Below are 144,179 nucleotides of genomic sequence, written 5' to 3' on the forward strand. Positions count from 1 at the left end.
TTGTACCAATTGGCCTCCTTATCCAAAACACGTACTTGACTGTCTTCAAAGGTGTGACCTGTTTCTTTTAGATGTAAGTACACGGCTGAATCTTGACCAGAGGTTTTGGCTCTTCTATGCTGAGCCATACGCTGATGGAGTTGTTGTTTTGTTTTGCCGATATACAGTTCTGAGCATTCCTCATTGCACTGGACTGCGTACACAATGTTGTCCATCTTGTGTTTAGGCGTTGGGTCTTTTGGGTGAACCAGTTGTTGCCTCAGTGTGTTACTGGGTTTAAAGCAGACAGGGATACGTTTTCAAGAAATAGCAGATACGTTTTCAAGAAATCTACAGTAAGTCCAGTTGCCTTGATTTATTCTTTACAGATATACTATGACCTGGATAAATGAGGCATATTGCATTTTTGATGTCACCCCACAAGTTTTCTATTGGATTAGGATTCTGGGATTGGGCTGACCGCTCCATAACGTCAATCTTGTTGGTCTGGAACCAAGATGTTGCACGTTTACTGGTGTGTTTGGGGTTGCTGTCTTGTTGGAACACCCATTTCAAGGGCATTTCCTCTTCAGCATAAGGCAGCATGAACTCTTCAAGTATTCTGATCTATTCAAACTGATCCATGATCCCTGGTCTGCGATAAATAGGCCCAACACCGTAGTATGAGAGACATCCCCATATCATGATGCTTGTCCACCATGCTTCTCTGTCTTCACAGTGTACTGTGGATGGAATTCAGTGTTTGGGGGTCGTCTGACAAACTGTCTCCGGCCACTAGACCCAAAAAGATCTTACTTTCATCAGTCCACAGAATGTCTCTTTAGGCCGTCAATGTGCTCAGTGGCAACTTGTAACCTCTTCAGCACATGTCTTTTTTTCAACAGTGGGACTTTTCGGGGGCTTCTTGCAGATCGCTCGGCTTCACATAGGCGTCTTCCAATTGTAACAGGACTCACAGGGAACTTCAGACCTTCTTTCATCTTCCTGGAGCTGATTGTTGGCTAAGTCCTCGCCATTTTAGCTATTCTTCTATCCATTCGAATGGTAGTTTTTCACTTTCTTCTACGTCTTTCAGGTTTTGGTTGCCATTTTAAAGCATTTGCGATCTATTGTAGCTGAGCAGCCTATCATTTTCTGCACTTCTTTATATGTTTTCCCCTCTCCAATAAACTTTTTATTCAAGGTACGCTGTTCTTCTGAACAATGTCTGGAACGACCCATTTTCCTCAGAGAGAAATGAACTGTAACCAGCATGTACAACATTTGCTGCCTTCCTTCCTTAAATAAGGGCAATAATTGCCACCTGTTTTTCAAAGAATGAATGACCTTGAACTCCACACTGCTGTTATTTTGAACATGCTCCTTTCAATAAGTGATTGAATTACAGAGAATCAGCAGCATGCATGTCATGACTGTTGGGTCTGTCGGGTTTCAATTACTCTACTACACCTGCTGGTAAATTATTTGCCATGAAGAAATATCATTTCTATTAAAAACAGTGATTGATCGGGTTAGTGATGTCTGACTGCTATTATTTTGAACACAACTGTATATGTAGTTGAAAGTATTTTAAACTGAATTCACTGGGCAATGGGGAGACAGTGAAGGGATTGGCAGAGGGGGAGGCAGAGGAGTAACGAGGGGAGAGGTGGATTAACCGGGCAGCAGAGTTGAGAATAGACTGAAGGGAAGCGAGAGCGCTAGATGGGGGGCCAACAGGAGGATGTTGCAGTAGTCTAGGCGGGAGATGAAAAGGGCATGCAGTAGCATTTTAGTTGACTCAGGGTTGAGGAAAAAGCAAATACGAGAGATGTTGTGGAGTTAAAAGTGGAAGGTAGAGGTGAGGGTTTGGATGTGTGGCTTAAAGGAACGGGCAGAATCAAATGTTATCCCCAGGCAGCAGACCTGTGCCATGGTGCCAATAACTGTAATGGACAGGTCAGGTAGGGGGGCTGACTGACATGGGGGAAAGACAATGAATTATGTTTTCTCCATGTTGAGTTTTAGGAAGCGGTAGGAGAAGAATGAAGATATAGCCAACAGACACAATGGGATTCTGGATAGCAGGGAAGTGACATTTAGGCCAGAGAGGAAGATTTGAGTGTCGTCAGCATAGAGGGGGTATTGGAAGCCATGGGACTCTATGAGTTGTCCCAGGTCGAATGTATAAATGGAGAAAAGTAGGGGACCCAGGACAGAGCCTTGAGGGACACCAACAGAGAGGGGACGTGATGAGGAGGTGATGTATGAATGAGAAGCACTGAAACTTCTGTTTGTGAAGCACCACTAGAGGGAGCTAACTGTATATGGATATACACCGAACAGCCATAATATTGTGTGGATCGCCCTCATGCCACCTAAACAGCTGTGAGACATTGAGACATGGACACCACAAGACCTCCCAAGGAGTTCTGTGATATCAGACACTAAGGTGTCAGCAGCACATCCTTTAATTGATATAAAATGTTCAGTGGGGCCTCCGTGGATCAGACTTTGTTTTCCAGCACATCCCACAGATGACGATCGAACTGAGAACTATGAATTTGGAGACAAGTCACTAGCTTGATCTCTTTGTCATGTTCTTCATTCCTTTGCAGTGTGGCTGGAGCACTATCCTGCTGAAAGAGGTCACAACCACTAGAGGGCGCCTCTGTCATTATGGGGGGTACTTGTCTGTATAATGTTTAGCTTGGCGGTATGTGTCATATCTAGGTTTCCTAGCAGAACATTGGTCAGAGCCTCACACTGCCTCCACCGGCTTGTCTTCTTCCCATCCTGATGCCATCTTACAGATGATGTAGTCATGATTACACGCCTTCTTCTATGCTCCATGGTCCATTTCTGACGCTCTGTGCCCATTGTAAAGGTTTTCGGCTGTGTCAGGGCATCAATATGTCTTGGGAGGCCAAGGCCCTATCACCGGTTGTTCTGCCTTGGACCATCCCACAAGATCTGCAATTTTGGAGATGCTCTGACCCAGTGGTCTAATCATCACAATCTGGCCCTTGTCAAAGTCTCTCAGCTCCTTACGCATGTTCACTGACTGGACAAGACAAGCCTCAAGTAAGGTTCAGCTCCTCCATCGTTTCCAGTCTATCTGGGTGTAATGTAAAACAAATCTCTGTACAGAATGTTCTTGAATGATCAATGCATGCAGTTCACTGTATGACCACTAGAGTGCAGCAAAGGACTGCAGTGCGATTATATTTCTTCACTGACACCATAGAGTATTACTTTTCAGATTAACCCTATCATGACCTGGCGATTTTACTTTTTTCTTTTTTCGTTTTCGTTTTTTACTACCAAAGCCGTATGTATATTTTTTATTGTGTTTTTATACAGAAAAAAAATAAAGAATAAAAATAAAATAAAAATTTAAAATTTCTTTCAGTCTCCATATTCTGACCCCAATAACTTTTTTGTATTTATGTGTGCGGAGCTGAGTGTAGACTCATTTTTTGTGGGGCTATCTGTCCTTTTCAGTGACACCAGGTTGGGGTGTGTACGACTTATCGATCACTTTTTATTTAATTTTTTGTGGGAGAAGAAGCGACTGAAAAGCGACGAATCGACCATTTTGACTTTTTTTCCTGTTTTCCGTATGGGATGAATTTTTTTAGATTTTAATAGTACGGGCATTTTTGCACGCTGGGATACCTATGATGTGTATTTTTTATTTATTTTTTCATTTTGGGGAATTGGTGATTTTAATTTTTATATTTTTTATTCTTTATTTTATTTACAAAAACATTTCTTTTAACACTTTTTTTTATAGTTCCCATAGAGAACTGCATTAGCATCGGAGTCTATGAGGAGTTTTTGTGTTTCTGTGGAGCCCTACCACAGGCAGGAGCTCCATAGAATTTACTATGCAGCAGCCTCTTAGGCTAGATCGACACGACGACATTTTTTGCGCGACATTTTGTTCTACCAATGTCGCGCAAATGGATTTTTTGCAGCATGTCGCATGTTGCAGTGCGACACCATAGACTACCATTATAAAAAGTGTCGCGCGATATTGGTGCGACAAAATGTCGTCATGTAGACCTAGCCTTATCCCCTGGGGGGACCTGGAGCACACCCGGAAGTTACCGCCGATCGTGGACATTAGCCACAGATGCCTGCTGTATGAAACATCTTTAACATCCCGACCACCGACGTAAATAGCCACATGGTGGTCGGGGAGGGCTAATGTTGTTTATACAGCTTTTATATATATATATATATACCGTATTTGTGTATGTATATATATATATATATATATATATATATATGTACATATCTTTACTATGACAGTTTAGTGCTTTAAATGCCATTCTACACATAATTGATATAAACATTCACAGTGCGGCCATCATCCACATATTAACTGCCCCCTATGTACAAGAATTTGTAAAGGCCCCCCTTTAAACTAAATAGAAGTCCTGGAGTTGTTCTCATTGCCTATTTTAAAAATGATGCCCTCTTCACGGAGCTCCAGGGCGTGACCCCCTCTGCGACCATGTCACATGGCCATTGCGGTGTCACCTTTTCTATGTAACATACAGGTGCTGAGGTCAAGTGGTCGCCGACAGAAGGCTGACAGGAGGATCGACCCTATTAAACCAGGCATACTGTCTGGTAGGGCTGATCCTGCTGATTAAAATAATACCTGTCTGGTGGAAATCGGTTGTGGCGTTCCTGAGAAAACAAAGACTTTTAGCCTTCATGCAAATGAGGTCTTTAGTGCAGCGGGAAGGCCCCACCCCTCGATGAGTTAAAGCCTTCATTTTGATAAAGAACAGAAGTCTTTTTTCCTCCGGAACTCTGCAACTGATTTTCACAAGACAGGTATCAATTTAATCAGCAGGATCAACCCTACCAGGCAATATGCTTAGCTCGATAGGGGGGGATCCTGCTGAAAAGTACAGTGAAAAGGAGTTTACAATGGTGGTCTGTCCTTACAACAGGTCAACAATTTGTGACTGGTGGAGGTCCCACTCCAGACACATGTGCAGGCATGGAGCTATGTCTTTTTACCGGCACACTTTAGACTCACTTTTAGTAGCAAGCCTATTTTGGGCCTTTAAGGGTTGTACCACCATTAAATGTTATTCAGCATTAAAAAGCTACTTGCTTTTGAAATTTACTTTCTGTTGCAAATATGCTCCAGTTGTAAGGTCTTCTCTTTATATTGGCGCCCCCTGGTGTTTAATCTGTATAGTAATGTGCAAATCTACCTACTGAGGTGGTCGCAAAGCCTCAGTTCCATCCTTAAGCTGCCACTAGGCATACCTACCAAAACTGTGACAGTTACAGGGAGAGATCTGCAGCGTAAGGGACACGTCCCCTGAGAAAGGACCCCCCTCCCCCAAACTGTGATAGGGAGAGTTCTGCAGCAGAAAATAAATCATCCACTAAGAAAGGACATGTCCCCTGAGCTGTGATAGGGAGAAAGCTATAGCAGAAAGGACATGCCCCTGAGCTGCCAGTCATTTATGTCAGTCCAGGAGTCATAACTTTTGTCATAGTTTTGCCATCGACATAGCTGTATGAGGCTTGTTTTTTGCAGGACAAGTCACAATTTTTATTGTCATTGTTTTTAGGTATACACTACTCACAAAAAGTTAGGGATAATTTGGCTTGTGGGTGAAATTTTATGATGAACCTAAAATGCAGTTCAACCTTTACAGGTGAACTTAATGTGACCTTCTCTAAACTTTTGAATGCCTATGTCCAACTGTTCAATGTTTGAGTACTTTTTGCACAACTTGCTGTTCTCTAACAAGAAGCTTAACGGCAAAATTCACTACAGGTGTTTGATCCCTGAATCGCCCAATAAATGTCCTGGTTCAATTAGAATTGGTATTTAAACAGTCCTCCTCATCATGCTGTTCACATTTTGACATCATGAGGCCAAGACGACACCTAACAATTGATCACCAGTACCTCGTGATTGCGAGGCTTCAAGCAGAATGTTCTCAGACGGAAGTGGCCACTGAGCTTAGAGTGTCACAAAGTGTCATCAGCAGGTTGTATCAGAGATACAGGGAGACTGGAAGAGTCACAGAAAGGTATAGAGGTGGACCTCCTTTGGTCACATCCCACACTGATGACCGCTTCATTGTGAACAATGCCCTGCGGAACCGGATGATGAATGCCACACAACTCCAGGCACATTTAAGGGAGGTGAGAGGCACCTAAGTGTGACAGACCATTCAAAACTGTTTATATCAACGTGTTCTGTGTGCTAGATGACCTGCAAGGGTACCTGACCACACCACCAGGCACAGGAGTCATCGTCTTCCATGGGCCAGGGAGCATCTACGATGGACGAGGGACCAGTGGGCCTCAGTGATGTTCACTGATGAAAGTCGATTCACACTGAGCCGAAATGATGGCCGCTAACGATGTTGGAGACGTCAAGGAGAACGCTATGCATCAGCCACTGATGTCATCAGACGAGCGTTTGGTGGTGGTGGTGGTATTGGGCAGGTTTGTCTAGTCAATACAGAACTGCCCTAAACTTTGTGAATGATGCAGTGACAAGCCTATACAACCTGAATAATATCATTAATCCAGTTATTGTGCCTCTGCATGAACAACACAGGCCTAATTTTATCTTCATGGAGAACAATGCGCCGGGTCATCAACAGGGGAGGGCTGGCAGCCTTAGTCCTGGGGGGCAAATCCAGTCAAGTGGCCCATTTTTAGCCCCGCCCATTATTAAAAGCCCCTCCTACATTTAATAGGCCACTCCCAACACACACTGTACAGCTGACATTCTATAGTTGCGGCCTGTCTCTACACATCATACGGAGAGGGGAGGTCTGTCCTGGCTGCACTGCCTGCTTATATAACAAGCTACAGCCAGGAAGCTCCTCCGCTCTCCTCCCTCCCCAGATCCTGCTCAAGGCTTGTGGTTCCCCCCCAACATCTGTCACCCCGCCCGTGGCCTGCTGCCCCCTTTGCCATCCTCACCCAGCTCTGAATCCTCCTTCTGCAAATGGCAGGGGGAGGAGCCGGAGCATCTCCTCTCCTACATAGCGCCCCCTACCTCTTACATCCAGTGATGTCAGCTTTGTTGTAGACGTTCTCTTTCCTCATCTTCTCCATTCTGACCGCCATGATGATTTTTCAGCCATCTCCCGTCTCTGCAGAGATTGAGAAACATTAGTTTCCTGCCACCCCCAATACTATACTGCAGAAACAGTACCCCTGGGAATACTACTACCACACAGATAGTGCCCCCAATACTGTGCCCGCTATGCCCCCAATACTATACTGCAGAAACAGTACCCCTGGGAATACTACTACCACACAGATAGTGCCCCCAATACTGTGCCCGCTATGCCCCCTATACTATACTGCAGAAACAGTACCCCTGGGAATACTACTACCACACAGATAGTGCCCCTTAAACAATTATTGGCACACAGTGCTCTAAAAAATAACTGCGCCCAGACACTAATAGTATAAAGATAATGTCCCCCAAAAATAATAGTGCTAAGCTGATACTGTGCTAGGGTGCCCCCAAAGTAACAGTGCCCCCCAAAATCCCACCAATAGAAATAATTCTCTGCCAGAGCTCATTTAGTAGTAATAATGCCCCTATAGTGCCCTAGTAATCATGTTCCTCATAGCCCCCCAGTAGTAGTAAAGCTCCCCATAATACCCCCTAGTAGTACTAATTTCCCTATAATATGACAGTACATGAAATACCCCCGCTTAGTGCCCGCAGTTGAGCTAATGTCCCCATAATGTATGCCAGTATAAAATACCCCTATATAGTGCCCCAGTAAATGCACTCATACTGCTCCTCTCCCCCTTCCCCATAGTGTCCCCCATAATATGCCAGTAAAAAAATGCCCCTTAGTACCCCCAGCAGATGCCCCTATAGTGCTCCTCTCCCCCACAATGTGCCAGTAAAAAAATTCCCCTTCTTAGTGCCACCATATGCCCCAATAGTGCTCCACTCCCTCATAGTGCCCCCAAATAATGCCCCATAGTGCCGCTCTCCCCTATAGTGCCTGCCATAATGTGCCAGTAAAAAATGCCCCCTTAGTGCTACCTAATGCCATAGTGCCCCCCATAATGTTCCAATACAAAAGGCCCCTTTAGAGCCCCCACTTCCCCATAGTGCCCCCAAATAATGCCCCTATAGTAACCCCAGATGCCCCATAGTGCTGCTCTCCCCTATAGTGCCCCCCAGAATGTGCCAATAATTAAAAAAAAAAAGCCCCTTTAGAGCCCCCAGATACCCCCATAGTGCTCCTCTCCCTCATGGTGCCCCCCCATAATGTGCCAGCAAGAAATGCCCCCATAGTGCCAGCTCCCCCCCCATAGTACAAGCCCCCCATAGTGCCAGGCCCCCCATAGTGGCAGCCCCCCCATAGTGCCAGCTCCCCCCCCATAGTACAAGCCCCCCATAGTGCCAGGCCCCCCATAGTGGCAGCCCCCCCATAGTGCCACTTCACCCATAGTGCCAGCTCCCCCATAGTGCCAGCCCTCCCATAGTCCCAGCTCCCCCTATAGTGCAAGCCCCCCCATAGTGCCAGCTCCTACCCCATAGTGCCAGCCCCCCCATAGTGCCAGCCCCCCCCATAGTGTCAGCCCCCCCCCATAGTGTCAGCCCCCCCATAGTGCCAGCCCCCCCCATAGTGCCAGCTCCCCCATAGTTCCAGCCCCCTCTATACTAGTGCCAGCTCCCCCTATAGTGCCCCCCACATAGTGCTAGCTCCCCCAAAGTGCCAGATTCCCCCCCATAGTGCCAAATCCCCCTATAGTGCCAGATCCCCCCCCCATAGTGCCAGCCCCCCTATAGTGCCAGCCCCCCCCATAGTGCCAGCCCCCTTATAGTGCCGCCCCCCATAGTGCCAGCTCCCCCTATAGTGCCAGCCCCCCCCCCATAGTGCCAGCCCCCCCATAGTGCCAGCTCCCCCATAGTGCCAGCCCCCCCATAGTGCCCCCCCATAGTGCTAGCTCCCCCAAAGTGCCAGATCCCCCCCCCCCCATAGTGCCCCCCATAGTGCTAGCTCCCCCAAAGTGCCAGATCCCCCCCCCATAGTGCCAGCCCCCCTTATAGTGCCAGATCCCCCCCCCCAATAGTGCCAGCCCCCCGCAAAGAAGAAAAAAAAAAACAACACTAATGCTTACCTCCATCAGCAGCGATGCGAGCCTCTTCCAGCCTGTGTCCCTGCTGTGTGCTGCCGGGCTCAGGCGTCGCGATGATAATGACGTCATCGCACTGCCTGAGCCGGCCTCTGATAGGCTGCAGGCATTAGTGCCTGCGGCCTATCAGAAGAACAGGGGAGGGACACGCCTCTCCCTCCCCTGCCCCACAGCACACAGCACGGCCGCAATGACATCCAGGGCCGCGCCGCCTGTGGTGATGATCGGCGGTGCGGCCCTGAAGAATAAAAAAATAAAAAAATAAATTTTTTAAGACGCGCGGCCCAGTGGCCGTTTATTTCGGGCGGCCTGGGGGGCAATTGCCTCCCTGCCCCCCGGCCCAGCCCGCCCCTGGTCATCAAGGTCACATCATTAGGGAACGGCTACTGGAAACTGGGGGACCTCAAATGGAGTGGCCTCCCCTTTCTCCATACCTGAATCCCATTGACAACCTATGGGATCAGCTGAGTCGCCGTGTAGAGGCTCGCAACTCTGTACCCCAGAACCTCAATGACCTGAGGGCCGCCCTTCAAGAAGAGTGGGATGCCATGCCTCAGCAGACAATAAGTCAACTTGTGAACAGCAGGAGACGTCGTTGTCAAGCTGCAATCGATGCTCAAGGCTACACTGACATTTTGTGGGGGTATACCCAGCACTGGTGTGGGCTTTTGTTTCAATAAATTGTTTGAGATGAGGAAATCATCATTGCTGCTTCTACTTAAATGCCCGACTTTCATGATAAAATATCACTGGAGCCGGAACTTTTTACGTTTTTCCATAAATTTCACTCGAAAGCCAAATATCCCTAACTTTTTGTGAGTAGTGTATATATAACATATAACTTCATTTTTTTATTTTATTTTATTTTTGTATTTAAAAAAAAAACAACAGCGATTCCACCATTGTCTTTTTGATTCTGTTTCACAGCTTTCACCATGCGGTATTCTCTGGATTAGAATACACGACGGTCATTTTATATATTTTTTTTATTTACTACTTTTGCACAGTATAAACCCAAAATCATTTGTTTTTCTGCTAACGCATTCCAAGGCCTATGACATTTAAATTTTTCTGTCGTTGGAGCTGTGTGAGGGCTTGTTTCTTGCAGGAAAGTTAACTTTTTTGCAACCATTCTCACATCCATACAACTTTTTGATCACTTTTTATTCCATTTCTTTGGTAAACTGGATGAGCAAAAAGCACCAATTCTGGCGTCATCTTTTAGATTCTTATTTATGCTCACCATGTGGGATACGTAACATGATAAGGTTATGATTTTTGTTGTTACAGAGGCAGCCATACTAGTTATGTGAAGTTTTTTATTATATTTTTTTATAGTGCATTTTTTTGTATAAAGGTTTTGCATCTTTTTGACCTATTGTTTATACTATGCAATATTTCTGCATTCCAGTATATTGTGCCTGAGTGTGATACATTGGCTGACCACCTTAGGCCCTGCCGCAAGCTCACATGCATGGCAGATCTGGGAGTCCTTGTTAGGTCTCCAACCATCATGGCAACCCATCGGCACCTCTTGATTGTGTCATGGGGGAGCCAATGTGCTTACAGAAAGAGCCTTCTTGGGCCACTAACCAGCCACTTTTTTCCCCACCTGAACCCTTGTAGACAGAGCACACGACCAAAATCTGAGTAGCTCAATGGTCAATTTCCCTTGTAGACAACACATTAATGAATGTTCATCACCTTCTTAGTAGACTTTCTGTCTATGCCAGTAATTTGTCAGATGGTTGTGTGCTCGATTAAGATGGCGATGACAAGTTAGGATTAAGAAAAGATCATTATAAAAGTCTTTAGGGAATTAAGAATTTATGGAGGCAAATGCCAAAAGACTCCACCCTCATAAACCCCTTGTAGATCCTATAATCTCTTGTAGTTTGGATGACCTCACCATTGTTATGAAGAAGGAGGAGGAGAACACACCCTGGGAAGTTTTAGAACAACAGACATTAACTGCTTAGATGAATGGACCTGAAATTTTGAGTAAAACTTAATAGGAACCATCTAAAGAATTGAGTCACCTTGTTTTCGAGGTTTACTATCTTCCAGTCACCAACCTAATCACTCAATTTTTCTTGGTGGCGATAGGTAGAGATGAGCGAATTTCAGGTTATGAAATTTGTTCACGCTTCGTTTGGTGGTAAAAGCAAAACTGAGTTATGAATTCCATTACCAAGGACCATAATGAGTTATGAATTCTATTACCACGGACCATAACGCATTTCTATGATGGAATGCATAACGGAATGCCTTTAGAGGCACTCCGTTATTCATTGCGTCATAAGTGGAGTCTATAGCCTCATCTCTAGTGAAAGGCATCATGAAACCGCCACTGTTCCTCTAATGTATTAAGACAAATTATCATTAGACAGGTCTACAAAGTCCAATATCACCTTTTATTTATGGTCCACAATGCTAAAATCTTGCTCCTTGCAGACACCTATTGTTGAAGGTTTGTCTGGGGTACTCATGTAGAGTTGGCAACCATCACAGAGAAGGGTAATCAAATGGCTTTCAAATCCACCCACGGTTGTTACCTTATTCACAAAATATAGTCTACCACCATTTTTAGTGGTTTTAGTTTTACTACTTGTAACTGGAGTTGTCTGAGCAGTGGAAGAGCAACTGCATAAGGCCTCTTGCACACGACCGCATGTATTTTGCGGTCCGCAAAAAACACGGATGACATCTGTGTGCATTCCGTATTTTGCGGAACAGAACAGCTGGCCCTTCATAGAACAGTACTATCCTTGTCCATAATGCGGACAATAATAGGACATGTTCTATTTTTAACCGGAACAGAAATACAGAGATACGGAAACAGAATGGACACGGAGTAACTCCGTTTTTTTTTTGCGGACCCATTAAAGTGAATGGTTCTGCATACTGTCCGCCAAATAAAAAAAAGGAACAGACACTGAAAGAAAATACTTTCGTGTGCAAGAGGCCTAATACTGAAATCCAAGTAATACTAAAAACAAACTCATCATGGTAGATGGGATAGAAAGTAGCCATGACCTTGAACTTCATAAAGAGGAGTCCACTTGGGACCTCCTCTATTAGCAAAATAAACCAAGTTATTTTTGTCAGTTCTCCTTCCAAAGGGAAAAAATAAAAAAAAACAGGACTCAAGAGAAAATTGCCCCGATTAGCAGAGAGGCCTTTGTCAGGGTCTTGGGGGTGCTCTTTCTCATAATGGTGACCACCTAGTATGCATGAGGAGTGTTGTAGCCCAGCCAATGCTGCTCTAAATATATGGAAATTAATATCTTACTGCTGCTGGTAACAGAGAGGCTTAGTGTTCTTTTCTTTTTTGGAAGGAAAGCCAATTTGAATATCTTAACCAGAAACCCAAAGGTACGCAAATTAGCTTTCCTAAGAGAGTAACATACCAACTTTCAGACAATTCGAGCATATTTGATGGATTTTTTTTTTATTATTATTAAGCGAATAGGACACGAAACGTATTTCAAAAATTCAATCACCTGTACTACATACTGTGTGTCTTAAGAAATCCATGTACTCCTGGTTACAGTCAGAAGTCTCCACATCCCTTTTGGCAAGAAGGGTCCTGCTCTGCCCAATCCCCTCTGTAAGGCCTCTGACACTCATCCGTGAATCACGGACATGTGCTGTCTCAGGTCCTCCACTGACCGCACACATGTCCTATGATTTCAACGTGTTTATTTACACCTCATGGAGATAGGCATTACTTTGGTCTGTGATGAGAACTAAACAGGCCATCGAAGTCTGCCACATCGTGGATGGCATCCGTGTTGTGTCATGGATCCTTCATGGACAAACCATCGACTATCTTGTCACGGATGTGTGGAAGAGACTTCCAGCAGAGAAGGTCTAGGTTTGCTTCAGTTTGTGTGTGTATATGCGTGTGCATGTGTCTATACAGTACGTGTAGTCGTCCGTTTATGCCTGCATTCGCTATGCAAATATGGAGGTGCACAGCCCCCAGCTGCCTTTATAGCTTACACAGGTGCTGCCCTCCATACGAGTGGCTGTGCATGGTACTGCAGCTTGCCCATTCACAGGTTATGAGCTGCAATACCAGACATGTCACTGTGTTATGGTTCTTGCACATGAACGTATTTGCTTTCCGTGTCCATTCAATTTTTTTTGCGGACCATTTGAAGGGGTTGTCCGGGTTCAGAGCTGAACCCGGACATGCCTCCATTTTCACCCTGGCAGCCCCACTGACTTGAGCATCGGAGCAGTTCATGCTCCGATGCGCTCCTTTGCCCTGCGCTAGATCGCGCAGAGCAAGGGCTCTTTTGTTTACAATCGCACACTGCCGGGCGGAAGCTTCCGCCCCGGCAGTGTGTTCGGTGACGTCACCGGCTGTGATGGGCGTGCTTTAGCGCTGCCCTAGCCGTTTTACTGGCTAAGGCAGCGCTAAAGCCCGCCCTTCCTGGCAGCCCCATGGAGAGCCCGGTTCGTCACCGAATCTCCAAAAAATGCCTTTGCCCTGAGCAATTTAGCGCAGGGCAAAGGAGAGCATCGGAGCATGAACTGCTCCGATGCTCAAGTCAGGGGGGGTCTGCCGGGGTGAAAATGCAGGCATGTCCGGGTTCAGCTCTGAACGCGGACAACCCCTTTGATAGGTCTGCAAAAAAATAAAAATACGGAAGTTACTCCGTGTGAATTCCGTTTCTGTATGTCCGTTCCACAAATAAATAGAACATGTCCTATTATTGTCCGCATTATGGACAAGGATAAGACTGTTCTATTAGGGGACAGCTGCTGCGTTCTTACTGCTCTGTTTTTACGGTTGTGTGCATGAACCCTTTTGGGAAGTGTTGAGGGAAGTGACATATTCAGATATGCATGTGTATGTGTGCCCTGACATGTGTGCATATGTATGTGTATGTGTGTATGTATGTATGTATGTATATATATAGGTATATGTATGTGTATATATATATATATGTGTATATGTGTGTGTATGTGTATGTATATATGTATATATAGGCCCTTCTTCTGGGCCCGTCCAGTTGTGATGTGTTGCACACATAGAGATGTATGTGTGCCCCCTGGGCAGCATGCATCTCTATGTGTGTAAGCCATATGGGTACATATATATCTATGGATGTGGCCCAGACATCTATGGATGTATATGGGCCCCTATAATATAGGAGGGCTTATTCCTGCCCCTATGTTAATATAATGTCCGTTCATATATGCGTATAGATGTGCCCCAAGCATCTATACGCATATATGCCGGAATCCCGCCGAAGTGCGCCTGCCAGGTGGGTGGAGGAGACCGACAGTTGGACAATTATGTCCAGCGTCGGCCTCTACAAAGGACAGAGGATCAATAAGATCCTCTGCCCTTTGTCACCATCTCCGGCCGCGCCGGAGATGGTGCGCCTAACAGAGACATGGGAACAAAGAGTTCCCATGCCCCTGTGAGTGGCTGACCTCCGGCGCTGTAATTACAGCGCCGGAGGTAAGCGTCCGCTTCACAGGCGGGAGGATCAAAGGATCCCCCCCCCTGGAAGCGCGCTCCAAGATCCTCGGGCCGGCGCGGTGACGTCACATCACCACGCCGGCCCACGGGTTGAGGCCGGCGGTGCGCATGCGCACGGCGCCAAGAGGAGGACTGCGAGCGGGCGCCGCGAAGTTTAAATAGACCGGCGGCGCTCCGCTCTGCAGTCAGGTAAGTCCACCAGCAAGCGAGGCATCCCCTGGACAACGAGCCCCCCTGGACAACGAGCATATTACCGCTAAGTATATCCCCCTCCCTATACCACCAACGATATATATATATATATATATATATATATTATCCCCTGCCATATCCTGAGTAACCCCTTATACCACCAACGATCCCCTGTCCCTGATTAACCCCTCATATTCCCTTGCATTCCCTGTAGTCCCCTGATTAACCCCTTATAGCCCCTAACCCTCAACCCACCAACTTCTGTGTTCCCCTATAGCCCCTGGTTTCCCCATAACCCCTGGTACCTTCCCCTGCCCTGAGCCTAATCCCACTGTGTTCCCCCAGGATCCTACCCCTGACACCCCTTCCCGGCTGCCCTGCTTATCCCAGACGCAGCAGTGTCTGGATTTACCCCTTGTTATTCCCGTAGGGAGAGTATATTGATAGGATTGGGTGGGCTTCTGGTAAATGTATGCATCTGTATTATAGTTAGATACTGGGGAGGAATTGGGATTGTGTTAGCGTAGACAGAACCGTATTAGTGTGTGTACTTACATTGCTGTGGGTTGCCATAAACTATATATACCTATTCCCTTTGATATAGATATATATAGTTGGAAACATAAATCCGTCATAGTAGTAAGGCGCGACAGTAATAGTTGTAGTGTATTGTTGGTACTGTATTATTAGTGTATTATGTATGTTATGTTCAGTAAGGATTAATAAATACTGTCATATTTATACCTATTGTGTAATGTGTGGTTACTAGCGGTAGTTAGTAAGGCGCATGCAGCTAGTTTAGTGGTTAGTGTAAGGCAATCAGTAGCGATTTGTTGTTAAGTAAGGCATAAATAGGCGGAGTTATCATAAGACGACCCACCCCTATTTATGAATACTAATTATTGAGATTTGCATAAATACCAATAATTAATATCCCCTTTAACAGGAAGTAATTAATATTAAGTGGGGTCAGACACCAATACACTATTCTAACAATATTTCCATCATTGCTGAGAAAGAAGTTTTAGTATATGCAAATGAGCCTCTAGGAGCAACGGGGGCGTGGACGTTACACCTAGAGGCTCCACTATCTGCAACTGCTGCGCCCTCTTCACTTTGATTGACCCAGGTGTGAGCACGTTTACAATGCCTTACCCGGTCAAAGTGGAGAGGGTGCGGTATTTGCAAAGAGAGCAGAGCCTCTAGGTGTAATGGCAACGCCCCCGTTGCTCCTAGAGGCTCATTTGCATATAATAAAACCTCTTTTCTCAGCAATGCGGGCACATATAAACAGGGGGCCAACACAGATGTCTTCAGCTGCCAAGCACCCATGTAACAGGTCAGCCGGTGTCATAGGTACAGATCTGCTGACAGATGCCCTTTAAGTCCATATTTTGGAATGCAATCTCAATACCGGCCAACAACCAATTCATTTGTCTTCTCACATTAAACAGATAATTGACCGACTCCCGACCGTATTCACACACAAAAGCCGTTTTCCGAATTTCTTCTTTATTTACAGTTCAAGTCAAATCACATGCAAAACAGTTTTCTTCTTTCATATGAATACCGTAGTTAGCAAAAAAAAACACAGTATTTAATAGAAATTAAATATACAAAAATATAGCTTACAAAAAAAGTGAGTTTTTTTATTTACGTTTTAAAAAATATTCTGCTGCAGAATTTTCTCTTTAGTGTACAAACACGTCTATGAAACCGAGAACCTGAGGTCTCACAAACAAAAAAACAAAAAAAGCACTGACTGAACAATAGAACATTGGACTGAAGGACAAGTAAACGCCGCAAAATAAAGGGGGGGGGGGGGGAACATTTCTTCAGTATAAAACACTATATTAGGAGTTTCCTGTAGGCCTCATGCACATGACCGTATGTATTAGTCTGCAAATGGCAGATCCACAAAATGCGGTCCGTGTTGCATTCGCCTTATTTGCGGACCCATTGACTTCATGGGTCTGCATTATGCGGACACGTGTAGGCCATGTTCCATCTCTTTCGGGAATGGACATCCATATGTCCGTTCTGCAAAAATATAGAACATGTTGTTTGCAAAATGTGGGCTAAGGGCTCATTGAAGAAGTCAGTGGGTTCAGAAGAAAAAAGGTCGGACAGCACATAGACCGCATCTATATTTTTGCAGACCCGCGATTTGCGGCCTGCAAAAAACAGATACAGGCATGTGCATGAGGCCTAATCTCGCGACACCGAGACTTACTGAACACGTGACGGTATATAAAAAGGTTATTTCGAAACACAAAAATACAGAGATTTATTTTTTTATTTAATTTAAATAATAATAAATAAAAAGGGCCGCGACACACGTCATTGCCCCGTCATATTCTTCTAGAGGGTACAAACTAGGAATGATGGATAGATTAAGTCATTGGCACCACCGTTCATTTTAAAAATTCTAGATACCACTCCCACCAGGCATAATAATGGAGCACAGATTCATACTCCGTTCGATAGCGGAGTTTTTTTATGCTCATTGTTGACTCTGCTGAGTGACATTAGCACATAAAATGGCTGTCACTCAGTCTTAAACAAAAAAAATAAAATCTGAATATTTTCACTAGATCAACTTTGAATGCGTTAATACTGCCCCCTATGGGCGCTAGCATAGATACAAAGGTCTAGGAAAGGAAACTCTCTCTCCCTCTGTCTGGAATTGCCCTTTAAAGTGTTAATTGGTGCACTATTCACGTGGCCAGGGACTGGACCTATCATCACTATTGATAGGAGACTAAGTGACATTTATTGGACAGGTCATGTGACCTTAAAGGCTTTATAAAAAATACAGGGGAGGAGGGACAAATCTATTGTCTGTACATCACAGTGGCAACACTTTTGTTTCGATTACCTGTACACAACCATGAAGGCCAGTCATGAACCCGCAAAAGCACTGTAACCCATTACAAAAGGAAACCGACACCCCCTTACTTTCTGACAGATTGGTTCGGCCTACAAAATGGCTGCCTCCATTTGTGTGGCAAAGATACAATCAACCAAACCATTTCCGCATAATACTAGTTAGGCAGCTTTCCCAGTGAAGTTATCCGACTAGTGTCCAGTTAATATTCTGCTAGTTAAAGATTTTTTATTTTTATTTTTTTTACACCACAAGATGGCTGCCACCATGGTCCATTTAAAGGGACAAAAATTGTCAACCGATTTGACCAAATGACGACGACTTTTTTTTTATTTTTCATGATGAGACACCGCAAAGAAAATAAAAATACTAATATAATTGGCTAAAGTCACCAGAGGGCTGATAATTCCAAAGAGATCCAACAAGTACCAATACCAAAAATACCCTAAAACCCATTATATACTCTACAGACATCTTCCTATAGGCAAGTATGAACACTCGACTATTTAAATCACTCCGGCACGACTAGAAATTTACCAGTACACTATACTTAACCAATCACCATGGGCGATTCATATGGAATCAAAAAGCTAAAAAACACTTGAATTTTTTTTTCTCTTTTTTATTTTAAATTAAGGATGGCTCATCCACTGGAGTAGCATATTATGGATTGAAAGAACAGTACCAAAGCTGTAGATACTGTACATCATGGATCAAACAATCCAAAAAGTTTGGTCAATATTTTATTTAATTTTTTTGAATTATTTTTTTTTAAATGGTCAGTGCTTAGAAGTGCTCACAGATTAATTAGGCTATTACTTATTCTGAAATACCTAAAAAAGGGTGGATGCGTTTGAGGGTGGGACTCCATAAACTGAGGGCCCCAGGGAGTACAACAGGCAGGGACTGTACAGCTCAGCAACCCCAATGGCACTTGCTGGGAGATTTGTGTAACTGAAATCTACAGAATGAAAATGGAGTTCAATGAATGAACGGGAATGGACGCGTAATACCGCGACGCGGAAATCCACAGCACTGTCAAAGTACTAACAAAATTGGTTAATATTGGCAATAGAAATCTATATAACGTACATCTAGACCAAATCTGCATAAAAAGCTGAGTCATTTGCATTAGTTATCCTGTACTGATCACGACTGATCAATTATATAAACCTGCAGAGCTGCACTCACAATTCTGCTGGCTGATACTACATGTGAAGTGGCACAGCTGAGCTCCTTTAATGCTGGGGAAAAAGTCACATTTTCCTGTGTTAGTTTACCGTATAGTGTCTGGTGTAAAGACAACGCCTCCCAAGCAACACATTACCAAAGCAAGCTCTAGGCAGACACTGAAAAAGAGGGATTATTGTGAGATATAAAAAAAATGCCTGCAGAATTGTGAGTGCAGCTCTGCAGTATAACACAGGATAAGTAATGTATGTACACCGTGACCCCACCAGCAGAATAGTGAGTGCAGCTCTGGAGTATAATGCAGGATGTAACTCAGGATCAGTAATGTAATGTATGTACACAGTGACTCCACCAGCAGAATAGTGAGTGCAGCTCTGGAGTATAATACAGGATGTAACTCAGGATCAGTACAGGATAAGTAATGTAATGTAATGTATGTTCACAGTGACTGCACCAGCAGAATAGTGAGTGCAGCTCTGGGGTATAATACAGGATGTAACTCAGGATCAGTACAGGATAAGTAATGTAATGTATGTATACAGTGACTGCAACAGCAGAATAGTGAGTGCAGCTCTGGAGTATAATACAGGATGTAACTCAGGATCAGTACAGGATAAGTAATGTATTTACACTGTAACTCAACTTTTTATGTAGATAAATGGCATATGTAAACTTTTGTTTTTGCATCCATCACATTTCACACCAATAAGCTTTTTACAGCTAAAAAAAAAGTGCCAAATAAAGTGAGGCCTTTGAGACAAAATACTGGAAAGAACACAATGGGACAGACTAGATAATAGACTTTATCCAGGCTGAAAGATTTCTGAAGAAACCATTATGAAAATCGATGTAGAACAGGGCATGTGCAGGACCTTATGTGCGAGGTCATACGATTAGGCAGAGCCAGAAGCAATTTCTGCAGCTAAAGGAATAGAGAAAAAAAACAAACAGCTACCCAATTTCAAGAATAGCGCCACCATTATCACCTGGCAGCACGCGGTATTACCGCTTAGTCTCATTAATCTCATTGTAGTTGAGCTGCAATACCACACGGAACCTGTGGACAGGCGTGGCGCTGTTTATGGAGGAAAACCGGTTTGGTTTTTAATTCCAGACAAGCCCTTTTAAGCAGCCGAGAACCGTTTTTACCATTTGTAAGAGTCCCACTCCTCCTCCTCCCAAAATTATAATACATTCTCATGAAATTGTAATTTAAGGCGAATCAAAAGTCAGGAACCAAAACATTTTGGAATCTTCGAGGTGAATGCAATATGGGGCAGGTCTAAGGGCTCTTTCACACCTGCGTTGTTGTCTTCCGGCATAGAGTTCCGTCGTCGGGGCTCTATGCCGGAAGAATCCTGATCAGGATTATCCTAATGCATTCTGAATGGAGAGAAATCCGTTCAGGATGCATCAGGATGTCTTCAGTTCCGGAACAGAACGTTTTTTGGCCGGGAGAAAATACCGCAGCATGCTGCGCTTTTTGCTCCGGCCAAAAATCCGGAACACTTGCCGCAAGGCCGGATCCGGAATTAATGCCCATTGAAAGGCATTGATCCGGATCCGGCCTTAAGCTAAACGTCGTTTCGGCGCATTGCCGGAGCCGACATTTAGCTTTTTCAGAGTGGTTACCATGGCTGCCGGGACGCTAAAGTCCTGACAGCCATGGTAAAGTGTAGTGGGGAGCGGGGAGCAGTGTACTTACCGTCCGTGCGGCTCCCCGGGCGCTCCAGAGTGACGTCAGGGCGCCCCAAGCGCATGGATCATGTGATCACATGGATCACGTCATCCATGCGCATGGGGCGCTCTGACGTCATTCTGGAGCGCCCGGGGGAGCCGCACGGACTGTAAGTATACCGCTCCCCCGCTCCCCACTACTACTATGGCAACCAGGACTTTAATAGCGTTCCTGGGTGCCATAGTAACACTGAACGCATTTGGAAGACGGTTCCGTCTTCAAATGCTTTCAGTACACTTGCGTTTTTCCGGATCCGGAGTGTAATTCCGGCAAGTGGAGTACACGCCGGATCCGGACAACGCAAGTGTGAAAGAGGCCTAAGGCTGCAGGCATCACAGAAAGTGAGGACTTCCATATCCTTCAAATGGTTCACCTCCACAGGTGACTACTCTGCTGCTCCGTGCTCTTGAGATCAGGGTGGTCACCTTCTATTCTCGGCCTCCAACCCCCACCATTTTCCTCCGAAATTGAGATGATGTTTGACTGGTTCCTGACAAAACCCCTTGGGTAATATTATGAGACTCCTCTGTGCCAAGAAGGATCACGGGTCACCCTTCTTATACATCTTAAGTGCTCTAGTTTGTATACAGTGAAGGCAGACGACATGACGGACCCGATAGCAATATATAAAAGGGCCAGTAAATATTAATCTAAGAACCTGAAAAAAAAAATTTTTCTCTCTATTGACAGTTTTTGAAAAATATAAATTATACCGTCTGTTATCATATTAACCGTTTGAGGGGCCTGGCATTGACACTCTTGCCAACAGAGCCTGGTATGAATGATTAGGGGTTATAAAAAGGATTACATTTCCTAAGTGCCACTATCTTTAATGCACTTCACAAATTTTGCAGGTACCGGGTGAGTTTAAGAACTTCCTGTACAAGTCCCCTTTAAAATGTGAAATTTGCCTTTCAATAGCTTATTCCTGTATAGAATTGTCGCTACTCTCCCGGCAGGGGACAGTGGGCCTCGACGGTAACCACCTCTTTATTCTCTCGGCTGTGGTAAATACATGAATGCTGGATGAGCGAAGGAACCTCGGGGGAGTGTCCTTTAAAACTGGAAAACTGATTTGTAGCCCCTATCAACCAATAAGATTGATGTTTTCCTTTTCCAAAGGGCTCTGAAAAATGAAAGGTGGGATCCGATTGGTTGCCATGGTTTCGCATTGAGACCCAGTTTTGACAAATCTCCTCCAGGTGTCAGAGCACAGTGACGGGAAGTGTTGTCAGAGGGACACAAAATGAATTACAATAACTCGTATGAGAATAAGATATTAAAAAAGCGTTTTCACATATTTAAACTATGACGGGGGTGGGAAGGGGTAATCGATTTTGGAGCTCCCTTTAAATCTGACGTGTATAGCCTTAATTCATAGCCAATGAAACACAGGAATTTTTTGGGGGTCCTTCCAACGTTCAGGATGAATCCAGTAGTGGCAACTGACCACATACAGCCAAAATTCACCTAAAACACTGGGTGTTGAATCACTGGCGATTGATTTCAGTACCGAGGCGACTCGTGACTCATACCTCGATGCCGTAACTAGATCTACCAAATGGAATATTGGTCAAACTGACAAAATGACTGCATGCCAGCGACGGGCACACTAAGAAAACCACATCAGTTCATACTGCCGAGGGTTTACAGATAAGACGCGCGGTTTTACGGTAAGCAGTTTGCATAGCGCGCCATTACTCCATCTTCCAGGGTCTCCTGGGTTCATTACCATCCCTTCCCTTTGCAAATGGACAGTTGTGCCATCTCCGGCCCTGGCACAGTGAAAACTTCTAGTAAAGATTTCTATATAAAAATGTTAAAATGGGTGGGGGGGGGGGGGGAAGAGTCTCAGCGAAATCTTGTAAAGTGCTTGTCCAAGGCCAAAATACTGCTGCCAAGTTCCCTCTCGTCTCAACGCACAGAGGCAGGCGATGAAAGTGCTTTGGTTGCTACAGAGTCCACATATCCATGTCGGAGAATGTCGCAGGAATCCATCAGCTGCCGACCAATATTCTGGGATCTGCCCCATGGAAGCGGGGTAAGGACATGTGATGTGTGGCTCCTCGTAGGGGCGACCCACGATGACACGTTAGCTGTAAGCTATACAATGTTCTCCGCTCCGGGCAGCGGCACCTGCGGAGGTCCGTGCTCCTGCTTGCTGTGTAGTTGCGCCAATTGCAGGACGGGCATGTTACACAAGGGGCAAACTTTCCGCACTTCCAGCCATTTAATGAGGCACCTGGAAAGAGACACCAGAAATGATTATGGAACTTCAGTAGATGTAACTCAGAATCAGTACAGGGTAAGTAATGTATGTACACAGTGACTGCACCAGCAGAATAGTGAGTGCAGCTCTGGAGTATAATACAGGATGTAACTCAGGATCAGTACAGGATAAGTAATGTATGTACACAGTGACTCCACCAGCAGAATAGTGAGTGCAGCTCTGGAGTATAATACAGGATGTAACTCAGGATCAGTACAGGATAAGTAATGTATGTACACAGTGACTCCACCAGCAGAATAGTGAGTGCAGCTCTGGAGTATAATACAGGATGTAACTCAGGATCAGTACAGGATAAGAATGTAATGTATGTACACAGTGACTCTACCAGCAGAATAGTGAGTGCAGCTCTGGAGTATAATACAGGATGTAACTCAGGATCAGTACAGGATAAGTAATGTAATGTATGTACAGAGTGACTGCACCAGCAGAATAGTGAGTGCAGCTCTGGAGTATAATACAGGGTGTAACTCAGGATAAGTACAGGATAAGTAATGTAATGTATGTACACAGTGACTCCACCAGCAGAATAGTGAGTGCAGCTCTGGAGTATAATACAGGATGTAACTCAGGATCAGTACAGGATAAGTAATGTAATGTAATGTATGTACACAGTGACTGCACCAGCAGAATAGTGAGTGCAGCTCTGGAGTATAATACAGGATGTAACTCAGGATCAGTACAGGATAAGTAATGTATGTACACAGTGACTGCACCAGCAGAATAGTGAGTGCAGCTCTGGAGTATAATAGAGGATGCAACGTAATGTATGTACACAGTGACTCCACCAGCAGAATAGTAAATGCAGCTCTGGAGTATAATACAGGGTGTAACTCAGGATCAGTACAGGATAAGCAATGTAATGTATGTACACAGTGACTCCACCAGCAGAACAGTGAGTGCAGCTCTGGGGTATAATACAGGATGTAACTCAGGATCAGTACAGGATAAGTAATGTAATGTATGTACACAGTGACTCCACCAGCAGAATAGTGAGTGCAGCTCTGGAGTATAATACAGGATGTAACTCAGGATCAGTACAGGATAAGTAATGTAATGTATGTACACAGTGACTCCACCAGCAGAATAGTGAGTGCAGCTCTAGAGTATAATACAGGATGTAACTCAGGATCACTACAGGATAAGTAATGTAATGTATGTACACAGTGACTGCACCAGCAGAATAGTGAGTGCAGCTCTGGAGTATAATACAGGATGTAACTCAGGATCAGTACAGGATAAGTAATGTATGTACACAGTGACTCCACCAGCAGAATAGTGAGTGCAGCTCTGGAGTATAATAGAGGATGTAACTAAGGATCAGTACAGGGTAAGTAATGTAATGTATGTACACAGTGACTCTACCAGCAGAATAGTGAGTGCAGCTCTGGAGTATAATACAGGGTGTAACTCAGGATCAGTACAGGATCAGTAATGTAATGTATGTACACAGTGACTGCACCAGCAGAATAGTGAGTGCAGCTCTGGAGTATAATACAGGATGCAACGTAATGTATGTACACAGTGACTCCACCAGCAGAATAGTGAGTGCAGCTCTGGAGCATAATACAGGATGTAACTCAGGATCAGTACAGGATAAGTAATGTATGTACACAGTGACTGCACCAGCAGAATAGTGAGTGCAGCTCTGGAGTACAATACAGGATAAGTAATGTATGTACACAGTGACTGCACCAGCAGAATAGTGAGTACAGCTCTGGAGTATAATACAGGATGTAACTCAGAATCATTACAGGATAAGTAATATAATGGTGATGTTCGGGTGCCGATTTGCAATCCCAAATACAACAAAGGCTAATTACTTACTTTCTGTGAAAGGCATGCTTGCACGGACATATACCCAGCTCATCCTTAGGCTTGAACTCTTCTAGGCAAACAGCACAAACCTACAAGGAGATGAAAGGAAAATTACTTTTTAAGGTAAACTCGTAAAATCCATGAAGAATGTTATAGGGGGTTTTCTTCTCCATTCAGGTGTTAATCCAGATTCGGAATTCTGCTGCTTTCTGGTTACTAGGGAGCAATGCATTGTGGGAACCCCTGTTCCATAGCTAGAGCTGAGCCGTTAGGTCACAGGTCTGACAGCACAGTTGGCTCCGTCTGTATCCAAAGGAAACCAGCAGAAATGTAAAAATGGCAAAAAGATTTTAGAAGATCAAAGATAAAGATGCAGAGAGAAAGACAGCTAGGCTCGCAGAGGGGTGGGCCATTCAGGACAATATTGCTGCGACATTGTCACCAAAACATCGTCAATATATCCCTATCCTTAAAGGGGATGGCCCATCTCATACTACTAGGCTATGCCATCAATGTCAGATGGGAGTGGGAACATGGCCTCCGTAGTGAAGGAGAGTAAACCAAGTATTCACGGCCTGCTCGCCATTCATCGCTATGGGAGTTCCAAAAAGAGCTCGGTTGTTTTTGGATCTACCATTCACTTGGGGGAAATATATTGAATATTTTATATGAATTTATAACGTAACCTAATGCATACTAGTATTTGCCATACAAACAATACCAACCTCATAGAGATTCAGCTCTTTTACTTTTTCTTTTAAAATGACCTGAAAAATAAAAAAAATACTTGATCATGCAGTATATATACACATCAAGAATAAAATACAATGTTGTATGTAGGAAGAAAAAAAAAAAAAAATTTATAGGAAAAAAAAATAAATAAAAAGTCAGCGCCCCTTCCCAATTAATTATCAGGAGAGAAGAAAGCTATTTTCTGCCACCATGTGATTCCTCTCCACCAATCAGATGAAAGGGAGGCGAGGATTAGCTTATATTCCAGGAGGCCGTTTGATGGGTGCGATAGCACCCCCTAGCTTTCTCTTATCAGAACACCCGTACCCAACTTGTAGCTCTCAAGCTGCTGCAAAACTGCAACCCCCAGCACCAGAGAAGTCTTGGTTATGCAATAGTTGTAGAGCCACAGGTTGAGTTTGGCGTATTGCTAAAAATTAGAGTTCTTTTATTGATCTATGACCAGATTGCTCGTCTTTAAAGTTTTTTTTTTTTTTTTTTGTGAATTCAGTATAGGTCATCAATATGTGATCGGTGGAGGTCCAACTCCCAGCAACCAGCTGTTTGAAGAGGCCGCAGTGGTCCAGCGAGTGCAGTGACCCCTCACTAGGGCATGTGCCTGGGCTGCAATACCAAGCACAGCCACTATACAATGGACAGCGCTGTGCTTGGCGAGCTATGAGGAGGCCGCAGCGCTCACAAATGGCTGAATGGTCGGGGTGCTGTGTGTCAGACCCCCACTGATCAGACACTGATGAGCTATACTGAGGACAGGCTATCAATATTGAGCCCACGGGAAAAACCCCTTTAAGAAAGGGCCACAAAATGCAAAAACTGGGGTCCAACCTTACCTGTTTATATGCATACAGCTCCTTACGCGTCTGATGTCGCAACCTGTAGGGGGGGGATAAGAAGAACAAGCAGATAAGGAACCCTTGCATCAATGATGGGAGTCACATTCATCCGTACATGTACACCGTGCAGATCACCAAGAGATTAAAGGTTTTTGATAATTTTCCATTGGTCGCTGATCTTCGTGGACCCTGGCCTCGAAGGGATGACAATCGCGCTTCTCGTGGGAGGCAGTGACCTGTCCACTTGTGCGATTGCGATAATTGTGGGAGGTTGTAAAACCGACAGCATCAAATCTAGTAGTCCCTCCAGAAGCACAGAGTATCTCAGCTCAGGGGGACAAGAGTTAGGATTCGAAAGCATTGGAGGAAAACGTATTAGACAGACTGATGGCTGTAAGTGGGATCTTACAGCAGCACAGATTAATTTAAGGAGAAAAAACGTAATTAGAACTTACCAGTAAATTTTGTTTCTTGAATACCACCATGACGGCTACCATGGAGAGATGACCCTTGACCTCTATAGGGGCAGGAACACAGAGTTTAAAAGGCCACCACCCACTCTCACCCTCAGTGTTTACAGATTACCAATTGGGTGCATCCTAATGAATATTATAAAGTTTACATAGGGAGGGAATATCCGAGCCGTCATGGTGGATTCAAGGAAACAAAATTACCGGCAAGTCCAATTACGGTATTCCTTATCATCCACCATGACGGCTACCATGGAGAACTACCAGATTACAAGGTAGAGGGGGGGGGGGGGGGGAAGCTGCCTGAGAATCCTGCCGACACCGCCGTCAGGTGTGCACTGGCTGAAACATCAGACCGATAGTGTTTTATGAAGGTATTTATATTTGACCAAGTGGCGCTTTGCATATGGTGTCCAGTGAACACCGGCCTTCTCTGCCCAGGAAGATGCCATAGCCCTAGTGGAATGGGCTCTAATGATTCTTCAGCTGAAGGACATCCACGGGAAAGGATGGTAAACTAATTTCTTGATCCTGTGGAAATTTGATACGACCTTGGGGAGAAAATTTTAGAACTATCCCCATCTGGAAAAACAGAGAGGTAAGGTTCTTTACATGAGAGGGCCTGGATCTCCCCTAGCCCTGGCTGATGTTATTGGCGATCAGAAAAGCCGTTTTGTATGAAAGATGTTTTAATGAGATGTCTGACAAAGGATGTGAACGGGGGTTTTTGTTAGTCCTTTTAATACAAGATTTAAGTCCCATTGTGGTACTTTATTAGTAAGGGATGGTCTTATTCTGGAAGCCGCTCATGAATCGTTTAATCCACCTGTGGTTTGATCGGTCAGAATCATAGAATGCGGATTTGGGCCGATATTTGCCCTTTAAAGTGTTATGTTTAAGCCCCATGTCTGCCCTTTTGGAGAAAATCTAGAATTTTCTGGATGCAGGGTGGTGATCTGTTAGGGCAGTTATCCCTAGCCAGGAACAGTACCTCTTCCATATTTTCATATAAATGGCCGTGGTTACTTTTTTACGGCTCAATTTTAGGGCATTGATGACTTTCCCTGAGAGACCCTTACTTTTCAGCATCTCGCCCTCAGGATCCAAGCTGACAGACGGAACAGGCTGGGGTTTCTGATGATCGATTGGGCACCCTGTGACAGCAGGTCCGGATGGTATGGGATTTCCCAAGGTTCTTCTAGTCTAGGTCTTTCAGGATGGAGAACCAGCTTCCTTTTTGGCCAGAAAGGGACCACCAGTATTACTGTTGTTGGATCCCTTTCGATTTTTTTAAGTACCCTGGGGATTATGGATCAGCGAGGAAACGCGTATGCCAGGTTCCATGTCCACCTGGTTGAGAACGCATCGATTGCCCACGGTCGGTCTCTGGGATTCGGGAGCAGAAGCGTTTGACTTTTGCATTTTCTTTTGACGCGAACAAATCTATCTGAGGAGTTCCAAAATTTTTAGGAAAGCATCCTGGCACAGGGACCACTCTCCCTGATCTATAGATTTTCTGCTCAGGTAGTCTGCTTCTAGGTTTTCTGAGCCCTTTAAGTGGACCGCCGTTATTGATAGGACATGTTCTTTCTGCCCACTGGAAAATTAGGTCCGGCCAGTCGGATTAAACCTGGGATTTTGTGCCGCCCTGATGTTTTTAAGTAGGCCACTGTTGTCGTGTTGTCCGAAAATACTTTTAGGTGTTTCTTTAGAAGTTGGCTTTGGGCTACTTTTAAGGTTTCCCAGACGGCACGCAGTTCTCTGCAATTTGAAGATTTCATACTTACTGCGTCTGACCATTTGCCTTGCCAATTTGAGGAGTCTACTTTGGCACCCCATCCCTGACTGCTTGCATCTGTTATGATTTGGACCTCTGGGGTTGTTTCCCAGGCTACGTGAGTTAACAGGTTTTTCCTTACATTCCACCAGTTTAGATCTAAATTTTACGTGGTGTGGAATTAATATTTTCCTGTCCAGTGAGGGACTGTTTTCCGTCCCCAATTTCTTAAGATCCAGGCCTGCATTGTTCTGGAGTGGGCTTGGGCCCAAGCCACCGTAGTGATACAGGATGTCATGGATCCCAGGATGCTCATGGCTTCTCTTATCAAGCACTTTTTCTGAGCCTGGAATTTTTGTACTCTCTCCCTAAAAACCACCAGCTTTTCTATGGGGAGGGATGATGACTGGGTTACAGAGTCCAGAAGTACTCCCAGAAATTTTATTTGGAGTTAAACATGATTTTTTAATGTTTATTATCCAGCCCAGTTTTGACATTTCTTTTAAGACGTAGTCGGTTATATTGTGTGTCTCTGTTGAGGAGTCTCCTACGATCAGAAAGTCGTCTAGGTAGGGAAAATTTTTTACTTTCTTTAGTCTGAGAAAGGCGGTCATTTCTACCACAATTTTCGTAAATACCCTGGGGGCGGAGGAGATGCCGAAGGGCAAAGCTGTAAACTGAAAGTGATTTATTACACCTTTTTCGTCTTGCAGGGCGAATCTTAAGAAGGCCCGAGACTGTTGATGTATGGGGACGTGATAATACGAGTCTTTTAGGTCTATGGACGTCATGTATGAACCTTTTTTGATTAGTGGAATGATGGAGGAAATGGACTCCATTTTGAATTTCCGGTATAATGTGTTGATTTAATCCTTTTAGATTTATTATAGTACGGGAGGATCAGTCTTGTTTTTGGACCAGGAATAAACTTGAGTAAAAACCCCTTCCTCTTTCGGGGTTGGGGACCTCCGTTATTACGCCTGCTGATTTCAAGTCTAGGACTCCCTGCCAGATTTTTTGCAATGTTTTGGGGTTGTGTGAGGTTAGTTGAAACCTTCTTGGGGGGATTGAAACCTTCTTGGGGGTAACAGAAAATTCCTCAATCTGCCCCCTACTCTGGCGTCATTGTTTTTCAGTTTGTTTATTCTGTGGATTGAGGAGGAACCCTCTGCCCCTGCCCCCCTTGGGCAGAAAGGTTTTTTCTTTTTCTCTTCAGGAAAACCCTTTTTTGTGTCTGCTGCCTTTTCCAGTATTGTGTCTAACACAGGACCAAACACATACTCGCCGGAGAAGGCAATAGAGCAAAGTTTTGCTTTAGATGTTCTGTCTCCTCCCCAGGATTTAACCCATAAGGCGCGACGTGCGGCGTTAGATAGAGCTGCATCCTTGGCAGCAAAACGTATGGATTCTGCGGAAGCGTCCGCTAAAAAGGCAGTGGCAGACCTCAGTAAGGGAATTGAACCTAAGATTTCCTCCCTAGGGGTTTTCTTTTAACGTGGTTTTCGAGCTCATTTAGCCAGATATACATGGTTTCTGGCGACAGATGTGGCGGCACTGTTGGTCTTGATACCATACATAGAAGCCTCCCAACATTTGCGTAGCAGGGCATTGGCTTTCCTTTCCATAGGATCGGACAATTGAGAAGAGTCCTCGAATGGCAAGGAAGTCTTTTTTACCACCTTAGCGACTTGTACGTCGATCTTAGGCGTGTCATTAAATATTTTTGTTTCTGTTGGGTCAAACAATAATCTTTGTTTAAATTCCCTGGAGACCCCTAATCTCTTCTCAGGATCACTCCATTCGTCTAAGATCATGTCTCTAATGTTCTCATTCACAGGGAAAATTTTTGATCTTTTTGTTCTGAGCCCACCGAACATTTCATCCTGAACAGATTTAGGTTTCTGGACGTCCTCTATGCCCATAGTAGACCACACAGCTGTCAATAGGTCTTCAATTTCCGCGGATGAGAAGAAATATTTTCTATCATCCTCAATAATTTCCCCTTCTGACAGACTTTCATCACCCTCAATTGGTCTAGGTTCGGAAGGGCCCAAATCCATGTCCTCTGGATCAGAGGAGGATGGAATTGAAATTTTTGGCTTTTTTGGCGGAGGTGCAGAAACAGGTTTAAGAGAGGCTAGCGAGGATTTGATTTAACCTCCGTTAGGATGGACGGCTGTTCCTCGTTCATTAGGGCATAAATACATGGCTGGCAGAGTTTTTTTAGCATAACCTTCTTGCAGCCTTTTAGCACAAGTGGCGCATCTTGTGTTTCTGGCTTTAATCTTTGCTTTTGCTCCCTATAAAAGAGGAGCAGCTATACATTAGCCCACATACGTAGGAAGGATGCATTTGTTTCATGACCCCCACAGAGTAACTCGTGGTTGGAGTGGCCGAGGGGGGTTCCACCTGATCCATGGTGCTTGCTGGGGTGTCCGGAGTAGACATGTTTGTCCAAGCAGGGAGAGGACTCACAGTGGAGGCTGTGTGATTGAAAGTGCCGCTCTTTAAGCCGAGCGGCGTCTGACGTCATCACAGCGCGCCCGGCGTCATGCGTTCCACTGCGTCTAACTGCGCCCCCACCCAGAAGTATCCGAGCGCGTGGCAAGCAACAATGATAAGGCCGGAGTGCAGCGCTGGATCTATGGTCAGCTTCCTCGTCTGGAAGGGAAGGAAGACCCCGGGTTTTTGTGGAGGGAAAGCAGGCCCCCCTAGCTGAGGACGAGTTCCCTCCCGTTGCTCCACCTCTGCCCAGCATTGGAATACACCGCAGGAGGGCAGAGGGAGTTCAGGATAAAGTCTTCATCCAGGTACTAACGATACCTCCTTCCAGAGGTGCTCTGTGTAGGTGCCTCCACAGGGGCAGGAAAACACTGAGGGTGAGAGTGGGTGGTGGCCTTTTAAACGCTCTGTGTTCCTGCCCCTATAGAGGTCAAGGGTCATCTCTCCATGGTAGCCGTCATGGTGGATGATAAGGAAACTATGCTGATATTGCAGGAAGTCAGTGACCGCTCCACTCATGGGACTTTGTTAGCAGGAGATCACCCCCAATTTTGAGTCTGTGCACTCCCCATTAATATAATGAGTGGGCAGGTCACTGTCTGCCACAAGATCAGCACATTCCTCTCCTGAAATACTCTGTACTGCTGGAGACCCTGCTCCTGTCACACTGTTCTCACCATTAGAGTGCGCAAATCAAAGCTCAGCATACTTCTCATCTGATAACGGAAGAAGCAAAGCTTGCAGCAGCACCACAGAGTATTTGAGAAGATCTATTTGATGACCCTGTGGAGGGTGAACTCTTCACTCATTTGCGGATGTTTGTGTGAGACTACTAATGTGATGGAGCCATCAGGGAGATCACAGACTGAGGGTTTGAAAAATTTGTAGAACCTCCCAGCAGCACAGAATATTTCAGGAGAACCATGTGTGGATATTAACACTGTATATCACTCAAGTGGAAGTGATCAAACACAAGCTGACACTAACCCACGTCAACCATGTCCTAAAACAAATCACCAATCAAGCAATAAAAGCAGATATCCGATAGGCTGTGATGGGTCGTTTTGCATTTTGACATATGACAGCAACTATCCCCTACTGCGCATGAAAAAAAAAAATGCTGCATTTCATTTTAATAGCATTTCCACGGCAACCAGTCATTATAAGGAAAAATATTGTTGAATTTAACTCCATTACAAGAACCTTTAATGTCTCGGGAGTTCAAAACACAGAAATCTGTAAAACAGGCAGCACAGTCTAAAAGGAAAAAGCCCTTTGTAAAATGCATGACTAATAGCAATGCATCATTTGTCAAAAGAAAAAGAAAAAAAAAAAAAAAAGTCACGATAAATCAATGCAATAAATGTATGGCTTTAGGGAAATTGTTAAGGTGTATTTAAATGTAATAAAAAGAACTATAAAATTAGAAAGACAAATATACAATGACATGTAATATGAGACAGACATTACTTCTAATTCTAGCCCCAGGGTAGGAACCGTAATGGGCTCCTCATCCACCCCACATCTTTAGTCTTCAGTTGCAGGTCAATCCCTGATCAGAAAAAAAAAAAAAAAACAGCAACAACAACGTGACCCTTTAGGGCAAGAGTTGGCAACCTGCGGCACTCCCGCTGTTTTGAAACTACAACTCCCAGCATACATACTTGCTCTGCTCAGAAATAAATGGAGCATGCTGTGAAGTATAGTTTCACAACTGCTGGAGTGCCGTAGGTTGCCCACCCCTGCTATAGGGCAATTCAGATATCTATAAGCTTTAGGCCTAGTTCACACGAACGTGTGTGATCCACGGCCATATTGCAGCCCGCAAATTGCGGGCCGCAATACACAGCCACAGTTCCGTGTGCATTCCGCATCACGGATGCGGACTCATTCACTTCAATGGGTCCGCAAATCCGGAATTGCGGAACGGCCGCACGGAACGGGACCCCTCGGAAGCACTACTTCCATTCCGCAAAAAGATAGAACATGTCCTATCTTTTTGCGGAACGGGCGGATCGCGGACCCATTAAAGTGAATGGGTCCGCGATCCGATGCGACTGACCTACGGCGTTCGTGTGAACTCGGCCTTATTCTATTATTTCCTTAACTAGGGAGATGAAATCTAACCGATCTTCCCACTAATAAAACTTACGTTTTATTAATGGGGCGATAACTAGGGAGATTAAATCCAATTTAAGGTAATAATTGTATACTGATTAGAAGATGGAATATCCACAGCACGCCCAATTCTTCTGTGTATTAGGGTGCATTCACACGTCAGTATTTTTACCTTTCCAGATAAACGTTCCTGTTTTTTGCGGATCCGAAAATCTGGATGACATGAGGATGCTTTTAGCATGTCATCCGCATTTTTGACGGATCCATTGACTAGAATGGGATGACGGAACGCAAAATCGGACAAATAGTAGGACAGGGTATATTTTTTTTTCCAGGATCCGAATAACGGAACCCACGGAACTAAACAGAATCGGAGAGCACCATGAGTGCTGTCCGATTATTTGCGGATTCCATTGAAAATTAATGGATCCGCATAACGTTCCGTTTTTAATCGGAACGGATGCGGAACACCAAAACGGACGTGTGAATGGACCCTTAATCTGAGCTGGGACTGTAAATTTCAACACGTTTTGCATGGAAGTGGCAGATAATAACAGACATTTTTGTCCATGTGGATCTTCCTCTGTGGTACCAGGTGAAGAGGACTTGTTTAAGTGCCTGGAATGTTGCAGATACTTCTCCTGATATGGTACAATACCGCTGGAGAAGATCCACAGAGATTGAATCCTCCATGATCATCTTGACAACCATACTAACCATATAGTTCTGAACACTAACCTAAGCCTGGATTGTAAGTAAAACATATGTTTTGCAAAAAAGAATCGGGTGTGTCGTGGTAATTTCTGTTGGTGACTGGAATACATCCTCAGCAAGTATTATTCACTTAGTCCAGGATACAACATTAAAAAACATTCAAGTTTCTGATCAGAAGCTGGTATACAAACACATTACTTGTATATAATCTTAGTCATTGAGTAGGAACAGTAATGGGTTCCTCACCCACCCCACATCTTTAGTGTACAGTACTAGGCTGGTCTCTGTTCAAAGGCTTGTCATTCTTGTGTCTCATGTACAGTAGATTCCTCCATGGTCACCATCCTAGGTGCATGAAACCTTCTAGATAACCACTACTGAATGACCTCATGACAAGGAGAACCAGGCCACTTTCCTGACAATTCAGGATAAGGAGAGGAATCTACAGGGCGCCCTATCTCATGGGCAAAAATCCACTCCAAACTGTTGTCTAAGTCCTCTTGCACACAAACTTTGCACATCAGTTACATGCATTGGGGACTGCAATTTGCGGTCCCCAATGCACGGGCAGCGTCCATGCAGCAGCCGGGACGGATTATATTTTTTTGCGGTGCGGAGGCACGGACAGGAACACCACAGAAGCACTCCGTAGTGCTTCCGTGGGGTTGGGGGTTCTAATCCGTGCTTCCGTTTCGCATCTCCGTGATTGCGGAACCATTCAACATGAATGGGTCCACATCCGTGATGTGGAGTGCATTGCCGCAATACGGCCACACAACGTTCATGTGCAAGAGGCCTTAGGCTCTGGGCATGCAAAGGCCTAGTTATACTGGGAGAACATATTGAGAATTTTATGAAGCTTCTGTCTTGTTTCCATCTTAGCAGAAGCCATCATGTACAGGCCAGTTTGATCATGAAACTATCAACACTGTACCATAGACAGCAATGTTTGGCTTCCCATCCAGTGCAGAAGACCAGAATCTCTTTGAGGGAGTTTATGGTTGTTATTTTGGCCAGAGGAACTGGGCTTGCTTGGGCCCATATAAAGATGGTCCTCCTTAGGCTTTTTATCCATCACAGTCTTGGATCATCTAATAGAGAGAGAGGTCATGTATAGCATTATTGCCATTAGCTAACTCATTAGGAGATGTATTTTGAAAGATTCCTCAGTAGGTTTCATTAAAGGGAGAACATACAGACCTCATTCACACAACTCATGAATACATTGGACAATGCGCTTTAAGAGGTTGTCCAGGATTAGAAAAAAAAAAAAACATGGCTGCTTTATTCCAGAAACAGCACCACACTGGCCCACAGGTTGTGTCTGGTATTGCAACTCGGCCTTATTCTCTTCAGTGGAGCTGCAATACCAGACATAACCTATGGACAGCCGTGGCTATGTTTCTGGAAGAAAGTGGCCATGTTTTCCTAAACCTGGACAACCCCTTTAAAAGGATATGCCCTGTTAAATCATTGTGTTATGAGCTAGAAGAAATACCAAATTGCGTACACCTTATTCCTCCCATGAGAGGTTATAGTCAAAATGTCTAAGCTGAACTCCGTCAGAGGAAGCGGAAAAAGATTGAGAGCAGCCACTCCGCCATTAGCCTTCGAGTCGGCAGTATTAATCAGATTTTTTTGAAATTTCATTTTAATGCAGAAACATTGTTAATTAGTTTTGAAGTAATATTGGGTACACGCGATCTCAATGTTCCTTTTCGTGGAACTGTCCTGCAAGCAAACCTCCAAAAGGGGGCGGGGCCTATAGACAGTTGCATAGCCATCTTCCATAGCGCCACCTTGTTGTTTTAGCAGTCCTTGCATTCTATTCCTAAACCCAAAAAGCTTAGGATGAATCGTGCTACTGGTTACAAGATAGAACCAGCTCGTGATGGTGAATAGGACTGAGCTGCAATATCAGACACAGCCCGAGGACAAGGAGGGCGCCGTTTCTAGAAGATTGATCTATTATTTTTTTTCTGATCTTATGCAACTTCTATATTAAAACCATTCGTATTGTACAGCTGAGACTGAACGCACAGGGGGTAGGATGAAGGTAAACAGGGAATATTTGACTATGACACACGAGCCCTGCCCTCCCGCCGCGCTCTTTTGTGCGATGTTTATTTTCCTACGGACAAAGTACGCAACGGCTTGAAAGAAAGAGAAACCGATACAAAGTCGCCCCCTGCTATGACTCAGCAGCCACAAAATGGAAGAATGTTACCAAAGTAAACACAGGCGGGGAACTGCGGGGGTTAAAAACCTCTGTGTCCTTAACACGTGTTTTCCAGCCATTCCCCACAAAATCTTCTTCTGGGAAAGCTGGGTGACAAATAATGACCATTTACTAGATATACAGTTCTCTGTAGGAGCATGAAAAAGTAAGGCGCCAACCCCCGGGAGAAGTGCAACAATGGCCGCAGTGTGCGCAGGGTCAGCTTTATAGAAAATAGGACCCAGGGCAGCAAGAAAACCAGTTCCTCAACCACTTGTCTAATTGTCCACATAATACTGCCATATAATCACCCAAATAATTTGCAGAATCCCCATAATATTGCCATATAATATGCAGTATCTATATAATACTGCCTTAAAGTGCACAAATAGTACAGTATTCACAATACTGCCATAGTTTCCATATAGAACCATCAACCTATTACTGCCATATAGTTCCCCTGTAATACCACCATATACTGCCCAAATAATATGCAGTATCCACATAATACCGCCATACAGTGCCCAATAAGCAGTATTTATATAATTATGCCAAAATAATAATATGCAGCGTCCACATAATACCGCCACATAGTGCCCAAATATTTTACAGTATCCACATAATAGTGCGATACAGGTGCCAATATCACCATATAGTGTCCAGATAATATGCAGTACCTATATAATACTGCCACATAGTTCTTTTATTATGATGCGATTCAGTACCCAAATAATATCACCATTCAACATCGTACAGCTCCGTCTCGACAGAAGAGAACTCGGAATTATATTCACTGCTGAATTTAGGGGTAGGTGCGAAACGCAGAGCTGAGTATGTCATGGACGTGAACCACCGTTGTGACGCTCCAGTTGACAAAACTAGAATCAAAAATGACTTAAAAGTTGTTGTCAGCAGTTTGATCACCTGTCTATGCGCGTCAGGATAGTGTGCTCCTCTTCAGGATTCATCACTCTGGTTACACAAAGATCAAAACTGAGTTACAAGTGGGGGCGCTCTTGCATTGAAGTCTAGGGGAAATGGTTCCCTTAGGCCGTGGTGAAAAGTGGTATTGCAGCTGATAAATATGCTCTATTCACATCCAGAGAGGAATTTGAATGGACTGCATAGTATCCAGAGTTCCCAGTCAGACATGGAACGGTCATCTCAGCCTTCTGGTGAGAACGTAGAAGAACTAAGATTTCAACTACAGATGTGAAGAGAGAAAACATCATATATTTGAAAATCTGTGCAAAATAAGTTTGATGATAGAGGTGCAGTGAAAAAAAATCAGAATTATTCAACCACCACCTGGTATGCTGGACATATGACCCATACACCGGCTATACACGAGATGCATGCTCTGCAGAGCCCACCATGTGTACTATACACTGTATACACGAGATGCATGCTCTGAAGAGCCCACCATGTGTACTATACACTGTATACACGAGATGCATGCTCTGCAGAGACCACCATGTGTACTATACACGAGATGCATGCTCTGCAGAGACCACCATGTGTACTATACACTAGATGCATGCTCTGCAGAGACCACCATGTCTACTATACACTGTATACATGAGATATATGCTCTGCAGAGACCACCATGTGTATTATACACTGTATACATGAGATATATGCTCTGCAGAGACCACCATGTGTATTATACACTGTATACATGAGATATATGCTCTGCAAAGGGCGATATATATATATATATATATATATATATATATATATATATATATATATATTATATACACGGAATACACAAAAGCTATATATCACACACACTCTGGAGACGGTCATATATAATATTCATAGTAGACATAAGCTATATCCTCTGCAGAACATCACTACATACCGTACATGCATTCACAAGCGATACACTCTGCAGGACATCTACAAGATATGCTCAGGCTACATGATGGGCAAACAGTATATAGCCATCCGGTGACCAAGTATGGCAATTTGCTCTCCCCCAGAAGGAAGAAAACCAGTAGGTGGCCCTAGAGTACAGCTTTCTTCCTTCCATTGGAGAGCTCATTTGCATACTTTTCCCAGAGAGCATTGCCTGCAAGATTCCCTGCACCGGCTGGATCTCCGCAAGGAAAACCAGTATCTTCCAAGACAGGTGACTAAGGCAACCTGAGATTCAGGTACTAATACATTATATAGTGTGAAAATACTTTTGAAAGGTGCAGCTCTCCTTTATGTTTTTCAGGTTCAGAGTGTATTAGAGGTTTTGCCATTTTCTCACCCATTGTGGACGACTCTTCCTGCTGGATAAGACGCCTCAAGCAAGTCACTCTGCCCACCATAATAACCAGTACTTAGCTTGGCGTTAACAAGCTGCAGCGCAGTCCAGTACGTATCACACCATGTATGGTGCACATGGTAGTCATGGCTGGAACCGTTTAAGAATCTGAAAGGCAACCAATCAGAATAAGCAGAGCTTACCGTATCAGGTAGCAGCAGAAGAGGAGGCTCAGGATGAAGACGAATATAGCAGTGCCGAACACTACGATGTAGATGTTGAGGGGGAGGTTCTGGAATCCAATATTAGGCATCCTGAAGCTATAGTGCTGGAAATCCGGGCTCATTGATGGGCTGCGAGATGGAAAGAATGGGATCATTAGTAATCATTTTGGTTAAGAATGAGTACACAACAGTATGGGGGCAGGGCCTGCACAAAGGTGAATCAAACTGGGACCGCTTAGTTGTTGGTAGTTCATGTCACATCTCACCAATGAGTGGCACCGCAATGGGGTCTACATTCAGTCCTGCTTCCCAAGTGTTCACCTCTGCTGGTAGGAGGTATAGCGTTTATTCCCAAAGTTTACGGTGTAAATTAGCAATGTTGTCCTCGTTTTGGGGACAAGCAGCAATCACATGGCCCTTACCCCCAAATGAAATGAATGAGGCAGCAGGTACAGCATGCACTACGCCTCTCCGTTCATTCTCTCAATAGTGTCCAAAAAGTATGCAGTATCCACATAATACCGCTATATCGTTCACATATATAATTGAGAGTCAAGTACAGTTCTCAACTATTTCTGGCAGTCCAATAGAGGTAAATGGAGTGGCAGCAAGCATCAGTCTGCCGCTCCATTCATTTTGGTGGTCCCACAGGTACAGGACCCTCATTCTTGTCATCAGTGGGGCTCCCAGCAGTCAGACTTCCACCGATCTAATATTTAACTTCCATCCTCTGGATATGGGATAACCAGATATAACTGGCATACCTCTTTAAAAGGAGTTTTCTAGTAATAATTTATTAAATGCCCACAGCATACCCCTTGAAACAGAAGATTCATACTTACCTGCTCCAGTCCTCTGCGTTGCCTCCATCTTCCGATCCCTACGCCGATCATGGTTGCCTGCAGTGCTCCAGTGGCGATATGGCCACAAGCAGCATGTCACCACTGAAGCCAGTCATTGGCTGGAGCAATGCATGTGACCATGCCCAGTTGGATGTCAACAGCACTGGGACCGGAAGATTGAGATTGAGACAGCAAGGACGACCAAAAGCGGTATAAATCTTCTGTTTCAGGGGAAATGCCGTGTGATTATTATTATTATTATTATTATTATTAATAATTTTATTATTTTTAATATTTTTATTATTTTACCGGAAGACACCTTTAAGTATACATTAAATAGTTCATCTCATCACTAATGTACTGATAGCCAGCAATAGCAACCTCCCGCTACACTGGTGGCTGAGAGTAGCATTTTCCTATACCACCCTGCCTGTAAAGGAAGAGATTTGGAAAATGCAATTCCCTATATATGCTTTGCTCTGCAGATCCCTCAGAGTCTGGACCCCGCTTGAGGAGCAGCCTTCCCCTTCACTACATTCCTCCAGTTTTACAATTCCACATTTGCTCTCGTTACACCCTACTGACTGGAAAATTCCACTGGAGACAAAGACGGCAATGACATGACCACAGCCTTGTGTGCGCTCACTCAGGCTTTGTTTCCAGGATCCAATTATTCCAGATTCAGTGGAAACTTAAGGAGGGGGGTTATAATTTACCCTGTAAGAAGACAAGAAAGCCCAGGGGTGGGCGTAGACCCCATTACGGTCCTGTTTAGAGCAGCAACATTTGGTTTAGATTTAAAAATTTAATGACGGTCTCTCAATGTGTGCGCCTGGAAACAGATACATTTAAAGTATAGATGCAGATACCACCATGCTAGGACATGTCTTGGAGGGGCACTGGTGGTATAAAATAATCACAAAAGCTGAAGGGGGGGGGGGGGGGCTATAGGAAAGAGATTCAGTTTGCAGCCCCAGCCTTGCATCAGATACCCTGGCCAAAGCAGAATGGTTTGTTGGTGCCCTCCGTGTATCAACCCATCAGTAGCCCAACATCAGACCACCCCAGGCTGCCTTTTCTCACCACGGAAGGATTCTTTTCACTAAAAGTACAATAAATAGGTATATATACAGCAGTATTGCCCCATCCATACGTTGCAGGGTAAACTATTATAATTCTATTTTCACTTTCCATAGTGCGTCATTAGGTCCTGTTCTCAGAAACAGCAGCACTTAGAGATAAGGGGGGAGGGTGGGGGGGGGACACTTACAGTATCTGTAAGGTTAGTTCGTAATCACAATTCGTTTCCTGCATCATAAAAGTCATATAAACTCCAGATAAGAGGCTGTATGAGACATATTAAGACTGATATGTAACACTAGTCAATATAATAAGAACTGCGCAGGAACAGACATTATAAGGGAGGGGTATGGTTTCCAGTAACTACAGCTTAGTCCTGGCAGGATGACGACTTCTGCAAATTCTTTCATACTTTTCGTTTCACTTTCTAACCGCTGACCATCTGCTTGCTGTCTATCCTGAGCTGGGGCACCCTGTGCTTAGGACCCAAAAATCAACCAACATCTACTACACAACCAGTTTTCATAGTACATACAGTGATTAAAATGACGAAGAGAAATAAATAAATATAATAGTCTATAAAAACAATAACAAACCTACATAAAAAAACTATAAGTAAATAAATGATAAAAACTACATATAATAAAAATGAAATAAAGCAACATAACTACATATAAATAAAAAATAGAATTCATATATAATACATAAAAAAAATGAAATAAACAATATATAATAAAATAAAAACATTTCAGACTTGCATAACGCCAACCGTGGAAATTCTCTTCAGAAAAATCCTTGAAGATGCAAATGTTCCAATTATCCATTAGGGCATAAAAAAAAAGAAATGACCTTATTACCCATGTCGGCTGGTGTTATACCTCTGCAGCTTGACATGAACGAGGGGAAAGAACTGCATCCTGGACACAAGCTCCAGTGAATGGAGATCTGTTTACAAGTGCCCTGGGCCCGCAGCCAGCCATATGTGAGTCACAGCCCAAACCAGGGAGGGGAATGTGACAAGGGATGATGCTGCCGGGCTCTGCTACATCACAGGCCCATCATATAAATGCCTGGTAATTGTATCACCCCACAATAATGACTGGAGGATTAATAGGAGGCAGGTGACTACTTGACCCATGGCTTCTAATGAGATGATGGGTGTCACAGCTCTGCATGATGTGGGCTCTCCTGCTTTTGTGAAACTGCAACTCCCAGATGCTGAGAGTTGTAGTTATATATTCCTAGGAAAGCTGGGTAGCAAGCAATATGGCTGCCATTGCTATACGGAAAAGTGCAAAATGTGCCCCCATGTGTCATTTATAATGCTGGGGCCCTTCTCTGACAGGCCCCAGGGCCCGGGTGTGACTGCTACCTCTGCACCCCCTATAGCTATGCACAGAGAAGACTGTCAGTGTGGCCATCAAGCCTCTGTAGATACAATGCAGTGAAGCCACGTTGGCCACTAGGTGGTGCTGCAGAGCACACAAAAGCCCACTGCAAGTAGCCAATCAGATTCCACTTCACTGGGGCCCCAATTAAAGAAAGCAGGGGCCCAACTCTGGTTTACCTCACCCAATAGTGTCAAACTTGGCCCTTATCTCCTATGGGGGGGGGGGACACCTCCAGCAGCTGTAAAACTACAACTCCCAGCAGGCTCACTTGACAGTTCTTGTAACTCTATAGAAGTAAAAATGAGGATTCTGGGAGTTGTAGTTTCTATATTACCACCGCCATATAAGTACTCTGCTACATGTGCAGGCGGCACTGCCAGTATACATCAGCTGATCGGAGCCAGGGTACAAGCCGAGCAAAACCCATACATCATATCTAGAGATATGAGGCTTAGATACGCCGGACTGTATCACATATAAACATGCTTAGATACATTGGACTGTATTGCACATGGAAGGCTTAGATATGTTGGATCGTATCACACATAATAGGCTTAGATACACTACAAAGTATGACACATAAGGGACTTAGAAACACTGGACTGTATCACACATGGCAGGCTTAGATACACTGGACAGTATGACATGTTAGAGGCTTAGACGGTATCGCACATGATAGATACAACAGAATATGTATTAAAGAGGCTTAGATACATCATTTTAGCAGACCATCCCACACTTGATAGGATCGGATACCTCAGCTAAGCAGACAGTAACACAATAGGCTTAGATACACTCCTTCAGTAGTCAGAATCTCACAACTGGCTTAGATACATGGCTCAGCAGGTTGTATCACACATGACTGGCTGAGAAACAGCTCAGCAGATAATAGCACACGCAACAGGCTTAGATACACCAGCTCTGCAGAAAGCATCGTGTGTGATATGCTTAGATACACTCCAGTAGTCAGAGTCTCACAACTGGCTTAGATACACGGGCCGACAGACAGCACACAAAATAGGCTTTGATACACCCGCTCAGATACAGGAGTCAACAAAAAGTAGCACACACACACACACACACAATAGGCTTAGATACACGAGCTCAGATAGGCCTAGATACACTCTTTCAGTAATCAGAATCTCGCCACTGGCTTAGATACATGGGACAGCAGATTATATATCACAGGCCAGGCTGAGATACACAGCTCAGCAGATAGTATCACACAACAGCTTAGATACACCAGCACAGCAGAAAGTATCATATTTGATAAGCTTAGATACACTCTTTGAGTAGTCAGAATCTCACGGCTGGCTTAGATACATGGGTCAGCAGATTGTATCACACTTGATAGGATTAGATACACTCTGATGCCATCCTCCTGGCGTTCCCCCAACTCCTCCATGGCTGGCTGGATCCTGACCTTGCAGAGTCGCTGGCTCGTCCCTAATGTGATAATGGGATTACAGTGCGGTATCACTACAGGGGGGGGGACGGGGACGTGTTGACAGATCAGCCCGCGGGGGGTTAATAGTGTAACTTAATAAAAGGCAGGAACCATATTCACTTCCTCGTAATAACCGGCACATTGTTACCGATGAAACCTGTCACCAAAATACACCACAGGCCGCCGAGCCGCCCCGCATTTACTATGTGACGGGAAGGAATCCCATCAGCAATAATAGTCCTAAAGCCAAATTACCTGAATATCGCCCAGACTGTATCACACAGGAGCAGCTTAGATACACATGACTGTATCGCACATACTTCAGCCATTCCCGAGTCCCGACCCCCACATGCACGCTCGGCTCAGCTGAGCGTGCATGTGTTCTCAATCGGTAATATAATCAGACCCCACCCCGCAATAATGACTGGAGGATTAATAGGGGGCAGGTGACTGCTGGCCCCTAGTCCTATAGGATACAGCATGATGTGGGCTCTCCTGCTTTTGTGAAACTGTGACTGCCAGATGCTGAGAGTTGTAGTTATACAGCAGCCATTATGGATCCTGCCCTGTAATCAAGCCTTTGCAGATTCAATGCAGTGAAGCCACGTTGGCCACTAGGTGGTGCTGCGGAGTACACAAAAGCCCACTGCAAGTAGCCAATCAGATTCCACCTCATTATTGGCTTATCACATATAAAGGTGACCATATACCTGAGATAGCCACTCCTGAGTCCCGACCCCCCACACATGCACGCTCGGCTGAACATGCACAGGCTCTCAATAGGGAGAGTGAAGCAAGCCACCGACAGACCCCTCTTGTGATGGCTTATCTTGCCGAGAAGAAAAAGATCAGGCGTGTTGAACTGCAACTGCCCCAGCCATCCCCCAGGGGGTTCCCATACACAGTCCGACCAAAATCAGAGGGGGAGATTTAACAAAACTGGTGTAAAGTAGAATTGGCTTAGTTGCCCATAGCAACAAATCAGATTCTAGCTTTCATTTTCCAAAGGAGCTGTGAAAAATGAAAGGTGGAATCTGATTGGTTGCTATGGGCAACTAAGCCAGTTCTACTTTACACCAGTTTTCATAAATCTCCCCAATACTGTGTTCATCCAACATTAATCTAATGTGTAGACTAGCTTTGAACAGTACTATGGAACGAAAAGGGCTTGGCTCCACTGCACTGTATCACACAAAAGGCTTAGATACACCAGACAGTGTCAGACGAAAGGCTTAGATAACACTGGACTGTATCACACCTCAGAGGCCCAAATAAGCTAAACAATATCAAACATGAGAAGCTTTGATATAATGGAAAGTATCGATTGTCATAGGCTTAGATACACTAAACAATATCACACAAAACTGGATTAATCCCCCGGAAAATGAAACGATTGATCTGATTGGTTGCTATGGGCAACTAAGCCAGTTCTACATTACACCAGTTTTGAGAAATCCCCACCAAATAGCTTAGACATACCGGACAGTATCACCGGTAATAAGCTTAGATACACCGGACAGTATCACCAGTAATAAGCTTAGATACACCGGACAGTATCACCGGTAATAAGCTTAGATACACCGGACAGTATCACCAGTAATAAGCTTAGATACACCGGACAGTATCACCGGTAATAAGCTTAGATACACCGGACAGTATCACCAATGATAAGCTTAGATATACCGGACCGTATCACCGGTAATAAGCTTAGATATACCGGACAGTATCACCGGTAATAAGCTTAGATATACCGGACAGTATCACCGGTAATAAGCTTAGATATAAGCAGCGTGCATGATGACATCATCGCGCGCATATATATGGGTGCGCGCAGGGCTTTGATGTACGCGCGCCTGCCTCACCCTTCCAGACACAGGAAAGTATTAGCCTTTATTTTTATTTATTTTTTGTCGTTTGTTTTTGTGTGTGTGTGTACCAACTTTGGGTGGCAGAGGAGGACATATTACTACAGGGACAGTGGGGGCAAATGTTTCCATGGGGGCAAATTACTTAAAGTATAACTGTCATATATATATTTTTTGGAGTATTGGATTGTGGTGATTAATAACACCTTGGTGGCCCTATTTCAACTTTTCACTGTGTATTCAATTACCCCTTAATTACGCATTTTTGTTCCCTGTACTGCCTACTTTTACCTGTGCCTAAAATCAGGTTGCTATGCAGGTCTGTCTGAAGCAGGCAGCCTGCAAGGTCAGATTACAGACAGCCAGGGACTGTAGGTAAATGATTAAAGCCAGGTCCTCCCCAGCAGCTGATAACAGTGCCTGGGCTGTGTGCACTTCTCCCTGTCCCTGCGCTTGGCAGACGCTCCCTCACTCAGCAGAGCTGGAGAATGCAGAGTTGAGGCAGCGCAGACCAGGGAAGGGAGATCTGCCGTCTGCTCAGTGTATAAATGAAAGCAACATGTGGTAAGAGGACCCCTCTGTGCTGCAGGAGATTAACCCTTTAGGGGGAGGGCTCTGGTTACTGACATTTTTGGGGGGCTATTGTTACTGGCTAGTGAGGGCAGGCGGGATTAGCCTCAGGGTGAGGGCAGTGGCGGCCATCTTAACTGAATAGTGAAATTGCAGTTTTATGCAGACTGGTTGCTAAGGGCTGAATCTTATTAAATATGGGGTAAGTCAGTCTAATAGTAACTGATTCTGGAATATCATGTTATTAGCAACTACATATATGAGAATTGAAATTAGGGTCTAAATGTGACAGTTATCCTTTAATTGGGGACAGTGTGGGGGAAATTACTATATGGGGCAATGTGGGGGAAATTACTGTATGGAGGCAGTGTGGGGGAAATTACTATATGGGGCAGTGTGGGTGAAATTACTATATGGGGCAGTGTGGGGGAAATTACTATATGGGGCAATGTGGGGGAAATTACTGTATGGAGGCAGTGTGGGGGAAATTACTATATGGGGCAGTGTGGGTGAAATTACTATATGGGGGCAGTGTGGGGGAAATTACTATATGGGGCAGTGTGGGGGAAATTACTATATGGGGCAGTGTGGGGGAAATTACTATATGGGGCAGTGTGGGGGAAATTACTATATGGGGCAGTGTGGGGGAAATTACTATATGGGGTAGTGTGGGGGAAATTACTATATGGGGGCAGTGTGGGGGAAATTACTATATGGGGGCAGTGTGGGGGAAATTACTATATGGGGTAGTGTGGGGGAAATTACTATATGGGGGTAGTGTGGGGGAAATTACTATATGGGGGCAGTGTGGGGGAAATTACTATATGGGGCAGTGTGGGGGAAGTTACTATATGGGGGCAGTGTGGGGGGAAATTACTATATGGGGTAGTGTGGGGAAATTACTATATGGGGTAGTGTGGGGGTGTTTCTATTAGGGGACACTATACAGGCATTATTACCAGGAACACAATATAGGGTGTTATTATTACTAGGGGCACTGTAGGGACATTATAATTGCTGTAGACACTATAGGGACCTTTGGGGTAATTTATCAAACTGGTTTAAAGTAGAACTGGGTTAGTTACCCATAGCAACAGATTCCACCTTTGATTTCGGACAGCTCCTTTGGAAAATGAAAGGTGAAATCTGATTGGTTGCTATGGGCACCTAATCCAGTTCTACTTCACACCAGTTTGATAAATGACCCCAATTATGAGAAATCTAACGTGTCTGTAACAAACTCTGTAGAGATGAGATGTGGCTGAAGGAATTTGTCATGGCCGCCTGGGTCAAACGGAGGAGAAGAGGAAAGAGAAGATCTACATGACAGGAGATGTCACTGGATGTAACAGGTATGTGATGCTGTATTCCCCTATATGTAGAGCGGGCTCACTACTGTGACCTGCGTCTCATCTTCTCCTCTAAGTCATTTTTATCATATTCGTATGTATTTTAAATTTGGCAACTAAAATTTTAATTTGTCACCTGCAGTCCTATGTAACAGCCCAGATAACAGTGATAGCTTTCTGTGTGCAGATAATGTAGTAGATGTTCCCTGCAGTCCTATGTAACACCCCACATAACACAATAATTCACTGTGTTATGTGAGGTGTTACGTAGGACTGCAGGTAACATCTATGACATCTGTACTCAGAGAGTTATGAGATGGTGGGGGTCCGACTCCTGGCCCCCCACCAATCAGCTGTTTGAGGAGACCGCGATGTCCCAGTGAGCGCCGCAGCCTCTTTGCTCCTTACCAAGCTCAGCGCCGTCCATTTGATAGCACTGCGCTTAGTATTACAGCTCAGCTGCACCAAGACCATGTGAACGATGAATGCTATGTCATATGGCCTAGGAAGAGACTGTGGCGCTTACCAAACACTGCAGCCTCTTCATACAGAAAAAAAAAACTAAAACGAAAATTGACGCATAATTATTTCATGTTTTGCAATTTGCACTATTCACAAATATCCGGTGCGTCTATGGGGGCGAAGGTATCGCCATCAATTGCAAATATTTTTATGTGTTTGTGGGAACATCAATATTTGTCCTCTGATAACAATCTATTCATTGACCACCTGCAGTGGTACGGTCGCTATATCGATGACCTGTTGTTTATACGGGTCGGATATGTGGCGACCGTACCGGATTTCATAAAATACACAAACAATAACACAAATAATTTGTGCTTTACATATCGCTGTGATCCTTTGGAAATTTCCTTTCTTGATTTGAATCTGACAGCCTCACCAGACACAGGGAGGATTATTACATCCACTTATAGAAAGATGACGGCAGGTAACGCTGTACTCCAGGGTAAATCCTGTCATCCTGCGTGTCATCCTGCGTGTCATCCTGCGTGTCATCCTGCACATACAATTAAAAGTATACCTGTAGGTGAACTAGTCAGAGCAAAGCAGAACTGCACATGTGAACAAGACTACCAAAAAGAATCTGCTGACACAGTTCAGAGACTAACGAGACGCAGTTATCCTGGCTGGAGTGTGAACAGAGCCTTAAGGCTACGTCTACACGACGACATTTGTCACGCAACATTTTGTTGCACTAATGTTGCGCGACAATTTTTATAATGGCAGTCTATGGTGTCGCACTGCAACATGCTGCGACTGCGATGCAACAGTCGCAGAAAATCCATTCGAGATGGATTTTTCTGCGACTGTTGCGTCGCAGTTGCAGCATGTTGCAGTGCGACACCATAGACTATCATTATAAAAATTGTCGCGCGACATTAGTGCAACAAAATGTCGCGCGACAAATGTTGCAGTGTTGTTGTGCCCTATCTGTCGCGCGACTTATTGTCGTGTAGACGTAGCCTAAAACTGGTTAGTCAGAGAGACAGAAGTGAATTACTCAGAGATGTGGACCCAAAGGGGAATCACAGGATAGAAACAGAGGGGTGTTTTCAACCCCATATAGTCCATGAAAGTTTGTCAAATTATGAAAAAACACCCGTCAGTTCTTCAAATAGACCCAGGTTTTGCTGAAGTAGTCAGTATAGGACTATAGTGTGTAGCGAGACGAGCAAAGACACTGGGTAATTAATACTTTATCCCCCAGTCTATTTAGAGATAACAGCACTGGTAAAAATAAACGGCCCAGCTGCGTTCTGTCACAGCCTGGGCTTCCTTGCACCCATATCATGTCTGGATGCAGGTAGAAAGACTCTGGCTGGCTCCTGTACATCCTAATTCCATGCTATGGTCCGGACCGGATGGGACCCTGCCAGCCAAGGATCTCCTAGGGCCCATGGCTTGTACCAGACGCATCTGGCAGCAGTGCAGCAGCAGATTCCCTCGGGAGTCCATTCACTCCACCATGACCTCCTTTTATCACCCCACGCTCCCTGCTAGTCTTACCACGTCCACAACGAGACCATGGTTTCAGCGGGAGGGTGTTTCGGTTTGCTGATATTGTGGACCCCTTCACTAGGGTCCTTCTGCTGTTTCCTACCCTACAGGCCAAATATGATCCCCCCCCCCCTCCTCCAATCTTTTATATCCAGATTAGACACTTCGCCCAGTCCATTTTTTCAGGGGTCACAGTTTCCCTCCTGACTCCCTTTGAACGCCTTTGCAGGGAAGGGATACATGCAAAAGGTCTGATTTCTGAGATTTACTCCATATAGCTGACTCCCTTCCCTGATCGGGTCCAAAGGCATTCCTACATGGTGCGGTGGGAGGAATATCTGGGGAGGGCCTTGCCGGACTCACTCTGGCACCTTATATGGAGGAGGGCAGCGAAATCCTCTATGTCGGTACTTCATCAGGAGAACCAATATAAAATCTTAATGTACTGGTATCGCACTCCTGACCTCCTCCATCATTGGCCCCTTTGCGCATCTAGGCTGCAAAAAAGTGTCACACATGTGGTATCGCCGTACTCAGGAGAAGTTGGGCAATGTGTTTTGGGGTGTATTTTTACATATACCCATACTGTGTGTGAGAAATATCTTTGTAAATGACAACTTTTTCCATTTTTTTATACAAAGTTGTCAATTTACAGAGATATTTCTCTCACCCAGCATGGGTATATGTAAAAATACACCCCAAAACACATTGCCCAACTTCTCCTGAGTACGGCGATACCACATGTGTGACACTTTTTTGCAGCCAAGATGCGCAAAGGGGCCCAAATTCCAATGAGTACCTTTAGGATTTCACAGGGCATTTTTACGCATTTGGATTCTGTGAGGGGTATGGTGAGTTCATGTAAGATTTTATTTTGCGTCACAAGTTAGTGGAATATGAGACTTTGTTAGAAAAAACTTAAAAAAATATATATATTTCCGCTAACTTGTGCCAAAAAAAATAAATCTTCTATGAACTCGCCATGCCCCTCAAAAGTGATCTTTATAGCGCCGCAACGATTTTACGGTGTTTTTGCAGTGATCAGAAAAAAAACACATTTCTGTCACTGCGGTGGGGCAGACTGAACGCAAGTGTGCGCACAAGATCAGGCCTGATCAGGCGAAAACTGCGTTTTTTGTAGAGCCTATAGAACATGTCCTATTTTTGTCCGCAATTGCGGACAAGAAAAGGCATTTTCTATATAGTTCTGGTAATGTGCAGATCCGCAAAACACATACGGACGTCTGAATGGAGCCTTACAGGGGGGGGATCAGGGAGTCTATATGGGGTGATCAGGGGTTAATAAGGGGTTAATAAGTGATGGTCGATCCAAGCAAAAGGGACCAGCAGAGGACCAGGTAGCAGGTATATTAGAGGCTGTTAACAAAACAGCGTCTGATATACCTTTTTGGGGTTAAAAAAATCGCATCTACAGCCTGCCAGCGAATGATCGCTGCTGGCAGGCTGTAGATCAACTTCTCAGCTGCGCGTCGCTTCTCAGCTGCGCGTTCACGCGAAATCTCGGGTCTCACGAGATGACGCCTTTTGGCGTTAGTGTGACCTGAGAGAGCCGCCGCACTCACGCCTTTCGGCGTCAGTGTGACGGCAAGCGGTTAAAAATGAATAGTAGAGCAGATATAAATAAATATAAAACAAAATATCCTCTTAAAATAATAGAATTAAAGGGAACCTGTCACCGGGATTTTGTGTATAGAGCTGAGGACATGGGTTGCTAGATCGCCGCTAGCACATCCTGTGTGTGCTAGCGGTGATCTAGCAACCCATGTCCCCAGCTCTATACCCCAAATCCCGGTGACAGGTTCCCTTTAAATAGAATTGAAAAACTTGCAGACTAATGCGGATTCCATCACATATTCTGCAGCAATTAGTATGCAATAATGCTTCCCTGTAATGTTTTATAGGACTGAACGGTCTTTGTTTCCGCTACAGATGACGACAATCCCTGTTTTTGTCCTCTGAGGTTACATGCACACGAACATTGTTTGTTTCCGTGTCCGTTCAGTTTTTTTTTGCAGATAGGATGCGGACCCATACTGTCCGCATCAGTATGTCCGTTCATAGTGCATGTCCTATTTTTTTCTAGTTTGCGGACAAGGATAGGCATTGTTACAATGGATCCGCCAAAAAAAAAAAAAAACGTATGCCATATGGAACGTCAATCCCGCTGGTAGGTCTGGCCGTAACGGTTTGTGCGCCGAGATTGGCGTCCCACGTGGTCCACTGGATATCACGTGGGATACAGAGGCCGTTCCTCCGCTCTTTACAGATGGTCTCTGTTACCGCTCCTATGCCCAGGATGTACAGTGTTGGTATTGATAAGTCCAAAGTGTGGGCAAAAGGGAATTTGACTTTTTGAAAGTAGCCTTAGAGGACAAAAACAGGGATTACTAACTACTACTGAATATGTGATGGAATCCGCATTAGTCTGCAGGTTTTTCAATTCTATTTAATTCTATTATTTTAAGAGGATATTTTGTATTATATTTTTTATATTTATTTATATCTGCTTTACGATTCATTTTTAAATTAATAAATATGATGGTGTTTTTTTTTTTTTTTTTTAACAAAACGTACTATACAGATGGTGAGTGCCTGTTTTTCATCTTTAAACCAAATTTCCTACTGACCACTAGATGTCAGCAAAGGTGATCCAGAAAAAAGGAGACGAATAAAACTTACCAAGCAATGCACACACAGCCAAAAGCTGGGTCCTGGCGACCATAAACCTCTGGATACCATCATCAAAAATGAAGGCCATTACATCAGAGATATTTTACTTTCACAGGCAATAAATCCAAAAATCTTATTCCACAATACAAATACTCACATATAGTAATGGAATCATGAGTTTCTCTTGCCGTGCAGTTAATAGTACCATGCTCAGTCCAGATAAATAGTGCCATACCATGTCCATATAAATAGCACTATGCAGTGTCCATATACACAATACCTAGTTAGTGCCACCTTGCCTGTCCGTATTAATATTCTAACACAGTATTCAGACAAAAAGTTCTCATAGAGTGCCCATAAAAATAATATTATACCCATATTCCCCATACCGTGGCTGGACAGTCCCAGGCAAAAAGTAGATGTTCTTTCTTGAGGGTCACCAGCGATATGCACCCGATCAGAACTCAGTACACCTTCTAAATGAGCAGCGTAACAACAAACCAAATATCCGCTGACATAACTGTGACTGCAATACCTAATGAGCCCAGCCCTGACTAAAGGTCTCATAGCATCCGGCTGTCTATACATACCATGAATAGTAGCACCAACATGACCACTAGCTACTGTAATATTGCTCTTTACATACAAGAATATAACTACTACAATTATTGTCCCTGTATTCTAGAATATAACTACTATAATACTACCCCTATGTACAACAATATAACTATTATAATACTGCTCCTATGTACAAGAATATAACTACTATAATACTGCTCCTATGTACAAGAATATAACTACTATAATACTGCTCCTATGTACAAGAATATAACTGCTATAATACTGCCTCCTATGTACAAGAATATAACTACTATAATACTGCTATGTACAAGAATATCACTACTATAATACTGCTCCTACGTACAAGAATATAACTACTATAATACTGCTCCTATGTACAAGAATATAACTACTATAATACTGCCTCCTATGTACAAGAATGTAACTACTATAATACTGCTCCTATGTACAAGAATATAACTACTATAATACTGCCTCCTATGTACAAGAATATATCTACTATAATACTGCTCCTATGTACAAGAATATAACTACTATAATACTGCTCCTATGTACAAGAATATAACTACTATAATACTGCTATGTACAAGAATATCACTACTATAATACTGCTCCTACGTACAAGAATATAACTACTATAATACTGCTCCTATGTACAAGAATATAACTACTATAATACTGCCTCCTATGTACAAGAATGTAACTACTATAATACTGCTCCTATGTACAAGAATATAACTACTATAATACTGCCTCCTATGTACAAGAATATAACTACTATAATACTGCTCCTATGTACAAGAGTATAACTACTATAATACTGCTCCTATGTACAAGAATATAACTACTATAATACTGCCTCCTATGTACAAGAATATAACTACTATAATACTGCCTCCTATGTACAAGAATATAACTACTATAATACTGCCTCCTATGTACAAGAATATAACTACTATAATACTGCTCCTTTGTACAAGAATATAACTACTATAATACTGCTCCTATGTACAAGAATATAACTACTATAATACTGCCTCCTATGTACAAGAATATAACTATTATAATACTGCTCCTATGTACAAGAATATAACTACTATAATACTGCCTCCTATGTACAAGAATATAACTACTATAATACTGCTCCTATGTACAAGAATATAACTACTATAATACTGCCTCCTATATACAAGAATATAACTACTATAATACTGCTCCTATGTACAAGAATATAACTACTATAATACTGCTCCTATGTACAAGAATATAACTACTATAATACTGCCTCCTATGTACAAGGATATAACTACTATAATACTGCTCCTATGTACAAGAATATAACTACTATAATACTGCTCCTATGTACAAGAATATAACTACTATAATACTGCTCCTATGTACAAGAATATAACTACTATAATACTGCTCCTATGTACAAGAATATAATTACTATGGGGGGGCGGAGCCTGGCTGTGTAGCTGAATGGCTGCAAGTTGCTGAGCTCCTCAACCTTACCGGCGAATTAACCCCTAAAATAAGCACACAGCACCGCTATGATGGGCAAAACGGGCAAGGATCGATTTAAAGATCAGGCAGATTCGACTCCTGCGAGATCCAGACAACCTGACATGGATCAATTTGTTAAAAAGCAACCGAAGCTCAGGTCGGCTGAGACCCCCAAGATGGCGCCCGCTCCAGCCCAGGCATCTGATATGGAGGAAGACACGGATGGCGGCAGTGTCTCAGATGCCTCGACTAACAAATCGACTAGACAGAGGGGCTCATTCACCAAAGCGGCACTATTGGAGGTGATGAATGCGGCACTAGCCCCTATTAAGAGGGACCTGTCTGAGATTAAGGAGGACCTCCGGAACATGGGTCACCGGGTGTCGGATCTAGAAGGCGCGCAGGAGGCGGCTCTCCGGAGGGAAGAGAGATCCTATAAAGCATTAAACTCCCACACTGACCTGCTTAATGAAGCGCTCCTGAGGGTCGAGGACCAGGAGAATCGGAGCCGCAGGAGGAATCTCAGGATTCGCGGGCTCCCAGAATCCTTCGCCAGTGAAGCGCTGGAGAAAGTGGCGCAGGAGATATTTGCTGACCTGCTGGGGCCTGAGAGAGCGGGCCGAATAATAATCGAGAGGATTCACCGGGCGCTGAGGCCTAAGCCGAAGAACACAGAACCCCCACGGGATGTCATCTGCGGCCTCCTTAGTTTTATCGACACCGCAGCGATTATGAGAGCAGGAAGAGAAGCGGAGCAGCTGCAGTATGGAGGTACGCCGATTATGTTTTTCCAGGACCTGGCCCCATCCACGCTTGCTAAACGGCGCATCCTCAAGCCGCTCCTGGATGCCCTTAGAGCTGCAGCTACCCCGTTTCGGTGGCTTTACCCGTTCGGGATTGCGGTCCTCAAAAACGGACGCCAAATTTCTATTAGGTCGCCGAAAGATCTACATACCAGCTGGGCTCAGCTGGGATTAAGCCCGATTGAAATTCCGTCATGGATGCCGGCCGACATGGAGGATCCACCTCTCCCGCCACCCCAGGCGGCTGAATGGCGCCCTGTCTATAATAAAAGGTCTCCCAGGGCTAGGGCTGAAAAGTCTGACCGCCCTCCTACCTGAGCATAGAAGATGACTGAGGAGTTTTCTATTCTGTTCCTGTTCCAAGCGAAGTCCCTGGGACTGATTGCCTGATGGTGAAGTGAGCTGAAGCCTTTCTGTTCCCTGAGGGCTTTAGGCCTGACTACAGGCCAGTCATGTCCGCTTGTTGCGGCGAATAATGTCTCGGCGTGCAGTTATAGTCTGATTCATGTGAGGTTTTGTACCTTGCCTGTTCCCTGAGGGCTTTAGGCCTAAATACAGGCTAGTCATGTCCGCCTGTTGCGGAGAATATTGTCTCGGCGTGCAGTTATGGTCGGAATCAAATGAGGTTCTGTACCTTGCCTGTTCCTTGCTCTTCTTTCTAATATGCAGGGGTTAACCCGGTCTTACCTTTGGGTCACCCCTTTTCCTTGTTAGATGGCCAGTATATGGTCTTCTATAGCTCTGCGGGACCCCCCACCTGACAGACCCCGGCTGGTAGCCATGATGAGAAAGGGTCGTATTGTCAGGTGCTCAGTAGAGTTTTCTATGCAGAATATATTTGCACTATTGTTTAATGTCTTATCTGTTTGTCTCCCCTCCTTACCTCTTGTGTCTCCCCCCCCCCCCACCCCTCATCCACCATCAGATGTCATATACTGCATATTCAAATGCTGACTGTCTGTTTTCTATTTCAGAATGTCGTCTATTGTGATCTCTTCCTTTAATGCCCGGGGAATGAACGAGCCTTGCAAACGATCCCAAATCCTGGCCCTTTTACAGAGGGATAAAGTGTCTATAGCATTCTTCCAGGAAACCCACTTCCGAGAGGGTAAGACCCCCAAATTGCCCCCCAAAAGATTTTCCCAATGGTTCCACAGCACGTATAGTTCGGCTAGCAGGGGTGTCAGCATAGCGATCCACAAGCAGCTCCCCTTCAAGCACTCTGCCGTCTCCTCGGACCCTGAGGGTCGTTACCTGTTTGTTAAGGGCACTATCGCTGACACTCCTGTTACCCTGGCAACTGTATATGCTCCCAACAGAGGGCAGGTTGCTTGGCTCGTTCAGACCCTGGGCCTACTATCCTCCTTTAAGGAAGGAATGGTTATTCTAGGAGGTGACCTTAATGCTACCCTTGATCCTGCACTAGATTCTTCTAATGGGAAGTCTGCCATTACACATGCCCGTTTGCGGCGCCTTAAATTGGTCCTACAGAGGTTAGGGGTTCTAGATATCTGGCGCACCACAAACCCTACTGGTAGGGATTTTTCCTTTTATTCAGCTGCTAAACTATCTTACCATAGATTAGATTATCTATTCTTATCCAAATCCTTTGCTAACAGAGTTGTTAGTTCCCATATAGGGAACATCACCCTGTCTGACCACGCTCCGGTATTCCTGAGTATGTCTCTGCAGGACCTCCCAAAGAGGGAATGGAATTGGCGTATTAATGAGACCATTATCTCAGACCCCTCCCATGCTGCTAAACTATCTTCTATCATAACTGACTTCTTCACAACTAATACTTCAGGCCCTGACGCCCCCTCCCCTTCCATTATTTGGGAAACCCATAAAGCGGTCCTGAGAGGAGAACTAATAGCCTTGGGTGCCCATATTAAAAAACAACGGGATCAGGCTGTGGCGACACTTCTCTCCCAGATTCAGGCTCTAGAGCTAACGCACAAATCCTCCCAGGCCCTTAGCTGTGCCTTGGAGCTCTCAGAAGCCCGTACTAAGCTCAAGAACCTACTAAATGTTACGTCAGCTAAACTGTTACTTAGAGCCAAGTTCCGCTCGTATGCGCACGGGGATAAAGGGAATAGGCTAATGTCCGCTTTAGTGAAGAAGCAGAAAACTGACTCCTTTATTGCTGCAGTTAAAGATGACAAAGGCGTCCTTTATAAAGGGACTCCAGACATAGCAAAGACCTTTTGTGCCTTCTATAGGGACCTATACAACCTTAAAACACCAGATAATATGTCACCAGCTCAATTAGGCGAGGCAACTGAGAAGTTTCTCTCCTCCCTCCAGTTACCTACTATTACCCCAGCTCAGTCAGCCCAGCTCCTTTCTCCCATCACAGACGATGAAATTGGTAAGGTTCTCTCCTCCATACCCTCGGGGAAAAGCCCAGGCCCCGATGGTTTTACCATCTCTTACTACAAAACCTTTAAGCAGACCCTAATTCCCCATTTTAATACCTTATGTAACTACTTACTCCAAGGGGGCTCCCTCCCTCCCCAATCGCTTTCAGCCCATATCACAGTAATCCACAAGGAAAATAAGGACCCCCTAAATTGCGGGAGTTACCGTCCTATCTCGCTTCTAAATACTGATGTGAAGTGGTGGGCCAAAATTTTGGCTCAACGGATTCAGTCGGTTCTCCCTGGCATTATCAACGAGGAGCAGGTGGGGTTCGTCTCTGGCAGGCAGGGGAGTGAGAATACGGTCCGTGTCATACAATTGATCACGCATGCTCGTCAGCACTCAATACCTTTAGCTCTTCTCAGTACAGACGCAGAAAAGGCCTTTGACAGGATCAGCTGGCAATTCATGTCTCGGGCACTGTCGAAGTTTGGCCTTCCGGACCAGTTCATCCAATCCATTTTCTCACTTTATTCGCTCCCCTCTGCCAGAATACGGATTAATGGAACACTCTCTCCAGCTTTTCCCATTACTAATGGGACGAGGCAGGGTTGCCCACTCTCACCTGCCCTCTTTGTTATTGTCATGGAGACCCTGCTGGCCAAGATCAGGCAAGATCCGGACATTAAGGGGATCACCTTGGGGTCGCATACCCATCTAACGGCCGCTTTTGCAGACGACCTTTTGGTCATAACGTCCAACCCTCTAACTTCTTTCCCCAGACTTCAAGCCCTTTTTGAAGAATATGGAGCGGTCTCAAATTTTAAGATCAACTATACTAAGTCACAGGCCCTGAATATTTCTTGCCCATCCGCTACTGTAGACACGCTTAAAGGTTCCGCTGCTTTTTCGTGGGCCACTAAGTCAATTCCTTTTCTAGGTACCCATATCTCAGCAAAACCAGAAGATCTTTTCGAGTTAAATTATGTCCCTTTACTGAAATCCATTAGAACACACTTACACTCTCTAAAACTTCCGTTTATCTCTTGGATTGGGCGGAAAAACTTCATTAAAGCTTTTATTGTCCCCAGACTGCTGTACCTCATCCAAACACTCCCTATCTGGCTACCCCATTCCTTCTTTGTGGAGGTCCGCAGGGTCATCTCAACCTTTGTTTGGTCTGGCGGGTCCCCTAGATTAGCTTATGCCACTCTCACTCGGGAGAGGAGGTTGGGAGGCTTCGGCCTACCCGACATCTACCTTTACTATAAAGCATCGATGCTGAACAGAGCTTTGAGCCTCATCTCTTGGCGCCCTCTCGGCCTTGTTTCCCGACTGGAGTGTGATTTGCTTTCATATAGGGACAAGTTAGTTCTATGGGGCTTACGCAAATGTACTGCTAATAATAAGTTTACCTCGCCTTTATGGAAGGGTCTGTTACTGGAATGGACTAAACTATATGGGTCCTCGACCCTTAGGTTCCCAAGCTTGAGTCTCCCCTTAGATCTGCTGCAGGCATATGTTCACCCTACCACCTCTGATGCAACAGGAATTTGGGCTTTACTATCTAACTTTAAACTGAAAGACATCATAACTGTATCAGGTGCCTTAAATTGGAGTAAAATATATGAAATCCCGAGGGTTCAAGGAGCCTCTTTCTTGGCGCTTATAGCTTTTAAGAAAGATTTGGCGCTTTTGGAATCTTTTCCCAGGCCTACGGTAGATCCCTCTTGGTTGGAGGGGAAAATCTCTATTGCCCTACGCCCCAAGAAACCTCTCTCCACATTTTACAGGAAGCTACTCTCCTCCGCACCTCCAGATCTGTGGTTCCTTGCAGCCTGGGAGAAGGAGCTGTCCCTGTCCCTGACAGAACCTGAAAAAGCGTTCATCCTCACACACTCACATGGTTTCAACCGTTGTATTAGAATACAGGCAAACTCTTATAAATTACTTACAAGATGGTATAAGACACCGGAGTTCCTTCACAAGCTCAATCCCGCTATCCCAAACGGTTGCTGGAGGTGTGGAGGAGACATTGGTTCTTTATCTCATATTTGGTGGAGCTGCGAGAAAATAAAACCGTTTTGGGTTGAAGTAGAAGCAGCTATAAACAGGATATGTAATAGCCAGATTACCTTAGATGCAAAACTCCTGCTGCTCTGGTGTCCAAATGGCACGCTAACCCCCTCAAAGTACAATCTACAAACCATGCTTATTACAGCAGCTCGACTGCTGGTCCCTCTATTGTGGAAAAATGAATCAGCTCCCTCGTTCTTGATGTGGACCGAAAAAATTGACCAACTATATCGGTTTGAAGAATTAGCCCATTGGGAAAATCACTCTAGAGCAGTTTTTGTAAAAGTATGGTCTCCTTGGAAGCTATACCGCAAATTCTAGGCTTAGATATGTCTTGACTTAAGATTTTGATTGACATCCAACTCTCCCCCTCCCCTCTCTCCCCCAACCCACCTTCCTTTGTCTTGTTATAGCCCCCCCCTCATCAGTTATTTGTTTACGTATTTCACTCCATTATTTGAAGTCGTGTATGCAATCATCTTGAATATATTGTGTTTGCTGACTATGCACTTATCCAGCTGCGTCTGGACACAAGATGTATGACTCTCTACATGACTGTGTATTTTTCTCAAATAAAAAGAAATTTGATAAAGAATATAACTACTATAATACTGCTCCTATGTACAAGAATATAATTACTATAATACTGCTCCTATGTACAAGAATATAACTACTATAATACTGCCTCCTATGTACGTACAGTGCTGCCCATAATTATTCATACCCCTGGCAAATTTTGACTCAGTTACTTTTATTCAACCATCAAGTAATTTTTTGACGGGAAATGACATAGGTGTCTCCCAAAAGATAATAAGACGATGTACAAGAGGCATTATTGTGGGAAAAAACATTTCTCAGCTTTTATTTACATTTGAGCAAAAAGTGTCCAGTTGGCGTAAAAAGGAGAAGCCTTAAACCCAAAGAACACCATCCCCACTGTCAAACATGGTGGTGGGAACCTAATGCTTTGGGGGTGTTTTTCAGCCAATGGACCAGGGAACCTAATCACAGTAAACGGCACCATGAAAAAAGAGCAATACATGGAGATTCTCAGCGACAACATCAGGCAGTCTGCAGAGAAACTTGGCCTTGGGCACCGGTGGACATTTCAGCATGACAACGACCCAAAACACACAGCAAAAGTGGAGAAGAAATGGTTAGCAGACAACAACATTAATGTTTTGGAGTGGCCCAGCCAGAGTCCAGACTTGGATCCAACTGAGAATCTGTGGAGGAAGCTAAAGATCAGGGTGATGGCAAGAAGACCCTCCAACCTGAAAGATTCGGAGCGCATTGCTAAAGATGAATGGGCAAAAATACCTGTGGAGACCTGCACAAAGCTGGTCTGCAATTATAGAAAGCGTCTGATTGCTGTAATAGCCAATAAAGGCTTTTCTATTGATTATTCAGAAGGGTATGAATAATTTTGGACTGGACACTTTTTGCTCAAATGTAAATAAAAGCTGAGAAATGTTTTTTCCCACAATAATGCCTCTTGTACATCGTCTTATTATCTTTTGGGAGACACCTGTCATTTCCCGTCAAAAAATTACTTGCTGGTTGAATAAAAGTAACTTTGAGTCAAAATGTGCCAGGGGTATGAATAATTATGGGCAGCACTGTATATAGAGCTAGTGAAATAGAAGAATGTCTTCCTCTCCAGAAGAATATTGTGATGCGCGCCCCCCAGAGCTGACAGTGTGGCAGGTACTGTCTGCAGACCAGGGCAGTCCTTTCATGTTGGCTTACATTTCCCATCCTGAAGTGCGGTGGGGGGGGGGATCAGGAACCTGATAACTGTAACATGAGTAATGCAGCAGATGTTTCTTCTGCTAGCTCTATGTGTGAGCGGCTGCAAGGTCACCCAGCTGCTGGCATTACCACACACACACTGGGCCCTGGGGATCCATTCACCCAGTGGTCTCCATCCACCGGGCCGTGGACCAGTACCGGGCCGTGGATCATCTGGTACTGGTCCGCGGAGTGTGCTGGTGTTAAAGAGGACCTTTCATGGGTCCAAACATGAACTAAGTAGCAGAACATGGGATGTCCCTGCACTTACTATTATTTCTGTCCGTTGCGCCGCTGTGGCCCCCGTTTGGACCGCGCTACAGCCAGGGAGAAGGAACGCCCAGGGAGAGAAGCTGGTGTCTCCTCCCTGGTGTTCCGATGCTAGTGATTAGCATACAGCGCGGGACAGCCGGACAGAAATAATAGTAAGTGCAAGGACAGCCCTGCATTAACCCCTACTTGTTCTTCTACTTCGTTTATTATGTTTGGACCCATTAAAGGTCCATGACGGGGACAGGAACTGTTGACTCCTGTGCCCCGTTGTTTAGCCTCATAGACTGAGGCAGTGCTAAGGTGCAAGATGGTCGCGATATTGACATCATTGCGACCTGCTGTGCTGGGTCTGAGGCGTCGTGACAACGTCCTCAAACCGCCAGACACCGGTGCAGGAGTACCGCCTGTACTGTAATGCAGGGAGCCGGAGGGAGGTGAGTAATGAGCTCTTTTTTTTATTTATTTCCTTTGTGAACCCTACTGGGGCACCAAGGAGGAGGCACTAATCTGTATATATATTAAGAGGCACTACTGGGGGGCACTATCTGTAAAGAGGCACTACTGGGGGGCACTATCTGTAAAGGGGCACTACTGGGGGCACTATAAATAAAGAGGCACTACTGGGGGGCACTATCTTTAAAGAGGCACTACTGGGGGGCATTATATATAAAGGGGCACTACTGGGGGGCACTATATATAAAGGGGCACTACTGGGGGGCACTATATATAAAGAGGCAATACTGGGGGGCACTATCTGTAAAGAGGCACTACTGGGGGGCACTATACATAAAGAGGCACTATTGGGGGGCACTATCTGTAAAGAGGCACTACTGGGGGGCACTATATATAAAGGGGCACTACTGGGGGGCACTATATATAAAGAGGCACTACTGGGGGGGCACTATCTGTAAAGAGGCACTACTGGGGGGCACTATCTGTAAAGGGGCACTACGGGGGGGGCATTATATATAAAGAGGCACTACTGGGGGGCACTATCTGTAAAGAGGCACTACTGGGGGCACTATATATAAAGGGGCACTACTGGGGGGCACTTTAAGAGGCAATACTGGGGGGCACTATCTGTAAAGAGGCACTACTGGGGGGCACTATCTGTAAAGAGGCACTACTGGGGGGCACTATCTGTAAAGGGGCACTACTGGGGGGCACTATCTGTAAAGGGGCACTACGGGGGGGCATTATATATAAAGAGGCACTACTGGGGGGCACTATCTGTAAAGAGGCACTAAGGGGGGGGGCATTATATCTACTTGGACCTAAATGGGGATGATTACTAAAAGGAGGTAATAATACTAAATATCTGTGTTCTGTGTGTTCAGTTATACAGAGAGAAGTTGTGGAAAAAGGAAAGAGAACAACTCCAGTCAGAGGAGACCTCCTTCATAGTCACTGAGTGGGGGCCTATACGGGTTTATTAATTACTGGTTTTTTAATGACACCCCGGCGGTCCTTGGCACAAAAAAGGTTGGGGACCACCATTCACTGCTGGTTCTGCTACCGCACACAGGCCTAAAGACGAGTACCGTGCGTTTTCCATTGTTGTCCTGTCATAGAGGTCACTCAGTATGTAACATGTCACCACTACGACGCCTCCTTCCTCTCCGGCTGCGCTGATCTTTTTTTAACTACATCCAGACCTCTCTATTGCGGAAACAGACCCCAGATCAGAAGACAGATAATGCTGCTTAAAGGGAAACATTACCCTCCTTTATGCTCCAGGATACTTCCTTGAATAAAACATTGCTGCAGGGAAAGAAAAACTTAAAGGGGTTGTCCAGGATTTAAAGAAAAAATGTCTGCTTCCAGAAACACGTCGCAGTACCACAGGTTATGGGGGGCACTGCAGCTCAGTCCCATTCACTGGCTGCAATACCAGGCACATCCCAGGTGTGGTGCTGTTTCTAGAATGGAGGTGGCCATGTTTTAGGAAATTCGCTGATAAATCAGGCACAAAGCCTCGTAGGGTTAGCTCAGGTGAATGTAATGATACTTCTCACTTAGAGATCCATTGCTTCATTCTGGAGAAAGAAATACATTCAATCCATATGAAATGAACAGTCAAGTGCACTGAGGGCGGGCCCAAGCCACTCTGTGCACCCTTGCTCCTCCTGCTTCTTCTGCCAGCTCCTTCTCCTTCTTGCTTGACAGGGCCAGTTTCATGCATAATCATCTCACCTGAACCTGTCTATGAAAAATGAGAGGAAGGAGCAAGGGTGCACAGAGTAATTTGATCCCGCCCTCGGTGCACTTAACTGCTCATTTGCATATGGATTAAAAGTACTTTTTCTCCAGAATGAAGCTATGGGTCGCCAAGTAAAAGGTATCATAACATTCCGCTGAGCTAGCCCTACCCATTGTACCTCGTCCTAGTCCTGTCCCTTTAACTAGTCCTGGAGAAACCCTTTAGGCCCCTTTCACACGGGCGAGATTTCTGCGCGGGAGCGATGCGTGAGGTGAACGCATTGCACCCGCACTGAATCCGGACCCATTCATTTCTATAGGGCTGCGCAGATGAGCGGAGATTTTCACGCATCACTTGTGCGTTGCGTGAAAATCGCAGCATGCTCCTCTTTGTGCGTTTTCCATGCAACGCAGGCCCCATAGAAGTGAATGGGGCTGCGTGAAAATCGCAAGCAAGTGCGGATGCAGTGCGATTTTCACGCACGGCTGCTAGGAGACGATCGGGATGGGGACCTGATCATTATTATTTTCCCTTATGACATGGTTATAAGGTAAAATAATAGCATTCTTAATACAGAATGCGTAGTACAATAGCGCTGGAGGGGTTAAAAAAAATAAAATAAAAATTCAACTCACCTTAATCCACTTGTTCGCGCAGCCCGGCTTCTCTTCTTTCTTCTTCTTTGCTGTGTGCAGGAAAAGGACCTGTGGTGACGTCACTGCGCTCATCACATGGTCCGTCACATGGTCCATCAACATGGTAAAAGATCATGTGATGGACCATGTGATGAGCGCCGTGACATCATCAAAGGTCCTATTCCTCAAAGAAGAAGACAGAAGAGAAGCTGGGCTGCGCGAGCAAGTGGATTAAAGGGTTTCTACCACCAGAAATACTGTTATGTAGCTGACTGATATGGCGATGCGCTAATGTCAGCACTACATAACAGTATGTTTCTAACATTAGTCCCTGCAGCCGTTTTGGTAAAAAAAAGCACTTTTATAATATGCTAATGAGCCTCTAGGTGCTATGTGGGCGTAAAATCAGCACCTAGAGGCTCCGTCCATTCACCCTTTATCCCGCCCAGGTCCCCTGTTCTGCCCGCCCCGCTCCAATTGATTGATGGCACGGTCCGCCGCATCGCTGCTGAAATCCTGCGCCTGCGCCGTTCACTTCTGTATTCGGCGCAGGGAGTGAATGATGCGCTCCTGGTGCTGGATTCCTGCGCCGACTACGTCACAGTGAGGAAGCTGGCATCAGGAGAGCGGCCTTCACTCACTGCGCCTGCGCTGAATACAGAAGTGAACGGCGCAGGCGCGGGATTTTCACATACATTACATGAAGGACAAAGTTTTTTTGTGCTTACAATGCCTTTTTTCCGTCTTTAGTTTTTATGGCGACATCTAGACAGAAAATAGTAATTTCCACCTCCTGACAATCAAAATTCAGGAGAGAAGTTATGCCAACATTTTTAGTGTGCACGGCATGCAACATACGTTTCTATAAGTAGCTTTTTTATGTCATTGCTGGGATTTCCTGCTGTGAGAGAGGCAGAGAGCTCCTCCATGCAGTGCTAAGACCCGGAGCTGTTGCTGCAGAGAACAGAGTGAATCATGGATAAAATGAAAACCTGACAGTGTAGCATGGGGCCGAGATGATTCTCACGTACATTACATGACGTAGGTGATGTTTTTTGTGCTTACTATGCATTTTATCATATCCTCCCTAAAGACTTTAGGCCGTGCTGACACCTGGCCTATAATTGCACAAGACTCTAATTACATTTTCCTCCTGATTTATGGAGTTACTGACCTTGTTCTGTCTGGGATCGTTAAGCAGACGTCATACACACACACACACACATAACACAAAAATCATACAAAAATCATCTAGAAAATCCCATCATATCAGCACAATTTTACGTCTAGCACTGATTTGATATGCTGTACATAGTACCCGCATCCTCTATTTACCGCTATATGGATATTCTTGTCTTTGATTTCAGATAATGAATATGTCTGCAAAGACTGAAACTTTGCCCTTCCAACTATGACTCCCTAAATACTAAACACTGGACTCGATCTTCTGAAAAATGTCTGCCATCACAAAACAAAAGTCCAATCTTCTGTGAAGAACGGAGGGGAGGTGATCTGTTGGGCCATCAAGCAGAGACTTAGAATGGCTGAAGTCAATTACTTTTTTGGATACATAGCCGACAGACAGGCTAAATATGATATCTCAAATTAGATGATGTCATCAGTCCTGTGTGATGATGTCACTCACTAGTCTTGACTCAGAATATGAACACTTAGATACTTTTTAAGGAGAATTAATTTTGACCCGATTCTTGTCAGGCATTTCCCATTAAGACTTGTGGTTCCATGCACTTCAAGTATCCTAGTATTTGAACACTTTTTAATGGAGATATGTTCCTCTCCCCCTTCTTCTCAGGCGCTTCCTATAAAGAGGAGTGGTTTCATGCATTTTAAGTATTCTAGTATCCGAACACTTTCTAATGGAGATATAGTTCCCTTTCCCATCTTCTCAGGCAGTTACCATGAAGAGTAGTGGTTCCACACGTTTCAAGTATCCTAGTATCTGAACACTTTTTAATGGAGATATGTTCCTCTCCCCCTTCTTCTCAGGCGCTTCCTATAAAGAGGAGTGGTTCCACGCATTTTTAGTATTCTAGTATCTGAACACTTTCTAATGGAGATATAGTCCCCTTTCCCATCTTCTCAGGCAGTCCCCATAAAGAGTAGTGGTTCCACACGTTTCAAGTATTCTAGTACCTGAACACTTTCTAATGGAGATATGTTCCTCTCCCCCTTCTTCTCAGACACTTCCTATAAAGAGGAGTGGTTCGGAACCACTCCTCTTTATAGGAAGTGTCTGAGAAGAAGGGGGAGAGGAACATATCTCCATTAGAAAGTGTTCAGTTACTAGAATACTTGAAACGTGGCCGGACTGGCCTGCCGGGATACCGGGAAATTTCCCGGTGGGCCGGCAAGCCTGAGTGCCGCAAGGCCGCGGCCCTGGTGACAAGTGGGGGCGGCCGCGGCCGGCGGCAGGGCAGAGCAGGAGATGAGCGCCTCCATTGCGGAAGCGCTCATCTCCATAGTCATCTGTATTGCCGTCCTCAGGACGGCAATACAGATGCCTGTGCTGCGGCAGAGGAGGGAGAGGTGTGTCCCCTCCTGTTTTTCTGATAGGCTGCCGGCTTAGTGCTGGCAGCCTATCAGAGGCCGGTGCAGGCGGCGCGATGACGTCATCGCGTCGCCTGAGCCGTATAGCGAGGGACACAGACGGAAGGGGCGGCCTGCATCGCATTGCTGGAGGTAAGTATAAGTGTATTCTTTTTTTTTTTTTTATATAGGTACAATACTGGGCAGGCACATGATAATGGGGGGACTACTGGGCTGGGCTGGCACATGATAAGGGGGGCTACTGGGCTGGCACATAAGGGGGGACTACTGGGCTGGGCTGGCACATGATAAGGGGGCTACTGGGCTGGCACATGATAAGGGGGGACTACTGGGCTGGCACATGATAAGGGGGGCTACTGGGCTGGCACATAAGGGGGGACTACTGGGCTGGGCTGGCACATGATAAGGGGGGCTACTGGGCTGGCACATGATAAGGGGGGACTACTGGGCTGGCACATGATAAGGGGGGGCTACTGGGCTGGCACATGATAAGGGGGGCTACTGGCACATGATATGGGGGGGCTACTGGCACATGATATAGGGGCACTCTGGCTACTGGCACATGATATGGGGGCACTCTGGCTACTGGCACATGATAATGGGGGGGCTCTGGCTACTGGCACATGATAAGGGGGGCTACTGGTACATGATAAGGGGGGCTACTGGCACATAAGGGGGGCTACTGGCACATGATAAGGGGGGCTACTGGCACATGATAAGGGGGGCTACTGGCACATAGGGGGGCTACTGGCACATAAGGGGGCTACTGGCACATGATAAGGGGGGCTACTGGCCCATAAGGGGGGCTACTGGCCCATAAGGGGGGCTACTGGCACATATGGGGGGCTACTGACACATGATATGGGGGGGCTCTGGCTACTGGCACATGATTGGGGGCATCTATGGGGGCACATCTTACTGCAGATTATTGGGGGGCACTATAGGGGCATCTACTGAGGCTAAAAAAGAAGATATTTTATATAGGGTCTCTGTATAGGGGCATTTTATACTGGGACACATTATGGTGGGTACTATGGGGAAGGGGGGGGAGCACTATGGGGGTCATCTACGGGGGCACTGAGAAGGGGTATTTTATATTGGCACATTATGGGAACATTAGCTCAACTGTGGGCATTACAAAGGGGTATGTTTTGCATATTATAAGGAGAATTATTACTACTGGGGGGGCACTATGATGGGCTTTATTACTCCCCCATGGTATGACCCCCTAGTAGCAGCACCAGCCTCTCCCTGCTCTGCTATCCCTCTGCCCTTTCTCCAAATCCTTATTATGAAATCTTTCTCATTAGGTTAAAGCACAACATCAGCTCCACCGAGCCCCCGGCCAAAGTGTTGAAGTGGCGTCCGAGATCCCCAAGGGCCAAGTCAAGTAACTGTAAGTTTTTATGGGGGTTCTACAAAAGAGCTATCGTGGGGCAAAGTTCATATTCGTGTTTACACACGTGTTTTAAAATGAATGCTTTCTCCTATTATAAACAAGTAAATAATGACGCAATGCTGTGGGGCTGGTATGCAACTTTTTCCAGGGCTGGTTTTTATCCCCAGTCCGGCCCTGGTGGTTCCACACGTTTCAAGTATTCTAGTATCCGAACACTTTCTAATGGAGATATAGTCCCCTCCCACCTTCTTCTCAGGCACTTCCTATAAAGCGGAGTGGTTCTACACATTTTAAGTATTCTAGTATCTGAACACTTTCTAATGGAGATATAGTTCCCTTTCCCATCTTCTCAGGCAGTCCCCATAAAGAGTAGTGGTTCCATACGTTTCAAGTATTCTAGTATCTGAACACTTTTTAATGGAGATATGTTTCCCTCCCCCTTCTTCTCAGGCAGTTCCCATTAAGGGTTTCCGTGGGCAGTTTAACAAGTAGGGAAATAAAAAGAAAGTAGGTCATATCTAGTTCCAATCTCCATTTATAGCTGGGATACTCTATTGCCAAAATCTGTTTGGATGACTCCCAAGATTGTGCAAGTAATTGCCTTAAGAAATACAACTGAAAGATGAGCAGCAGATTCTGGGCCCGGGGAGTGAGGGTCTGAGCGCTAACAGCGCGTTCCAGCTCCTATTACAGCCGTATACCTTATATACACAGTGCTGGTCCCTGCTGTATCTATATTGGACAGTGGTTATTTAAGATTATATTTAGCCATTTATAAGTCATATACCTCTATGGAAAAGATGGGAACCACTGGGATGAGTCGTGAGGGTACCAGTTCTGTGAACCCCCCCCCCCCCCCATTTGAATGGAGCATGCATCCTGCCACTCCATTGGGATAGCTGAGTACAGCGCTCAGTCGCATAGAGTTTGAATAGAACAACAGCATGCATGCTCAACTTCTGCTTCATTTAAACAGGGGAATCGGGAGCCCCGTTCTTGTGAATGGCGGGCTTCACTTTAAAGCCCGCCATTTTACAGTTTACAAATATAGATAATTTATATCCATTACCTATTATGTACTGATCATGAATTAAAATCCGTATTGTACTCCAGAGCTGCACTCACTATTCTGCTAGTGGAGTCACTGTGTACATACATTACTTATCCTTTACTGATCCTGAGTTATATCCTGTAATATACTGCAGAGCTGCACTCACTATTCTGCTGGTGGAGTCACTGTGTACATACATTACATTACTTATCCTGTACTAATCCTGAGTTACATCCTGTATTATACTCCAGAGCTGCACTCACTATTCTGCTGGTGCAGTCCCTGTGTACATTCATTACATTACTTATTCTGTACTGATCCTGAGTTACATCCTGTATTATACTCCAGAGCTGCACTCACTATTCTGCTGGTGTAGTCACTGCGTACATACATTACTTATCCAGTACTGATCCTGAGTTAGATACTGTATTATACTCCAGAGCTGCACTCACTATTCTGCTGGTGCAGTCACTGTGTACATTCATTACATTACTTATCCTGTACTGATCCTGAGTTACATCCTGTATTATTCTCCAGAGCTGCACTCACTATTCTGCTGGTGCAGTCCCTGTGTACATTCATTACATTACTTATCCTGTACTGATCCTGAGTTACATCCTGTATTATACTGCAGAGCTGCACTCACTATTCTGCTGGTGTAGTCACCGCGTACATACATTACTTATCCGGTACTGATCCTGAGTTACATCCTGTATTATAATCCAGAGCTGCACTCACTATTCTGCTGGTGCAGTCACTGTGTACATACATTACATTACTTATCCTGTACTGATCCTGAGTTAGATACTGTATTATAATCCAGAGCTGCACTCAGAGTGCAGCTCTGAAGTATAATACAGGATGTACTGTAGCTCAGGATAACTACAGGATAAGCATGCAGTGACACCAGCAGAATAGTGAGTGCAGCTCTGGCCTATAATACAGGATAAGTAATGTATGTTCACCGGGACTCGACCAGCAGAAGTACATACTATGTGAAACGACCTTTATATCTGAACATAAACTTTGATGTTCAGAGATGGACACGTCCACTGAATCAAAGTGCTATTCATTCCTTCAGCATATCTCTCAGCCTCGGGGACATTTTAATTACCATAGCTCGGGAAGGTAATTATCTTGTAGCCACATATGACAGATGAATCCACTGAGCGCAGCCGTAAACCTCACAGTCCTGTCCTGTCTTGCAGGGCTGGATCCTGCTCCAGAACACACAAGTCCCCTGTATCAGGACGGCATAGCTGAGCTCCTGCCCCGGCTCTGCTGAATGAGGTTATTGAGCAATGTGATCGGGGTGGAATGATCTGACGCATACAAAATAGGGCACTGACAACTGGCCTCTTGAAGAACTCCGCATGCCAAGCATCGCTGCCCCAGTCCCACGCCAGCTACAGATTACACCTACTTTATGGCCATGACTTTCTTTACATTTTTTCACAATTTCCAGGGGTGTAGCTTTAGGGAGTGCAGAGGTAGCTGTCCCACCAGTGCCCATGGGACCACCTGGTTACACATATTACATAGGGGCCCTTCAGCTTCCAGTTCTGTGCATTGTCCCACATGTACAAATAATGTCCTCATCATCTTGTGCGAATCTTGACGTGTTATCCTCCACTCTCAGGATTTCTTATTTCTTCTTAGCTCTGACTTCATTTTTCCCTGACATCCCCTGCTTGTTCAATGTAGAGAGGGATGAGTGTGTGGAGAGAAAATTTGACGGTTGGTTGTAGAGGTCATGCTCATCTCAACCTGGCCCTGAAGTCACTGCACCTCTGGCTTAACCTTTCCCTGCAACCCCTGCTGGTTCAATGTACAGGGATAAGAGTGTGGGGTGACTTTGAAGACTGAGTGTACAGGTCCTACTCAGCCTCCCTGCAACCCCTGCTGGTTCAATGTACAGGCATGTGAGTGTGGGGTGTCTTTGGAGCATGATTGTACCAGTCTTCCTCAGTCTAACCTGACCCAGACATCACTGAAACTCTGACTTCACTTTACCCTGCAACCCTTACTTGTTCAATTTACAGGGATGAGAATATGGGAGTCAATTGTAGAATGATTGTACAGTTCCTGCTTAGTCTAACCTGACTCAGAAGTCACTGCAATTCTGACTTCATTTTACTTTGCAACTCCTGCTGGTTCAATGTACAGGGATAAGAGTGTGGGGTGACTTTGGAGCATGATTGTACCAGTCTTCCTCAGACATCACTGAAACTCTGACTTCACTTTACCCTGCAACCCTTACTTGTTCAATTTACAGGGATGAGAATGTGGGGGTAAATTAAAGAACAATTGTACAGGTTCCTCCCCCCATGTGCCAGTATCAGGTGCCTCTCTCCCCCCCCCCATGTGCCAGTATCAGGTGCCAACCCCCCCCCCCTCCCCCCATGTGCCAGTATCAAGTGCCCCCCGCTCCCCCCATGGCAGTAACAGTCGGGTATTAAAAATTTTTTAATAAACACTTCTACTTACCTCCATGTCAGCGATGCGATGCAGCCTCTTCCTGTGTCCCGCCCTGTATGTCCATATATGGAGTCAGTGCTTGTATTTCAGAAAAGTTTCTGCTGGGATTCGAACCCACGACCTTCTGTATCAGAGGCAAAGCATTAAACCACAAGACCATAAGGGCTGCCTTGCTGCTGACTGAAAAAATATGAGACTTCTACTGTTATAGCTGGCTAAGTGTACATCTATACACATGACAGCTGCTCATATATAGAGATATAGCAGTGCTGGGTGTGTTCGGGCAGCTGTCATGTGTATAGATGTACACTTAGCCAGCTATAACAGTAGAAGTCTCATATTTTTTCAATCAGTAGTATTGCAGCCTTTATGGTTGTGAGGGTGAATGATTTGCCACTGATACATTGGAGGTTGTGGGTTCGAATCCCAGACACATCAGAAGACTTTAGGAGACAGTAAGATTAGATCACATTAGCAAGGGGGCCTGGTCAGCCGCCGCTGCTGCTGTGAAGGGGCCCTGAACAGTAAGACATCGATATTTAACGAATTCGAAAAAAAAAACGTCACACACGCTGCCGGGGCGCCGGGCCCCGGAGCAGCTGCTTCCCCTGCTTCCCCGGTAGTTACGCCACTGCCTACCTAGTTTTTTTTTTTGCTGAACTTTGCAGGATGGAAAAACGTGGTACACTACGCTTTCCCATCCTGCAAAGTTCTGCAAACAAAGTATTAAATTTTTTTTTTTACAATGGAACTCCATAGTAACCTATGCCACAGTATGGCATCTGTCCAAGGTGTCCGTTAATGTATACGGTTCTTGTGTACGTTGAACGCATCACAAAAACCCATCCTTACGTGCCCGATCCAGCACTTTTGTCACTTTTGTTGCTCTGCACATGTAACGGAGCAGAACAACAGAAATAAATAGCGCTGGTGTGAACATGGCCTAAGAGGTGGATATTTATGCGGGGGAACCAGTCCAATACAGCGGATTTAACCCTGTACATTATCACTTGGCTATAATAGCCTGCCTGCATTCACTACACACGACATGAATCAGTGTGTGGTGTATGTGGTGCAGTGATGATCACACACTGCTGTCACCTCTGAGGAGTCCTCTTCAGCTCCTCCGCCGCCATCTTTCCAGGGGTTCTTGTCCAGCGCGCCCGCTCTCCTTACTATAGAAACTCCCGGCCCCTCCTTCTTTCAGCTCCTGCCGGCTTCCCCTTCTGCATCACTCTGGCGCCCGCCCAAACCAACCAATAGCAAAGCTCCTTTCTGTATAGATCTTTGCTATTGGTCATTTCAGGCACAAGCAGCATTGATGCGCTGTCCGTGCCGTTCACAGCTCGACCTGCGCTTTGGGGGGAAAAGTCTAAGGTGTATTGGTACGCCTTAGACTTTTTCCAGGGAGTAATATGGCGTCAATGACGCTTGTACAGGCATTATTGCAACCTCTGGGGATGAGAATGTGGGGTTGAACTGGAGAATGATTGTACAGGTCCTGCTTAGGCTACTCTCACACTAGCGTTAACATTTTGCGGCATAGGGTCTTAATACCGGACAAAAACGCTTTCGTTTTGTCCCCATTCATTGTCAATGGGGACAAAACGTAACTGAACAGAACGGAGCGCTCCAAAATGCATTCCGTTCCATTTGGTTGCGTTCTCACACCAGAGAGCAAACTGCAGCATGCTGCGGTTTTCTTTCCGTCATGGAATGCGGAGCCACAATACAAGTCAATGGGGACGGATCAGTTTTCTCTGACACAATCGAAAACTGATCCATCCCCCATTGACTTTCAATGGAGTTCATGACGGATCCATCTTTGCTATGTTAAAGATAATACAAACGGAACGTGAGGACTATGCAGATCCTATCATGTACATATAGGTGGCACTACATATAATGCTTCAACTGGGACAGGCCTAGTACCACCTACAGTGTACCATGTGGCAGAGGGGGCATTAGGTCCCCTGAGTCACCAGGGCCTGGAAGCAACTGCCACCCTTTATAATAGAAAGGTGGCAGCCACTACTGGAAGGCAGACTTTACCCACCACAGCTGTCACTTCCCCTCCCTTCTTTTGGCAGGCGATACAGAGTAAATTACTCAGCAGGGGGCGACAAGGAGCTCAGGAAAGAAATTCTCCTCTGGAGACCAAAGAGAAAATGTACGTACCTGACCTTTCGGAGAAATATTTTATTACATGGCAGCTATTTAAGTGAATAGAATACGAGATTGTATCAGAGTTTTTGCACGGAGGGATGGGGTCCTGAGTGAGGGACTCCCCTATTTGATATCCATATACCCTAATGACAAGATCTGCTCATGTCCAATGATGTTTCCACCGAACACGAAGGGTCATTTGTCTTGCCCCTAGGTAGGGCAGTAAAATATCCAAAGAGGTTTCGATCCACTGATAACATAATGGGGGGAGGGAATGTTCCCCAAATAGTCAATGAACCCTAAATTTTATCACATTCAGTTAATACATATCCGCTTCCATAAACTATGGCTCAGTTCGCTTCATAGACATATATAAGGGTCTGAGATGTAGCTTAGAGATGCTCATCAGTCCTTGGCACTGTCGCCACTTAGATTGAGAGGCATATGTGCCCACCACAGTCTGTTGGCAGGAGTATGGCAGATGGCCATGTCAGGTGGCAGCTGAGAAAGCAGTGAGGTGTTAGTGGGATCAGCTGTCATTCAGCCGCCTGTGCAAATACTCTAGGGGGGATCACTGTAATATTGTTTATATAATGTCCCGGAGTGCCATTACCACTCCTTTTTGGTACCTTGCTACCATCTCCTATGTGCTAATCTGTATTACCTAATGTACTTCATGTCATCTTCTAGTAATGAGCATATTTATTCATGTAACTGGTTATGTTCATGTAATTACCTGGTCCACCAGCAGATGGCGGCAACATTGGCAGCGATAGTTTCTCTCGAGAGGAACCTTTAGAGAGGGAGTAGTTTAGTTAGTAAGTGAGTCAGTGTCTAGTCTACCCTACGTAGGGAGAGGTTGTGAGTAGGCCCGCAGAGCACCATCTGCTCTGCTAGGCCCAGAGGCCCTGCCTCTGAAGTCTACATAGTTGCTTGTCCCCTCCTGGGCTTGCATTGCCTAAGCTTGAGGTACTCCAAAACCAGGACAAGAAGTTCCTAGGATATAAGAAAGAGACAGACTACAGCTAAACTAAGTTCCAGCAGAAGAGGAAGCGTTTCCTATTTACTCCAGCTAGCATAGCAGAGCTGAGATTGTTGCAGAGAAGTATTTGCCTGCCAAAGTTAAGCCAATACCTGCCGATGAGCAAGATACCGTTTGGAAACTGTTTGGATTACCAATTTATGCCAAGTAAAAGCAACTGTTCAACGTTACTACCAAGTCTGGACTCCATTTATTCTACTCATCCACCATCCAAGTTCACCTATCCCTTTTGCACTGCTTCGGACCACGCCGGGTCTGGGAGCCACAGATATCCAGGTAGGAACACCGTGTCACGTGTTTATAACATCTACAGAGACCGTAGGCCACCCTACACCACTCTGGCAATCCTACCCTGGGTACCAACATTACCATCTACAAAAGGGAGCCTTATGTTTCTGCTGCTTCTTACCGCAGCTGGCGTCACGTTTACTTGCTCTACAAGAGGCATAAGGGGCAAGGTATACCCCAGGCGCGGCCAGTGGGCCCGTTGCATCAAGTGGCGTCACAAACAGGATCCTGACATCACCATACTGTGTGCCACTAAGAACAGGAGTCAAACAGCAAAATTGTGTGCCTATCAACTTTATTTGCCTGTTGGATTTACATGCTATGGCGCAGCTTCTTCATGTTCAACAGAGGCGCGAAACTAAAGAAGCTCAAGCTCAAGCAGCGAGGAGGATTTTCAATCCCTCCTCTAAGGAGCTGGACTATCTCTACCTTTTTTTAAAAGGATATTGACTTTGGGAGCCAAGGCGTGGACTGTTCCTGAAGGGTGAGGACCTGTTGACATTGTTTTAACATGTTTTTATTTCATAGGTTGCCCTTGTTTTAGTCCTCACCCGGATGGTCATGTTAGTAAGGACTCCCCCAGTGGTCACTGTCTCCAAATTGTGCTCAACAGCGCCAACTGTCTTTATTTTCCCCCCCCCCCCCCCCCCCCTTTTCAGGTTATTTGGGAGTCTTTGCTTATGGTTCTCATGGCCTGTGCTGCTATTTTGATACCCATGTGGATTACAAATGACTCTCTTACCCATGTGGATTACAAACATTGTTTATACCCATGTGGATTACAACTAATGACATTGTTCCTATGGATTACAATTATTTCCCTTGGATTACAAGTAACTTTTATTGCACTTAAAGTGACAGTGTAATGCACTTTATCTTCAAGAACAGAAGAAGAGACTCTAAAGTGACTCTTTAATGCCTTATTTCATTATTAAATGTGTGCCTTATTAAAATTTTGCACTAATGTTTTACATTTTCAGCAACGTTCAAGTATTGTGCCAGTGTGTGTATTTCTTTACAGATGCCACAGTATGTTTACTATGCACTTATTGTACAAGCTATACATTTCGCCATCTTAGCCATATGGTCAGCACCTTACTTCATTGCTCGCAATGGACTGCCTCTGAGTGCGTCTGGTACGTTCCAAGCACGTCCTATATATTATTACTCAATAATGTTTGCCTCTGAGTACAATTTGAACTAATGGCCTTAAACCAAGTGGTATTGTGCTAAGTAAGAAAGTACATGTAGAACTAATGGTTCTAAGCCAAGTGGCTATGTTCCAAGCAGGTCTGGCCACCGGGTCTGCTCGGTCCTTCCATGCAGGCCATGGTTTTCTTGTTGGCCAGGCTTCTCCTCCTCTGCCCGTAGAGCACGCGTGTGCAAGCTCCCTCTTAAAGGACCAGCGTGTACACCCCAATCTTCATCGGTCAGGATTGGTAAGCCTGGAGTACCTTAGGCATCTTCCGCTGTGGGAGAGTGCCTAAGCAGTAGGTTTCCTATCCTGCTAAGGTGTCTATTCTGTTTTCTGCACATGTACCGAATTTCGGACTGTTTACTGTACTCTGACGTTCTGCTGCCTGACCTGTGCCAACCTCCATGTTGATCCTACACTGCCTTCCCAGACCTCGGGCCAGTGCCCATATTTCACGTGCTCCAACAGCCCTGACCGCGGCCTGTCCCTGGCTACGTTTTTGCCTGACCCCTTGGTGCCCTGCATCTCCGTAGGTCAGCTGTCAATCACAAAGAGACTTTTCCTGGAGGTAGTGGCCTGGTGATTCCCCTGCAGCGAAGTCTAGATTCATGTATTCCTGTCGCTGCCAGGAAAAAGCCCTTAGGAGAAGTCCAAAGTCAAATCTGTTGGTTGACACAGTGATTCCATACCCACTGCAGTAACAAAGAACCTGACGCCAGAGGATAACTCAAAAGGCTGTGATTACCATGTCACTTTTTGGAAATAATTAGAAATGCCAAAAGCAATTATATTCCTAGCAGAAATAATTTCGCTGGGAATTATGGACAGCGAGAGATTGACAGACTTGTAATCAAAGTCTCATCCATGTGCCTGCAGCAATCTTGACACATTCATCGCACTTGTCTCCAGAAAATAAATTTAGTAGCAAGGCCGATCAAATATCTCCATGTGACCAATCAAGTAACAGGATATATGGAAAACTAGCAAGATGAAACACGATTATCCCCTTCAGTAGTGGTTGGTGTTCAGATGACACTCTCAGAGCCAGTACTGTGTGTGCAGGTTTTCTTCCTGTGCGACTAATGTTGGCTCTTCCGCTGAGGCTTGTCTAAACATAACATTCGAGTTATTCCTGTATAGTTTACACAAGTGCTAAAAAAATAAATCTACTTTTTCTTAACATTTCCAGATATCTGCTTCCCTACACGATGATTACCACATCCCCATGACCTTTACACTCAGGCTATCTCATTACATCTAGAGGTCTGGTTGTATTAAAATGAGCCATTAGAGGTGGCGTTTAACCCCATCGCGGTTCCAATAATTGTAAACTTATCTAAAGAGGTTGTCTGATCTGAGACAACAGGGGAATAGCGCTAGGATATGCCCCCACATTGTCTGATAGGTGCGGGTCCCACCGCTGGAACCTGCACCTATATCGAGAATGGAGCAGCCAAAGTGGTGGCTGGAAGACTCCAGTCCGGCCACTACCAAGCACTCTCCCCATAGAAGAGAATGGGAGCGCACCGCGAATGACCGGCCACCGCTCTCATTCACTTCTATGGGCGCTGACGGAAATAGCCGAGCCAGCGGCCCCATAGAAATTTATGGAGGGTGGCTGCCCATGCACAGTGCATCCTATACCACTTTTGGGGCTCTGTTTAGAAGATAGGTGCAGGTCCCAGTGGTGGGACCCGCACCTATAAAACTATGGGGCCATATCCTAGCGATATGTCCCCATTGTCTCAGATGAGACAACCCCTTTAAGGGATGTTGTAAACTTCCATTTGAAAGATAATCTGAGTACACACCGTACCAAAGCTAGGTGCCGAGCAGTGGTGTTTTTGCCACAGAGGAAGCACATGGCACTGATGTGGAGGCAAAGGGAATCCATATTGATACTATCTGAAATTTTTGGAGAAAGGTCTAACTCCAAAGCCCTTTATTCATGAAGGAATCTCCAAAGCCTCCTGTGGCCCATGGCCCATTCACAATACTACAGGAGGTACTGTAATAGCACAATGCTGCTATTCCTGAGACAGTAACAGGAATTACAGTGGGGTAATATTGAAGCATAATGTATTCCTCTTCTCTACAACTATGACTAGCTGTATATTGTTAGATGAGATGAAACTGTTACAGAACTGTGTCACTTGAACAGAGTTGGCTTGAGGCTACGCCCCATGGCATTATCAAAGCGGGCCCCTCGTTTTCACCCTTTAACCACTATATAGGTATCTGGATTTCATTGCAGGGGAATCACAAGGTCGCTACTTCCTGGAGTAGTCTCTGTTCAAACGCAAACCCACAGGTTGTGGAGCACCGAGCGATCAGGCTAAACCATAGTCAAGAACAGGCCGAGGTCAGGGCAGGCAGATTACCTACAATCCAATAAGGTCAGGGCTGGTAGCTTCGGGCCAGTAGAGAGATCAGGCAGAGGTCAGGCAACAAAAGGTCACATCATGTGTGTCACGGTGCTCCTACCTGGATACGGCTGGACCCCAGGCTTTGGCTCCGAAGCAATAAATAGGGGGAATAACTGAGGGATTTGAAGAAATAACTTGATTCCAGACCTTGAGATGAAGTTCAATGGCAGCTTTACTTGAATAAATGTTTCTCCAAACAGTTTCAGGCTTTGTCTTGGTTCCAGCAGGCTTTAGCATTAAACTGGCAGGCAAACTCAACTCTGCTCTATCCTTCTCTCACTCTGCTGTACTGACAAGCTGACTTGGTAACTTGGCTTCTTCTTTATGCTGCACTTCACTTTTTAGTCAGACTTATCTTCAGCCAAAAAGTAGGTTAGAATCCTGGCAGCTCCAACATGGAGTCTCAACCAGAACTGCCCAACCTCTTTCTGGTAGCAAGCAGGACTTGCCCACTTCTGCCCAAAGGGGAGAGAATAGAAAGATAAGTTCCATTCTCTCTAAGGATAGCTCTGCCATTTTCGCTGCCACCTGCTGGTGAACCAGGCACATTACATGTAATAAACAGTTACATAACAAGATTATGAATGCACATTGTGGAGGACCTGGAAAGACATACATAAGATGACATTATATTAGCCCATTAGAGATAGTAGCAGGGTGTCGGTGTCTGATCGTGCCATCTAATTATGCTCTACTGCCGGCAAACAATGAATCTATATGGAAAGTAGCCATACTGTGGAGGAGATTGTTGCATGTAAATACAGAGGTCTCCTCCGCCAACAAGCAGGCCATTGTCTGTTCAGTTAAGCAGTGTAAAGGGACCTATACTGGATGGATAGATAGAAGTAAAATTCATTATTAGTAGAAAGCTTCTAGAACATTCATGTGATACAAAGTAACACTCATGACAGGACAGTGAACAATTTAATGACTGTTTCCTATCTCTGTGTGCGGTGTCAGATGATGGAAGAGACTGCACCAAGTCCATAACTTCTCATCTCTCCATGAATAATATGAATATAAAGCCAAGGTCGCCCACTGTTTGGCTGCGGAATAACACAGAGTTTGCCACATTCTGCAATGACATAACAATCAGCATGCTCCTAACAAGGCCCCTCAGTAACACCTCCTGTCAGCAGAACGGATTAACCTTCTAGATGTGGCCGATTATACAAGGATTTCTTTGGCTTGTGACAACAAACATGATCACCGTCTTACCTCCAGTGGGCAAATCTTCCTATTCACACAATGATACAGAAGTGGGGGGATATTTGGACAATTTGAGGCACTTAAAGGGATATAACATCCTCTTGATGTGTATGTTTTACGCTGTGTTGCTAAGTTACTCGGAGGACACGGCCGTCATCCTCTTCAAAACTCAGGTGAGTGCATAATCTGCCCGAGCGATGAACCAGTAATGGCTGCTGAAATCACCATCTGCATGAACCATAAAGCACGCTCCATAATCACAAGAGCCGCTCACAGCCTGCTGTATCCATGGCAGATATAAGAGGAGACGTGTGTGTCATGGGAGTTAGAGCGCTCCAGTTAACAACATCTATCTATCCATCTATAATATCTACGTCATATCTATCTATCTATCTATCTATCTATCTATCTATCTATCTATCTATCTATGTCATATTTATCTATCGCATATATAATATCTAGCTATCTTATATCTATCCATCTTTCCATCAATCATCTATCTATCTATCTATCTATCTATGTCATATCTATCGATCTATATCTATCTATCTATTTAGGGAAGAGAAATGGCAACACCAGACAAAAAAAGGGGCAAAAAGAGGTGCAAGCCCAATGGGACAAAACTATCGCCCAAAAAAAAAAAAATAGCAAAAAGGCAGCACTCTCAAATACAAAAAAGGAAACAAAGTTTATTCACCCATGCAGGACGTGACATTTCGGCTCTATATGCAACAACAGCGGGTCCCTTTAAGATGAGATAAGTGTTTTGTGACGCCAGTTGCAATGAAGTCCCTTTAAGAAATGGTGTTGGTACCCAGGTGTAGGAATGGCAGAGTGAAATAGGGTGGCCTATAATGTACCTTAATGTTTTGTGCACGTGTCACGGTGCTCCTACCTGGAACCCCCAAATAGGGTGAACAATTGAGGGATTTGAAGAAATATTGGAGTCCAGACCTTGTGATGAAGTTCAATGGCAGCTTTACTTTGCATAAACGTTTCTCCAAACGGTTTACAGACTTTATCTCGGTTCCAGCAGGCTTTAGCATTAACTCTGGCAGGCAAAAAATCTCAACTCTGCTACATCGGTTTCTCTTTGGCTCTGCTGTACTAACAGACTTAAATGGAATCTCTGCTTCTGCAGGATGCTGCAACTTCTCTCTGTAGTCTGACTCTGGATTATGCCAGGGAATAGGTTAGAATCCTGGCAGCTCCAACATGGAGTCTCAACCAGAACACACCAGAACTCCCTACCTCCTTCTGGTGGCAAACAGGACTGGACCACTTCTGACCAAGAAAGGAGGGGAGAATGGAATGGTGAGTTTTCCATTCTCTCTAAGTGTAGCTCTGCCGTAGTTGCTGCCACCTGCTGGTGAACCAGGCACATTACATGAACAATTACATAACATTATTATAAACGCACAGTGTCTAGGGACCTGGAAATAAATGCACAAGATAACATTATATTAGCATTCACAGATAGAAGCAGGGCGTAGGAGTGGTAATGCCACTCGGGGGCGTTACATATACTAGAGCCTTTCTATCTATCTATGCTCATATGCTATCTCTATAATATCTATCTATCCATCTTTCCATCTATCATTTATCTATCTTGTATCTATCTATCTAATGTCTATCTATCTCTCTATCTATCTAATGACTTGGGGGTAGTAGTTGTACACAGCACACACAGTCACATGGTAACACGGCGGCTTGGGGGTTATCTCTGTTGTCCTGCAGGGCTGGGGTCCTGGGTTCTGTTCTTCCTGTGTTCTTGGCTTTCCTCCAACACTCCGAAAACATAGTAAGAGGTAAATAGTCTTCCTATGGAACCGCCCTTGCTCCATGACTGTGCTTCGTGTGAAAATAGCACATTATAAATGTACATCGTTAGCAGTTTTCTTTGTATAAATATGTAAATGTAACACAAATCGCAAGGACAAGCTGCGTCTTGTGACTGATCAGAGAGCACATGACACTGTTTATAAGGGGACATGGGATGGGGTCTCTTATCTCCCCCCTTTCGATGTGATACGCCATCACTAATGACATCACATACATCCTAACCAGTAAGCTGCACTACTGAAGTACGCCCTGATGCTTATAATAGCTGAATGAGAAGTGGAGAAGAGGAGCCAAGCAATGAGACTCCTGCTCTATATAGAAGTATCTAGAGTACAAAGTACCGAAGGATGGAGAAGGTTTAAGATGATATGTATGTACACACATTTGCGTGATGTTCATGGGCTGACGAGTCACACATATGTGCTTCAGCTACTGCTACCGCTCACGGGTGTTCATGTGATTCCACTAGAACGACCTCGACATATGACGTTCTCAGCAGAAAGTCCAAAAACATAGCAAAGGTCACATCACCAGACGTCAACAGCAAAATACAGTAGATATCTCAGAGGGCACAAGTTGGAATCCATGTGCCGAACAACGGGCTGTTGTGCCACGTGGAATACTTACCAATAGTCCAAAATTTGTCAAGACAGTCCTGGGAACTGGGCAGTGTGGTTGCTTTGTGGTCATTACAGGGCTTGCTGGTGGCATTCCCAGGTGGTTTGAGGTATAAACGTTTAAAGTTTTACTTTTTACAGGTTTGTAAGTATACGCTGGGTATATTTGTAGTTTAGCTTGGTGGATGTTATTTTTGTCAACCCCTCCATGAAGCCCAAATATCAAGGGTTGTCCACATGGTCCATTCTCTACTATGGGACTGTACAACTTGAGGTTGCTAAGCAATTAGTCAACTTCCTGTCTGGGTGACCAGCGTCAAGGTACATATAACTACTTGTATTTACTGTAGGTAGTCACAGAAAAACTTGATCGGCTGTAGAATAGACCCCCCCCCTAAACTTGTTTTAGGAATGGGGGGGGGGGAACCAACAACTTCAAGGAATGGACATGGATAGTTTAGATAAATAAACTTGTTTTAGGAATGGGGGGGGGGGGGGAAGACACAACAACTTCAAGGAATGGACATGGATAGTTTAGATAAATGTATCCCAATGTGCCATCTGTGCTGAAACGGAGGATTGCAGAGGTTATTTTATTGGAAATAAGATGGCCTTATACATCGCTGTTGGTTGAACACTTGTCCAGGTGACAACTATTTCTGTCGAAACTACGCAAGATCAGTCCCATTCTAATGTGAACTTAGGATAGGGCATGTTGAAATCCAACATAGGCCATTTGCTTCCAAGTCAGAGGATCTCATCCTTGTAAGATCATTGATATTAGAAAGTCTGGCAATAGTGCTCGGCTATCTCCGGCAGTCCTATAGAGGGTGTATTGAGCAGTAGTGTACATGCTCAACCTGCTGCTCCATTCATACAGGCGTACGGGACCCCGGGTCTTGTGATTGGTGGGGGGCCCAGTAGTCAGACTCCCACAGTCAGTTTCTTATCTACATCCACAAGGCCGGCATGTAATGTGTTACTGATAAAAAGTCCCAACAAACAGAAGGTCAATGACCACGGGGCCCTCATTATTTTGCAAGTTGTCCGAAGGCAACATCCATGGATAATAATACTTGACCCTCATCCCGTGAGGTCAAAGACTTTCTAAATTGATTTCCAAAAAGGTCACTCAGGTCCTGTTGTCTGGGGAAGTGTTTCATAATAGTTTACCGCAGTTGAACTGACTACTGGGCCCCAGTGCCAAGTGGGCCCTATCCACTCATGGCAGCTGAAAGTGTTTATTTTTTACTGCCTAGGAGAGACAACCCAATGGCAAACATTTCTGCCAAAGCAGATCTCCATGTGCTACAGAAAAATTTCTGAAAACCTGTGTCTTAGCACAAAGATAGCATGTAACGTATAATGCCGTTCTGACCTCTGTTCCCCTTTTGCCTTAATTGTTTTATATATTGAAGTTACAGATATTCTTCTGTGAACTTCTTGTCCTTCACTAAGAGAGGACTAAAACAAGACTGTGCAGCATCTACATCAGGGATGCTCAACCTGTGGCCCTCCAGCTGTTGTAAAACTACAACTTCCACCATGCCCTGCTGTAGGCTGTCTGGGCATGCTGGGACTTATAGTTTTGCAACAGCTGGAGGGCAGCAGGTTGGGCATCCCTGATCTAGAGGTAGTCTGTTGTACAGCAGACAGAACTTCCTGTGATAAGTAATCTAAAATTGGTCACCAAGACAGGAAGTCAAAGGGGTCGCTTGCCAAATTCATGTACTACAGCCTGCAAATTAGAAGGTGAGGGGGGGAGCACATAAAATTCTACAACTTGAGTTATGGAAAATAATGGAAAGTGGAAGTCACCTCAAATATTGTCTATGTCTGGTATTTCACAAAGATGTCAACGTACAGTATGTCCACTGATGGAAGCAGAAAGGCTTTATCCAAAGGATCTTCTTCTCATAAAGGAGGGGAGGTAAACATAGGTTCCACAATTTGAGCTATGGAAAGGACCAAGTGGAAATCCCCTCAAAAGAGACCACATTTATCAAATAAATATTGTTTATGTCTGCTATCTAACAAAGATGTCCATGCATATGCACTGGAGGAACCAGAAAGGGGGGGATATAAACATAGGTTCCACAATTTGAGATAAGGAAAGGACCATGTGGAAATCTCCTTAAAACAGACCCTATTTATCTATCGAATATTGTCTATGTCTGGCATCCAGTAAAGATGTCCATGCATGTCCACTGGTGGAAGCAGAAAGGCTTTATTTAAATGGCCTTCTACTTATACAGGTAGTCAAAGTTGTCAGCTGAATGCTTGTTGACCGCCAACTGTTCCTTCTGACTCCATAATCATGCACGCTCGCAAAGTTGGGAAATATTTGGGAGAGTCCCATATGCTTTGGAGAGTAGACTGATCCTGTTGAAATTGGCAAATTTGGCATCCAAATATGTAATGTGCATGATAAGTACAAAGATGGCAATCATGTGATCCCCAACCCATCTATACAGAAAATACAGTTGGTAACGGCCCAGAGAAAGTGACTATAGCATATCAGGATATTTTACATATGATATACTCCTAGGAACTGCTCTTAAACTAGGAAGGATAAACCAGCCTAAACCAATTCTACAAGAACCAAAGCCAAATCATCTTGTCTATTCTGTCCCATAATCAGTTCCATCCATGGCTAGAATAACTTCTAGTCATATTCCGAGAATACTTTATTTTTTATTTTTACAAAGGTTGACTTCTGTCCGGAAAGACACCTGAAATAACAATTCGATCGATGGTCATTTAAAGGGCTTTCTAACAAGATTTTTTGGTCCCTATACAGTCAGCAACACACGCCATGTTTATACAGAGAGATGTGCATTGTGCTGCCAACAACTATGATTTTTGGGCCTGCATAAAAGATGTTAACAACAGAGAAAAAAACATTTTCTGATGCCACCTCCAAGGGATTATGGTTTGAAAGGTCTCACATCATCATGCATGTATGAGGAGGAGCTGGTGGTGAGAAGATATATGGAACCAGCTACACTATTGGGTCCAAAAAAGAAACTGATGACAAGTGCGGTCGAAGGATGTGAGTGGTATGGACCTTTTGCATGTGGAAGAGATGTCACATTAGACAGTCTGCATGTCTAAAGCTGTCTCTCGTGTACCAATCTCAATATCTCACTGCCATATTGCGCACTTCAAAGATGAGTAATTCTACAATTTGCACATTCCAGATGGCCAAAATTATCCAGGGACCAGTCTTTATATAACCCAGGGATGTTCTACAATGCTGGATAAGTTGAACATCAAAGTCTTGTCTGACCCATCCACGTTTGATTTTTTTGCCAGCTGTCACTAGAAATGGGTCAGGGTCTATGGAGACTACATTGTGTAGTGTGCCCCTCCTGTACAGAAAGAGGCAAAAGTACAATAGAAAAAGTTGACTATTTCATGAGATATCTTCGCACCGTGAGGAACATCCAGCAATGAAATTTGCTACACATTCTTGATATCTTTTGAGTGTCATGGATGCTAATGAGCAGTAGGCTATATAAACGGTTGTACTGTATGGGGTAGTGGACATCATAGTGGAGATCCAGGCCATAGCACATGGTGGCAAAATAGTTAAACTGAGGTCATATTGAATGCTATACAAAATTATTTAATATCAATACGTCATACTTTTTTTTAGTACTAGAGTTAGGAAAGGTCCAATATGAAAATGAAGATATAGAAGGCCTCAAACTGGGGCAAATACATTTACCAGTGACCTCTGTACAATTCTCCTAGATCAACAGTCATCATGAAATAGAAAAATTCCAGTAATCTGACAGGATCAACAATTTTTATTAGGAATTTCAAAAAAATACAAAAAATGACTTACCCATGGTACATGCCCATTCACGGTTCCATCAGTCACACCAGAACTGACCACAGATGACCAAGAAAGCCAATTGATTGACAGATTTTTAGAGAATGTATTTGTACTACATTTACGTAACCAAATTCTAGAATTTTTGTATGTTTTCTTCAGGGACTTCTCCTGTAAACGGACAGGCTGGTTTGTAAAGTGATATCTTTTTCTCATCTTTGGATAACGCAGAAGGGATAATGTGGTAGGTGGTCCTGATAAAAGCATTATTAATAATGAGATAAGATTACAGACCCTCATGTGAACATCCAACAGATATATACAACCCAAGCCGAATGATAGTGGAAAGACAGGACAGGATAGCTGGCATCATTATCTTATCTGCAGATAATGAGCAGACCCTACTATGTGGAGCTTGGCTGTGTGGGGTCTGGACCATCATGGTGGACTTACATTTCGGAAAAGAAATACCTAAAATGCTGCAACGTTGGGAAGTCCGTCACACGACCTGCAGAGTTAGGACCACATTTAAGATAATTTTAAAAAAGACTTACGCGTTTCAATCAGGACTTCGTAGTCACAGCTGTAAAAATCAGTATTTCAATGGCTACAAATTAACCCACAAAGTCATTTTTATGAATTGGCAATTAGAGGGGAAGATAAGGACATGATGCTCAGCTCCATCCATGAGCAATCTGGACTACTAAGAACACTCATGGGTAGGATCAAGTCAATAGCACCCAATTAATTTTAACTCTTTATGCATTCCTTCAATGCTTTAACCTACTATAATAAGCTCACTACCTTGCGCGGCAAGTCACTTGGATATAGTACCCACCTCATTTCAGTCTCCAGGACATGCGGGGTGGATTCATTGATAGGCCCTGCTTCTCAGTGACCCCACACAATCATTAAAAAGAGAGCTCCTGTGACAACCCCTAATTCTGTTAAAGCAATTCCCTAAGTGAGACAAGTCCCTTACATATCACGCCTGACTCATTTCACTCCCTGACCAAAACTTGATTTAGTAAGTCTCAATACTTTATAATTTAAAGGGGTCTTTCTGGTGCCAGAATCCCTTTAAAGGGGTTATCCAATGACTAATGTAAAAAAGGAAAATCAGACATCATATAGTACACGACAAACTCTTTCTAACAAAGTTAGAACCAGCCCTGTACCTCACATGGATCCAGAGATCTCCCCATTCATTGCTCTGCTAGACTGATATCGATCTGACATCTCAAGGGGAGTGTCCATTCTGCTGCAGCTCAGGGGGCGTGTCCATGTTCTCCCTATCACAGCTCAGGAGGCGTGTCCATGCTCTACCTATCACAGCTCAGGAGGCAGTTAATGGATGAAACTGAGCATGTGCAGCCTTCTCCATGAGCAGGACAAAGAAATAAGAAAAAAACTGCAGGTGGCGCTATACAGATACATTTTATTAAATAACTCAGTGGCTATACTAAATTTTTGAATACATGCAATTACTAAACTACTCAGATCCAAGCGCTGGTTTGAAAACTGCAGAATATTTTTCGTGGGACAACCCCTTTAATTCTGAGATGCTAAGTAGCTACTATTTTCATAAATGTTGACTTTCCTCTGAGATAACTCGCATCCGGCAAGTGTCGCCAGCCTACCGATATGCTGGAGGAAAGCCCATAGCTGAACCTTTCAGCAAAGTAATTTAAGCCCAGCAACTCAATGTTATGAGCCGTGATTTACTGATCTGATTGTAAGAGATTAGATTTATCCCTTCAAATCATCTAATCTGCTAAAGGGTAGAGTGTGGCAGCTGTCAGGACGGATGGCGGGCATTCAAGAAAATTGCTCAAACATGTTACAATTGGTAAAATACTATGTCGAGAGGCAAGGTCAGAGGGGTAAGGATGATAATTAGACTCATTTCACACTCCCTGATTTCTGCCCCTGTAATGGTCCTTGAACAATTGGGACAACTTTTACTGTATCAATACAGAACCCAGAGTTTCCCCATAATAGCGCCCCCATTCTAGTCACCAGCTAAGTAACAGCTGAACGCCCCCAACCCCAATCAGCTCTTTATTGGGGGAAGTGGCCACTGGATAGAGTTTATCCCGAGAGGACAAACTGCGTCTCAACGTGAGATGCTACAAAGAAAACAAGCAATAACCAAATGTTCTGAAATGTACAGATCTTACAGGCAAACATCTGACACCAGCTGACTATGGGCAGGACAAAGGGAAATTCTTGAGTACGCAGGTGTCACAGGACCAGCTATGGTGTGTACACAGCGCAGTGAGATCCTACTGATGTTTACACTATAAGCAAATGGGGTTATGACTCCAGTTAGACAAGTCTATGAGAGGAAGGAAACAGAACTGTATCAGTGTGGACATTACATCATGGCTTGCTGGACATGGTGAGATTTTCACTACAAGAATAATACTACAATAACTGCTATAATACCGCCTCCTATGTAAAAGAATATAACTGCTATAATACTGCCTCCTATGTACAAGAATATAACTACTATAATACTGCCTCCTATGTGCAAGAATATAACTACTAAATTACTGCTCATATGTACAAGAATATAACTACTATAATACTGCCTCCTATGTACAAGAATATAACTACTATAATACTGCCTCCTATGTACAAGAATATAACTACTATAATACTGCCTCCTATGTACAAGAATATAACTACTATAATACTGCTCCTATGTACAAGAATATAACTACTATAATACTGCTCCTATGTGCAAGAATATAACTACTAAATTACTGCTCATATGTACAAGAATATAACTACTATAATACTGCCTCCTATGTACAAGAATATAACTACTATAATACTGCTCCTATGTACAAGAATATAACTACTATAATACTGCCTCCTATGTAAAAGGATATAACTGCTATAATACTGCTCCTATGTACAAGAATATAACTACTATAATACTGCCTCCTATGTACAAGAATATAACTACTATAATACTGCTCCTATGTACAAGAATATAACTACTATAATACTGCCTCCTATGTACAAGAATATAACTACTATAATACTGCTCCTATGTACAAGAATATAACTACTATAATACTGAGCCTATGTACAAGAATATAACTACTATAATACTGCCTCCTATGTACAAGAATATAACTACTATAATACTGCTCCTATGTACAAGAATATAACTACTATAATACTGCCTCCTATGTACAAGACTATAACTACTATAATACTGCTCCTATGTACAAGAATATAACTACTATAATACTGCTCCTATGTACAAGAACATAACTACTTTAATACTGAGCCTATGTACAAGAATATAACTACTATAATACTGCCTCCTATGTACAAGAATATAACTACTATAATACTGCCTCCTATGTACAAGAATATAACTACTATAATACTGCTCCTATGGACAAGAATATACCTACTATAATACTTCCCTCTATGTACAAGAATATAACTACTATAATACTGCTTCCTATGTACAAGAATATAACTACTATAATACTGCTCCTATGTACAAGAATATGACTACTATAATACTGCCTCCTATGTACAAGAATATAACTACTATAATACTGCTCCTATGTACAAGAATATAACTACTATAATACTGCCTCCTATGTACAAGAATATACCTACTATAATACTGCTCCTATATACAAGAATATACCTACTATAATACTGCCTCCTATGTACAAGAATATAACTACTATAATACTGCTCCTATGTACAAGAATATAACTACTATAATACTGCCTCCTATGTAAAAGGATATAACTGCTATAATACTGCTCCTATGTACAAGAATATAACTACTATAATACTGCCTCCTATGTAAAAGGATATAACTGCTATAATACTGCTCCTATGTACAAGAATATAACTACTATAATACTGCCTCCTATGTACAAGAATATAACTACTATAATACTGCTCCTATGTACAAGAATATAACTACTATAATACTGCCTCCTATGTACAAGAATATAACTACTATAATACTGCTCCTATGTACAAGAATATAACTACTATAATACTGAGCCTATGTACAAGAATATAACTACTATAATACTGCCTCCTATGTACAAGAATATAACTACTATAATACTGCTCCTATGTACAAGAATATAACTACTATAATACTGCCTCCTATGTACAAGACTATAACTACTATAATACTGCTCCTATGTACAAGAATATAACTACTATAATACTGCTCCTATGTACAAGAACATAACTACTTTAATACTGAGCCTATGTACAAGAATATAACTACTATAATACTGCCTCCTATGTACAAGAATATAACTACTATAATACTGCCTCCTATGTACAAGAATATAACTACTATAATACTGCTCCTATGGACAAGAATATACCTACTATAATACTTCCCTCTATGTACAAGAATATAACTACTATAATACTGCTTCCTATGTACAAGAATATAACTACTATAATACTGCTCCTATGTACAAGAATATGACTACTATAATACTGCCTCCTATGTACAAGAATATAACTACTATAATACTGCTCCTATGTACAAGAATATAACTACTATAATACTGCCTCCTATGTACAAGAATATACCTACTATAATACTGCTCCTATATACAAGAATATACCTACTATAATACTGCCTCCTATGTACAAGAATATAACTACTATAATACTGCTCCTATGTACAAGAATATAACTACTATAATACTGCCTCCTATGCACAAGAATATAACTACTATAATACTGCCTCCTATGTACAAGAATATAACTACTATAATACTGTCATCTATGTACAAGAATATAACTACTATAATACTGTCATCTATGTACAAGAATATAACTACTATAATACTGCTCCTATGTACAAGAATATAACTACTATAATACTGTCATCTATGTACAAGAATATAACTACTATAATACTGCTCCTATGTACAAGAATATAACTACTATAATACTGCCTCCTATGTACAAGAATATAACTACTATAATACTGTCATCTATGTACAAGAATATAACTACTATAATACTGCTCCTATGTACAAGAATATAACTACACTGCGTGCAGAATTATTAGGCAAATGAGTATTTTGACCACATCATCCTCTTTATGCATGTTGTCTTACTCCAAGCTGTATAGGCTCGAAAGCCTACTACCAATTAAGCATATTAGGTGATGTGCATCTCTGTAATGAGAAGGGGCGTGGTCTAATGACATCAACACCCTATATTAGGTGTGCATAATTATTAGGCAACTTCCTTTCCTTTGGCAAAATGGGTCAAAAGAAGGACTTGACAGGCTCAGAAAAGTCAAAAATAGTGAGATATCTTGCAGAGGGATGCAGCACTCTTAAAATTGCAAAGCTTCTGAAGCGTGATCATCGAACAATCAAGCGTTTCATTCAAAATAGTCAACAGGGTCGCAAGAAGCGTGTGGAAAAACCAAGACGCAAAATAACTGCCCATGAACTGAGAAAAGTCAAGCGTGCAGCTTCCAAGATGCCACTTGCCACCAGTTTGGCCATATTTCAGAGCTGCAACATCACTGGAGTGCCCAAAAGCACAAGGTGTGCAATACTCAGAGACATGGCCAAGGTAAGAAAGGCTGAAAGACGACCACCACTGAACAAGACACACAAGCTGAAACGTCAAGACTGGGCCAAGAAATATCTCAAGACTGATTTTTCTAAGGTTTTATGGACTGATGAAATGAGAGTGAGTGTTGATGGGCCAGATGGATGGGCCCGTGGCTGGATTGGTAAAGGGCAGAGAGCTCCAGTCCGACTCAGACGCCAGCAAGGTGGAGGTGGAGTACTGGTTTGGGCTGGTATCATCAAAGATGAGCTTGTGGGGCCTTTTCGGGTTGAGGATGGAGTCAAGCTCAACTCCCAGTCCTACTGCCAGTTTCTGGAAGACACCTTCTTCAAGCAGTGGTACAGGAAGAAGTCTGCATCCTTCAAGAAAAACATGATTTTCATGCAGGACAATGCTCCATCACACGCGTCCAAGTACTCCACAGCGTGGCTGGCAAGAAAGGGTATAAAAGAAGAAAATCTAATGACATGGCCTCCTTGTTCACCTGATCTGAACCCCATTGAGAACCTGTGGTCCATCATCAAATGTGAGATTTACAAGGAGGGAAAACAGTACACCTCTCTGAACAGTGTCTGGGAGGCTGTCGTTGCTGCTGCACGCAATGTTGATGGTAAACAGATCAAAACACTGACAGAATCCATGGATGGCAGGCTTTTGAGTGTCCTTGCAAAGAAAGGTGGCTATATTGGTCACTGATTTGTTTTTGTTTTGTTTTTGAATGTCAGAAATGTATATTTGTGAATGTTGAGATGTTATATTGGTTTCACTGGTAAAAATAAATAATTGAAATGGGTATATATTTGTTTTCTGTTAAGTTGCCTAATAATTATGCACAGTAATAGTCACCTGCACACACAGATATCCCCCTAAAATAGCTAAAACTAAAAACAAACTAAAAACTACTTCCAAAAATATTCAGCTTTGATATTAATGAGTTTTTTGGGTTCATTGAGAACATGGTTGTTGTTCAATATTAAAATTAATCCTCAAAAATACAACTTGCCTAATAATTCTGCACTCCCTGTACTATAATACTGCTCCTATGTACAAGAATATAACTACTATGGGGGGCGGAGCCTGGCTGTGTAGCTGGATGGCTGCAAGTTGCTGAGCTCTTCATCCTTACCGGCGAATTAACCCTTATAATAAGCTAACAGCACTGCTCTGATGGGCAAAACGGGCAAGGATCGATCCAAGGATCAAGCGGATCCTACTCCTGTGAGATCCAGACAGCCCGACATGGATCAATTCCTAAAAAAGCATGCGAAGCTTAGGTCGGCTGAGACCCCCAAGATGGCGCCCGCTCCGGCCCAGGCATCCGACATGGAGGAAGACACAGACGGCGGGAGTGTCTCAGATGCATCCACCTGTAAATCGAGGAGGCAGAGGGGCTCATTCACAAAGGCGGCACTACTGGAGGTGCTTAATTCAGCTTTAGCGCCGATCAAGAGAGATTTATCAGAAATTAAAGAAGATCTCCGGAGCATGGGTCACCGGGTGTCAGACCTGGAGGGCGCGCAGGAGGCGGCTCTTCAGAGGGAAGAAAAAGCATACAAAGCGATCAGCTCCCACACTGACCTGCTCAACGAAGCGCTCCTGAGGGTCGAGGACCAGGAGAATCGGAGCCGCAGGAGGAATCTCAGGATTCGCGGGCTCCCAGAATCATTCGCCAGTGAAGCGCTGGAGAAAGTGGCGCAGGAGATATTCGCCGACCTGCTGGGGCCTGAGAGAGCGGATCGAATAATCATCGAGCGGATTCACCGGGCGCTGAGGCCTAAGCCGAAGAATACAGAACCCCCACGGGATGTCATCTGCGGCCTCCTTAGTTTTATCGACACCGCAGCAATCATGAGAGCAGGAAGAGAAGCGGAGCAGCTGCAGTATGGAGGTACGCCGATTATGTTTTTCCAGGATCTGGCCCCATCCACGTTGGCTAAACGGCGTATCCTCAAGCCGCTCCTGGATGCTCTTAGAGCTGCAGCTACCCCGTTTCGGTGGCTATACCCGTTCGGGATTGCGGTCCTCAAAAACGGACGCCAGATTTCTATTAGGTCGCCGAAAGATCTACATACCAGCTGGGGTTAAGCCCGATCGAAATTCCGTCATGGATGCCGGCCGACATGGAGGATCCACTTCTCCCGCCACCCCAGGCGGCTGAATGGCGCCCTGTCTACAATAAAAGGTCTCCCAGGGCTAGGGCTGAAAAGTCTGTCCACCCTCCTACCTGAGCATACAAGATGTCTGAGGAGTTTTCTTTTCTGTTCCTGTTCCAAGTGAAGTCCCTGGGACTGATTGCCTGATGGTGAAGTGAGCTGAAGCCTTTCTGTTCCCTGAGGGCTTTAGGCCTGATTCAGGCCAGTCATGTTCGCCTGTTGCGGAAAATAATGTCTTAGACTGCAGTTATAGTCTGATTCATACAAGGTTCTGGACCTTGCCTGTTCCCTGCTCTTTTTTCTAATATGCAGGGGTTAACCCGGTTTTACCTTTGGGTCACCCCTTTTCCTTGTTAGATGGCCAGTATTTGGCCCTCTGTAGCTCTGCGGGACCCCCCACCTGACAGACCCCGGCTGGTAGCCGTGAAGAGAAAGAGTCGTATGGTCAGGTGCTCAGTAGAGCTTTCTATGCAGAATATATTTGCACTATTGTTTAATGTCTTATCTGTTTGTCTCCCCTCCTTACCTCTTGTGTCTCCCCCCCCCCCCCTCTCCTTCACCATCAGATGTCATGTATTGCATATTCAAATGCTGACTGTCTGTTTTCTATTTCAGAATGTCGTCTATTGTGATTTCTTCCTTTAACGCCCGGGGAATGAACGAGCCTTGCAAACGGTCCCAAATCCTGGCCCTTTTACAGAGGGATAAAGTGTCTATAGCATTCTTCCAGGAAACCCACTTCCGAGAGGGTAAGATCCCCAAATTGCCCCCCCAAAAGATTTTCCCAGTGGTTCCACAGCACGTATAGTTCGGCTAGCAGGGGTGTCAGCATAGAGATCCACAAACAGCTCCCCTTTAAGCACTCTGCCGTCTCTGCAGACCCTGAGGGTCGTTACCTGTTTGTTAAGGGCACTATCGCTGACACAACTGTTACCCTGGCAACTGTATATGCTCCCAATAGAGGGCAGGTTGCTTGGCTCGTTCAGAACCTGGGCCTACTATCCTCCTTTAAGGAGGGAATGGTTATTCTAGGAGGTGATTTTAATGCTACCCTTGATCCTGCATTAGATTCTTCAAATGGGAAGTCTGCCATTACACATGCCCGTTTGCGGCGCCTTAAACTGGCCCTGCAGAGGTTAGGAGTTCTAGATATCTGGCGCACCACAAACCCTACTGGTAGGGATTTTTCCTTTTATTCAGCTGCTAAACTATCTTACCATAGATTAGACTATCTATTTTTATCCAAATCCTGTGCTAACAGAGTTATCAATTCTCACATAGGGAACATCACCCTGTCTGACCATGCTCCGGTATTTTTTGAGTATGTCCCTGCAGGACCTCCCAAAGAGGGAATGGAATTGGCGTATTAATGAGACCATTATCTCAGACCCCTCCCATGCTGCTAAATTATCTTCTATCATAACGGATTTCTTCACATCTAATACTTCAGGCCCTGATGCTCCCTCCCCTTCCATTATCTGGGAAACCCATAAAGCGGTCCTGAGAGGAGAACTAATAGCCTTAGGTGCACATATTAAAAAAACAACGGAATCAGGCTGTGGCGACACTTCTCTCCCAGATTCAGGCTCTAGAGCTAACGCACAAATCCTCCCAGGCCCTTAGTTGTGCCTTGGAGCTCTCAGAAGCCCGTACTAAGCTCAAGAACCTGCTAAATGTCACGTCAGCTAAGCTTTTACTTAGAGCCAAATTCCGCTAATATGCGCACGGGGATAAAGGGAATAGGCTAATGTCCGCTTTAGTGAAGAAACAAAAAACTGACTCCTTTATTGCTGCAGTTAAAGATGACAAAGGCGTCCTTCATAAAGGGACCCCAGACATAGCTAAGACCTTTTGTGCCTTCTATAGGGACCTATACAACCTTAAAACACCAGATAATATGTCACCAGCTCACTTAGGTGAGGCAACTGAGAAGTTTCTCTCCTCCCTCCAGTTACCTACTATTACCCCAGCTCAGTCAGCCCAGCTTCTATCTCCTATTACAGACGCTGAAATTGGTAAGGTTCTCTCTTCCATACCCTCGGGGAAAAGCCCAGGCCCTGATGGTTTTACCATCTCTTACTACAAAACCTTTAAGCAGACCCTAATTCCCCATTTTAATACCTTATGTAACTACTTACTCGAAGGAGGTTCTCTCCCTCCCCAATCGCTTTCAGCCCATATTACGGTAATTCACAAGGAAAATAAGGACCCCCTAAATTGCGGGAGTTACCGCCCTATCTCGCTTCTAAATACAGATGTGAAGTGGTGGGCCAAAATGTTGGCTCAACGAATTCAGTCGGTTCTCCCTGGCATTATCAACGAGGAGCAGGTGGGGTTCGTCTCTGGCAGACAGGGGAGTGAGAATACGGTCCGTGTCATACAATTGATCACGCATGCTCGTCAGCATTCAATACCTTTAGCTCTTCTCAGTACAGACGCAGAGAAGGCCTTTGACAGGATCAGTTGGCAATTTATGTCTCGGGCACTGTCGAAGTTTGGCCTTCCGGACCAGTTCATCCAATCCATTTTCTGACTTTATTCGCTCCCCTCTGCCAGAATACGGATTAATGGAACACTCTCTCCAGCTTTTCCCATTACTAATGGGACGAGGCAGGGTTGCCCACTCTCACCTGCCCTCTTTGTTATTGTCATGGAGACCCTGCTGGCCAGGATCAGGCAAGATCCGGACATTAAGGGGATCACCTTGGGGTCGCATACCCATCTAACGGCCGCTTTTGCAGACGACCTTTTGGTCATAACGTCCAACCCTCTAACCTCTTTCCCCAGACTTCAAGCCCTTTTTGAAGAATATGGAGCGGTCTCAAATTTTAAGATCAACTATACTAAGTCACAGGCCCTGAATATTTCTTGCCCATCCGCTACTGTAGACACGCTTAAAGGTTCCGCTGCTTTTTCGTGGGCCACTAAGTCAATCCCTTTTCTAGGTACACATATCTCAGCAAAACCAGAAGATCTTTTCGTGTTAAATTATGTACCTCTTCTGAAATCCATTAGATCACACTTACACTCTCTAAAACTTCCGTTTATCTCTTGGATTGGGCGGAAAAACTTCATTAAAGCTTTTATTGTCCCCAGACTGCTGTACCTCATCCAAACACTCCCTATCTGGCTACCCTATTCCTTCTTTGTGGAGGTCCGCAGGGTCATCTCAACCTTTGTTTGGTCTGGTGGGTCCCCTAGATTGGCTTATGCCACTCTCACTCGGGAGAGGAGATTGGGAGGCTTCGGCCTACCCGACATCTACCTTTACTACAAAGCATCGATGCTGAACAGAGCTTTGAGCCTCATCTCTTGGCGCCCTCTCGGCCTTGTCTCCCGACTGGAGTGTGATTTGCTTTCATATAGGGACAAGTTAGTTCTATGGGGCTTACGCAAATGTACTGCTAATAATAAGTTTACCTCGCCTTTATGGAAGGGTCTGTTACTGGAATGGACCAAACTATATGGGTCCTCGACCCTTAGGTTCCCAAGCTTGGGTCTCCCCTTAGATCTGCTGCAGGCATATGTTCACCCTACCACCTCTGATGTAACAGGAATTTGGGCTATACTATCTAACTTTAAACTGAAAGACATCATAACTGTATCAGGTGCCTTAAATTGGAGTAAAATATATGAAATCCCGAGGGTTCAAGGAGCCTCTTTCCTGGCGCTTATGGCTTTTAGGAAAGATTTGGCGCTTTTGGAATCTTTTCCCAGACCTACGGTAGATCCCTCTTGGTTAGAGGGGAAAATCTCTAACGCCCTTCGCCCCAAGAAACCTCTCTCCACATTCTACAGGAAGCTACTCTCCTCCGCACCTCCAGATCTGTGGTTCCTTGTAGCCTGGGAGAAGGAGCTGTCCCTGTCCCTGTCAGAACCTGAAAAAGCGTTCATCCTCACACACTCACATGGTTTCAACCGTTGTATTAAAATCCAGGCAAACTCTTATAAATTACTTACAAGATGGTATAAGACACCGGAATTCCTTCACAAGCTCAATCCCGCTATCCCAAACGGTTGCTGGAGGTGTGGAGGAGACATTGGCTCTTTATCTCATATTTGGTGGAGCTGCGAGAAAATAAAACCGTTTTGGGTTGAAGTAGAAGCAGCTATAAACAGGATATGTAATAGCCAGATTACCTTAGATGCAAAACTCCTGCTGCTTTGGTGTCCAAATGGCACGCTTACCCCCTCAAAGTATAATCTACAAACCATGCTTATTACAGCAGCTCGACTGCTGATCCCTCTATTATGGAAAAATGAATCAGCTCCCTCGTTCTTGATGTGGACGGAAAAAATTGACCAACTATATCGGTTTGAAGAATTAGCCCACTGGGAAAATCACTCTAGAGCAGTTTTTGTCAAACTATGGTCTCCTTGGAAGCTATATCGCAAATTCTAGGCTTAGATATGTCTTGACTTAAGATTTTGATTGACATCCAACGCTCCCCCTCCCCTCTCTCCCCCAACCCACCTTCCTTTGTCTTGTTATAGCCCCCCCCATCAGATATTTGTTTACATATGTCACTTTATTATCTGAAGTCGTGTATGCAATCATCTTGAATATATTGTGTTTGCTGACTATGCACTTATCCAGCTGCGTCTGGACACAAGATGTATGACTTCCTACATGACTGTGTATTTTTCTCAAATAAAAAGAAATTTGATAAAGAATATAACTACTATAATACTGCCTCCTATGTACAAGAATATAACTACTATAATACCGCTCCTATATACAAGACTATAACTATTATAATACTAGCTCCTATGTACAAGAATATAACTACTATAATACTGCTCCTATGTACAAGAATATAACTACTATAATACTGCTTCTATGTACAAGAATATATCTATAATACTGCCTCCTATGTACAAGAATATAACTACTATAATACTGCCTCCTATGTACAAGAATATAACTACTATAATACTGCTCCTATGTACAAGAATATAACTACTATAATACTGCCTCCTATGTACAATAATATAACTACTATAATACTGCCTCCTATGTACAATAATATAACTACTATAATACTGCCTCCTATGTACAAGAATATAACTACTATAATACTGCTCCTATGTACAAGAATATAACTACTATAATACTGCCTCCTATGTACAAGAATATAACTACTATAATACTGCTCCTATGTACAATAATATAACTACTATAATACTGCTCCTATGTACAAGAATATAACTACTATAATACTGCTCCTATGTACAAGAATATATCTATAATACTGCCTCCTATGTACAAGAATATAACTACTATAATATAGTACTGCCCCTATGTACAAGAATATAACTACTATAATACTGCTTCTATGTACAAGAATATATCTATAATACTGCCTCCTATGTACAAGAATATAACTACTATAATACTGCTCCTATGTACAAGAATATAACTACTATAATACTACCTCCTATGTACAATAATATAACTACTATAATACTGCCTCCTATGTACAAGAATATGACTACTACTGTATAATACTGCTCCTATGTACAAGAGTATAACTACTATAATACTGCTCCTATGTACAAGAATATAACTACTATAATACTGCCTCCTATGTACAAGAATATAACTACTATAATACTGCTCCTATGTACAAGAATATAACTACTATAATACTGCTCCTATGTACAAGAATATAACTAGTATAATACTGCTCCTATGTACAAGAATATAACTACTATAATACTGCTCCTATGTACAAGAATATAACTACTATAATACTGCTCCTATGTACAAGAATATAACTACTATAATACTGTTCCCTATGTACAAGAATATAACTACTATAATACTGCTCCTATGTACAAGAATATAACTACTATAATACTGCTCCTATGTACAAGAATATAACTACTATAATACTGCTCCTATGTACAAGAATATAACTACTATAATACTGCTTTTATGTACAAGGATATAACTACTATAATACTGCTCCTATGTACAAGAATATAACTACTATAATACTGCTCCTATGTACAAGGATATAACTACTATAATACTGCCTCCTATGTACAAGAATATAACTACTATAATACTGCTCCTATGTACAAGAATATAACTACTATAATACTGTCTCCTATATACAGGAATATAACTACTATAATACTGCCTCCTATGTACAAGAATATAACTACTATAATACTGCTCCTATGTACAAGGATATAACTACTATAATACTGCCTCCTATGTACAAGAATATAACTACTATAATACTGCTCCTATGTACAAGAATATAACTACTATAATACTGTCTCCTATATACAGGAATATAACTACTATAATACTGCCTCCTATGTACAAGAATATAACTACTATAATACTGCTCCTATGTACAAGGATATAACTACTATAATACCGACACCAGACTCATAGGCAATTAGCACAATTCTTTATTTCTGTGTATATAAAAGACTTAGCAGGGAATGAAGTTTAACTTTGTTCATGATGTCAGGGGGACAGAGGTGATGACATCAGCGGGGGTTCCGCTCGGCTGTGGCTGATTTATTTTCTATACCACTGTAAAATGAGAAGTTATTACAATATGGATAATATTATTCGGGCCCCTGGGGCATGGATGAAAAGCTCGCTGGAGACAGATAAATCTCCGCTTCTCTGACATAAACCCACATTGAGCAGCTGTCCTCCAGGCAGGAACCACACACAGGGCCGGCAGGACGCACAATGCGATACCCCGGTGCTACGGGGCCAACTGTGTCAGCCAAGTCCTAGCAGGGCCCGAGAGAGCAAAACAGACTCGAGCTGTAAAAGAAAAACTGCTTTTCTTGCCCACAGCAACCAATCACAGCGCAGCTTACATTTTTAAAGGCCGGAACATGAAATGAAAGCTGTGCCGTGATTGGTTGATACAAGCAGCAAAGAAGTTTTTTTATTGGACGGTGTCATAAACCGCCCCCAAATGTCAAGCTGTTACAAAACATGACTAGTACATGACTGTTCTAGGACCGGGGACCTGGCACCATCACATCAGGTCACCCCCCCGTCCATCATATTTATTGGACGCATCAAAGTTTCTTGAGGGGACCGCCCTTTAAGTAGCATATATTATTGTTATATTATAAAGATGTAGCAGTGAGGAATTTGTCATTTGAAGGAATTTTCCATATACTTTCCATACAGGTGGTGTCTAGAAAGGGCCCCTGAACGCTGTGCCCTTTTCATGAGGTGTCATGCCCTTTCAGAGTAGATCTGGGCGCAGGGGCTGTATCTAGGGATGCCAAATGACGCAGCACCCTGCCACCACCTACGGGAGGAAGCGGCTCTCCTTGAGCTGTCCGGGAGCGTTGACAGCTCTTCTGGGGGTCCGGGAGGTCTCCCCTTTTTTTCCGGGAGCATGGTGTTCCAAGATATCACAATCAGATGTGCAGATGACACCTTTGCAAATTGCCAAATGACAAAATCAGCTCTGCTACATCTGTAGCAATCTGTCACACTAGAGGCCTATGTGAAGCGGACAGCTGGAGGCCTCTTCCCCCGGCTCTTCCATTCATTAGCTCTTGTGCAGCAAGTGCTGTTTACAAGCCTGACATTCTCATCCACATGCTAATTGCATTCATTAAAGTGATAAGCACGGGGCCCTGGCATCTGCACAATGCACTCAGGTCATGTCCTGACAAAGCACAGGGGCCCTAGTGAACGACGGCTACAGGAGCAGCGGGCGATATCCATCACTCATATGTATGCAAACCAAGAAGATGGGGCAGGAATGGTTCACCCTTTCCTGAATCTCCCTGGCATCAAAGGGTTGATAACTGGGAATAATAGAAGGCCTAAGAGAGACGGAATGGAGGGGCCCCGGACATTAAGGAGCGGTACACATGGCAATACTTGCATTGCCTGCTGACCTTTAGGTGACCCTCACTGGGCTAGAAAGGTTTCCTGCCCGGTGATGGTAAGGCTATTCTTAGCCCGTGATTTTGGAGGGAAAAGTTTTCCCGCTTCTAGTCAGGATCACTGGGCAGAAGTTTGATTCTGCCTGGTGACTTCCATTTGATTGGTCAGATTGATTGACCTATTGTGACCCAGGGTTCAGGGGTAGGGTTACCCGGACCCTGGTAACAATGGTCTGATTGGTGGAAGGGGACGGTAAATGGGCTATAAGTGTCCGTGCTCCGTGGGCCGGGTTGCCTTTCGTTTGCACCTGCCCGTGGAGCCGGATGCTTTGCGCCCCCCCTCCCCGCCCACCCCTATTTTGTTGAATGTTGGCCACGGTTCTAAGGAGGGTGGTTTCGATAGTCATCCTGTGATGGGACGGACTCTGATGTATGGTTATGGTTTGGTTGAGTCAGAGTTTATGACTAGGCTCATAATTTGTACCATATTTTTCGCCCTATAAGACGCACCCCCCCCCCCCCTAAGGTGCGTCTTATGGGGCGAATACTGCCATTTACACTGATACATCGCCGACCGCGATGCTGCACAGTGCGGCCAGCGGTGTATCAACAGGGAGGGAGCCGGCATCTGGTGTTGTAATGGCAGCGGGGCCCAATGCAGTCACTGTATTCTATTACACCGGGCCCTGCTCACTGTAGTATTAATAGGTAACGTGCAGGCATGGGCGCTGTTTTATACTATAGTAATCCTCTGCAGCATAGAGAAATCCATGTAGTACGGTACTCACTTCAAACACCTGGCCCTGCCTACTATATTGGCCTGCCTTTTGTCAATTTGGACCTGTCTACAACATGGGGCCATTTTTATTTTTTATTTTTTTCCCAGGCCACTTTACGTTCCCAGTCCACCCCTGATTCCATCCCTTATCTCAGCCTGCTTTATTAATCAGATTTTTGCAAGAAGTGTCACTAGGAAATGAGTGAAATATAATTCCATGCTGAATTTAAATTACCAAAAACGAAGAATGGCATTTAGTCTTACTATTTATTCACCACACCATCCCAACGTGGAATGTGACAAAGCAATTCAGTATGCAGACATTTCATTATACACTCATTATCCATAATGATGCTTACATACAGTTCTGTTCAAAATAATAGCAGTCAGACATCACTAATCTGATCAATCACTGTTTTTGGTAGTAATGATATTTCTACATGCCAAATAATTTACCAGCAGGTTTAGTAGAGTAATAGAAATCCAACAGACCCAACAGTCATGACATGCATGCTGCTGATTCTGTGTAATTGAATCACTAATTGAAAGGGACATGTTCAAAATAACAGCAGTGTGTAGTTCAATGAGTGAGGTCATTCATTCTTTGAAAAACAGGTGCCAATTATTGCCCTTATTTAAGGAAGGAAGGCAGCGAATGTTGTACATGCTGGTTACAGTGCATTTCTCTCTGAAATTCTGAGTAAAGTGGGTCGTTCCAGACATTGTTCAGAAGAACAGCGTACCTTGATTAAAAAGTTGATTGGAGAGGGGAAAGCATATAAAGAAGTGCAGAAAATCATAGGCTGCTCAGCTAAAATGATCACAAATGCTTTAAAATGGCAACCAAAACCTGAAAGACGTAGAAGAAAGCGAAAAACTGCCATTCGAATGGATAGAAGAATAGCCAAAATGGCGAGGACTCCGCCAACAATCAGCTCCAGGAAGATGAAAGAAGGTCTGAAGTTACCTGTGAGTCCTGTTACAATGAGAAGACACCTATGTGAAGCCGAGCGATCTGCAAGAAGCCCCCGCAAAGTCCCACTGTTGGAAAAAAGACTTGTGCTGAAGAGGTTACAATTTGCCAAAGAGCACATTGACCGGTCTAAAGAGACATTCTGTGGACTGATGAAAGTAAGATTGTTCTTTTTGGGTCTAGTGTCCGGAGACAGTTTGTCAGACGACCTCCAAACACTGAATTCCAGCCACAGTACAAGGTGAAGACAGTGAAGCATGGTGGACCAGCATCATGATATGGGGATGTTCTCATACTACGGTGTTGGGCCTATTTATCGCAGACCAGGGATCATGGATCAGTCTGAACACATCAGAATACTTGAAGAGGTCAGGCTGCCTTATGCTGAAGAGGAAATGCCCTTGAAATGAGTGCTCCAACAAGACAACGACCCCAAACACACCAGTAAACGGGCAACATCTTGGTTCCAGACCAACAAGACTGACGTTATGGAGTGGTCAGCCCAATCCCCGGATCTTAATCCAATAGAAAACTTGTGGGGTGACATCAAAAATGCAGTTTCTTAAGCAAAACCAAGAAATAGAGAAGAACTGTGGAATGTAGACCAATCCTCCTGGGCTGGAATACACAGGGGCCAGAAGGTGGTGACTCCGAGCAACACAGACGTCCAGCAGTTCTCAGAAACAGCGGTTATACAACTAAATATTAGTGAAGGGATTCAAAGGAAAGCAAAATCTTCAAACATTTCTCAGTTTATATAGTGAATGTTTGAGTTTGTAAAGAAGAATACAAACACTGCTATTTTTTTTGAACAGTCTAATATTCACTTTTCTTCAATTTTTTAGAGGAACAACACTAATTTTATATATTTTTCTTCATGTTTTGATTTGGAATAGAATGTGTAGTGTTCCCAATGCATTTGTGTGTATGGAAATAAAAGCTATTAGAAGGATTTTGAGCTTTATTCACATTTTTAAACACACTGCTATTATTTTGAACACAACTGTACATCTGTAAATCTGATTAATAAAGCTACAAGGCACAGCACTTCCTGGTCTCTGCAGGCGACTTTCACATCTACGTTGTGAATTCCGGCAGAGAACAGCCTGCCAAAGTCTTCAGGATCCGACGCTGCCAGATACAAACGGACTGCCTGCTGTCCCCAAAAAGTACAATGGGTTTCGGCAGAGATCCGTACGCTGTTTCGGCAGACAAGTGGAGAGTTTGCCAGAACAGTGTGCTAGAGTAAAACTAGCCCAAACAACACATAGTTGGACTGGCACTGTGTTGAGAGGAAAGGAGGGGGAAACAACAGTGGCACTGTGCCATCCATTATCTCATCCCGCTTTATTAATCAGAACATTGTACGAACTGTTAAAGGGAAACTAAAGCCAGAATCCAAAGAAAAAATAAACTACCAACAAAACGTACTATAATCTCCTCACGTGTCTTTGTTGTTTGCTCTTGTTTTGTCAGATATCACAATAGCAGATGATGAAAACTAAACTATAAAAGCAGTCCACTGTTCTCTCTGGCTGCAGCCATGACTTCTCTCCATCCCTCTCTGATGCCAGTGCACGTGAGGCAGAACATTGAGCAGGAGGAGGCTGGGCTTAGCCTGGATACATTTAGTCTACATAGTGAGCATGGCCATTTTGTTGGAAGGAATCTTCTAGTTTCTAATAATACAAAATAGAGTACCAAAATATAGTACCAGCTTTAGTAGTACATACATAGTACCAGCCATAGTGCCAATAGTACCAGCTCAAGTATATACATAGTACCAGCCATAGTGCCAATAGTACCAGCTCTAGTATATAAATAGTGTCAGCGATAGTACCAGCTCTAGTATATACATAGTACCAGCCATAGTGCCAATAGTACCAGCTCAAGTATATACATAGTACCAGCCATAGTGCCAATAGTACCAGCTCTAGTATATAAATAGTGTCAGCGATAGTACCAGCTCTAGTATATACATAGTACCAGCCATAGTGCCAATAGTACCAGCTCAAGTATATACATAGTACCAGCCATAGTGCCAATAGTACCAGCTCTAGTATATAAATAGTGTCAGCCATAGTACCAGCTCTAGTATATACATAGTACCAGCCATAGTGCCAATAGTACCAGCTCAAGTATATACATAGTACCAGCCATAGTGCCAATAGTACCAGCTCTAGTATATAAATAGTGTCAGCGATAGTACCAGCTCTAGTATATACATAGTACCAGCCATAGTGCCAATAGTACCAGCTCAAGTATATACATAGTACCAGCCATAGTGCCAATAGTACCAGCTCTAGTATATAAATAGTGTCAGCCATAGTACCAGCTCTAGTATATACATAGTACCAGCCATAGTGCCAATAGTACCAGCTCAAGTATATACATAGTACCAGCCATAGTGCCAATAGTACCAGCTCTAGTATATAAATAGTGTCAGCCATAGTACCAGCTCTAGTATATACATAGTACCAGCCATAGTGCCAATAGTACCAGCTCAAGTATATACATAGTACCAGCCATAGTGCCAATAGTACCAGCTCTAGTATATAAATAGTGTCAGCGATAGTACCAGCTCTAGTATATACATAGTACCAGCCATAGTGCCAATAGTACCAGCTCAAGTATATACATAGTACCAGCCATAGTGCCAATAGTACCAGCTCTAGTATAAAAATAGTGTCAGCCATAGTACCAGCTCTAGTATATACATAGTACCAGCCATAGTGCCAATAGTACCAGCTCAAGTATATACATAGTACCCGCCATAGTGCCAATAGTACCAGCTCAAGTATATACATAGTACTAGCCATAGTGGCAATAGTACCAGCTCTAGTATATAAATAGTGTCAGCCATAGTACCAGCTCAAGTATATACATAGTACCAGCCATAGTGCCAATAGTACTAGCTCTAGTATAAAAATAGTGTCAGCCATAGTACCAGCTCTAGTATATACATAGTACCAGACATAGTGCCAATAGTACCAGCTCTAGTATATAAATAGTGTCAGCCATAGTACCAGCTCTAGTATATACATAGTACCAGCCATAGTGCCAATAGTATCAGCTCAAGTATATACATAGTACCAGCCATTATACGAATAGTACCAGCTCAAGTATATACAAAGTACCAGCCATAGTGACAATAGTACCAGCTCTAGTATATAAATAGTGTCAGCCATAGTACCAGCTCTAGTATCTAAATAGTGTCAGCCATAGTACCAATAGTACCAGCTCAAGTATATACATAGTACCAGCCATAGTGCCAATAGTACCAGCTCTAGTATATACATAGTACCAGCCATAGTGCCAATAGTACCAGCTGTAGTATATACATAGTACCAGCCATAGTGCCAATAGTACCAGCTCTAGTATATACATAGTACCAGCCATAGTGCCAATAGTACCAGCTCTAGTATATACATAGCACCAGCCATAGTGCCAATAGTACCAGCTGTAGTATATACATAGTACCAGCCATAGTGCCAATAGTACCAGCTGTAGTATATACATAGTACCAGCCATAGTGACAATAGTACCAGCTGTAGTATATACATAGTACCAGCCATAGTACCAATAGTACCAGCTCAAGTATATACATAGTACCAATAGTACCAGCTCTAGTATATACATAGTACCAGCCATAGTACCAGCTCTAGTATATACATAGTACCAGCCATAGTGCCAATAGTACCAGCTCTAGTATATACATAGTACCAGCCATAGTGCCAATAGTACCAGCTCTAGTATATACATAGTACCAGCCATAGTGACAATAGTACCAGCTGTAGTATATACATGGTACCAGCCATAGGGCCAATAGTACCAGCTGTAGTATATACATGGTACCAGCCACAGTACATACAGCTGAATAGCTTATCTCCCCAGTTATGCAGTGATAATTCCTCCCTTCACTGATAATTCTGCAGATTTGCCTTTCAGCAGCTTTGGAAAGCTGGGTACCATGTGGAGGTATGCTGGAGATCACTATGCATATATAGTATATAATATGTATACTCACTGTCGTCATGATATTATATTTATGGATATAGTATATACCAAATGTGGCCTCCATTACATCTCGGCTGAGGTTGTTACCCAGCTTTCCCAGACTGCTGAATTCCAAATTTTCCAAGTTATGTCTTGATAAATCCCATCGTACCGTTGGACCAACTTGACGCTCAGGGTTCTGGAAAAGCTGGGTGACAACACTGTGCAGCTGCATTGGTGACAACAGATTATGCTGCCCTGGTGTCCTATCACAGATTCACACACTATATCAGGGCGGCATCATGTGTATTTTATAGAACAATATGCCCCATCACCATCTGTAGAGATTGTTACCCAGCTTTCCCAGACTGCAGAATGCCAGATCAGCTTATTTATGAACTGGTAAATCAGGAGCCTGGAAAAGCTGAGTAAGAAGCCCAGTGACAAATTCTCTATACTGTAGCATATCAGCGGCGTTGCTAGGGTCTCAAAAGATCCGGGGCCCAAGCACCAATGCATATGGCCCAATTCTCTAAATTGAACAACCGCACCCCCCCCCCCCCACCCCCCCCGCCAAACACTAGCACTGAAGACATTTTCCTGTACCCGCTATACAGCAGCACATACCTCTCACATCCATTGCCTCCCAGGTGACGTCTCCTCTGATGTAGATCTTCTCTTCTAATCATCTTCTCCATTCGGTCCGGAGACTTCTCTCAGCCGCCTCGTCTCTACAGAGTGTGACACACAGACATCTTAGCTTCCTTACTTTTCTGCACCCCCAAATACTATGCTGAAGAAAAATGAGTGCCCCCCATAGTAATAGTGCTCCTCATAGTCCCACCAATAGTAATTCCCTTCTAGAATGCTCTCATTAGTAATACTGCCCCCTACTGGACCCAACTGTGATAATGCTCCACAAGAATGCCCCCATTATCAGTCTCTCCTATAGAGCCCCCAGTAGTAATAAGAACGCCTAATGTCTCCTGGATTTATAATACACCCACAGTGCCCCCTGTAGTTTTATCGCCCCCTACTGTTATAATGCTTGCTCTGAAGCCCTCCCAGTATTTATAATGCCGCGTGCAGTGCCCCCTGTAGTTATATTCCTCCGTTTAGTGTCCTCAGAAATTATAATTCCTCAGCCCCTCCACCATACAGTCCCATGTAAATAACACTATTTCCCTCCCTCCGCCATAGAGTGCCATGTAAATACCATCACACCATCTCTCCAGCCCCCTCCAATATACAGTCCCATGTAAATAATATCCCTCTCTATCTACAGCCCCCTCCAAAATACAGTCCCATGTAAATAACATCACACCATTTCTCCTGCCCCTTCCAACATACAGTCCCATGTAAATAAAATCACCCCTCCCCAGCCACCTCCAACATGCAGTCCCATGTAAATAACATTACCCCTTAACATTCAACCCCATGTAAATAATATAAATCCCTCCCACAGCTGCCTTCAACATACAGTCCCATGTAAATAACATCACCCTACCCCAGCCACTTCCAAATTTCAGTCCCATGTAATTAACATCACTCCACCTCACTGTCCCATGTAAATAACTCCCTTCAGCCCTAACATAAAGTACCAGTTAAATAACTACAAGTCCCAGCATTGCTCTGCCTCTCCCTTCACTTACCTCTCCTCATGTAGCAGACCTCACCACAGCCTCTTCCCAGGACGTCTCTTCAATGCTGAGCCGTCCTCTCCTGCACTGGTCACATGATAGTGACATCATCGCAGGTCCTTTTCAGCTACTGAATTTAGAACTGATCACATGACATGTGAGGTCATCACAGGTCCTTCAGCTCTTGCAGTCCATTAGATTCAATTGTATTGCTGTCCTGAGGACGGCAATACAGTTGTATCTATCTGGCAGGCAGGACATTCGGGGCCTGGGACAAAACATCAGGGGAATGTTTTGACCTAGCAACGCCCCTGGCATAGCTAGAAAGATTTGTCATTCAGGGTCCCAGGAAAGCTGGGTAAAATACTTCATGATGATAATGCCTGTAAGGCTAGTTTCACACTAGCGTTTACCACCTCCGGCAGGGAGCAGCCTGCTGTAGATTTCTGAATCCGGCACTGCCGGAAGCTACCAGATCACCGTCTGGCCCCATTGACTATCGTGGGGAGCGGCAGAGATCTGGCTGCAACTTGCCAAACATGCCGAGAATCAGCCAGACGGAAACCGTTCCGGTTCAAAAACAGGCCGATCTGGCATTCTACTGGCCGGCGGGTGTCAGGTAACGCTCATCACTGCCGGATCCAGACATCCTCGGCAGGAGGAGATGGTAAACGCTAGTGTCAAACTAGCCTAAAACGCTGCGGGATATGTTGGCACTAAGTGAGTAAAATAAATAAGCTCTATGGACCTGCTTAATAATACAGTAAGTCTACCGAAATAAATCAGAGCCCATCTCTAGCCGAAGATGGAGAAGCAGGAACATCTGTTTTACTGCTTTCTGCTCCTGTTTTTCAGATGTCCATGAAGAAAAGACTAAAGACAAATGTTCCTGAGCAGGTTATGCTTCTTTTTTTTCCTTCTTTTTCAGGGTTTAGTGTCCATTTAAGTGCAAATGAGCGAAATATAATTATATGCTGAATTTTAATTACCAGATAAAAAGAAAGGCATTTAGTCTTAATATTTACTCACCACACCATCCCAACCAGGAATGTGGCCACCCAATCCAGTATGCAGACAGATACTTCATTATTCACAGGGGTGCACCACCAATGAGGCCAGGTCAGGCAGCACCAGGTAGGGGTAGGAGGGAGGGGGTAGCCGAAGGGCCATGAGCTGAAGGGAAGGGTTTAGGTTTAGTGTTGAGCGAACTTCTGTTTTAAGTTCGGCGTCTAAAGTTCGGCTTCCGGTTAGCGGAGAATTCCGATATGGATTCCGAATTCCGTTGTGGTCCGTGGTAGCGGAATCAATAATTAGCCATTATTGATTCCGCTACCACGGACCACAACGGAATTCGGAATCCATATCGGGATTCTCCGCTAACCGGAAGCCGAACTTTAGCCGCCGAACTTAAAACAGAAGTTCGCTCAACACTATTTAGGTTAAGAAATTGGCATTGGGGAGAGGGAGGGGGGGGGGACGCTGTTTCAGTTTTCGCCTCAGGCAGCAGGAAGGCTAGGTGCACCCCTGATTATACACACATCCATAACGATGACTACAAACATTTTTAGAAAAATCTGATTAATAAAGCTACAAGACACAGCACTTCCCAGTTTCTTAACCAGCAGATCTAGGCTGGGACAGTGCCGAGGAGAGGAGGGGGAATCGTGCACTACGCTATCCTTTATCTCAGCATGCTTTATTCATCAGATTTTTGTAAGAAGTAGAAATGAGTGATGTCATACTAGGCTGAATTTTAATTAACAAAAAGAATGAGTGGCATTTAATCTTAATATTTATACAGTACATAACGCCAACCTGGAAGATGCTCAGCTAATCCCGTAATATGCAGATCCCTCATTATATGCACATCCATAATGATGCTATTAATTAAAAAACAGTCTGTGACCTGATATGCTAATAGGGTACAGCTACGTTAGGGGGTGTAGGTGTACTTTAAGTAAAGCTGTACTCAGTATCTCTTCAAACACGGTACACTGACATTGAGTCTCAAATGTCCCATTAAACTGGAACAGGTACTAAAAATAGTCAAAAAACACAACAGAAATCATAATTACACATCTAATAAAAGCTTAAAATCCAATCCCGCATTGCCTCATGTGTGATGCATGTCCTATTTATATGGCTCAGAGTACCAATCAAGGATAAAGATGCTAATACATTCAAAATTATGTCTATGTCATGAGAAAAGAACAAAAAGTACAATAACAAAAATAGCGTAAAGTAGATGTGTTTACACTGTGCTCAAGACAACTGTACAGGTGACACATCGGTGAATAAAGAAGAGAACAGATGATATAATACTGGACAAACCATTAGACTTGTGACACCCAAGCGGTTTGATTTAGGGCTAAACCTAAGAGTGTTAAACTGGCGGTCCCTCTGTATTCACCATTTAAAGGGCTTCTGTCGCCCCACTAAACTCATATTTTTTTTTTTTTGTTGGGTACTTATAATCCCTATCCTGCGATATATCTATACATTATGTTATTAATAATTTTCGTTCAGTAGATATGTCAAAAATTTTACTTTTATGATATGCTAATTACCTGTCTACCAGCAAGTAGGGCGTCTACTTGCTGGTAGCAGCCGCAAAAAACCGCCCCCTCCTCCTGTTGATTGACAGGGCCAGCCGCGATCTCCTCCTCCGACCGGCCCTGTCAGCATTTCAAAAATCGCGCGCCTGTGTTGATTCGGCGCGGGCGCTCTGAGATAAGGAGGCTTGGCTCCTCAGCACTCCCTCAATGCGCCTGCACCGATGACATCACCGAAAGAGAAGACGTCATCGGCGCAGGCGCACTGAGGGAGTGCTGAGGAGGCGAGCCTCCTTATCTCAGAGCGCCCGCGCCGAATCAACACAGGCGCGCGATTTTTGAAATGCTGACAGGGCCGGTCGGAGGAGGAGATCGCGGCTGGCCCTGTCAATCACCAGGAGGAGGGGGCGGTTTTCTGCGGCTGCTACCAGCAAGTAGACGCCCTACTTGCTGGTAGACAGGTAATTAGCATATTATAAAAGTACGTTTTTTGACATATCTACTGAACGAAAATGATTAATAACAATGTATAGATATATGGCAGGATAGGGATTATAAGTACACACAAAAAATATATATGAGTTTAGTGGGGTGACAGAAGCCCTTTAAGCCCTATGCAGTCATCTGGTCTTTACTGAAATGCAGCCATCAGGCCGCTCCCTTTAGGAACAGTCCCAGTGGTTGATTCCTGACCCAAGTACTAGGGCAACAAACCACTGAATATCATGGACAACCACTAAATACTAGGAAATTGGGCAAAAAAAAACAAAACACTAGCACCAGGGACTAGAGCAGGCATCCTCAAACTGCGGCCCTCCAGATGTTGCAAAACTACAACTCCCAGCATGCCCGAACAGCCTACAGGTAGCAGCCTACAGCAGGGCATTGTGGGAGTTGTAGTTTTACAACAGCTGGAGGGCCGCAGTTTGAGGATGCCTGGACTAGAGCAACAAAGCACTGGAAACCAGGGACTGGAGCAAAAAACCACTAAATACCAGGGACTGGAGCAATAAACCACTAATCATTTGAAACCAGAAACGTGGCCAAAACACTTCTGAACACCAGAGATTGGGACTACACACCAATTAATGTCAGGGACTGGAGCATCAAATATTAAAGGGAACCTGTCACCGGGATTTGATGTATAGAGCTGAGGACATGGGTTGCTAGATCGCCGCTAGCGCATCCGCAATACCCAGTCCCCATAGCTCTGTGTGCTTTTATTGTGTAAAAAACCCGATTTGATAGATATGCAAATTACCCTGAGATGAGTCCTGTCCCTGAGATGAGTCCAGCGTTTAGGTGCCCCACATCCTCAGAATCACCTCCTTACTCCCCGATGTCAGAAAGCCAGAGCGCCGTAATCTCGCGATGCGCGAGCTAGCGCATGCGCAGTGAACTGATAGTGTTCCTTCCCTGTGCAGGCATCAGCCTCAAGGAAGGAACTGCGCATGCGCTAGCTCGCGCATGGCAAGATTACGGCGCTCTGGTTTTATGACGTCGGGGAGCAAGGAGGAGATTCTGAGGATGCGGGACGGTGCTGGGCTCCTAAACGCTGGACTCATCTCAGGGACAGGACTCATCTCAGGTTAATTTGCATATGGATCAAATAGGTTTTTTTTACACAATAAAAGCACACAGAGCTATGGGGACTGGGTATTGCGAATGTGATAGCGGCCATCTAGCAACCCATGTCCTCGGCTCTATACACAAAATCCCGGTGACAGGTTCCCTTTAAGTCATCATAAACTAGAGCTGCTCTAAAGGAGTCAGGACGTTCAGGTCTTTCCAAGAGAGAAGCAGAAACACCAGTTATGGGCTTGCCATGTGGACATGCCCTTTAACCCCTTCCCGACCAGCGCCGTAATAGTACGGCGCTGGCCGGGTCTTTAAAGATAGCGCCCGCTCCTGAGCGCTGCGGGCGCCATAGCCGCCTGCTTCTTATAGCAAACACCCGCGGCTCATGTCCGCAAGCGGAAGTAATGCTGATCGCGGACATTTAACCTCTCAGATGCAGCGGTCAATCCTGACCACGGCATCTAAGAACACTGAAAACCAAAAGCGCGAGCTTTGTGAATGACAGGAGGCTGCTGCATAGTATTTCCTATGGATCCCTTGCCTGTAATAGGGCTCCATAGGAAACAAGCAATTTTCTCATAGACTCCAATGCTAGTGTATTGGAGTCTATGAGAATAGAAATCTAATGATTGCATGTTATAGTTCTCTATGGGAACTATAAAAAAGTGTAACATTTTCGCAAAATAATTTTTTTAAATTTTTTTAAAAAAAATACACATCATGAGTGTGTCGATGTGGGAAAACAGCCATAACATAAAATTATAAAAATATATTCCCCATACGGCAAACAGCAAAACGGAAAAAAGCGTCCAAATGGCCAATTCGCCGTTTTTGGTCGCTTAATTTTTTAGACCAAAAATTTATATACACACCCCAGAAAGGTATCAATGAAAAGTTCAGATCACCCCGCAAAAAATGAGCCCCCACACAGCTCCGTACACATAATTACAAAAAAGTTATAGGGGTCGAAATATGGCGACAAAAAAATAAAACTTTCAAATTTTTTTATCACTATCAAAACGCAAGAAAAACTATACATATAAGGTATCGCCGGATTCGTACTGACCTGTAGAATAAACGTAACCGGTCAGTTTTATCTTACATCGAACGTCCTAAATAAAAAAATAAAAAACGTAAAACTGTGGTGGAATTGCTTTTTTTTTTGCTATTTCACCCCATTTGGAATTTTTTTCCCGCTTCCCACTACATCATATGCAATACTAAATGGTGGCGTTGGAAAGTACAACTTGTCTCGCAGAAATCAGGCCCTCATATGGCTATGTGAACAGACAAATAAAAAAAGTTATAACTCTGGGAAGGCGGGGAGCGCAAAACAAAAACGCAAAAAAAAACAAAAAAAAAACTCCGGGGGTGAAAGGGTTAAGGATGGAGTTAGTACAGATGCTCCAAGCTTCCAGATGACCCAGGCACATGCCACTAGATCTGTGAGTCTTCCCTGAGGCTGCCTGTGCATTAGGCCTCATGCACACAACAGTTTTTGCGGCTCGGATTCACTTTAATGGGGCCGCAAAAGATGCGGACAGCACTCCGTGTGCTGTCCGCATCCGTTGCTCCGTTCCAAGGCCACACAAAAAAATATAGCATGTCTTATTCCTGTCCGTTTTGCGGACAAGAATAGGCATGTCTACAATGGGCCGCCCGTTCCGTTCCGCAAATTGCGGAAGGCACACGGGCGGCTTCCGTTTTTTACGGATCCGCGGTTTGCGGATCGCAAAAAACGGAACGGTCGTGTGCATGAGGCCTTACACTGGCTAAGTTCTTCAGAGACCCTCGGAGCTATTGTCTTCTGTTATTCTTATGGCTGACCAATGGGAAAAGATTGCAAAAAGTGACCCAATGGGCACCATTTTGTGACACCCGTCCAGGCTGTGACTCCCCTTTACCCTCCGGGCAAAACTGATGCCAAAAAAAAATGGTCTTTCTTGCTTTGTTGCCTGGCAGCCAATCAGAGCTCAGCTTTCATTTTTAAAACTGCTCTGGTAAAATGAAAGCTGCGCTGTGATTGGTTGCTATGGGCAACCAAGAGAGTTTTACCTATTTAGACAGTTTGGATATATCTGCTATGTGTTATGTCTAGGGCAGAGGGGGTGGAGCATAGCAGAGGGATTCCTTGTGTCATACTCCGCCCCCTTCCACTAGACATAACACAGTAGAGTGTTCCTTTAAGGAATTTTCTACTTTATTCTGTAAAGTGTCCCATGAAGCACATAGTTATGTCTGCCCAGTCGGAGGGGCGGAGCTGACGACTGTTTTTGTGTCACAAGATAACCTGTGTACATACGGCTGGAAGGCAGGCATGTACAGTAAGTGGCTGCCGCTGCTCAGTAGGAGTCAGGTTATCTCAGGAAGTTCCCTGTTGGTAAATTCTGGTGAAAAGCATTCAGCAAGCAGAGGATGAAAGTGGGGGGGGGGGGGGGTGAAGAATCCCCCCACCCCCGCCCCCGCGGGGGATCCGCAGTACTAATTACCCTGTCCATGGACTGGCTGAACATAAACATGTCTTCAACTTACTAATATTTCAATACTTCACCCTTTTCAAGATCTCTGCTTGCTGTCAGAAAAACCAGAAACATTCTTGCTTACCTCTTGAGGCTGAAAAATTGTACAGAGCCTCACAGCTGAGGGTTTGTTACTCTTGCATCCAGTCTAGGCAACCGTCTGGACTCCAGAACCGATGGCATTTTTATCTGGCCTGATACACTGCGACAAACTCAGAGCAGGATAGATGTCGTTCAGGCTGGATTGAAATGTGACAAACCCCCCATCCGGAGGCAAACCGGGAAGGTTTCTATTCATTGACAGCAAGCAGTGACGTTGACAATGGCGTGAGATTGAAACACAAGGTAAAATAGAGAGAGTCTGCTCGGTGCGGCTGCGTGGCTCTGTGTACAGGGAGGCTCTGGATGAACAGTCAAACAAGGCTGAAATGGCTGATAACGGGGAGCAATAGACAGCACGGGAAATGGACGGGAGACTGCCGAGACCGCGAATATCCTGAGAGGGTCACGTCTCGCAAACCACATAGTGTGTATGGGGGATGATATGGATCAGGCAGTTGGATTTCAACATGCCCAACCCTTTTAGGACGCATGCATGCTCAGCTGAGCAAAGCATGCATGTGTACGGAGGAACAAGTGAGATTGCAACCTGCTGCGTAATCCAAACAGGTTCAGCTCTGCTACATCTGTATACGTTATTCCACCTCTATCCCCGCAAAGACTTCCCTAGCGCCGTACAGCGCAATGCCCAGTGTCAGTGCCGTCATGGGATACCATAGAAGTCAATGGAGATGCTGTAGAACACCGTCCAGGGGAACTCTGAGTAAAACTTCCCAGAAGCAGCAGACTCATGTGTCAGCGTCATCATGCAACTTTAACAAATGGGAAATACCGCCGAGGTGCAACTAAGTAAAAAAAAAATGGTGTATCTCAAGGCATTCCTATATGGCCTGTGCCACATGGCAACGTCTGCAGCGCGCCCTGGTGCAGGGGGTGGCAGGACTGGATGCTGGGTGCCACACTGCCACTTTTACGTGACTTGTTTCATCCAACTTTATTGAAATGAAAACAGTAGCCGATGCCCCATGTCATGCAGCCACTATGGTCGTAACCCATACCTATGCAGATTGCTATGGGCCCTCCAAACCAGAGTAGGCCGGGGGCCCCTCAAAGTGCTGTCCCCCCAGGCCTTACGCACTCCACACTTGAAGGGGGTTTTCAGTTGTATGAACATAACCCTTGATGAAAAACTTTTAACATACAGTACTTTGTTTCGTTTGCTCGCCGTTATCACATCTCTGCTTGCTGTCAGTGAGTGAACACATTCCAGATTGCGGATCCTTTTTTTTTTTTTTTTTTACGGATCGTGGTCTGCCTTTTGGACATGTTATACCTTTTTGTAGAACAGACATATGGATGCCGGAAGGTACACGGATCATCCATGTGCTTTCTGCATCCGCCAAAAAATACGGAATATCGACCCATTGATGTAAAAAAAAATGCAGGCAACCCACGGACCGCGTCCGTATTTTGTGATCTGCAAACTGCAAAAATGATACCGTTGCGTGCATGAGGACTTAGGGTAGGGGTCAACATGGAGTGCGCAACAGTGCGCCCAAAATCATACGGGCATTAACAACGCAGTGAAAACTGCGCCAGCGTGCTACCCGCCCTCCCGTTGGCGCCGTCTTCCGCCGCCTGTACTGATAACAAGCCGTCAGCTGTGTCGGCACGGCCAGGTCTTTTTAAGCCGCTCCATCTAAATACAACATGTTCCCATTCGCTAACAGCAAGCGGAGATCTTATCGAAGGTGAAAAAAATGTAGTCAACGCTTTCAGAGAAAACCGTAAATCCCCTTTAAGCGGCTTGCCGCACAATGTGAACAAGGCCGACAACAGAAGGCGTAATATTACAGCACTGAGCATTATAACACCCCGGAGCGTACCAACTGTCAAGCAGGGGGAACCGGTTTCTCCGCAGTACATTTTTCTGTCATTTTTTCACAACATATGTGCACGAGGGCGCTGACATCGCCCCCTGGCTGCCTCAGGACGACTGCTTTTGTGTATTTCCCCTCGGTCTGCCAATGGCCAGCATTTCCAGAGTGCACACCCCCCCCTTTCTTCCCTATGAATCCTGCAAGTCTGCATTCACCTTCAGCAAGCTGCACATGGGAGCAAAGACAAATACAAACAGCACAGGGCCGGGGGAAATGCAGGAAAACGACACCCTGCAAAGCTGGGATTTAAGGGGGTCATTACCACCTTAACTATGCAAAGGGGGAAATTACCATATATTGCTTTATAGGGAGGGGGTATATGAAGTAGATGCCACAAAGCGGCATGGAAAATTACAGCAATGCATGCAAAGGCGCTGCGGGCATCATGGGGGGGGGGGGGGGGGGGGCACGGAGAAGCCTAAGAACCAAAATTGGACTGAATCACCATTCAAAGTTCTAGCGGATGCAATGCAGATAAAACAGTTGGATCTCGCCATCCGCTGCGTCTACCGCAATGCAATGCACCCTAGTACGTGGCACATAGACCATCGTAGGGCTTAAGCCTTTCGACTGTATCGACTCCCCAGAAATAACGGGGGTGACGGTGCCCGTCGGTCGGTATTGCATGAGGGTATCATTATTAAAATGGCATATGAGCCGGTGATGTGGACTCACCCAGGGAAGAGGCAGATGTAAGGTCCAGAGGTTGATCCTTATAGCGAATCCCAATGCTGCGGTTGGGCACTGCGATGGGTTCTGGCATAGAACGGGCAAGGTCCTGATGCCCCGGGCTCCCACTCACCACTGGTTGGCTGGTAAGAGAAAAATGATCATTTGTCTGGCAGGATTTCTTTCCTTTGCACGTAGCAGAAGAGAGGGAGCTGAGAGGTTTCCTCCCTCCCCTGCCAATCATCCCCTGCCTGTCTGTATACAGAGGGAGGGCCGGTGGGCCGGGCCTGGGCAGGGGCAGGGAGAGGAGGGGAGCACATGGGGAGAGAGAGATGCAAGATGGAGAAAGACAGACAGAGGGAGGGAGGCGAGAGAGAGAGGACGCAGGCAAAGAGAGGCCAGACACAAAGGAAGAGGATGAAACGCATTAGAATTCCACTATGGACGTGGCCCCATCACAAGTCCTGACGAATAGTAAAACCGCAACCTAATAAAACCTAAGTATTCAGCTTTCCGCCTCGCTGAGTCTGAGAAAGCTGGGTGACAGTCCCTGCAAGAGAATTGGGACACACTAACCTTAGTTTATATAAGGTGGTCCTACTAGAAAAAAGAAATAGTGATATAAAACCCACAATAATCATCTGATAGACACATGGCCCAATACTCAACCACACGTCCGGTGACTGTGGTGGGAAAGAGAAGGGCAGCACAGGGGCCACGGTACCGAGTTGTTACCAAGCCCTTCTTACTCACCATTCAGTCGTCCATATTGCACTGTAGTGTGGTCGCCTTCACCTGGATGCTCCTGGATAGTCCTGGATACTGGTGGGGTCCGGATAGATGCTATATGCTCCACTGGAGATGCACGGTATAGGACGCGCACAAGTGCCTATATAGGGGGGCGCCTGAAACGTGTTAAACTCGCTCTGACATCCCTGGTGCCAGCAACAAGTTATATTCATCAAGCTGTGTATATAGGTATCCATCAAAGTACTGAATTTTTCCCTTTCTAAGACGCATCTAGGTTTTAAAGGAGGAAATTCAAAAATATTTTTCATCAGACCTCAGATCAGACCTCCAATCTGTATCAGACCCTCAAACTTTATCAGACCTTAGATCAGACCCAAATGTGTATCAGACCCCCAAAACTTTACCAGACCTCAGATCTGACCCCCAATCTTTATCAGACCCCCAAACTTTATCAGACCTCAGATCAGACACCCAATCTGTATCAGACCCCCAAATTTTATCAGACTTCAGATCAGACCCCCAATCTTCATCAGACCCCCGATTTTTATCAGCCCTCAGATCCGACCATCAATCTTCATCAGACCCCCGATCTTTATCAGACCTCAGATCAGTCCCCCAATCTTTATCAGACCCCGAATCTGTATCAGACCACTAAAACTTTACCAAACCTCAGATCAGACCCCCAAACTGTATCAGACCTCAGATTAGACACTCAATCTATATCAGACCCCCAAACTTTATCAGACCTCAGATTAGACACCCAATCTGTATCAGACCCCCAAACTTTATCAGACTTCAGATCAGTCCCCCAATCTGTATCAGACACCAAATCCTTATCAGACCCGCAAAACTTTATCAGACCTCAGATCAGACCCCCAAACTGTATCAGACCTCAGATTAGACACTCAATCTATATCAGACCCCCAAACTTTATCAGACCTCAGATTAGACACCCAATCTGTATCAGACCCCCAAACTTTATCCGACTTCAGATCAGACCCCAAATCTGTATCAGATCCGCAAAACTTTATCAGACCTCAGATCAGACCCCCAATCTGTATCAGACCCCAAAACTTTATCAGACCTCAGATCAGACCCCCAATCTTTATCAGACCCCCAGACTTTATCAGACCTCAGATCAGACCCCCAAACTGTATCAGACCCCAGATTAGATACTCAATCTATATCAGACCCCTAAACTTTATCAGACCTCAGATTAGACACCCAATCTGTATCAGACCCCCAGACTTTATCAGACTTCAGATCATACCCTAAATCTGTATCAAACCCGCAAAACTTTATCAGACCTCAGATCAGACCCCCAAACTTTATCAGACCTCAGATCAGACCCCCAATCTTTATCAGACCCCCAGACTTTATCAGACCTCAGATCAGACCGCCAATTTTTATTAGAGCTCAGACCCCCAATCTGTATAAGGCCTTAGATCAGACCCCCAACCTTTATTAGACCTCAGATCAGACCCTGAATCTGTAACACACACTCCAATCAGACCTGCAATCCTCATCAGACCTCAGATCAGACCCTCAATCTTTATTAGACCTCAGATCAGACTCTGAATCTGTATCAGACACTCCAATCAGACCTCCAATCCTCATCAGACCTGAAATCAGACCCCCCAATCTTTATTAGAGCTCAGACCCCCAGTCTTTATTTGACCTCAGATCAGACCTCCAATCCTCATCATACCTCAGATAGAACAAAAAAAATAAATTAACTTACCTCTCCTGCTTAGAATTGCATCTTCCTGCACTCCCCGCTCCCTGGTCTTCTGCCAGCGCCGCGCAGCACTGTGACCTGATGTCACACAGTGTTAAGTCATAGTTCACGCCTACATGCCATACGTCCTGACACTATACACAGTTAGGACACAGCACAGAGGGTGCCCAGAAGAAGATCAAGGAGCGGTCAGTACTGCCAGTGCTAGCAGCTCTAAACTCCTTGCTCCCCACGCCTCCTGCATACTAATGAGGGCTTACATAATAAAAGTACTCATTAGTATTTGCTTTATAAGACGCACTGCCATTCCCCCCCCCCCCCTACACTTTCTTATAAGGTGAAAAATATGGTACCTTTTGCCCCCCTGATGAACAAGGCATCTTTTTCTGGGGAAACACGTCAGGACAAAGTATGAGTTTGGGACTTATAAACCACCATTTTTTTTCAGGGTCACCATGGCGGCGTTGAGGGCTTAGCCCCCGAGAAGTGGGGGCGGGTTCTCTGCTTCTAGGCAGGGGTAGCTGAGGGTCATTGGAAAGATAGAGGAAGAGATCTCTACCTGAAGAAACAACAATTTTTTGGTCCTGACTAGTGTTGAGTGAACTTACAATTTGCAAGTTCGGCATTTTGGCTTGGGTTATCGAAGAATTCCGTAATGGATTCTGTTACCACAGACCATAACGGAATTCTATGACGGCATGCACCACAGAAGCCTATAAGAGGCATTCCGTCATAATAGAAGTCAGTGCTGGCCACAGACTTCTATTATGACGGAATGGAATACGAAGGCTTCCATGGTGCATGCCGTCATAGAATTCCGTTATGGTCCGCGGTAACGGAATCCATTACAGAATTCTTAGATAACCTAAACGCCGAATTTTCAAATTTCACGTTCGCTCAACACTAGTCCTGACCCTACTGCTATCAAGGAACATGTGACTCCACTGCTATGAAGGAGCATCTGGTATCTATCCTGACCCCACCAGTATCGAGGACTATCCAGGAGCATCAGAGTGCATGTGATTAACTGCAGTCCAATATGGACGACGGAATAGTGAGCAAGAAGGGCTTGGTAACAACATAGTACCATAGCCCCTGTGCTGAGCTCCTCTTACTTACTGCAATCACGGGGCAGCATGGTTAAGTATTGGGCCATGTGGAGGGTCTTAAACATAAAATATACCAGAATAGACTTAAAGAACTTAGGGGGTCATTTATTAATATTGGCGATTTATACGGCGGTCCTAATACCCCTGCGTTGGCAGCGGATGCGTAGAGGTGTAGGCGCCTAAAACGCCTAAAAGTGGCATATATTTCTTAATAAATGACCCCCTTAATCTGTAAAGCCTTGAGGAAAGAAGGGAATGGGGCGACATAATCAAAACCTTTAAATATAGATCAGGAGGGAAGTGTTCTCAATAAAAAGTTAAACAGAAGAACAAGGGGGCACAATATGAAATTAGCTGGGGATCAGGAAATATTATTTTACCGAAAGAGTGGTTAAAGCTTGGAACAAACTTCCAGCAGGGGTGGTCGGGAAATCTACAGTAAGTGAAATCAAACCTGGTCTAAGGGCAGACTAGATGGACCAGGATCTAAGGGCAGACTAGATGGACCAGGATCTAAGGGCAGACTAGATGGACCAGGATCTAAGGGCAGACTAGATGAACCAGGCTCTAAGGGCAGACTAGATGGACCAGGATCTAAGGGCAGACTAGATGGACCAGGATCTAAGGGCAGACTAGATGGACCAGGATCTAAGGGCAGACTAGATGGACCAGGATCTAAGGGCAGACTAGATGAACCAGGCTCTAAGGGCAGACTAGATGGACCAGGATCTAAGGGCAGACTAGATGGACCAGGATCTAAGGGCAGACTAGATGGACCAGGATCTAAGGGCAGACTAGATGGACCAGGATCTAAGGGCAGACTAGATGGACCAGGATCTAAGGGCAGACAAGATGGACCAGCATCTAAGGGCAGACTAGATGGACCAGCATCTAAGGGCAGACTAGATGGACCAGGATCTAAGGGCAGACTAGATGAACCAGGCTCTAAGGGCAGACTAGATGGACCAGCATCTAAGGACAGACTAGATGGACCACTGGCTCTTTTTCTGCCGTCAATCTTCTATGTTTCTACTTTACACTAGTTTTATAAAACTAGTGTAAAGTAGAACTGGCTTACTTGATCATGGCAACCAATCAGATTACACCTTTCATTTTCCAAAGGGGTTGTCCAAATCTGATTGGTTGCTATGGGCAACTAAGCCAGTTCTACGTTACACCAGTTTGATAAATGACTCCCTATGTTTCTATCAGATGATTATTGTTATTATTGAATGATATCATTTTAATCTGAGGTTTTATATAATTGGTTTGGAATAAAAATGACTCTTTATTCCTAGGGATTTCTGTGACAATACTGTATCACCCTGTGAGCGATGAATATCCTCTGTACAGCACTAGTGATTCTGTCATTATCTGCCCCCATCTCTTGTCTCTCTGCCTCGTCTCCCTCTCCGTAATTACAGAATCATTTATGGATCCCTATGTAATTACATAACTGCGCATCACACCCATCATTATAATATACAATGGCTTTACCGGATGAACCGGGCCGGGCGACTCCTTGCGTGGAAAGAATGGAGTCACTGGTCTGGAACTGGAATATAATGGGATGATATAAAACTGAGAATAGACAGGCCAGATACCGATGCCCTCCACCCCCTGACATAGTCACACATTATTGCGCCATTTGTTATCTGGCCAGTTTGGACAACATAGTAACATAGTACATAAGGCCGAAAAAAGACATTTGTCCATCCAGTTCGGCCTGTCATCCTGCAAGTCGATCCAGAGGAAGGCAAAAAAAAAAACTGTGAGGTAGAAGCCAATTTTCCCCACTTTAGGGAAATAAAAAATTCCTTCCCGACTCCAATCAGGCAATCGGATAACTCCCTGGATCAACGACCCCTCTCTAGTAGCTATAGCCTGTAATATTATTACACTCCAGAAATACATCCAGGCCCCTCTTGAATCCCTTTATTGTACTCACCATCACCACCTCCTCAGGCAGAGAGCTCCATAGTCTCACTGCTCTTACCGTAAAGAAGCCTCTTCTATGTTTGTGTACAAACCTTCTTTCCTCCAGACGCAGAGGATGTCCCCTCGTCATAGTCACAGTCCTGGGGATAAATAGATGATGGGAGAGATCTCTGTACTGACCCCTGATATATTTATACATAGTAATTAGATCTCCCCTCAGTCGTCTTTTTTCTAACGTGAATAACCCTAATTTTGATAATCTTTCAGGGTACTGTAGTTGCCCCATTCCAGTTATTACTTTAGTTGCCCTCCTCTGGACCCTCTCCAGCTCTGCTATGTCTGCCTTGTTCACTGGAGCCCAGAACTGTACACAGTACTCCATGTGTGGTCTGACTAGCGATTTGTAAAGTGGTAGGACTATGTTCTCATCACGGGCATCTATGCCCCTTATAATGCAACCCATTATCTTATTGGCCTTGGCAGCAGCTGCCTGACACTGGTTTTTGCAGCTTAGTTTGCTGTTTATTAAAATTCCTAGATCCTTTTCAATGTCAGTGTTACCCAGTGTTTTACCATTTAGTATGTACGGGTGACTTGCATTTTTCCTTCCCATGTGCATAACTTTACATTTATCAGTGTTAAACCTCATCTGCCACTTATCTGCCCAAGCCTGCAATCTATCCAGATCCCTCTGTAGTAGTATATTGTCCTCTGTAGTGTTAATTACTTTACACAGTTTAGTGTCATCTGCGAAAATTGATACTTTACTATGCAAGCCTTCTACAAGATCATTAATAAATATATTGAAGAGAATAGGGCCCAATACTGACCCCTGAGGTACTCCACTAGTGACGGTGACCCAATCTGAGTGTGTACCGTTAATAACCACCCTCTGTTTTCTATCACTCAGCCAGTTACTTACCCACATACAGATGTTTTCTCCCAGTCCGAGCATTCTCATTTTATATACTAACCTTTTATGTGGTACAGTGTCAAATGCTTTGGAGAAGTCCAGATATACGACATCCATTGATTCGCCGCTGTCAAGTCTAGAACTTACCTCCTCATAGAAACTGATTAAATTAGTTTGACATGACCGATCCCTCACGAAGCCATGCTGATATGGCGTTATTTGCTTATTTCCGTTGAGATGCTCTAACATAGCATCTCTTAGAAAACCTTCAAACAGTTTACCCACAACAGATGTTAAACTTACCGGCCTATAGTTTCCAGGCTCTGTTTTTGGACCCTTTTTGAATATTGGCACCACATTTGCCATGCGCCAATCCTGTGGGACATTCCCTGTCAGTATAGAGTCCGCAAATATTAGAAATAAGGGTCTGGCTCAGACATTACTTAATTCCCTTAGGATACAGGGGTGTATGCCACCCGATCCTGGCGATTTGTCTATTTTAAATCGCTGTTGTACTTCTTCCTGGGTCAGACAGGGCACTTTTAATGGGGAATTTGAAAATCCCGGTCCCGCCACAGTCCACAGATACTGTAGTCCTTATTTCTAGTAGTGACATGCAATGATTTGTCCTCCGTCAGTGATTGGCTGTAGCGGTCTCATGACCAAGAAAGGGACCGTCAGGGGCCATCGGGAGCCGCAATGCTGGAACGAAGGGAGTTTCGAAAGCTGAATGATGTTTCTTTTTTAAATTTTTTACACCCACCCACCATGATGTTGGAGTTACGTCAGGCAGTAGTAAAGTGGTTACATCCCTGGTGGTCTATGGTAGTTGATGAAAACATCTGAGGTGGTCTGGGGTAGTGAGGAGTTTAATACCTAATATTCATAAGGGTCATAGGGTATTGAGTGGGTTAATCATAACATCCTTGGTGGACTGTGGTTGTGACAAGGTTGCAACCAACATCTCAGGTGAACTAGTGTAGTAAAGAGGTTAATGCTAGTATCCTAGGTGGTCTGTGGCAGTGGAGAGGTTCTCTGAAACCAAGAAGGGTGCAAAAGTTATAACATTAAAAAAAGGACTGCACTGAGTGCCCCAGGTCCAGTTCTGAGCACCCACTGGACCAAGGTAAATACTGAGGCCACTAATTGACCAGCAGCGGGACTGGGAGCAGTGGAGACGGGGACTCAATGCAGGACAATGGTGCTAAAAATATTCCCTGCTTACACCAACTCCAATTCCAAAACTGCTATTGCTCTCTGTTACCTGCCAGCTACTGCAAATTACTGAAATTCCCCTGGCTTAAAGGGTTTTTCCAGGATTAGGGTCCATTCACACGTCCGCAAGTGTTTTGCGGTTCGCAAAACACGGACACCGGCCATGTGCGTTCCGCATTTTGCAGACCACACATGGCCAGTACTTTAACTAGAAATGCCTTTTCTTGTCCGTTTCTGCGGACAAGAATAGGACACGTTCTGTTTTTTTGCGAAACGGAAGTGCGGACACGGACAGCACACTGCATGCTGTCCGCTTCTTTTCCGGCCCCATTGAAAATGAATGGGTCCGGATCCGTTACGCAACATTGCAGAACGGATCCGGATCCATTTTGCGGACGTGTGAATGGACCCTTACTGTGGTTTTTCTCACATAGCTGTTCACTAGTGTTGAGCGAAGTTTCAACTTCGGCGTACAAGGTTCGGGTTATCTAAGAATTCCGGTATGGATTCCGCTACCACGGACCATAACTTATATGGTCCGTGATAGCGGAATCCATAATAGAATTCTTAGATAACCCGAGCCTTGTACGCCGAACTTGAAACACAAAGTTCGCTCATCCCTATTGTTCACCCCATGTACATCTTCCCCATGCTTTTTTTTTTTTTTAACTCTCCTGACCTGTTTTCGCCATGTAAACCAATCCCTCTGGTTTGTTTCCATCTACATGAGGCACTTCCTGTTCCTGTCTCCAACCAAACCCATGATGCACCTCTCCTTCTTCTGTCACAGCTCCCGACCCTCCCCTAAGAACATCCAGCTAGTTCATAGCTCCTCCCATCCATCTAGTTACATAGACACTCCCCTATCCCTTCCCTGCCCATGGACATGACATCACAGGAAATAAAAAAAAGCTGTATGGATATGGTCATGTGACCACAGCCCTGAAGGGGGATTGGGGCAATAAAGGTAAAAGAAATACATTACAAAGTGACAGCGGCTTTCATAAAGGATTATTGCCAGGCACTATCTCCAGCAGAAAGCCTGCTTGATCTTTATGGGGGGAGATGGGACCCCAATCCTCGTGATCAGTGGGGGTCCAAGTAATCGGGCTCCACTAATCTAATATCTAATAACTTGTTTAACTCGTTCTAACCGGAATACCCCTTTAAGGTACTGCTGTCTGTAGGTCCTTATGTATCACCTCAGGGACATAGTTGCAGGAGGTACAGAGGGGACAGTCACTCCTGGACTCTGGTGTCTAAGGGGGCCAAAGGCTCCTCTGCCATAAGAAGACATCAGTCCATCAAGACATCAGTAGTGGTCATTGTTTGGTCATCCCCCTGTGTATTGCCCCGGAGGACGATGACAATGACTGGCGGTGAGACGTGAAATTGAGAAGTTATTAGACGACTGTTCTTCTGGCGGTGACATACAGCCGCTCTGTGTGGTGTCTTCTGGCACTGAAAGTGACATGAGGGCCACCAGAGGTGGGTCATCAGCAGTCCAGCTGTTTTGGGGGGCAACCAATTTAGGCCAGTGAAATGTGTCATTTAGGAGCTTGGGAAAGCTGGGTGGTGACAAGTCCTCGGCATTCCATACTGGTATATCTGGGAAAGCTGGATAACAACCTGTAGAGCGGCCATGACTTGTCACATGAGGATTGTCACCCAGCTTTTTGGATTCTCAGTAGTCAGAGCTGACCGGTTTCGGTTCTGGACAGGATCTATCGCTGGAGGACTAAGAGATTATTTAATAATTAGTATTAATTATGCAAACTGACCAACTGCCCAGAGCGGCCATTCCTAGTGCCCCCCGAGGAAATTGGACTGCAGTATTATATGGAAACTATATGTCAGTATTATGTGGGCTCTTTAAGGGAGTGTTATGTGGACACTGTATATAACTTGGGCACTATATGGCAGTATTACATGGGCTGGGCTCTTCATGGAAGTATTATTTTGATACTGTATATTTGAGCACTATATGGCAGTATTATGTAGGCTCTTTATGGAAGTATTATTTCGGCACTATATGGCATTATTATGTGGTCTTTATACAGAAGTATTATATGGATACTGTATATTATTGGGGCACTGTATGGCAGTATTATGTGGGCTCCATGGAAGTATTATTTGAATACTATACATTATTGGGCTGCTATATGGCAGTATTATGTGGGCTTTTTATGGAAGTATTATTTGGATACTGTATATTTGAGCACTATATGGCAGTATTATGTAGGCTCTTTATGGAAGTATTATTTGGACACTATATGACATTATTATGTAGGCTCTTTATGGAAGTAGTATATGGATACTGTATATTATTGGGGCACTATATGGCATTATTATGTGGGCTCTTTATGGAAGTATTATTTGGAAACTGTATATTATTAAGGGCACTATATTCAGTATTATGTAGGCTCTATATTGAAGCATTATTTGGATATTGTATATTATTTGGGCACTATATGGCAGTATTACATTGGCACTTTATGGAAGTATTATTTAGATACTGTATATTATGTGGCAGTATTATATAGGCTCTATATAGAAGTAGTATATCGATACTGTATATTATTTGGGTATTATATGGCAGTATTATGTAGGTGCTTTTAATGAAGTATTATTTGGGCAATATATGGCAGTATTATGTGGGCTCTTTAAAAGGCTTTCCTGGTTCAAAATTGTGGTGGCCTATACCCAGGAAAAGCAATGGATATCATATTGATGAAATATTTATGGCCTAGCCTGAGGATAAGCCATCAAAATTTCAAACCTAGAAAACTCTTTTAAAGAAGTCACATAATACTGCCATATAGTGCCCAAAAAATATACAGTATCCACATAATACTTCCCCAAAGAGTCGGACCCCCACCATTCTGATAGTGATAGCTTATCCTAAAGATAGGACTTCAATATACTGCTCCAGGAAATTCACTTCATTTGGATATAACATATTTTTGCTCCCTATCTACAAGTCTGCATGAGCGTCCTCCTCGGATGTTTTATCCCCTCTCCATCTCTGATCTACCACCATATATAACCTCCTCCCCCTCATTGCTGCTACCTCTAAGGGCTCATTCACATGACCATGCGGAACGGGTGCTGACCAATTCATTTCAATGGGGCAAATTGCGGTCCCCATTGCACAAAACGGCCGAGCAACGGCCCTAACACTGAGAGGGTGGAGGATGGATTTATGTCCGATTCAGCAGCAGCACCAGCTAGGTGAAGGATTTACACATACTCTGCCGAGGGAATATGGTAGGAAATGTTTAATGAAGACTATTTAGAAAGTTTCTTGATTTTGCATTTAGGAAGCATACAAACGTTTATTTCATAGCATGTGGATTTCATATAAATGTTTGAGACTAGAATACCCCTCATCTCAATTCTGCCCCAGACAACCCCCAAATTACATAGAAACAGCCATGTATATCCAGATCTACATAAGCATTGCCCCATTGTGGTACTACGAGGTTGCCGTACACACTGGTCCTAGGACTGTTAGGAGTTATGCAGAGGTTGCCGTACACACGAGCCCTTGCTCCTTTAGCTGGGAAATGCCCCTGTCCTTATTAGAGGACACTATAAGTTGGATCTCATATTCTGCTGGATCCTGTGTATAGGACACCCCCTTGTGTCTCTTCATCAAAGGCAAGATCATAGCTGTGGGGTCTAATGACACATCTATGACAGGGTCCCCACCTACCATGTGCAGTTCATATTCTGGGTGTTTTAAGGAACAGAGGGGCCCAACTGAATCAAGGAGCCAGGTGCGGCTGCTTTCTCTGCACCCCCCCGTAGCTACCCTGTAAGAACTCTGCTAGTGTCAAAATGTGTGATAGGCACAGCAAGCACAGGGGCTGACGTGCAGCCAGAGAGATGGAGATGTCATTACAGCTATTGCACAATATACTTACATTCCACACATTCCTGGCCGATGATCATACCCGGGTATAAATAGACATGGCCGCTTGTATGTAACATGCTACTGAGACGTAAAAGGTGGCACAGGAGGATCCTTAAATATTCCGGGTGTAGTAAACAATTGCCTGGTGCATTGCCTTTAAATATCCTCATACATAAATTGAAAAATAAGACTTTTTCTGTTCAGTGACGGTATTATATTATAACTTAACTGTTATGGCGGCACTGTGACCTACCGTTGCAATGGGGGCAATGTAACGTCGCTTACTTATAGAGACACTGGGACCTACTACTGTGATAGAAACGCTGTCACTTCTGTAGGGGGCACTATGGTTAGCTTTCCATGTGGACACTGTGACTTATTTCTTGGGGGCACTGTAATTATCCTTTATTATGGAGGCCTTGTGGCAGTCAGTTCCATTGGATGACTGTGATTTACTACTGAAGGTCAATGTATCTGCCACTAATATACGGACACTATGGTTGATGTCATACGGTCAATTGGAGACCTCTAAAGAGGGAGAGCGGCAGCTATAGAGGAAACACATCGCAGAGGCCAAGTCCTCCACCCCTAAGTAATCAATACAGAAAGTGATTCCAATGAGGATACAGGTAGATCATTAATTAAGGTTCAGACGCCAGTAATGGATGAATTACCACAAAGAGAAGAAGTAGGCAGAACAATCCATTTCAACGGTGATTATAGTGACAGCTGATAAAATATCACTAGTGCAGTAACTATTTCAAAGACTAATGGTAAAAACATACTGCTCACTAAGTACAAGCAGATACTTTATACTACTTCCGCTATGTGTAAGAATATACTATAATACTGACCTGTGTGTGTAAGAATATAACTACTATAATACTGTCTCCGATGTACAATAATATAACTACTATAATACTGCTCCTATGTACAAGAATATAACTACTATAATACTGCCTCCTATGTACAAGAATATAACTACTATTATACTGATCTTATGTACAAGAATATAACTACTATAATACTGCCTCCTATGTACAAGAATATAACTACTATAATACTGACCTGTGTGTGTAAGAATATAACTATTATAATACTGCCTCCTATGTACAAGAATATAACTACTATAATACTGCCTCCTATGTACAAGAATATAACTACTATAATACTGTCTCCTATGTACAAGAATATAACTACTATAATACTGCCCCTATGTACAAGAATATAACTACTATAATACATCGCGCCATCCACACTGGCCAAGCGGCGCCTCCTCAGGCCTCTCCTGGATATCCTGAGGAAAACCTCGACCCCATTCCGCTGGTTATACCCCTTTGGGTTGGCGATTTCCAGGAATGGTAAGCTACTCACCGTTCGCTCTCCTGCTGACCTGGATTCTGTCTGGCGGTCCCTGGATGTTCCTCCGATGGAGATCCCCTCATGGTTACCAGCTGACCAAGACTGCTCCTATGTACAAGAATATAACTGCTATAATACTGCTCCTATGTACAAGAATATAACTACTATAATACTGCCTCCTATGTACAAGAATATTACTACTATAATACTGCCTCCTATGTACAAGAATATAACTACTATAATACTGCTCCTATGTACAAGAATATAACTACTATAATACTGCTCCTATGTACAAGAATATAACTACTATAATACTGCCTCCTATGTACAAGGATATAACTACTACAATACTGCTCCTATGTACAAGAATATAACTACTATAATACTGCTCCTATGTACAAGAATATAACTACTATAATACTGCCTCCTATGTACAAGAATATAACTATTATAATACTGCTCCTATGTACAAGAATATAACTACTATAATACTGCTCCTATGTACAAGAATATAACTATTATAATACTGCTTCTATGTACAAGAATATAACTACTATAATACTGCTCCTATGTACAAGAATATAACTACTATAATACTGCTCCTATGTACAAGAATATAACTACTATAATACTGCTCCTAGGTACAAGAATATAACTACTATAATACTGCTATTATATACAAGAATATAACTACTATAATACTGCCTCCTATGTACAAGGATATAACTACTACAATACTGATCCTATGTACAAGAATATAACTACTATAATACTGCTCCTATGTACAAGAATATAACTATTATAATACTGCTCCTATGTACAGGAATATAACTACTATAATACTGCTCCTATGTACAAGAATATAACTACTATAATACTGCTCCTATGTACAAGAATATAACTACTATAATACTGCTCCTATGTACAAGAATATAACTACTATAATACTGCTCCTATGGACAATAATATAACTACTATAATACTGCTCCTATGTACAAGAATATAACTACTATAACACTGCTCCTATGTACAAGAATATAACTACTATAATACTGCCTCCTATGTACAAGAATATACCTACTATAATACTGCTCCTATATACAAGAATATACCTACTATAATACTGCCTCCTATGTACAAGAATATAACTACTATAATACTGCTCCTATGTACAAGAATATAGCTACTACAATACTGTTCCTATGTACAAGAATATAACTACTATAATACTGCTCCTATGGACAAGAATATAACTACTATAATACTGCCTCCTATGTACAAGAATATAACTACTATAATACTGCCTCCTATGTACAAGAATATTACTACTATAATACTGCCTCCTATGTACAAGAATATAACTAATATAATACTGCCTCCTATGTACAAGAATATAACTACTATAATACTGCTCCTATGTACAAGAATATAACTACTATAATACTGCCTCCTATGTACAAGAATATAACTACTATAATACTGCTCATATGTAGACGAATATAACTACTATAATACTGCCTCCTATGTACAAGAATATAACTACTATAATACTGCTCCTATGTACAAGTATATAACTACTATAGTACTGCTCCTATGTACAAGAATATAACTACTATAATACTGCTCCTATGTATAAGAATATAACTACTATAATACTGCTCATATGTAGACGAATATAACTACTATAATACTGCTCCTATGTACAAGTATATAACTACTATAATACTGCTCCTATGTACAAGAATATAACTACTATAATACTGCTCCTATGTACAAGAATATTACTACTATAATACTCCTGCTATGTACAAGAATATAACTACTATAATACTGCTCCTATGTACAAGAATATAACTACTATAATACTGCTCCTATGTACAAGAATATAACTACTATAATACTGCTCATATGTAGACGAATATAACTACTATAATACTGCCTCCTATGTACAAGAATATAACTACTGTATTACTGCCTCCTATATACAAGAATATAACTACTGTAATACTGCCTCCTATGTACAAGAATATAACTACTATAATACTGCCTCCTATGTACAAGAATATAACTACTATAATACTGCCTCCTATGTACAAGAATATAACTACTATAATACTGCCTCCTATGTGCAAGAATATAACTACTATAATACTGCTCCTATATACAAGAATATTAATACTATAATACTGCTCCTATGTACAAGAATATAACTGCTATAATACTGCCTCCTATGTACAAGAATATAACTACTATAATACTGCTCCTATGTACAAGAATATAACTACTATAATACTGCTCCTATGTACAAGAATATAACTACTATAATACTGCTCCTATGTACAAGAATGTAACTACTATAATACTGCTCCTATGTACAATAATATAACTACTATAATACTTCTCCTATGTACAATAATATAACTACTATAATACTGCTCCTATGTACAAGAATATAACTACTATAATACTGCCTCCTATGTACAATAATATAACTACTATAATACTTCTCCTATGTACAAGAATATAACTACTATAATACTGCTCCTATGTACAAGAATATAACTACTATAATACTGCACTTATGTACAAGAATATAACTACTATAATAATGCCTCCTATGTACAAGAATATAACTACTATAATACTGCCTCCTATGTACAAGAATATAACTACTATAATACTGCTCCTATGTATAAGAATATAACTACTATAATACTGCTCATATGTAGACGAATATAACTACTATAATACTGCTCCTATGTACAAGTATATAACTACTATAATACTGCTCCTATGTACAAGAATATAACTACTATAATACTGCTCCTATGTACAAGAATATTACTACTATAATACTCCTGCTATGTACAAGAATATAACTACTATAATACTGCTCCTATGTACAAGAATATAACTACTATAATACTGCTCCTATGTACAAGAATATAACTACTATAATACTGCTCATATGTAGACGAATATAACTACTATAATACTGCCTCCTATGTACAAGAATATAACTACTGTATTACTGCCTCCTATATACAAGAATATAACTACTGTAATACTGCCTCCTATGTACAAGAATATAACTACTATAATACTGCCTCCTATGTACAAGAATATAACTACTATAATACTGCCTCCTATGTACAAGAATATAACTACTATAATACTGCCTCCTATGTGCAAGAATATAACTACTATAATACTGCTCCTATATACAAGAATATTAATACTATAATACTGCTCCTATGTACAAGAATATAACTGCTATAATACTGCCTCCTATGTACAAGAATATAACTACTATAATACTGCTCCTATGTACAAGAATATAACTACTATAATACTGCTCCTATGTACAAGAATATAACTACTATAATACTGCTCCTATGTACAAGAATGTAACTACTATAATACTGCTCCTATGTACAATAATATAACTACTATAATACTTCTCCTATGTACAATAATATAACTACTATAATACTGCTCCTATGTACAAGAATATAACTACTATAATACTGCCTCCTATGTACAATAATATAACTACTATAATACTTCTCCTATGTACAAGAATATAACTACTATAATACTGCTCCTATGTACAAGAATATAACTACTATAATACTGCACTTATGTACAAGAATATAACTACTATAATAATGCCTCCTATGTACAAGAATATAACTACTATAATACTGCCTCCTATGTACAAGAATATAACTACTATAATACTGCTCCTATGTACAAGATTATAACTACTATAATACTGCCTCCTATGTACAGGAATATAACTACTTTAATACTGCCTCCTATGTACAAGAATATAACTACTATAATACTGCCTCCTATGTACAAGAATATAACTACTATAATACTGCCTCCAATGTACAAGAATATAACTACTATAATACTGCTCCTATGTACAAGAATATAACTACTATAATACTGCTCCTATGTACAAGAATATAACTACTATAATACTGCTCCTATGTACAAGAATGTAACTACTATAATACTGCTCCTATGAACAAGAATATAACTACTATAATACTGCCTCCTATGTACAAGAATATAACTACTATAATACTTCTCCTATGTACAAGAATATAACTACTATAATACTGCCTCCTATGTACAAGAATATTACTACTATAATACTTCCTCCTATGTACAAGAATATAACTACTATAATACTGCTCCTATGTACAAGAATATAACTACTATAATACTGCTCCTATGTACAAGAATATAACTACTATAATACTGCCTCCTATGTACTAGAATATAACTACTATAATACTGCTCCTATGTACAAGAATATAACTACTATAATACTGCTCCTATGTACAAGAATATAACTACTATAATACTGCCTCCTATGTATAAGAATATAACTACTATAATACTGCTCCTATGTACAAGAATATAACTACTATAATACTGCTCCTATGTACAAGAATATAACTACTATAATACTGCTCCTATGTACAAGAATATAACTACTATAATACTGCTCCTATGTACAAGAATATAACTACTATAATACTGCCCCTATGTATAAGAATATAACTACTATAATACTGCTCCTATGTACAAGAATATAACTACTATAATACTGCCTCCTATGTACAAGAATATAACTACTATAATACTGCCCCCTATGTACAAGAATATAACTACTATAATACTGCTCCTATGTACAAGAATATAACTACTATAATACTGCCTCCTATGTGCAAGAATATAACTACTATAATACTGCTCCTATGTACAAGAATATAACTACTATAATACTCCTATGTACAAGAATATAACTACTATAATACTGCCTCCTATGTACAAGAATATAACTACTATAATACTGCTCCTATGTACAAGAATATAACTACTATAATACTGCTCCTATGTACAAGAATATAACTACTATAATACTGCCTCCTATGTATAAGAATATAACTACTATAATACTGCTCCTATGTACAAGAATATAACTACTATAATACTGCTCCTATGTACAAGAATATAACTACTATAATACTGCCTCCTATGTACAAGAATATAACTACTATAATACTGCCCCCTATGTACAAGAATATAACTACTATAATACTGCTCCTATGTACAAGAATATAACTACTATAATACTGCCCCTATGTATAAGAATATAACTACTATAATACTGCTCCTATGTACAAGAATATAACTACTATAATACTGCCTCCTATGTACAAGAATATAACTACTATAATACTGCCCCCTATGTACAAGAATATAACTACTATAATACTGCTCCTATGTACAAGAATATAACTACTATAATACTGCCTCCTATGTGCAAGAATATAACTACTATAATACTGCTCCTATGTACAAGAATATAACTACTATAATACTCCTATGTACAAGAATATAACTACTATAATACTGCCTCCTATGTACAAGAATATAACTACTATAATACTGCTCCTATGTACAAGAATATAACTACTATAATACTGCTCCTATGTACAAGAATATAACTACTATAATACTGCCTCCTATGTATAAGAATATAACTACTATAATACTGCTCCTATGTACAAGAATATAACTACTATAATACTGCTCCTATGTACAAGAATATAACTACTATAATACTGCCTCCTATGTACAAGAATATAACTACTATAATACTGCCCCCTATGTACAAGAATATAACTACTATAATACTGCTCCTATGTACAAGAATATAACTACTATAATACTGCCTCCTATGTGCAAGAATATAACTACTATAATACTGCTCCTATGTACAAGAATATAACTACTATAATACTCCTCCTATGTACAAGAATATAACTACTATAATACTGCCTCCTATGTGCAAGAATATAACTACTATAATACTGCTCCTATGTACAAGAATATAACTACTATAATACTGCCTCCTATGTACAAGAATATAACTACTATAATACTGCTCCTATGTACAAGAATATAACTACTATAATACTGCTCCTATGTACAAGAATATAACTACTATAATACTGCCCCTATGTACAAGAATATAACTACTATAATACTGCTCCTATGTACAAGAATATAACTACTATAATACTGCTTCTATGTACAAGAATATAACTACTATAATACTGCTCCTATGTACAGGAATATAACTACTATAATACTGCTCCTATGTACAAGAATATAACTACTATAATACTGCTCCTATGTACAAGAATATAACTACTATAATACTGCCTCCTATGTACAAGAATATAACTACTATAATACTGCCCCCTATGTACAAGAATATAACTACTATAATACTGCTCCTATGTACAAGAATATAACTACTATAATACTGCCTCCTATGTACAGGAATATAACTACTATAATACTGCCTCCTATGTACAAGAATATAACTACTATAATACTCCTCCTATGTACAAGAATATAACTACTATAATACTGCCTCCTATGTACAAGAATATAACTACTATAATACTGCTCCTATGTACAAGAATATAACTACTATAATACTGCTGTAATAGTAAACGCCAGCTTCTGCTCGGACCTCCGGGACACGGATAGTGCAGGATTGCACTCAGACAGCGACAAATGTAAACGATTTCCAGCCACCGGTGTTGGTAAAATCCATTCAGTTTTATTTCTTTTCCATTAAAAAGCAGTTACAAAATGGTAAGTACAAACCAGGCAATACATCTCTCTTTTTAGCACCCTTAATCATAGAGTCACTATAATACTGCCTCCTATGTACAAGCAGGTGTGTAAGTACCACTGTATCAGCCATAACAGCTGCTATGGGGCCCTCGGTAGCATGGGGCCTGGTCGCCAAGCTCTGCTAATGGCTGATAACAGAGAGAATAAAAGAGCTCCAGGCACAACATCAGGAAGCACTGAGCAGGACCTGCTGTTTATCTGCCAAACAGCAGAGCTAAAGGACCTGTGCTGATGTCACCATGGTGTGTGCAGTGCAGAAGGGACGAGCTGAGCAGTGGAGAGGTGAATTGGTGGTTAAAGGACTTGTCCCACAAAAAATATTCTACAGCTTTCAAACCAGCCCCTGTATCTGAATACTTTTGTAATTGCATGTCATTAAACATTTAGCACAGCCACTGAGTTATTCAATAAAATGTATCTGTATAGCGCCACCTGCTGTTTGTTTTTCCTATTTCTGTGTCCAGTTCACTGAGATGGCCGCACATGCTCAGTTTATGCCTCCTGAACTATGATAGGCAGAGTATGGACACGCCCCCTTAGCTGCAGCGGAAAGGGCACGCCCCTCTGAACTGCAAGCCTGAATAGAATCTAGCAGAGCAATTAGAGCCATGAAGGAGGAGATCTCTGGATCCATGTGAGGTCCAGCGCTGGTTCTAGCTTTATTAGAAAGAGGTTGTCATGTTCTATATGATGTCTGATTCTCTTTTTTACATTAGTCATGGGAGAACCCCTTTAAAGACCTGTGCTGACATCATGTGACAAGAGGGGAGCTTTGTGTGGAGAAGCCATGGATTCAGTGCGAGCCAGAGAAATGCTAAGAGTTGTAGTTGTGGCCTCTTATGCCTCCTCCCTGTAATGTCCTCTGATATCGCGCAATAACAGCCTGGACATGCTGGGAGTTGTATTCCTTTTTTCTTATCCCTCCTCCCTGTATTGTTCTCTCATATCATACAATAAAGGCCTGGACATGCTGGGAGTTGTAGTCATCTCTTCTTTTACCTCCCCCTGTAATGTCCTCTCATATCGCATAATAACAGCCTGGACATGTGGGGGGGGGGGGGGGGGGGTTGTGGTTCTCTCCTATTATACCTCCTCCTCCTCCCGGGGCCGGCGCTGTTCTACCGCAGGGTTACCTGACCGCTCCGGTGCTCGAGTGGACTGAACGGAGAATCTGCGTCATTCTCCTTATTTTCAGCCTGGACATGCTGGGAGTTGTAGTCCTTTCCTCTTATACCTCCTTCCTGCAATGTCGTCTGAAATCACATAATAGCCTGCATATGTTGGGGGTTGTAGTTCTCTCCCATTATACCTGCTCCTGTAATGTTGTCAGATATGACATAATAACAGCCCGGACATGCTGGGAGTTGTAGTGCTCTCCTGTCACAGGGAGGCGCCGAGTCTGGAGACCAAAGCAGAGATTTATCTTCCAGTCTGTCCTATAGATTATCCTGCCCCACTGTCCTGCTGTGATGTCCTCCTTTTTGGGATTATGAGAGTGGTCACCCTAGGACTACTTGATCATTTACTTTCAGGGCCCGCCACATTTGGCAGCAGGGGCCGGGCATATGTATGGTGGCAGTAGTAGACAGACCCCTGAGTCCAGCGCTGCGCAGGCTGAGATCTTTTCACTATGTGGCAGTTAAGCGTCCATGTATATGGGGTTTCTGGGAGGGATAGCTGACGGCCTAGGGCAGCTTGAACTTTAAATACAGCCCTGAAAAGATACTCTGAGATCCTCTCGACTAATAAGTAATAAAAGTTGCTAAATTTAAAGGATCTTCATAATTTTTTTTTTGCTTTTTTGGTATTTCATTTTGGAGGAAGTCTTTCTGCTCAGCATACCGCCATGTAGGGTAGATGCCATGAAACACAACCATCCCTGCCCTGTGAAAGCCCAGTCTTCTAAGGCCTCTTGCACACGAATGTTGTGGGTCCGTGGCCGTATCGCGGCCCGCATGCGGCGGGTACGCAATACACTGGCACCGGCCCATGTGCACTCTGCATCACGGATGCGGACTCATTTACTAGAATGGGTCCGCAATCACGGAGATGCGGAACGGAAGCACGGATCAGAACCCCACGGAAGCACAACGTGCTTCCTCTCCGTGCCTCCGCACCGCAGAAAAATAGAACTTGTTCTATTTTTTTTTTTTGAGGTGCAGACGGATCACGGACCCATTCAAGTTGAATGGGTCTCGATCCGTCCCGGCCGCCGCCCGTGCATTGGGGACCGCAAATTGCACAACGGATGCACAACGTTCGTGTGCAAGAGGCCTAAGCGCGAGGAACGCTTCTCTATATTTTTATGTAACAGACCCCTGTAGACTATAACTCAGTAGACGGCGGACCTCTTATAACGGAGTTTTTGAACATGGTGACGTCCTTCTAGCACCGCCATCTTCTTTCCTCACATAACACCAGGGCAGTCGACAATCGCCATCAATAGAACCAGCTCAGATTCGTGTCTCCCTGGTGTTTCTTAAAAGATCCCGCCTGATGACGTCACAGCTTGGTGTAATGCGTCTTAAAGGAATCTGTTGTGAAGAAGTAGCGAGTGAACAGCTGATTGATGTGGTGACTTTGGAATTACATGTCAGCCATTGAAATAAAGAGAATTGTGGTCTCCTCTGTGTCTATCGGTGGGGACCGCTCCTTCTGACCTCTATATGGGGCATACAGACAGGAGTGGTCTTCATGAAACATCCCCTATAAATAAGGAAAAGTTCTCCAACTTTCTAATATAATCGTTGGTTCCATTTATTTATTTTTTTTGCATTTTCAAGATCTCTCCTTGCTGTCATTGAACGGAACTGGTCTTGTTTATATCCCTCATCGCGTCCAACCAGCGCAGGTGCCAAGCTCCTCAGTTCTCCAGCAGTGAAAGACACATGAGCCTGAGATTTATGTTGTCCACATCCTCGGTGGTCTGAGGGACCTCCCCCTATAGATGCCCCGGGGCTCACATGGAGGGGGTTATGGATAGATGAAAGGGGTGTACTGCCAGTTTTTGGAGGTAGTGCCTCATGGAAGACGTGATGCAGAATGGCGCACCAGGGCACTCCGCAAAGCCTCACTATATATGCTTTCTTGCCCCCGGTCTGGGGCAAGTTCATGGCAGCGTCAGGGCACAACGTCTAAGTACCAAGAGAGCTTAATAAGATTGAGTGTCAGGCATCCTGCTGATCGTGAGGCCTGAGAGCACCGCCATCTGTCTGATATAGATTCCGGGTCTCTAGGTGGCCGCCATATGCCGGATCATATTGCTGAGGAGGGAACAGATTGCAGGATAACATTCACAGCCATGCTGCACATTATAAGTGCCGCTCGCTCGTGCACTGAGGGTCGTGGACCTTGAATGGCTGCAGTTCTCTGATGCGTTTTTTGCACTAGTTGTGCACGTATCGGGTAATTTATGCTTTTACACAACAGTTATCCAAAATCAAAGACAGAACGCGTTAGTCATATTTCAGGATTTATTTTCCTGATGTACTTGGCGATATTATGTTACTCAAGGTTGGCGTTAAAACAAACCGAATCATCACTTCTGAGAAATTGTGCTTCGTTCTGGTGAACTCCCCAACAGAGATAGTCCGGGAAGGGGATGATAGGAGGTCACTTATAAAGTCGTGTTACCCACGGTGCTAGTTCTTGTGAGGCGTGATGTGTTTTCCCATATATGCACACATTACTGAACCATCTATTAAAACAGCTTGGCTAACAACGACCAGCAGAGGGATGTCATAGTGCCCCCATAATGATGGCTAAACGACCACACCCAATGAAAGGAAAAGTGTCCCCACACTAATCAGCAGATAGTGGCTATAATACTGGACCAGCAGAGTGTGCCCATTATGCTAGACCAGCAGAGTGTGCCCATAGTTGTACATCAGAAGAGCGTGCCCATATTCATAGACCGGCAAAGTGTGCCCATAGCCCTATCCCAGCAGGGCATGCCCGTAGTCCTAGATCAGCAGCGAGTGGCCATAGTCCTGGACCAGCAGATCATGCCCATCATCCTAGACTAGCAAAGTGTGCCCATAGTTGTAGACCAAAAGAGCGCGCCCATAGCCCTAGCCCAGCAGAGTGTATCCATAGCCCGAACCCACCAGAGTGTACCCATTGCCCTAATCCAGCAGAGCTTGCCCATACTCCTAGACTAGCAGAGCATGCCCATAGTCGTAGACCAGCAGAGTGTGCCCATTGTCCTAGACCAGAAGAGCTTGCTCATAGTCATCGACCAGCAGAGCATGTGCATAGCCCTAGACCTGCAGAGCATGCCCATAGTCCTAGACCAGCAGAGCATGTCCATAGTCCTAGACCAGAAGAGTGTGCCCATAGCCCTAGACGAGCAGAGTGTGCCCATAGCCCTAGACCTGCAGAGCATGCCCATAATCCTAGACTAGCAGAGCATGCCCATAGTCCTAGACCAGAAGAGCGTGCCCGTAGGCATAGACAAGCAGAGTGTGCCCTTAGCCCTAGACAGCAGAGCATGCCCATAGTCCTAGACTAGCAGAGCATGCCCATAGTCCTAGATCAGAAGAGCGTGCCTGTAGGCATAGGCAAGCAGAGTGTTCCCTTAGCCCTAGACAGCAGAGCATGCCCATAGTCATAGACCAGCAGAGAATGTCCATAGTCACAGACGAGTAGAACATGCCCGTTGTCAAAGCCCAGCTGAGCGTGCCCATAAGCTTAAACAAGCAGAGCGTGCCCATAGTCATAGACCATCAGAGCATGACCATAGTAAGTGCAGTGCCTCCAAAGTAAGTGATCAGCCATAATCAGTGACCGTCTTATACATAAAACTAGACCCTCAGAAGATCAGTACACTGTTCCCCTGAAATACTCTGTGCTGCTTGGTAAACTCTGCACCTTCTACTGTGTATATCTCAGCCTGTGACCTCCCACTTGACTCCATACCCCCTCCAAATCATATGAAGCCCTGTCCTCACTGATATCATCAGGTCAAAGCCTCCCACATATTCAGGACACTCCCCTCCTAAAACACTCTGTGCTGCTGAGGACCAAGCCCTAGCCTCCCACTTGTCACCATACTCCTACTCACATCATGACACTGCAGGCCTCTTCTCACTACCATGACTCGAGTAGACAAGAGGTTTAATGAACTCCTGTAATACTCTGTGCTGCTGGGATACATTGCTTCTAATAACATCACTCATTGCAGCACAAACCTGACTGACATCACACACATCAGTCACAGCACAACGTACAGGTACGGCAGATGGTGGTCTGGATCAATGTCACAGATGAAAAACGTAAGGCTGATACATAGAGATGGATAATCGCATATTGCATATACTGGTATATGTTACAGCTGGGTTAAAGGAACTTTACTGTGGATATATTCTCCCACCTTATACTGGTTCAGGGTCCCGCTCACAGACACAAGCTTATTAAGCGTTCAGCTATGTCTGGGGCAGCTTCACGTTTCTTATCTCGTGTTCCCAGTTTCCTCCCTCCGTGTTATAGTCAGGAAATCACAAATAACCAGAGAGACATTATATAAACCGGAAATCTTACCTCCAGTCTCACACAGCACCAGACCTAGTCATCGTGTCCTGACTGAGGGGCAGTCAACCGGATCACTGGCCCATTGGGCTGAACTTTTACTATCAAGTCGTCCACAGGTCATAACATTCTACAGTTTACATACAAAATGAATCTAGATAAAAAAGCGATTGAGTTACTGTGTAGACACATTTCATATCCTGTACTAATCCTGAGTAACATCCTGTATTATACTCCAGAGCTGCACTTACTATTCTGCTGGTGGAGTCACTGTGTACATACATTACATTACTTATCCTGTACTGATCCTGAGTTACATCCTGTATAATACTCCAGAGCTGCACTCACTATTCTGCTGGTGCAGTCACTGCGTACATACATTACATTACTTATTCTGTA

At 43.8% G+C, this 144,179-nt stretch overlaps 1 protein-coding gene and 2 long non-coding RNA genes across 7 annotated transcripts; 2 read left to right on the forward strand and 1 right to left on the reverse strand.

Moving 5' to 3' along the window:
• Window positions 1–16,343: 16,343 nt before the first annotated feature.
• LOC120990479 lies at window positions 16,344–19,154 on the forward strand. The gene is made up of 2 exons (XR_005776425.1): window positions 16,344–16,963; window positions 17,001–19,154. It is a non-coding gene; the product is annotated as an uncharacterized LOC120990479 (long non-coding RNA).
• A 3,035-nt stretch (window positions 19,155–22,189) lies between these two features.
• On the forward strand, window positions 22,190–36,965 carry LOC120990478. Its single transcript, XR_005776424.1, has 3 exons — window positions 22,190–22,323; window positions 34,194–34,199; window positions 36,955–36,965. It is a non-coding gene; the product is annotated as an uncharacterized LOC120990478 (long non-coding RNA).
• On the reverse strand, window positions 22,318–118,814 carry RNF24 (ring finger protein 24). 5 transcript variants are annotated; one of them, XM_040419316.1, is made up of 6 exons: window positions 118,588–118,814; window positions 38,609–38,758; window positions 26,347–26,389; window positions 25,489–25,530; window positions 24,773–24,852; window positions 22,318–22,900 (listed from the first exon to the last, which is right to left on the reverse strand). In XM_040419316.1, exons 2-6 carry the CDS (start codon window positions 38,749–38,751, stop codon window positions 22,762–22,764), a joined length of 447 nt encoding a protein of 148 aa, XP_040275250.1. In that variant the 5' UTR covers window positions 38,752–38,758; window positions 118,588–118,814; the 3' UTR covers window positions 22,318–22,761. The 5 variants fall into 5 exon arrangements, with proteins under 5 accessions (XP_040275250.1, XP_040275246.1, XP_040275247.1 ...); XM_040419312.1 differs by lacking the exon at window positions 118,588–118,814 and adding an exon at window positions 41,409–41,514; XM_040419313.1 differs by lacking the exon at window positions 118,588–118,814 and adding an exon at window positions 41,430–41,478.
• Between the last annotated feature and the right edge of the window lie 25,365 nt (window positions 118,815–144,179).

This window comes from Bufo bufo, chromosome 2 (genome assembly GCF_905171765.1).
Source record: "Bufo bufo chromosome 2, aBufBuf1.1, whole genome shotgun sequence".
Classification (NCBI taxonomy): Eukaryota; Metazoa; Chordata; class Amphibia; order Anura; family Bufonidae; genus Bufo; species Bufo bufo.

Coding starts and splice junctions, on each gene's coding strand:
- RNF24 (XM_040419312.1), bottom strand. CDS start 41,467: ATGCAGTTCTTTCCCCTCGTTCATGTCAAGCTGCAGAGGTATAACACC. Junction 25,531..26,346: donor AGCTGTATGCATATAAACAG/GTAAGGTTGGAC, acceptor TTTATTTTTCAG/GTCATTTTAAAAGAAAAAGT. Junction 24,853..25,488: donor AAGAGCTGAATCTCTATGAG/GTTGGTATTGTT, acceptor ATCTCCTTGTAG/GTTTGTGCTGTTTGCCTAGA.